Below are 144,179 nucleotides of genomic sequence, written 5' to 3'. Positions count from 1 at the left end.
AGAAATGGCTGTATTTCTTATATTTAAGGAAACTTAAGAAGGCAAAATTCCCATGCCAGATTCTTGTCAACCTTTACAGAGGGGCAATAGAAAGCATCCTGACTGGAAACATTTCAAACTGGTATGAGGATGTGCACGGCCCAGGACAGGAGGACTCTTTAGCGAGTGATTAAAACCGCCCAGAACATCATTAGTACCTATCTACTGAGCATCAGTGAAAACTGTGAGGTGAGGTGCCTGAGCAGAGCCCAAATGGTACTAAAAGACAATACCCACCCCCAGCCACAGCCTGTTCACCCTGCTGCCATCTGGCAAGTGGTACAGAAGTATCAGCTGGCATGCCACCAGACCACAGCAGCTTCTTTCCTCACGCTCTGAGACTCCAGAGTCTCCACCTCATCCTTCGCACTCCACCATAACTAACAGACATGGAACTTTCTGTTATGCTGATTTTATACTATACCTACATAGTGTTGGCCAAAGCCATTAAGAGGAATGCCATGGAATTCATGGCTTTGGGTGATCAGCCACTTTCAGTTTCTAACCCTAACCCTAACACCAGAAATATGACCAAAGCACTGGATGAGGGCAACTTGGCGAATCTGCCCCGCATGGAACACAAACTACAGTTGGCCTTAAATGAGGGTCTGCTGTCCCAATGAAACATCATTGAGGAGGTGGCAACTGGAAGGAAGATTGTCGGGCATTGTAAACACTCGCCACTTGCGACTTCACACCATCCAAAAAAAAGCATTGACCTGCTGGAGGATCACTAAAGAAGTTCATTGCATTATGCCCATGTATGTGTTGACAACAACGTAAAGGTGCCTTGTTATATTCTTCTGTATTCTATGTTGCACCTGTTTTCATTTGGAAAAGTACAAATACTTCATTTTTAGTTTGAAGTTTGTAAATGTATTTATGTATGTATTGTGATGCATTTTTTTTTAAAGGTAATTGAAAACATTAGGTCTGTTGTTATAAAGACCTGTATAGATCAGTATTCATTTAAAGCACAGTATTTAGCTCCAGGCACTAACCTCATTGTGTTGACTCTGATTCTAATGAAGCAACAACTGGCTAATTACACTACATTACTGCACTTTCATTCCATCTGATCACTGCAAGATTTCATCTAATGAACACATATTAAACTCCTCCATATACAGTGACATGCCCATCAACTTTAAAGACTCAAAGGTATAAACCCCCCAGTCTGTAACCACGGGAAACCATTACAGCCACAATAAATTACAGAAGGATCACTGTAAATCACCTACATGCTTTCAGTTCTTGACAGCAATAAGGCTTTGTTTTTGTTGGACCAAACATACGGCATAGTACGGACCAGGTCAAGGAGTCACCAAATCAAAGAAGGTTCTTTCTTTTGGGACCATGACAATATTCAGCAAATGTCGTGGCACTCAAGCTATTGCAATACGCAATATGTTGTGCGTAAATGGAAATCAAGCCGCGAAATCAACAGGGTGTACAAAGTTGACAACTGGACCGGAGGTTGGTGTGATAGTAAACCCCATGGAGTGGAAAAGGGTTCACCCTCTGTGACCTATCTCGCTCATCAGGTGGTCCACATAAACATAGAACATACAAACGGCTCCTTCAGTTCTGCATACACCAACGCTGAGCATCCTCGGCTTTCAGAAATTGAAACTCCCTCCACCTCCCCACCTGCTTTTTTAAAAAAACATTTTTTAACGTTTCCTTTTTTTTATGTGCGTTCATGTTAACATTAAATGTTGAGCGTCTCAGGCTCCGCCAAGAGGGTTCGTGAGCTCAAGGACAGTCCGTGTCACGCTTGGTCAGATTTGTTTAGGTTTAATTGGAAGTGGCTTTCCAAAGTTGGGAGTGTCGTATAGTTTTCTGTTAGTACAAAAGCGCAAGTTACACTGGACATCCCTAACAAATATCGACGTGGTCATCCTGAAGCTCTCCTCCTGCTGCTTGTGGGATCAAAAAAGTAGGACCACTGTGAAAAGAGACTAGATGAGTATCTAAAAGTAGCATCTCCACACACTGACATTAAACCTGTGTCTCCTTTTCCTCACAGTCGTCCTGTACAATCCCAGCTCAACCCACCGAAACAAGGTACCCTACAGCTTTACCTCCTGCAGCGCCAATAGCGGGGACTTCAGCAGCAGAAGCTGCTTCGACTCTCCCCGATCTCCTCTGGGACATCCCCTTCACTTTGGCTCCTCATGTCCTGGCCATGCAGGCGGGGTTTCCCCTGATTCCTGACGTGCTGCTGTCCCGGGACATCAACTACAACCTGGCTAGTTTCCAGTACGACTTCACTTTGGAGAACTCTGTGCTTCATAATGCCTAGTCTGTTTTGAATTTCAGTATCAGGTCATCAGGAGTTCACACCGTGGGGGAACTCAGTTGATTGTTGGTTATGCGAGAGGTTGCAGCCCTACAACATATTGAACAAGTAAATGCGATTTTGTAGCATTATGGACAAGTAAATGCGATTTTGTAGCATTATGGACAAGTAAAAGCTCATTAAAATGACATAACACATGGGATAACTTGTAAAATTGTGTCGCATTGAATTTCTGTCCTACCTTCAATGTCGAGGCATTGAACTCAAATTATTATATTGGAAAGGACACAAGGAAGCATGGAAATTTCACTGGCTGTACAACTGCTAACGGTTAAAAGTTCAAGTTTTATAGGTTTTATAGGAACAGAATGGACATGTGGTGTACTTGTTCTTGTTGTGTTGCTCTCCACGTGAGCACAGTTAAGGTACCTGCTGTTTACTCTCGCCACAGATGTGGGCCCGGGTTATGATGCCCTGCACACTGCAGATAGAGGGGAAGTACACAGTGTGTTCTAATGACGTTGTATAACTGAACAGGAGAATTACGGTTTATTACAACTTGGGCTCCTGTCAGTTATGATGACATTGCACTCATCAAGAAACTGGCAGAGATCTGGGATCATTGCTACAAAGAAAAAGTCAGAAGGGTAAAGCCAAAAATCAGTTGGTATTAAACTCTCGCAACTACCGTAAGAACGGTGGGTCAAAGTTGAACCTAGAAGTTGGTCAATAAACTGTGGTCAGTGGTGATGTTTTCCAATGGTCTTTGTTTTCTCTTCCAAATACGTTTGACTAACTTGGTAACCTTACTAGGATTCTGCTAACCGCTAACCCCCACCCCCCAAATGATAGAATCATTGGAAAGTACTAATTCATGTCGGGTTTCTGAGTCATCTATTTATGTACAAACTGCAACATGAGATTGATAGAGGAACTATTTTTACTGACTTCAGCTCTTATGTAATAATTCAGTAGGATGCGATTTATATATTTGACATCATATGTAGCTAAAAACCCTTCCTGCCACAATGAATGTTTTGACTATTTCACAACTGTTATTGGAATAACAGTTGTGAAATAGTCCAAACATTCTACCAATTGCCCCCATGTTTGAATTTTGCTCCCTGAATGTGGCCTTCCTTTTTATCCAGCATATTTTTCTGCCAGCATTAGTTGTTAATTATGTAGTATAAGTATTATTTATTGTCTTTGCTGTCTTGTGTTTCTGGCTGTGCAGTCAAATATAGATGCCATAGACGACAGCATGTACTGTACTCAATGTATACATTGAGAGATTAAGCTGTATGACCACTTTTATTTTTTAACATTTAAACGGGTGTTTGGGATTCACCTTTCACAAACTGCTTTGGCTAGAAGTCAGCAAAGGGGTTGCTCCATGGTTTGTCCTTTTATTTACCTTAATGTACTGTATCAGCAAAGCAGTCATTCCGTCATTACAATAACAGAGTCATGTCATACTCGCCACTCTGCTGCTCTTGAGTTTCTTTTCTCTAACAGGACTCAGTTTTTCCGTTCACTTGCAATGTCCAGTCCCTTCTACTTTTTGTTTGTTGTTGAGTTGTTGTCAGTAAAACTCAACATTTCCTCTTCAGATATTTCATGTTTGAAGTCACCCAGTCTTCCCTTTCCTGGTAGGCTTTCTATCTGAAAAATCTGCGGGAAGTTTGGAGTTCTGTCGACGGTTGTTTAACGCAAGTGGAGGCGAATGCAAAGAATGGACTCAAACTCAGAGCAGCGGAGTGACAAGTATGACTTGATTCTGTTGTTATGCAGACGGAATTGGTGCAGGTGTACATTTTGCTGAATTTACGAGGGCTGGTATAGCTGGTTATTATTTGAGTTTCAGCCGTTATTCGAATGGGGGTTTTTTATTTGAGAATTTCTGGTGCTCACAGAAAACAAGTTACAATTTCTTGCGCTGTATTGCTGATAGACAGATTTTTTGCTGAGACGGGGAAACACGTTTGCATACATTTAGCCAGGAATTTCCCAAATACTGTGTTTGTATCTTTTGATTGTTTGCACACAATTAAATTTGGTCTCCTGTGCCTGTAATATACCTTTCAATTTGTATTTTTACAAGCAAATCATCCTTCCTCTTCAACCACTTTATTCTCTGAGTCATGTATCTGTTGATGCTGGTAATGTGTTCACTTGATTGTGACTGTAGATGTCATCTTACTTTTCAAATAAATTTGAAGAGCTTTGTTTAACTTGTGACTGTCACTATGCATGAGGAAAATGTTTTGTCATTGATTATGATCATTTTGTTACCTTAATCGGATTGATTAGTAGAAATAACATAGCCAAAGTGGTGTGAAATATACATTTACCAGGTCATACTTTACGGTAAAACCATATTTTTTGCCCTGATTGGCTCTCGTTTTGGGTTCACATGACTCAAGTCTGACTCGTCATGATCCTGATGACTTAAGGTTTCTTTACCCTTGTGGTCAACTAGAAACAGATGGCAAGATGCAAAACATTTCTTGATGGAGGACTAGACTTGGGACTTAATTGTCTTGATCTGGGACTTGCCAGCCTTGACTTGAGACATGTTAGCCTTGATGGTCTTAATGTGAGACTTGTTCTTGACCTGATACTTGACTTGGGACTTGTTGGGCTTGACTTGGGACAAGACTTGGGACTTACTTGTCTTGATCTGGGACTTGCCAGCCTTGACTTATTAGCCTTGGTGGTCTTAATGTGAGACTTGTTCTTGACCTGGGACTTAGTTATCTTGACCTGATACTTGACTTGGGACTTGTTGGGCTTGACTTGGGACTAGACCTGGGACTTACCTGTCTTGATCTGGGACTTGCCAGCCTTGACTTGAGACATGTTAGCCTTGATGGTCCTAATGTGAGACTTGTTCTTGACCTGGGACTTAGCTGTCTTGACCCGATGCTTGACTTGGGACTTGTTGGGCTTGACTTGTGACGAGACTTGGGACTTACTTGTCTTGATCTGGGACTTAACAGCCTTGACTTATTAGCCTTGGTGGTCTTAATGTGAGACTTGACCTGGGACTTAGCTGTCTTGACCTGATGCTTGACTTGGGACTTGTTGGGCTTGACTTGTGACGAGACTTTGTTTTCTTTATTCAGACTGAGGAATAAGGAACAGACAATCATTTCCGGTAATGCTATAGGGTCATATTCGTATGTACAACTGTCAATTTTAACACACCACTGTCTCACACAGTTTGACTTTGGTTCTTGGGAATGTTAAGTGAAAATTGATAACCTAAAGTTTTGAGTAAAAAAAATAAAAAAAATAATGAAGGTCATAGAAAGGTTTCTTTATGCTTTTTTTTTTTTACCCAAGTTATTATGTTACATCATGTTTAAACGTACATCGAGGGTATACACATAGCACAAATACACATGCAGTGGTCGCCAACCAATAGCAGACCTGAAATCACTTCTGGTTAACCTGCCGGCCATTTTAATTGGTTAAAGCTTCCATACATCCAATGAACAACCCATTCACATACCCAGGAAGTAGTCCGGCACCAATCAGAAAGTAGTCGTAGTGATTTGGTCCCACCCATGGTCCAACCTCTGCTTTAAGAAGTTGGCGCAACTGACTGCTGTCTTGGAAATTGTGGTTCAGGAGTTGCGAGAAAGACAACAATGACCAATTTGACTAAGTAACGCGGTAATAACGAGTGTTTTTTTCTTTGGCAGAAGGTTAACAGTACAGGTGTGCTATGTGTGTATTGTACTCAGATACGGAAAAATACTCGTTAACTTTGCAGTTCTCGCTCACTTCGCAGAAATGTAAAGTGAAGACTGTGTGGGAGTGGACGTCGTGAATTAACTTCAGAAACTTTGCTAGAAGTTTTGTCGCAATGGATAGCGTATAGGTCGTGTGCTGGAAAACAAAACCCGTAAAGTTATGTTGTGAGCTATTTAACGGGACATTGCACTTTTTACTACTCTTATATTTCGGCCTACATTATCAACTTTATCAACTGAACGTGGCTGACCATGTCAGCATCAACAGCCGCAGCCAGCTCATCCCAGCAGCGAGTTAAACCGAGCGGCTCCCCGACAGCCGCCTGCTCTTCCTGTAGCAACAACAACACCACGGTCCGGTTGCAGCCTATCCGCGCCACGGTGCCGTACCAGCTTTTGCGTGGAAGCCAGCACAGCCCAACCCGCTCCGGTTCCTCCTCCCTCTCAGTAGCCGGGAGCAACACAGGACCGACGACGTCCCGTTGCTCCAGTCCCGCCAACCCGGGTGGAAGCGGCTCGGACGGCAGGCTGGTACCCAGGCAGAGACTTTCACCGCCGGACAGCAGGAGCTCACCAGAGCGCTTTCCCTACTCGCCTGTTTCCAAAGGTAATTTCGTCCTTTAAAGTAAACGAAGTTATCTTTAATGCACCCATCATCGCTCAGATAGCTTGGTGCTAATAAATGCTAAGTGTCGTTCTTCCTAGAATGGAGCGACCGTCACGCCAAACTGCCTTATAAAATCTGACAATTGAATGGTTTCGGCGATAAATGAACACGGGGCGACCATTTAAAATCGACAACCAATACTTCCCCCAAATAACTACACGCTACTCTTGAGTTCGGCGTACGTATAGTCCACAGTCCAACATGAAACTTATATAAAATCTCATCTTTAATCATTTTCTCCACCATTCGCCATCAGGCGCCACGTTGTGTTTTGGTGAGAGAAGCTAGTGGAAATAATAGGCGAAGCATCTTAAAAATATTACATTTTAATTCAGATGGGCGCCGTTTTGTAAATTAGATGTACGCCGAATTGTAAAGCGGGCTGTCATTATTAAGACATATGCTGTGCGGTCTTTTTAATGCCTATATAACTTGCCCAATAAGCCAGGCCACCTAAAATTGTGTCGTTTCCCATAGCGAGGTTCAACACAGCGGGTCGTTCTCTGTAACTACGATTGAACTAACGTTACCCTTTTTAGGGGCGAGATGCTAGGCTAGTTGGCTAGCTTTCTAATTGGGTCATAATGCGTTGGATATCCGATGCTTGCTCGCTAAAAGCACATAGCGTGATACACATAATCGCCATATTTCCACAATAGGTCCCGCGACCTACATGTTCTAACCACTATCAAAAATATCAGTAGTGTTTTTAGCACACCCCAGTTTAGGCTGATTTTGGTGTGTTATTGCAGTGCGTTACAATGGCGATTTAATCGGGAGTGATGTGACATAAGCTAGTGCAGTTGGCGTGATCCTTGCTATGATGAGGTAAATATGTCAGGACATGGATGCCTGTGCGTGGGGATGATGCAGCTACTCTGTCGAAGATAAACAGGGCTCACTGGTCCACCTGGTACGGACGATTCGCCAGATTTTCAGAATCTGCTTATTATTATAAAGGTTATTATTAATTCGTTACAGTGAGAGGTTGTTAACCATCAATGAAACGAAAAAAAAAAAAAAAAATGATGTCGTCAGCTGGTAGGTCTGTGGCTCCTATGGCAACATTGGGGCCTAGCAGTCTGCGAGACATAAACAGAGCCCTCTGGGCAAGCAGGCCAGCGTCTGCAACTACATGCATGCACATAAAAACACTATTTGGCAAACACGAAGAAACGAGGATATGCATGTGTCTACAAAGATAACTGCAATGTCCTCACGCATACACTTAAATAGCTACTGCGTTATTGCACACCAGCCAGCACACGGCATGTGTCATGGCTACTACATGGTTACTACACATTTGATGGCCCTACTGTTGTTAGATCAGCTCTTACGGGCTATTGTATGCACTTTCTACTCCCACATATCATTGCTGGTAGCAGTGACGTGGCCAGGGCATTTTGTGGCACCGAGCGTGGTGTTTTGGACCCCGGCCAACAACCAATAAACACACACACACACACACACACACCGAGAGAGATAGCTAACTTTCATTTTGATGACCTTTGCTAAACAATGACAGTGGCTGTGTGAACCAGATGGAGGGCAGCTTGTGCCATCACAGTCCAACATATTACACAGATAGGTAGATGCACTGACATTACTTCGTTTTATCGCCATCTTCTTGTGGACATTTTGGTCTATTTAGACATTGTCGTGGTCATTAGGAACACGTTTTAGTTAATGCAAAATTTAAAGCTGCAATAATCTCTATTTTCTATGTTTACAATGGATCAAATGACTCTGCAAAGTTCCCCTCAGCTCTACGGCGCCTTTTGGCATCTTTTACTAGCCGTGACAGCGTGCAGCGGGTACTGTTTTCACCTTGTGAGTGTGTGTGTGTGTCATCATGGCAAAATGTGGTCCCAGAGACACCCACTCTAGCGGGAACTACCACACAAGAGGTTTTGAGTACTTTTGTCGCAACCGTGCAAGGTGCAGTTAGTTACATTTGTTTTAAGTCATGTTTACGCAAAATACTATGTTAGTATGTGAGTGTGGTCCGACCAATACTCATGTAATAATGCAGTAATGAATGAATACTGAATACTCATGGGTCAGAATGACGTCGCTGCCGCTGTGATCCCATCTGTCTAGTCATGGTATCTAGTTTAGCTCATTGTTTTAGAGCCCCACAAATGGCCCTATCAGAAGCCTTGTTTTCAGCAAAAAAAAAACCCTGCATAATACTGGCACAGCACTAAACAGCAGGCAGACAGAGTGATTCACTAACTGGTGAATGTCGTGGAGCATTTAGCAGCTAAAGGGCCAGATAATCTTCTCAAGAGTTGGCGGAGACCAAAGCAGAGCTAAAAAGCAGCAAGAATACTGGACTTACTTTCATTAGCTGGACACAAACACGGCTGCATACAAACACTAATGTAGCTCTGTGTCTGCTGGATGTGTATGAAGGCAGCTGTTTGCAAACGTGTCTTTTAGACAAATAAAGGAATTAAACTATACTCATGTTTTTGGCCACAAAATGTAAGTGTAGTATAAAAGGATTTCCAATGAATATGTAGATTAAAAACAGGATGTAAGGCACTAAAGGGAAACTGTGCGTGCAAGTTTTCATTGCAGCCAAAGACCGTAGCAGGGGATTGTGATTTCACTAATTAGCACTCCTTCAGCTAAAGAGGAGTTAAGCAGTGAAAGTAGCTGCTGTAGTGTTGGTTGGAGTTATCGACTCAGGGACGTAAACAAACACGAATACATTATTTGGATATGTGCAGGTAATCATTCCTTTATAACATATAAGTTCCTACCAACGGACCCAGCCTCACAATCGGCATCTTTTAGATGCTTTCCTCAGTATCAAAAGCCACCCAGTGAATGCTGCCCGCACATCCATGGTGACAGTGCCAACGGGAACGGATTCGGCATGGCTTTTTCGCAGGGCAGGTTTGCCGAGATGTAAACAAATATCGGCTTGAAACAAAACGCAGAGGTGTAAACAGTGTTAAGTTCAATATTCAGACACATTTGAATAAGATCGACAGTTTGCAAATCAGGTTTGGTTTGGCTTGGTGTACATGCAAAAAAGAAAAAGCATATTTGCGGGGCTTTCTCTGTCTTCTCTGGTGGTAAACCTGAGTGTGTTTTGGAAACTCCTGATGGACAATTTTCACTACTTTTCTCACATTTTATAGACTAAACGATCCATAGGTAATCGATTAATTAATGATGAAAGAAAAATCCTTCGTTGCAGCCCTGCAGCTAAACTGTTAACTGGGGTTTTCATAACCAGGTTTTTAGAGGGCTTAGGTGCTGTGCAGCTGTGCAGGGGTGGGCGTTCCATTGCCATTTCACATCATTTTGGACCGTTATTATAACTTTGTCATTGTGCTGGTTTATACAGGGCAGGCACAGCGGACTAACGTGCACACTGAAGGCACATTGTAGCTGGGCTCAAGCACTTCAGACCACCAGATGCTTAAAGTACGGTGGCACTGTGGCAATGACATTACTTTGGTCCAAATCTGCAGCGGGAGGCTGCCTGAGCGCTGTGGGGAGGAGGGCTCGCCTTTCCGAGCCTGGGTTTGTCTCGCTCCGGACGGACCCGGCTTCAGTTGAGCGATGTCTGCGCACAGTTTGACACCAATGTGACAAAGCCGGAAACGGTTGCTACTATGGTTGCTACAGCTGATAAGACAACAACTGGTGCACTGCCAAAACGTCTCGGGTAACTATACGTATACCAGAATTAACTTGCATCACCACACGGTTGTGTTATCAAAGAGTGTTCTTTTCCTTAAATGTGATGACATTTTCAATGATAAAGTAACTTACGTTAAGGACGTTTCTTTAAGGGAGTCCTATCCAAATAATAGTAAGTAATAGTAACAGTTGCACATAGTAAGGCCCGCCTCCAGGAAGAAGGAAACAATCTGTGTGGAACACCTACTATCTTCTCTCCTCTCATTAAAAACAAATATTAGTAATTCAGCCTACTCACAGGGCTAGTTGGCAAACTGCTGTAGCTGGCAAGCTAACGTCTTATTACACTAGCCAGTAAGGAAGATGTTAGAGCTAGTCAGTCACCACAGCTCTCCTAGCTAGCAAGCTTGCTAACTGTCAGTTACTATTATACTAAACAGTGGCAACTTGCTTGTCAGAGTTTACTAAAATTGAACTGGACACGAAACATTTAGATTTTTAGTCGCAAAGTTTCGCCGTTTTAAATGCTGGTACGGCCGGATTTCATCTAGGCTAATGCTAATGTGTTCCACTGTCATGAGACTGTGATACAGACCCTATAGAATGTCCACAGTCACCAACATCGCCTTTTAGGAGGTGGCTTAAAAAAAGAAGAAAGACTAACTTTTTTTTTTGTGCTTCAACTCAGCCCACCTTACTAGGGGTGCTAATTCCGATTTTTTTTTCTCTGACCAATAGCCGACCCTCGTTAACCGATCATTAACCCATTAACAGGCAAGATTAACAAAACAGAAACTCCGGTTAGTCCGGTTCTCAGCCTGCTGACTGTGAGACCGGTGACAGAGAATACTCAGATGGTACAGATGGTACTTTTCCTCTAGTGAAGAGGATCCATTGACGGACAGGTGTCCCCCTCTGCCTGTGGGTCATTAGCTTGATGAGGGGGTGCTGTAGTCGTCTCCCAGGAGCAACATCGTGGCTATTCACTGTTTAACTGTATTAATCGGTCAAAATTCTCATTTCTTATTGTTAATTATTAATATCCGTACACCTTCCTGTAAACCTGTCACTGCCATTTATTGAGTAGGGGTGGAAAACAAGAGAAAGACAGTTTAATATTCTATGTCAAGACAAATTCTGTATGCAGAAATGAGATGCAAAACCTGTGAAATGGTCCTTTTTAAGTAGAACCTTCTGAATAATGTATGAGCCCCGGGTGGGAGTGTCTCTCTCTGCGGTTTGAGATGGTCGTCTGACTCAAAGTCACGCTTGGATGACCTTGTTATCCCACAAAGGTTTTTTTCGGCACCAACCAAATGTAAGAATGAACTCGCAGCGTCTAGACAGGAGCTCTGAGCAACTCGAACTAACACAACAACACATCACACACTGTGGTTGCGGAAATCACACAGGGCCTGTGGCTCCACTGATTCACTGGAAATACAGTAGCAATACTGTTCATAACACCAGCAGTGTCTGCATAGATTAATACGCTCTGTCTTAATGTTTGGGCTTGTATCTCTGGAAACAAATATTGCGCAGGAAGTCCAAACGTATCAATATTAGATTTGCCTCCACAAACCAGCAATGGTGGAAGAAGTACTCAGATCTCTCACTTAAGGAAAAGTAGCAATACCGCAGTATTAAAAGTTTCAAGTTCAATTTTATTTTATTTATATAACGCCAAATCATAACAGATCTATAGATCTAGATCTTGGATCTATCTAAGGGTAATTTTAATATTTTAAATATTAAAAAGGCAAGTAAAATCTTAAATGAAATTAGCATCAAAATATACTTAAAGTACCAAAGGCACTAATAATAAGAATAATATATGCAATATAACTGGATTATAATTAGTGATCACTTTAATGTTGCAGCTGGTAAATATGGGGCTAATTTTAATTAATACTTTATTTACTGCTGGGCACCTTAACCTATAATAATGCATCATAATTTACTCGTTGATTTATATTTTGTATTGATAATCTAAATCTGCAAAGTAACTAAAGCTATCAAATGAACGAAGTACGAATATTTGCCTCCAAAATGTAGTGAAGTAGAATTATAAAGTAGCATAAAGTGGAAATACTGAAGTAAAGTGCAGGTGCCTCAAAATTGTACTTGAGTAAATGTTCTTTGTTATATTCCAGCGCTGACAACCAGTGTTTTTGTTTTTTTTGTTTTTTGCTCATTTAAAACTGATATTTTCAATGCACAAATTGAAGGCAAGACTTAGCAGGATTACATTTCACTGTGTTGATTGAGAATTTCAAGCCAAAGCTTGTCACGTTACAAGAAGTTTTCCCCCTGGCACAAAGCCAGCAGTAGCAGTCACTACACAATTGTCCTCCGATAGTTGTCAATATTCAATTCAATTCAGTTCAATTTTATTTATATAGCGCCAAATCACAACAAAGTCATCTCATGACACTTAACAAAATAGAGCAGGTCTAGACCGACTCTTTATAATGTTATTACAGAGACCCAACAGTTCCCACCATGAGACAGCACTTTGGCGACAGTGGCAAGGAAAAACTTCCTTTCAAGAGGCAGAAACCTCGAGCAGAACCAGACTCTAGGTGGGCGGCCATCTGCTTTGACCGGTTGGGTTTGAGAGAGAGAGAGAGAGAGAGAGAGAGAGAGAGAGAGAGAGAGAGAGAGAGAAGAGAGAGAGAGGGAGAGACAGACAGACAGACAGAAAGAGACAGAGAGAGAGAGATAGACGTAGAGACACAGATAGACAGACAGACAGGCAGACAGGCAGAGATGTATGGCAGCACTAGCAGTAGAAATAGCAGCTATAGTTATAATAATACTGGTAATATGACTGATAATAGTAGTTACAGCTGTAATACTAGCTGAGATTAATAATAGCAGCTTTAATAGTAACAGAACTACGACTAAACATAATAACTGTAGTGATGAGAGTCAGGCAGGCCCATGGCGGCAGCACCCAGGCGTACCAGGACCACGATCCACAGCAACCTGCGAGACGAGAAGGCACAAAGAAACTCCGGGGAAGAATTAAAGTTAGTAACATGCATTGGACTGTGATGAATGTGCAAAGATGAAGAGGGAGAGGAGGAAAGCTCAGTGCATCATGGGAAGTCTCCCCAGCAGTGTAGGCCTATAGCAGCATAACTAGGGGGCTGGTCCAGGCAGGACCTGAGCCAGCCCCTAACTATAAGCGTTATCAAAAAGCAAAGTTTTAAGCCTACTCTTAAAAGTAGAGAGTGTGTCTGCCTCCCGGACCCAAACTGGGAGCCGATTCCACAGGAGAGGAGCTTGATAGCTGAAGGCTCTGGCTCCTGTTCTGTTTTTGGAGACTCTAGGAACCACAAGCTAACCCTGCACTCTGGGAGCGGAGTGCTCTAGTGGGGTAATAGGGTACTATGAGCTCTTTAAGATATGATGGTGCCTGACCAGTAAGAGCTTTGTAAGTCAGGAGAAGGATTTTAAACTCTATTCTAGATTTTACAGGGAGCCAGTGCAGCGAAGCTAATACAGGAGAAATATGATCTCTTTTCCTGGTTCCTGTCAGTACACGTGCTGCAGCATTCTGGATCAGCTGGAGAGTCCTCAGGGACTTATTGGGACAGCCTGATAATAAGGAATTGCAATAATCCAGCCGAGACGTAACAAATGCATGGACTAATTTTTCTGCATCTGTTTGAGACAGGATCTTCCTGATTTTTGCAATGTTACGGAGGTGAAAGAAGGCAGTCCTTGAAGTTTGTTTTACGTGGGAGTTAAAGGACATGTCCTGATCAAAGACAACTCCGAGATTCCTCATGGTGGCGCTGGAGGCCAGGGCAATGCCATCTAGGGTAACAATATCCTTAGATACTGTGTTTCTGAGGTGTTCAGGGCCGAGAACAATAACTTCTGTCTTGTCTGAGTTCAACATCAGATAATGACAGGTCATCCAGGACTTTATGTCCTTAAGGCATGCTTGGAGCTTGGCTAACTGATGAGGCTTTTCTGGCTTGATCGATAAATATAGCTGGGTATCATCCGCATAGCAATGAAAATGTATGGAGTGTTTTCTAATGATATCCCCTAAAGGAAGCATATATAAGGTGAATAGTATTGGTCCAAGCACAGAACCTTGTGGAACTCCATGACTGACTTTGGCGTACATGGAGGATTCATCATTAACATGTACAAACTGAGATCGATCTGATAAATACGACTTAAACCAGCTTAGTGCGGTTCCTTGATGCCAATTAAATGTTCCTGTCTCTGTAATAGGATATGATGGTCAATGGTGTCGAATGCGGCACTAAGATCTAACAAAACAAGTACAGAGACAAGTCCCTTGTCTGATGCAGTTAGAAGGTCATTTGTAACTTTCACCAGTGCCGTCTCTGTGCTATGATGAGCTCTGAAACCTGACTGAAAGTCCTCAAGCAACTTATTGTCATGTAGAAAATCACACAGCTGGTTGGCGACTGCTTTCTCAAGGATCTTGGAGAGAAAGGGGAGGTTAGATATAGGTCTATAGTTGGCTAAAACCTCTGGATGAAGAGTGGGCTTTTTAAGAAGAGGTTTAATTACAGCAACTTTAAAGGACTGTGGTACGTAGCCTGTTAATAAAGACAGATTGATCATGTCTAGTAAAGAAGTGCTGACTAAAGGTAAAACCTCTTTGAGCAGCCAGGTTGGGATGGGGTCTAAGAGACAAGTTGATGGCTTAGATGTAGAGATGGTTTTAGTAATTTGGTGAAGGTCAATGGGAGAAAAGCAATCTAAATATACATCAGGTTTTACAGCTGTTTCTGAGATTCCTGTGTTTGAAGGTAAGGTACCACCTGAAGACAGAAGGTGATCAATTCTGTCTCTAATAGTTAGAATTGTATCATTAAAGAAGCTCATGAAGTCATTACTGCTGAGGGTTATAGGAATACATGGCTCAATAGAGCTGTGACTCTCTGTCAGCCTGGCTACAGTGCTGAAGAGAAACCTGGGGTTGTTCTTGTTCTCTTCTATTAATGATGAGTAATAGGCTGCTCTGGCTTTACAGAGGGCCTTCCTATAAGTTCTAAGACTATCTTGCCAAATTAAACGTGATTCCTCCAGTTTGGTGGAGCGCCATTTCCTTTCAAGTTCCTGCACTGTTTGCTTTAATTTGCGGGTTTGGGTGTTATACCATGGAGCTGACTTTCTTTGTTTTATTATCTTCTTTTTAAGAGGGGCAATAGAGTCAAGTGTCAATCGCATTGAGCCTGCAGCACTGTCAACAAGATTGTCCATTTGAGAGGGACGAAGGTTAGCATAGGAATCCTCAGTTGTATTGAGATGTGGCATTGAATTTAATGCCGATGGAATCACTTCCTTAAATTTAGCTACAGCACTATCAGATAGATATCTGGTGTAAGCTTTTTTGTCTAATGGCGTGTAGTCCAGTAATAGGAATTCAAAAGTTATTAAATAATGGTCCGATAACAAAGGATTCTATGGAAAGACAGTTAGATGTTCAATTTCAAGTCCATATGTCAGAACCAGGTCGAGGATGTGATTAAAACAGTGAGTGGGTTTCTGTACCCTCTGACAGAAGCCGATCGAATCCAATAAAGAGGTAAATGCAGTACCAAGGCTATCCTTATCAACGTCCACATGAATATTAAAATCACCTACAATAATGACTTTGTCTGTTTTAAGGACTAAACCTGATAAAAACCCTGAGAATTCAGATAAGAATTCAGAGTATGGACCTGGAGCGCGATAGACTATAACGAATAAGACTGGCTTCAGTGTTTTCCGGGTTGGGAGTGAGAGACTCAAAACGAGGCTTTCAAATGAGTTATAATCCAGTTTAGGTCTAGAGTTCATCAACAGGCTTGAGTCAAAGATGGCTGCAACTCCACCTCCTCGGCCGGTGCCTCGAGGGATGTGAGTATTAGTGTGACTGGGCGGAGTGGATTCATTCAGGCTGACATACTCTTCATGACACAGCCAGGTTTCTGTCAGACACAGTAGATCAATATGATTCTCTGATATTAGCTTGTTTACTAATACAGCTTTAGATGACAGAGATCTGATATTTAACAGTCCGCACTTAATTTTCCTATTGTTTTGGCCTATAGCAGTAGTGGTCTTAATTTTTTATTATTATTAATTAAAGTTTTTATTAATGACTCCTCTCCTGTTTAACTTTGGTTGAATTAATTTAAGTGGTCGGGGGGCAGACACAGTCATTATGGGGTTTTGGGTGGGTAACTGCTGTAATGGAAGCGCAGAGAAGCGTGTAGGACTGCGACTCTGCCTCCTGGTCTGGACTCTGGGTTGTCACGGTTTTGGTTCACTAATAAAGTCGGTCAGATTTCCAGATATGAGAGCCGCTCCATCCAAAGTGGGATGAATGCCGTCTCTCCTCATCAGACCAGGTCTCCTCCAGAAAGTCGACAGCCAGTGGTTGAATGATGACATGCGGCTAAACATATCATCACTGGTCAAATTGGGTAGGGGCCCAGAGAAAACTACGGAGTCCGACATAGTTTTTGCAAACGTACACACCGACGCCACGTAAATTTTAGTGACCTCCGATTGGCGTAACCGGGAGTCAATACCGCCGACGTGAATAACAATCTTACTGTATTTACGCTTATCCTTAGCCAGCAGTTTTAAATTTGATTCATTGTCGCCCGCTCTGGCCCCAGGAATGCATTTCACTATGGTCGCTGGTGTCGCTAACCTCACGTTTCTGACTATGGAGCTGCCAATTACCAGAATCTGCTTCTCAGCGGGTGTGTCGCTGAGTGGGGAGAACCTGTTAGAAACATGAAGTGGTTGGTGGTGAACCGTGGGCTTCAGCTTAGGGCTATGCTTCCTTCGGACAGTCACCCAGCCTCCCTGGCTTCCCGGCTGCTCGGGAGCTGCCTGGGGACGGCTAGCAGGAGCTACACTGAGTTGGTCCGCACCGGCTACTGGGGGCTGGCTGACTACAGCCGTCTCCATGGTGTGGAACCGCGCCTCCAACTCGCTGAGCCTCGCCTCCAGCACGCTAAATAAACTACATTTATTACATTTACCATTATCGCTAAAGGAGGCGGGGGAATAACTAAACATCTGACACACCGAGCAGGACAGAGCAGGAGAGCGAGAAGGAGAGAGAGAAGCCATCGCTAGCTGCTAAGCTAATGTAACAGACAGAATAGTGTGTAAACAACTGTGAGATTAGCGAAAAAGTCGCTAAAAGAAGGAGAGAACTATCAGTGTTAAACAAAACTAATGTACGTTTAAGTGGTTAGCGGCTGGTTAGCCGCTGTAATGAAATATATACCAAACAAATATAACTTGTTTGAGCTTAGAGCAGCCAAACACACACGCTACCAATGACACAGAAGCCGGAAGTGAAGCAATACGCTTCCCGCAGTACGTCAGTACGTCAGCACGGAACAGCAGTTCTGTTCCATCATCAGCTATCAGTTTGCTTTTACAACTGTTTGGTCATTTCCTGTCTCAGTTGCACCGCAGTGCAATTCTGCTGCTCATTTTGACCTCATGTTCCAAATGCAATGTCATTTCGCTCCTTTCATTTGGCTACATGTTTTTAGCCACGCTAGCGGCCTGCTAAACATCTGCATGATTATCATTGTGCTCATGTTAGCATGTTAAAATTAAAGCAGAAGGGGAGATTATTGAATTATAATTTTGGCTGAAATAACTAAATTTGGCCATTGCATGTCACTAAGAATATTTAATTGTGAAGGGCTCCTTTAAAGAAAATGTGTGTCTGTGAGCACCCGCCCCTTTGTATTTAGTTTTTTTTTTAAAACTGGACCAGGTCTGAATCAAACAACCAATCAGAGTAATCAGGGGGTTCTGTGTTTTGATTCCTCTCTCCCAACCGTTCTCATTCACACTCCAATCCAGAAGGTGGAACCTTCTGTAGAAGCCCTTGTTTGTACAAAGTCGATGTGATTGGCCAGTTACGTGCTAGCTAACCCTGATTGGTTGTTTGATTCAGACCAGTTTTTCATAAAACGAAACACATTTGCATCATAAATCCAAACAGCATTTTAAAGTCCAGATGAAATATCTCACGCCAGGCCAGTACTCCAAGGCTGGAGCGTCTGTTTCTTCAGTGGTGTGGTGATAGCCGCGTACTGTAGCTCTCTTGGGGTCACGTAAGCACACGTAAAAATGGAGAAACTGACAGGAAGTAGGCTTGTTTCAGTTTGAGCTGTTTGTCTGAGACAGCAGGGTCACAACTGTTCATGAAATCTTCAAAACAATTAGATGTGCAATAGTCATTCGATGTCCATATTCGGTATGTAATGTAGACCTCATACCACCAACAAAATGCTGACATGTAGCCAGTAGTAGCGTTTGTATTATTGTTTACTGTTTGTGCCAAAGTCTAACAGTAAAGTTGTGGCCAGTTTAACTAAGCAGGTCTTGGAATACAGTGGCTGAGTGACCCCAATGTCCATATAGTTCACACAGTGCAGCCTTTCTGATAGTGTTTGACCTGCATGTGGGTTTCAAAGCTGGTATTATTCAGATTTTTCAAATTAAAGGATAGTTGTACTGCAATTTGGGTCTTATTTTCATACAATGAAAAAAATATCAACAATGTGTCAATTGCTGAGACCTGGGAACGCGGTGACATTGCTAAAAAAATAAAAGAACTGCAATGGCCGGCAAGAAACTCAAATGGTCGGATGCTTAGACAGGTTGTAAACAAATTCCCAGGCTTTTTATAAACCTTAACTTTTGGATTTAAGATGAATAAAGCGAACATTGTAACTACGGTAAGTACACCACTTCAGACAATGAGCACAACTGCTTGTCCTCATTCTAGGGTTTTAAAAATGCATGCGAGTCGTTGAAACTGTTGTTTCCAGTGATACCAAATCATCTGCACCTAAAATTAGTAAAGGGCTTAATTTGGGTCACAGTATAAATAATATTATCTCTGTCACGTCACATTAGGGCTGCCTGAGCATGCCATTATTCAAATGAATTCGGTATTTATTATCTTGTACACAGGTCTCTGTTGAAAAGGAGACCCTGATCTCAGTGAGGCTAGCTGTCTAAATAAAGGATGAACTAGCTAACCAGTGTCTTAGTAACTGTGTATTTACCCTTATGCCACGTTATGTGCCCGTCACCACAAATGTGTGTCCCTGCAGCCTGTGTAATCAGGGATGATGAACACCGGAATTACGTTTCCTGAGGACTACAAATACAAAATAAAATAAATACAAAGTTGCTGAAGGGGCTGCAGAGTTTTTTCCTTTGGTGACTAATGTTGACAGAAGGTAATAAATTGCAATATATCGCAATATATGTTATCGCAATACAGAGCATATCGCAAAATGTTCAAAATCGCAATATCATCTTATTGTGACTTGAGTATCGTGATAATGTCGTATTGTGGGGCCTCTGGCAATTCTGTTAAAACTGTCTCAAATCATAACTCTAACCTTTCTGAACGTGACAAATGAATTGCGTGCTCTGTGTAACATATCCGTATATATAGGTAAATCTGGAAAAGAATATTATTTCTAGCCTCAGATACCGGTTCTAATTGATTAAAACAACATCATGTCTATGGAGGCCTGGATGCTCTGTGCTCGATAGTTTAGGTAGATAGTAGATAGAAGTACTGGTCTATAAAAGTCATTCTAATGAGGAGCCAAACAGAAGGAAGACTGTGAGGAAGAGGGATATTCTTCCTGTGATGCAACTCTTTGGCACCTTGTTGAGCTACTTAACATATTTGGAAGATCACTGGACTGTACCTGTCATCCTGGGGATTTATATAGCAAGTGACCCAGCCCTCTACCTTGTTTAAAAGGATTCTCTACTGTTGGACCAGAAGCCAAGACACCAGATTACAACAGAAACACACGGCATCACGTGCGAGCACGCATAGGATTTGGTCGATGCTTATAGATCGTTATTCTTTTGCCCTCAGAGCGGGGCAATGTGGCAACATAGTAAAACATTTCCCATGTTTCTGAGGAAGATGCTGCTTGTGACCGGAACTACTTATTGTTTTGATGGAAGGGTTGGGCAATTGTTGGAGCTCTAGAAATCTGTGTATTTTTAACACCCGGGTGTCAGAACTCACATTCGCACACTAATTTTCACTTGCATACGGAGCTAACATTAGCTTAATCGGCTAGCTAGTTATAGCTGATCGAATCTACCTGCGACATTTGTCATTTAAGACGACAAAATCCGACAGTCACCAGTAACGAGAAGTTGGCTGTTGTTTACCTCTGTCCGAAATTCAGAAACTACTAAAAACGTTCCTGAGTAGCCCAACTTATTCTGAAAACAACAATATAGGTCATGCCTAGCTAAGACACATGCCAAGAGTCTGTAAATTGAGGGGGGTGAAAACCAAGCAAAAATACCAGAGGACTCAAAGAGTACTGGAATGGCCTTTGCAATAAAAACAATTGCAGTAATGAACAGTTTTTCATATTCATTTAATGACGCATAAAGAAGTACTCTTTCTTGTACTATGTTCAAAAGAAGAGTTCAGTAATAAACTAGTCAAACAAAGGTTAATGACGTAACGTTAGCTAGCTGTTGTGTTAGCTAGCTGTTGTGTTAGCTCGCTAATTTAACTGCGTTACATCATTTTGCACTGACTGTTCGTTCGGCGTCGAGGCTAACATTACTAGCTAGCCCGTCCAACTACCCTCATAAGTTACAATAAGATGTGTAACATTAAAATTAACACATTAAATACAACAAGGTATTCTTCTTTTTTTTTTTTTTAACACTAATTCACGGTTCGGCCTGTACCTCGGTTTTGGGGTAACGGTTTGTTATGTTTTCCGTACAGCAGGGAAAACCAAAACAAATGCCATGTCATTTATTTTGAAAAATATAAATTTTTTTCATTCAACAGTGGCTGATTGGCCATAACTCTGGTAACACTGTAACAGTTAATGCACTCAAATACTGACACATTGTCAGGAATGTCAGTAATTTTATCTACCTGGGCGGGCCGCCCAAGTAGAGCCTGTGTGTGGGAAACACAACAGAACAGTACAGTGTAGAGTGCACTTGAATTACAAGGCTAACACACTGTCTTATTGGATGATTCAGGAATGCAGTTTTGATGATGCACTCTTTACACCCTCCATTGTGTTGGCACGGATATGGGCCCATGAAGATGGACCTAAGCTTTGTATGGCTGGAAGGCAAGCAGGGCGTAAATATTACTGCCTCTGGTGTAGAAACATACTGAGTTACACACACACACACACACACACACACACACACACACACACACACACACAATACTGTACAGACGGATGACAACACAAGCCTTGCAGCAGTTCCTGAGGTCGTGTGTGAAGTTGGTATGTCGGTGAGATATTTTCATCAGGTCTATCACACCACCACCACAGCTTGAGTGTTGAAGACAGCGGAGAAGGACTTTAGCTTGCAGAGAGTTCGAACACACTCACCAGCTAGTGCTTTGTCTGCGGGTTGATCAGAGTTTTGTTTTTGGTTTGTTTTTTGTTTGTTTTTTTGGCAGAAAACGACTGCTCGCAATGCCAAAACCCAAACTATGAGCTAAAAGCAGCAAAGAGCAGCGAGTGTGGATTTAGGTGTTAATTCTATGTCACTACTAGAGTTCCTGTTACACTGAGCTAATCTCTTTCTTGTCTTTTTATCTGTGCAGTTGAAAGGGCAAAATCCCAGCAGGTGCGGAGCTCGGGGGCCATTTGGCGGACTTCCTCCCTGGGCACCATCACTGGGCCCTACCTCACTGGGCAGTGGCCTCGTGACCCCCATGTGCACTACCCATCTTGTATGAAAGATAAATCCACACAGGTGAGCACAGCCCCCCACCCCCTTTTCCCCTCCACGTGTCCTGCTGTACAGAGATGAAGTCATGTGGCATTTTGGTGACAGTTCAGAATTTGGCCTTTTTATTGTTGTATACTAATGTATTGGTTTGCAAATTACATGGGCTCGACATTGGTACAATAATTGACTAAGGGCCGCCGCTCTGCCAAGGTAACAGTACCAAAGCCACTCACAACTGAATGGAAATGGATGAAACAGGAATGGAAATGAATGAATGCTTTTGCTTTTCCTTATTTTCTGTCATATATATAATGTCACAATGTTGGCTTTTCATATTAAAACGCAGCCAAAGATTCAATTAATGAGGTAAGCGAATGTAAAAGTAATCCCTGCGAGCCAAAAGCTCAGGCTTCAGACTGCTGTGAACACTCGGTTTAAAGGTTCGTCCTCTGCTCCGGGCACAGCACGGCAGTTACACCCGAGCGAAGACTTTATTCCAGCCAAAAGTCTGTAAAGTTGCGGTGCTCTAACGACTACTAGTCGACCAGGAAAATCATAAATCATAAATGTCGCATGCATCTGACAAACTGAACTGTTTGCATTACAGCCTACATTGTCCCACTTAACTGGATGCAAACGTGTGCGGACTTCTGTACTGTTACAGGTATTTTGAACAATGCAACTTGCTCCCCCCGGAAAAAAAAGTCTGCTGCGGTTTTCTAAAGACCAGTTTTGTTTTGAGTGAGTACTGCATGAGTCACCACTGTCAGTCTTGATAGGACACATATCTACCAGCACCGGACTTGTAAAGGATTTACAAAGTAAAGACATCAGTTCATCATACCGTGCGCTGGCTAGACTGGATCGCCTCAGCGTGAGCACACTGTGTGCACTTCAGGGCCGTAGTTCAGCGTACACTCTGACTGTAAAATATCGGTGTCATTTCTTTTCTTGCGCAGTAGTAGTTCATGTTCTGTGTCATCCTTGACCTTCATTTGTGCCCACACCTTCCTGCCCTGTGATCCTCTCATGCTGTTCAATGTCAGATGCCCCCCCCCCCCCACACACACACACACACACTGGTCTATACATCCTGCTTCTTCCAGGTTGTGTGACATTTACCACCTACGCATGCTGTGGAGCTTCAAAAGCCAGGTGACCCCTTTGCCCTTAGCTTATCAGTTTTATCATTGACTCTTGAAGTGACACAAAGGCGTGGTTGTGAGGTGCCGCTTCATTGACAGAACACACGCTGGGCACCTGCAGCCCACTGCAGTGTACTCACACAGTGTACATGCAAACAGGAAGAACGCCTCAAAAGCGTGTACATTCTGCCAGTTCAACAAATACATGTCATTAGTTCAGATTTAAGTAAACTGTAGAAGCTAGGAAGACCTCTCCATTTGTAGTAGTCCTGCCTACAAAGCTCTGGTCGATTGTCTCGCCAACCAGGGGAAGTAGCTGTCAGTGAACACATGCGGACCAGACCAGCAGACCTATTTCAATCACTGAGCAAAGGAGTCAGAGGTCTGGAACCAGGCAAAACTGTTCGTACATTTAAGCCTATCGCTGGCAAATTCATACCACTGAGCCATTTATAAACGCACCGACTGATTTAAATTAGGCGGGTGGGGTTGCTCCTCCTTTCACTAGCCACTCGTGTGTTAAATCATTACTTTGAAGGCCCCGTACTATACTCATTTCCAGCTTTATATTTTTATTCTGGGACTCCACGAGAGCAGCTTTGCATGATTCACAGTTAAAAAAAGTCCTTATGTATCTCCTCCTGGTCCTTTCTGCAGCCCCTCAGTTCCCCCCCCCCCTCTGTCTGAAACAAGCTGTTTGAGACAAACTGAACAACCTCCAAATACTTGAAGAGTAGTCCTGAGCAGAGCGCTTCAATAACTCAGACTGAGCAGGGGGTGCTGTGATTGGAGCAGATGACCTGCTGGGGGCGTGGCTATATAGTTGTGACATCACAACCTTACGGAAGTCCCGACGGCTCATTTAAAGGCACAGTGTCTGAATACGGGCTGTTTTATTTCTCCGTGGACTGAGCGTTTTGATACTTTCACAGTATTTATACAGCACCCAGAGCTGCTTTATAATCAAACAAGACATGGAGAGCTCACTTTCTGCAACATGGGACCTTTAATGTTTCAGTTAATCTGTTTCTGTGAATATTTCGCATTTTCGTGTCGTTTATTCGCCACGTCCCCGGCGTGAATCTCTGTACGTAAATGGTAATGGTAAATGATCTCACTTATATAGCGCCTTTCAACCTTCACGGTTCCCAAAGCGCTTTACAGCTAAGTCTCATTCACCCATTCACTCACACATTCACACACCAATGGCGACCGAGCTGCCATGCAAGGTGCTGGTCTCCATCGGGAGCAACTTAGGGTTCAGTGTCTTGCTCAAGGACACTTCGACATGACGGGGGCAGCCGGGGATCGAACCCCCAACCCGCTCTAACCAGCTTTACCTCCCGTGCGACAGTGCTAACCACTGCGCCACCATGCCGCCCTACGTCTGCCCTGTCAGGTCTGGTTGGCTTCATCTCTCTTCATCCTCCCCAAGCCAGAGAAGGAGAAGAAGACGACGACAGAATAAGGGCGGGGGAAGCGGGGGGGGGGGCGATCTCTAGGGACTGACTTTGCAGCTGAAAACAAACAAATGGCCCTTTTGAGTTGGACACATTAAGATGTGCAAGACAGCAGTTCACTTTCCTCCGGGTGTTGGGACGGGGAGGTTGTGTTGAATACATGTCACTCTGCCTCTCAGTTTGCCACATAGATCATCCATTGCTGGAATGGTTCAAAGGTTTTGATAATCTCTTTTGACAGACTTTAGTGAGTACAACGTGATCATAACGGATAGGAACGATGGCCAAAACCACAAAAACAAGATCCAAATTGTAATTAATGAAATGATCCTCGAGGAGTCACGGTAAGAGCATTGTCTAACAAGTTGTGTGACGTGTTGTTGTTTTGGTTTTTTTCCCCAGACTCCCGGATGTTGGAGTGAGGAAACCGGAGAGAAGAGGAGCACCCACCAGCGCTCTGCGTCCTGGGGCAGCGTCGACCAGCTCAAAGAGGCAAGACACTAACGTGAAACATACTGACCCAAACACATTTAGGCCAAAACCTGTTGTTTGATGCACAGGACTGTAGATCTGCACAACATGGAGCTTAGATTGTGAGATTGTGCATTTTTGGCTCTTTGTATCAGCCTATTTGAACTACAGTTACCCAGAAACCCCTTGTGTTTTTATGCCTCCGTGTGGGCGATATGTTTTTTTCGGGTTGTCTGTCCGCCCGTTCTCTCAGGAAGGCCTTGATGGAATTTCTTCAAATTTGGCACAAACGTCCACTTGGACTCGAGGATGAAACTGATTAGAATAAGAAGAGGTCAAAGGTCAAAACATGTTTTTGGCCATAACTCTTGAATTGATTGCGGTAATTATGACAACATCTCACACAGATGTTTAATGGGATACAATGATGAAGTGATTTTTTTTGACCCAAAAAGGCCAAAGGTCAACTTGACTGCGACATCATTATGTCCTGGAAACACTTTTTGGCCATCATTCAACACAACTCAGGAACGGAAGGGCAGATTGTGACCACACGTGACAATGAATAGGTGACACTTTTGATTCAAAAAGGTCAAAGGTCATTGTGACCTCGAAATAGGTTTTTAGACACAATTTAGTTGCAGGTTTCACACACATGTTGACGAGCACAGTACGGGCTTTCCTCCATCTCCATTCTGCCTTCCACTTCCTGCCTCATTCTGAATTTCGAGCGTCACCGGAATCACGTGACTACAAACAACGCGTTGGAGCGCGGCTAGCTCATCGTGAGCCTGTGAGTGAGTTTCACCTACAGCTCACAGAGAGGCTTCGCATCCAAGAAAACAAAAGCTCCACATTTTGTGAAGCCATGCTCTCTAAGAATCCATCTTCACACTGTAATCAAGTACATGTGTACCTGTTTAGCCAATACATCTATGATAATCCTTCAGTAATCAGTTCAACAATGTATATTCACTGGAATCATACATATGTATCATCAGTATAGTGAGCCAAGAAAGACACATTACATCTTGTATTCAATTTTTTCCTAGTCTTCACTACAGATATTATTCGAGTCTGGACAGACATGGATGTAAATTGCAACTTGAAGGTTTGGCAGAGGCGTACGACAGCGGGGCGGTAATTCTAGTTCTTGGTCGAAAGATGTTTGTGAGTGACGTATCCTTTTATAGTTTGCGTTGTTCAGTGGTTTCATGCTTTTATACCGTTTCAGAGTTGTCTGACGCGACAACCCTTACAACTTCAGTGACGTCTTGTGACGCTCTCTGTTTATTGTCACCGGTTGTCCCCCGACAATGACTCGGCATTTTCTGGTCCGACATACAGAAACACAGGGGACTGTCGATTGGCTGATTGGTCTGCAGCAGTTTGTGCTTCTGTTTCTGATTTGACTTTGGTTAGGACCTCTCTCCCTGCTTTTTAACTGTTAATAGTTTCAAGCCTTTGTGGGGGGGGGGTCCGAGCTCATGCCCCATGTCGACACACCTTGTGAGGACCACACAGTCTGAGGTTCCATACCATACTGGTTGGGAGACGAACCATGCTGAAAAAATAGTTAAAGAGTAGAGAAAAATACTGAAAGAAACCCATTTTGGTGCACACACACACACACACACACACACACACACCCCTTCTCCAGCCTGGATTTTCAAAATAAAAGCCGGTTCTTACCTCTTTTCTGTACTTGTAGCTATGTTCAAATATCAAAATATTCAGCTATTCGTGCTTGTATTCAGCTTTTTTCTGCCTTGCTTTTTAAAATTATTATTCCAGGTTTTTCCAGCAATGTAGCGCAATCCATTTCATATTTCTTCCACTTCGGCTGTGCTTCGCAATTTATGTCGGCTTTCGGATTTTCTGCAGGGATTGAGTTCTCCATATAGCCCCACCTTGTCAGTCCGGTAGCTCAAACTGTTGGCTGCTCTTTCTGTCCGCGCATACCGCCGAGAAACTAGAGGCGCGACGATGAGAAAGCAAAAAAATACTGCTCGGGGTGACAGGGACAGGTGCATGCAAGACGACAACAAAGTCTGTTATTGTAGCTTGGCCCGCTCGCCAACATAGCTGGCAGTTCGGAGCAAAAGCCCCACTCTTTAATCGGACATATCTGGACGCACAGACATGACGCATGTATTTTTTAGATTCGGCATGACTTTCCAGGGTTATTGTCTCTGAATAAACGTCCAAAAATCCGCATAGAAATCATAGAGAACAGACACTCCTTAATATAACTCTTTGTCATACTAAAAAGGTCAGTCTTTTTACTTTACAAGTTTTACCTTTTGCTCCTTTTACTCCTTTAAAGTCTCCTTACACTGTTGGACTATCAATACGGCTCTGGGTGTGGAAGTCTTTGAATAGAGTAGGTCGAGATACTTGTTTGTTATCCATGTTCTCATCTCTCGGTGGCATTGTTGAAAAAACGCCATCAGACCTACAAGTTTACTATGTGGCAGAAGGTAGAAACAGTAGTGAATGAAGTGCAGTTGTTGTATTATGAACATTTTCTTCATCACCTCCCGTGTGGCATCGCAGGTTTGGTACACGTATCTTTGTGGCGCTGACGGTGAGCAGCAGCGACAGACACATCCTCCGAAGCTGGCACTGTCTTATCGGCAGCAGCAGGGAGGCAGCAGATAATGCTATCTTCACTCTTAACTACCCTCTTCACCATCTTCGCAATGGCCATAACCCCCGCTGCAATTTGTGCAGCAGAGGGAACAATGAGGTTCCGGGGCCGGACGACAGCTCGGGCCCTCGCTAATGTGTGCATGGGCACGTTACAGGGCTGCAAAGGAGGAGGAGGAGGAGCGGCGCCGACACGGGACTCCACAGATGTCAATAGACGAGCCACAAGGAGGAAGAGGAAAGGGGACAGACCTGAGCAGTGCAGCTGCTTTAGGTCGACACCCAAAGAAATGTTGGCAGGGATATCAGTGTGTACAATCAGACTCATCATCTTGTCTTATCCGGCCTGGATCTGACCGACAGCATGTCAGAGTAGGTGTGTCATCATTTCTGGTCAAAGCAAACCTCGTCGCAGTCAAAGAAAACTCTTGTTTTTGTTGGGTCTTCTGTCGTCGTTGTGTTAAAACTATTGTTAAGTTGAACAACTACTGGTGCTCATGGGTATGCTGATGTAGTTCTAATTCAATTTAATTTAATTTATATAGCGCCAAGTCATAACAGAACGTCCGGGCACTTTTCATACAGGGCAGGCCTAGACCGTCCTCTTTATAATATCACAATGCCACCCGATGACTCCTTTTTAAGTTTCAGAAATAATCTGTTGACTTCCTGTCCAAGCTTTAACCAGGAAGTGGATGCACATGTCATGGAAAGTAAAGTTTTTTCCGTAATCAACCAAGATGGCTGCTGCTGATGTGGGACGTTCTGAACGAACGGTGGCTTCTAAAGTGTCAGCTTCTAAATCATGTCATGCCAAACGTCTGGAACTGGAAGCCATGTGAATTGGATGTCAAAGCTAGCTACCTAGCCTAGCAGCCTACGGCTACGTCACACGTTTCATCGCTCTGATTGGTCGTAGCGTCCAGAGGCATTTTCTGGTGTGTGCCCGTTGATGATGACGCCGCATTGGAAATCGAACATGAACCCAGAGGTTCCCGACTAGTTTACATGTGCAAATTGGAGCTTTCAGTAGGTTCTCATGCAGTGTTCCCAGCCCTGGGGGGCCAGGTCCCCCACAAGGCATCTTGAGATGAATCTCAAGGTTAGTGAGGTGATTAGGAGAGTGACGACCATGAAAGCCATGCTCAGTTTAGTCTGTTGTCATTTTTCAAGAAAACAAAAAACTGTTGCCGCTCATCAAGCAAATAAGCCACATAAGTTATGACAATATGAAAAGGTCTTGGAGATCCCAAGCCTTACAGAATCAGAAATACTTTATTGATCCCCGGGGGGAAATTGTAGTAAGTTTGTAGTATTGGTTCTCTTTAGCTCGGGGGATAATAGAGTAATCAGACCAGGACCAGTCATTATATTCGGGGAGCAGCAGGTACTATAGGTTACTATACAGTTATGTATTGACTTATATTATAACGTCCTGGTCCGCCTGCCTGCTAAATGTTTTATGTTTCTCTTCTGTCTCCGGTGTCTTCTCCCCTTCTCCCAATCTGATACCAGCAGATCGCGAAGCTCCGGCAGCAGCTCCACCGCAGTAAACAAGGAGGACGACACAGTAAAGACAAGGACCGACTGTCCCCCCTCCAGTACAACACCATCACCCACACCGCCCCCACCAGCACTACCAACCACACCTCCACAACCAGCCACGTTCAGGTGTGCATCAGCGGTTAACGCATCTCCGTACAGCTGAAAGCGATCGCTAAACGGTCAATTAAGAATGATATGTGAACGCACGAACAGGAAGTGAAACTAAACTCCAAACTAGGGCTGTACCCAACTCAGAATTTTGTCAGTCGAATCGGATTTGGCTGTTCAACACGAATATTCGACCAGATTCGGCCATGTTTTTGAACAGGGTTCGGCGGGATGTCCAGGGTGACGGTGACGTTCAGCAATATAGTAAACAAGCCAAGTTAGCCATGCTTTTTCTTAATTGAACGCCCTGTGTGTGTGTGTGTGTGTGTGTTTGTGTTCTGCAGCAGTTTTCCATGTCGAAGTCGGCCCAGATGCCGCTGTCCAACATCACAGTGCCAAAGCCCTCCATCTCTAGGGTGCCCAGCAGCATGGAGGGCATCAACCATGAGCTGGAGAAGGTCTTCATCAAAGACAACGGAGAGAAGGAGGAGCTCAAGGTGGGGGGGGGGGGGGTTCTCTTTCATTTCAATTCACACAGAGATCTTTCAACCTCACCTTGTCTCGGCTCTGATCAGCATCTTGCTGTCTTGTCTCCTGTCGGACTCTGCAGTCCCTGGAGGTCCCTGACGGGCGGCGGGCACCCTTCCCTCCCCAGCAGCGCAGCAGCAGCACCCGCAGCATCGACACCCAGACTCCCTCAGCCCCCGGCCGGTCCAGCAGCTGCTCCAGCCTGTCGCCCTGCCCCTCGCCTGCCTGCCCACCCGAATCACACGACGGCAGTCCTTACTCCACAGAGGACCTACTGTACGACCGGGATAAAGGTATCATCAAACTATCTTTGAAGCATTGACTTAAAAGGGCAAGTAAATGGTGTGTTCATGTTGTCAGACCAGTCCAGTCACAACCACATATTTGTGGTGGATCCTCTGTGGTGGAAACTCTTCCATTCCAACTTCCATTTTGTATCCCACAGCAGTGACTTCCAATGCCTTAGTTTGTTATTTGTACTTTTATAGCCTATATTCTGTAAGTAGGTGACTGTCCTCACAACCAGCTGTCCTCCTGAAGAGCTGAGAGGACAGCAGGTAGACAATCTATCTTTAGCCTTACATTAGTCTCGCATAGCCAGACCTGTCTTCCACACTTTGAAGACAGGTCTGGCTCTACCCATCGTCGTTCTGCGATAGGGGGGGAAGGGGGGAACGCTCTGGCTTTGTTTTTCTTTACACCAATCACAATCGTCTTGGGCGGCGATGCAACGGCGCTGCCCTAGCAAAATAGTGTCTGGTGGGGGGGACTTGTTTTGTTTTGAAAAGCGGAAGGGGAGGGGAATGGCGACTGAAATAGTCCCAGCAGCCTACATCCAGTGAGCCAGACTATCCTAAAATCAACAATTTAATAGACGAAAATTGTTTTGAATTAGGCACCAGTATACAGGAAGGAAACTGCATTGGTTTTATTTTACTATGCGCCCCCCCCTCGTTTAGTCTATAAAATGTGAAGAAATTGTGAAAAGTGCTCGTCACAATTTCCCAGAGCCCAAAGTGACGCCCTCAAATAGTCCAAAACCCCAAAGACTCTTCATTTACTGTCATAAACGACAAAGAAAAAGCAGCAAATCCACAACATTTAAGACGCTGGAACCAGCAAACGTTTGACAGAAACGATTTAGCGATTATCAAAACAGTTGCCAACTCATTTTCTTTCGATCGAATAATCGGTTAATCGAGTGCTCGCTGCAGCTCGAATCGAAAGTGCCCCGGAAACGCTGCCGGTGATTATTGTCCGTAAGCCTGTATCTACACTGTATGTGTGTTCGCAGACAGTGGAAGCAGCTCACCACTGCCCAAGTTTGCCTCCTCGCCCAAACCCAACAACAGCTACATGTTCAAGCGAGAGCCGCCAGAGGGCTGCGAGAAGATTAAAGCTTTTGAGGAGACGAGGTATGGGCTGTTTTGATACTTGTGTTGAACTGAAACGCCTCTGTGCTGCCTCGGGAACGCGCGACCCTCACTGACGCTGCATATGTTTCTCTGCAGCTCCAGGCAGTCCACATCGACGTCAGTCCCCCTCTTCTCCTGCCCCGACAAAAACAAGGTCAACTTCATCCCGACGGGCTCGGCGTTCTGCCCCGTCAAACTGCCCGGCTCCCTGCACCTCACCCCGGCCTCGGAGCCCGAGGAGGACGAGGACAGCGCGGAGGCGGGCTCCGCATCGGAGCCCCAGGGGGCCACGTTGCTCTACGGCGCCCCCACTCAGGTCTCCACGAGCACCAGCACAGACGACCCCCCGGAGGAGCCCGGCTCGCCCTCAGAGACTGCAGACCCCCAGACAGACAGCCCGACCATCAGCTAGACCTGAGCAGAGCTGGCCTCTGGCTCCGGGATCCACGCTAGCGACCGCCGACCATCAACACTGACTGTCCCACCAACACCTCCCCTCGGCTCTGCCAGGGGAGCCAACGTCTCTCTGTGCTGACCCCCTCCACCCGCCCCCCCCCCCCTCCCCAAAACCCAACCCCCTATCTCTGCATGACGTAGCAACAATGTCCCGAATAACCACCACCACCACCACCACCACCACAAAGACTCGCCACCTTAATGTTCTGTCCTACATAATGTCTGAGCTGCTGCTGGCAGGGAAGGACCTGATGGTTAAAGGTTATCACATGCAGGCATCGGAGGGAAGAATGGAGCACTATGGATGGGGGGGGGAGGGGCATGCATTTTAAACTGGTAGTATATTTCTGATTAAATTATGTGTTGTGTTCCGTTTCAACATTCACAGTATGAATAAGCTCTCTAAACATATATATATATACACACATATATCTCTATGAAAAGAACGAAAAATGCTTGTTTTAAAAAAAACAACAAAAAAAAAACAAACAAAAAAAAAACTGTGTATTGCTGTATTGCTATGTACCGGACAGGAAAAAACAGCTGTACTATTCAGGATTATGTTTACACTATCCAGGTCACATTGTTAAACCCTCTCTAAAAAAAAAAGAAAAAAAGAAGAAGAAAATGCGATGAGAGAATAATTTGGCAAAAGAGAAAAAGGACAAAAATGGCCTCAAATTGGTCGCACAGTGTCTGCATCTGGCCGTGCTTCAGGTATTTCACAATCAGAGTCTATACTCAGGTAATTTGGAATGTATGTCCATACAGATATCTGCAGCTTGACAAAGCCGAACAGATTCACTCTCATTGATTTCCTGTTTTTTTTTTTTTTTTTTTTTTTTTTTTCTTCCCCCCCCCCCTTTCTTTCTCATTCCCAGACGAATCATTCCCTTTCTGTTCCAGAGTCCAGTCTGACGCTGGACTGGTTATAGCTAGCTGCAGAGAGGGTTAAAGGGTTGAAGTAGGGGGCATCCTCCCTCACGGTTGCCTGCTCTGCCCACACACACACACACACACTGTGAGTGACGGCATCAGTGGCTGCATGTGTGTGTGTGTGTGTATTGATGGAAGCATGCTGGACAGAGACTTGGATGACGTACAGCGGGTTGGCTGGTTATTTAAGCCTGAAGACAATGCGTGATGGGCTCTCCTGAGCCCGCTGACGGTGGGTGGACCAGAAGTGGGACGAGTCTGCAGTACCGTCGCACGAGGATACAATCAAACTGAAGCATTCGGTTCTTTTTACAGGTGCAGATTTTTGAGGTGCAGTTGTACAAGCATTTCTCTGAGCTAGAAAAGGACTTCGTTTGATCGGTTAAACCTCAGTTTTCTTATCCAAAGAACTGTAACTCGACCCGATAAAAAGATCACAATATATTGGCCGATATTCCTTTTTTAACACAAACACGTAACAAACAATTTTGAATCCCCTGAAGTTGGATTATTAAAGAAGGTGTACAGATACGACGTTTCCCATTTGGAAAATCGCTAGTGGTCTATGAGCCGAAACGTATTACGGTACAATATCTGTGATAAGGTATCAGTCAATACAATTGGACTGGCAGGTGTAATAGAACTGGTACTGAAAACCCCCCCCCAGTTTGAATGAATGAGAGCTAACAAGGAAGCGAGTGAGCATATGTAAGTTTTGCGGAACAGCGGCCATTTTACGGGACAACTGTAAACGCGTTAGCATGATGTAACAGTAGCACAAAAGTCCCAAAATCAGCAAACTGACCCGGTAATGTCAGTTACACAGCAATATCTATCTGAAGTTTGCCAACGTTAGCTAATAGCAGCCACCACAAGCTGCCAGTCGTACCAGACCAAGTGGCAGTAAAATCTCTTCCAAGTGTGCCGATTTGAGCAAGAGTCGTACAGAACAGTAGCACAAGCCAAGCGTTAGCCGCCACAAGCTACTAGCTCGTAGGGCCGTCACGCTCGAGTTAAGCAAATGCGTTAACCGGTTACTCTGATGCGGTGTCATGGCAACGCTAACGTAAGGCAGTTGCATTTCCACCCACGGTACCAATTCCAAAATGCACATTACTTCTCAGAGGGTTTGGCGTCGCCGTTACGCGTTCAGCCACGACTTGCTAGTTCCCTCCATCTTGCGTTACCCAGTTTACCGAGGACAACAGGCAGCAGGCGACACATCATAGCTTTTTTTTTTTTTTAGAACGCACAAGTCGCTAGCTAAATTTTGGGGTTCAGACGGCGCATTAGAGATTGAATTTCGTTTGAATTTTGAAGAAAAAGAGTTCGCCCTATCATGTATCGTATATGTATGTATAGATTCCAACGTGCTAGCGAGGGGAACAGTGGGGCGGGTATCGTTTGTGTTTCAGTACTGATAACAAAACAATGCTTCCTTCAGCACCTTACTCTGAATATATATATATTTTTTTACAAAACCCTTTTCTTCATTTGACAAAACAAGCTGAGGTTCTCAAATGGTAGAAGTTGTCTAATCACAAGACAGCAGAAGAAGAATTTAGCCCAAACAAAATGTAGCCTAACCCTAATCTTGATTGGCAAAATTATGATTTAAAGCTGCACTATACAATATTTTTTATATCATAAAATGGATCAAATGGTTATGTGTAGTGTGAAAGGGGACGCTTGTAGTGACGAACCTGCAGAGAATTTCACCCAACTCTCCCCCCGGTTCTAATCACCTCGATGGAGTGTTTTAGCCTCTTTTAGCTCATTGTTTTGGTCTTAAAACTCCCTCTGTATGCTACCCACCCCACCCCCCCCACCAAACAGTATACAGACAAAGTCAGACCTCCACCACCTCCTGAGACAGAAAATCTGGCTTTTTAGCTGTTAAATGTTCCACTTTCTTTGGCAGCTAGTTTCTTACATTGTGGTTGCGTCCATGTGTTTTGAGCTTGTTCTGCTGCCCTCAAGTGGCCAAAAGTCAGAATCAGAAACCGTCCGATGACAGGAATGAGGAAAAGAACATTACAAATCTGATAAAGCATTTAACGCCAGCTTTCCGCACTTGACATTTGCATAATTAGTACTTTTTTCGGTCCGTTTGCGCAAGCTAAAAATGAAGTCCAGCCATACAAGATGAGTGCTTGTACAACTTTTCACCCCAACCTGCACATCCAAACTTAAAAGACTGTTCCGATAACCCGGAGAATCGCTATTCCACTCAAACGCATTCCATGAGATTTTAGCATCCGAGACATAAATAGGCTCATGATGATTCATTCCTAAAATATCTCTCAGCCTTTTTTGATTTGATCGCCGGAAGAGACTAGCTACAGTACTAAGGGGCGTTTGGTTTGCACATACAGTAGCGCGTTCGTCCGTTTCATGCACAGATAAAAGGATCACACTGGCCTGCCTCCCTCTCACTGTCTGTCTGTTTATTACCGAGTGTTGTAGGCGCCCTGATGCTACCACCAAGCAACGAAACCTTCCGATACATCTCATGCATTCTGTGGAGAACACCATCCTCTCGGCTGTTAAATGAGCATCGCCCTGCCCAAGTATAAATGATCCTCAACTTTTCATTTGCAAGCGTGAAATGTAAACCCCCCCCCCCCCCCCCATTTATTTTGATATCTGGTGTGCTTGTGGAATCCCTGCATTGACGCTCCATTCATATTTTGTATATATGTGGCTTTTAAAGAGGCTCAATGCAATGTTGTGGTTTCTTAAGACATTTCAGCACCTTACTAAGAGCTATGGCTTTCCCAATGTCCCACATATACTCGACATTGGTAAACTAGATGTGTGCAATAATAAGGGGGGAGAAGAAAAAAAAAAAAAAAAAGGTGTTGTCCGTTCTTTGACACAGGCGTCTCATATTGCATTCCCTTGGTTTTGAGCATGGGGGGCTGGATCAGCAAGTAGTTTGTTGCTAAAGCCATCAATTGATACAAAACCAGCACTGAGAGTGACCAGAGCACATCACTGGCAGGTCAGAGTCTTCATCAACTCACGACATGATACTCCTTGTGTAACCTGCAGTGTCAAAGTTCATGCACAATGGCAATAAAAAAAAAACTATTGGTTGTTTTGTCCACTTCTTAAGTGTGGGTGAAGGGAGAGTCTGGGAGCATTGCTACTGATGCCACAAAACCACCTACAAGGCCTCTGCACGTGTCGACAGCTGCTGTAGCTTACACAGACGGAACGTGTTTTATATTTTGTCACGTTTTCCATCTCTGTTAAAGGGCCGGTTTGCTCAAATTACAAAAAAAAAAGAAAAAGAAAACTACAAAAAACAACAACAATATCTAATCCCAGGCACTCAGTAGACGGTTAAAAAGGAAAACAAGCCTTTCACGAAAATATATCATTAGCTATATGCTAATGTCAGTATGCTAGCATGTTCAAAATGATAATGTAAACATGCTGGCGTGAAGCAGATGTAACATTTATACCACGTTTGCCATCTTAGTTTAGTGTGTTAGCATGCTAATATTTGCTAATTAGCACTGAACACAAAGTACAGCCAAGGCTGATGGGAATGTGATTAATATCTGTAGTTGGGATGTAGTGGGGGGGGGGGGGGGGGGATCAAATCCCAGGCACTCAGGAGACGGTTAAAAAGGAAAGCAAGCCTTTCATAAACATGGACTGCACATGAGGATGAGTACATTATAACAAACAACAAATCTACAGCCTTGCTAGCAGCGCTGTGAGGCTGTGCTTTGAGCTAGACGCTAATGTCAGCCCGCTAGCATGTTCAAAATGACAACGCTAACATGCTGACGTTAAGCAGATAGAACATTTACACCGTGTTTGCCATCTTAGCTTAGTGTTAGCATGCTAAGGTTGATCGGAATGTCATTAATTCTGGTCATATAGTCGGACAAATTTTAATTTTGACCCCATGACCTCAGGCACAGTGACGGTAGTTGAGCTTGGAGAGTAGGCTAGCTGACTGACAGACTGCAATCTCTAGCATGCTGCTCGCGTGGCTAAAAATACGCTAACACTTATCATCGACGAAACCAATAAGCAGTCAAATTTCACACAGCGGTGAAAGATTAAAGCTAATTGCAAGCAGGCAATAGGTGGTTACACATGCATAAAAAAAAAAAAAAAAAGAAGTACGACGTATGGAGCAGCCCGTAGTGTGTTCCAGGAAGTGATTTCGCCACTATGTCTTTCGGTGCCCACCGCCATATCCAAACCTTGGGAGTCACTGGGCGCGCTGGGCCGCAAGATAGCGCCTGGCCACTGGATAGGCCGGCTTTGAAAGAGGGACGTGGCGATACTTCTGTTAAAACCACCAACTGGGGCATTCAAGTCCACTTCATTCCACAGTTTTAAGCATAAAGGCCTAAAGGTTTGGATTTCAGAGGGGGTGATGGACTCAAATGCCTCAAGTAACTCCCTCTCAAATCACAAATCTTTCTTAGAGGGTCCTTTTTTTCCCTCTACATTTCTGTTACGCATTAACCTACGGACATAGAACTCGTGAATTAGTCCTGTTGAAGCTGTAACCATAGCCAGAGATCGTCGGAATAGTAAGCACCATGTGTGGTTTATTATTTTGTATATTTCAACATAGATAGATCTTGTGTTTTTAGTTAAATGAAGATAGAAGAACCACAGGGAAGCCCCTCTGGAATGTGTGATCGGTACATCAGGTTATCCTGGAAGGCCTGGTGACTTTTTAAACAGTGTACAAACAGCAACACAGTTGACAGGGAGCCGAGGATTAGGGCTGATCCGAAATCAGAATCCTCGTTGTGTCTGGTTGAGTGGAGTGTGCCCTCTACTGGACACAGTCTGGAACTGATGCATTGCTAGATTCCATTCTGATTCACCACAGAACTTTATTTCAAATTCTAGTGGAGCTCGCAAACCTAAAATGCCAAATAGGAGTTGCGGGATAATGTATGAAATGTTTAATACGTCTTGGGTTTGAACATTTCACTCAGTGTAAACATCACATAGCCTCAATGAAGAACTAAAAGAGGCCACATACAGAAGGTATACTGTAGATCGTTTTAACAACCTTAAAGCTAAGGGAGGAAACATCTCCATGTTAAGGGGTTAAAATGCATTTAACTCAATAAAAGGATGGATCGGCTAACTTTGGACATACTGTGTGAAAAAAACGCCAAAGCCGTAATTATTGCTCCATCTGGCTAGTCCAAGAATAATACACGAGAGGCTGTCAACTGGGCGTCTCTAACACAAGCAATGATTATTAGTTCGTGCTGACCAATGATCCACGTTTATCCCAAGTCTGATCATCAGGGTTAGGAACCTGAGAAAGTGTTGACCATTGAGGCCTCAGAGACCACTTGTTGGGATTCCTCGGGACTGTCCTTGCAAGGCCACCCTTTTTTGACTTAAGGCGAGGACGCGCATTACGACGGGTTGAGCCACTTCTGAATATGATTCGGGCCGCCGGCGACTGACGGGACCACGTTGGGCTGTTCCGGTCTGGGTCGGTTGGTCGCGGCGCTTACGGACCAGCGGTAACGGCGTGTTGTCTGGTGTATTTGTTCAGTCGCGAGGGTTTACGCTCCTTCCTGCCTCATCAAAGACCAAGCTAATTTTTGTTCGTGGTTCGGTCCAGACTACGCAGGCTTTAGCTTTTTTTTTTTTTTTTTCAGATAATGTTGTACGACCTAGTTCATTTGAAGCATGCCGAGGCCTTTAGATGTTGCTATGTATAACAGGAATGCATACTAGGGACCTCTAGTTCCTGGTGGCCTGGGCTCCTTACTTACCTTAGTTACCGGGAAATGTACATACGACTGAGTTACATACAGTGAACCGTCAAAAGATCAACACGAGAATAGTGACAGAATAGTGTAACATGTTCAAACACAGGATTACTGTGAGGTCGCCGCATCGCCGAACTCTGAGCAACCAGTTTTTTGATTGCTTGTCAATGTTGGTGGATGAGAGCTAAACATAGAAAAAAAAAATTGATGTCTACTACATTAATCATAGCTTAGTTGAAGCAGTTCAATGATGAACCCCCCCCCCCCCCCTTTTAATCATTTACTTACATAAGCAACAGGGGTCAAAAGTAGTTCTTTCAGACTCCATTTTTAAGCCTTGGAGCGCTCCGAAAAAAAAGAAAATGGAGATTTGAACGTCGACAATTCAGTGACAACTGAAGTCTGCTGAGGAAGATTGTGTGACATGATCGAAAGCTCCAGAAAAGCTACTAAATGGGCGTCGTGGTGACATTTTTCCTGTGATGTGAATTGAAAGCATAAAATACTGGCTGTATAAAAATGTCCGTTGTTGGAGGTACCTCTATTTTTACCAGCTCTTTTTTTTTTTTTTTTTTTTTTTTTATGTAGTTTGGTTCTGAAATAAGTCTTATTTTAGGCAGCTAAAGAAAAAAAATGTTGCCGTCTGACACACATAATGCATCGTCTGGCGTGTAGGAGTGCAATCATCCAGCAGGTGGCAGTAGACGACCACAGTGCAGCTGCAGCTGCAGCCGGCGCAGCGTTCCCTCTGCTGAAACTAAAATGTCCTCACAATAGTTCTTTTTGAGAAATGTGTAAATGGATGAAATAACTGTTTGTCTCCTACTGAGACCCGTGTGCACCCCCTACCTGTCTAGTCCAGAGTGTCGCACTAAATACATGTTACATGCTACGGTTTATACTAACACACAATGCTATATGATTCACTTTCATACAATTGGAACAGGGAAATAGAAACATTTACGAGCTCGGCAGGATGAATGTGACTCTAAAATGCAGATTCTCTAACAGGAAGACCTGCTGTTGGCCCCTGTTTTCCCTGCTAATCGGCTTTGTCACAAACTCGATTCTCTGCGCTAATCTCAACCTCCCAGCACATCCGAACTGGGCACGTAGAACAAAAGGTAAGAGTCTTTTAAAATCAAATTACAGCGCAAAAAGCCTCTTGTAATCCTCTGTTTTCTGGCCGTCTTAGCAATGCCGCCGCTTTCTCCGCTCAGACGCGGCTTCGTGCTAAATGCTAATCCCCGCTCTATCAAAGAGAGGAAATTATAATGGAGCGCGTCCGATCTGCGCACGTGCGACTGTGCGAGCGCCCTGCACAGGTTGGTTTGCCCTTCACTCTGGACTCGAGCCGCGGCCAATCAAGCCTTTAAATTAGCAGGTAGTTAGTGAGAGTTGTCCCCAATCAGAGCCCTCTCATCCAGCCAATCAGTCCTGCTGACATCGAGGCAAAGCCGGGAGGTTAAACACACACACACACACACACACACACACACAGAGAGGCCCCACCGACTGGATCAGAACAGGAAGATTGCTGTCGTCGTGGCTACCCCTTCTGGTTTCATTTGCGCGTTAATGAAAGCGCAGATTTTTAAAAAAAAAGGCGGAGACGTGCAAACTTCCTCGGAGGCGGGAAATAGTTTCAGAGGCGATGATGTCAGACAGACGGGGGCCTCGCCAAACCGGGCCGTCCCGTCCCGTCAGAGGGACATGTCCAATATGATTCATCTGTGAGACTGCGAGCAAGCTGTCCCCCCCCCCACTTTAAAAAAAAAAAAAGGTTGTGACAATAACTATACAAACCACACCAACGCAATGTATTGATTTTCCTCCGAAAACACAAATGACGTTATGTTTTATATGTCGTACTTTTATTAAATCATTCAATTTAAATGACGATTTTGTTCATATAAATCATCATAAATCAGTACATTTTAGTATTATTATTATTAGTAGTAGTAGTATTTTCTTTTATGCCACTTTCCACTTCTACTCCACCACAATTCAGAGGGAAATACTGGACTTTTTAGTCCATTACAATTATTTTGACAGCTTTACTTTACAAATGAAGATTTTTTGAACATATATCAGCCATTTTTCTGCATTTAATTAATTAATTAATTAATTAATTAATTTTTTACTTTTAATACTTTACATTTTCCTGATTATACTTACATACTTTTACTCAAGTCAAAATGTACTTTTACTTGTGACAGATCTTCTATTTCCCCCAAAAATAAACTGACCTGCATGCTTGTTTCCGAGCCAGAAATAAAGCTCTGATGGAGAAATAGTGAGTCTTATTTATTTAGACGTAAAAATTAAAATAAAAATAAAAAAAAAGATTAAAAAAAAATATTGTAACTGAATGTTTTTAAACCCTCAAATTCCCAGAAATGATATAAAGCACATGGCCTCAGTTCTGATGACGCACCATTTGAGGTGTATTCACATGCGTGATTCAGTGATGAGGAGTATGTTCGGTATGTCTCAAACTGCTGTGGCTTCAACAATAATATGAGGATCAACGCTGGAAAAAAAAAGGAGGGGGGGGGCGAGGTATCTGTGAAAGCCCGCCCACGGTTATATGCACTATGTGTCAGAGGATCTGTGCAGGGCAAGAACCTCCACATTTAAACGCGTAATACATGGACATTTGGGGGTGGACTGACACCTGCAGGTCAGGACCCTCGAAGGGGTCCCAAGGTAAATCTGAGAAATGTCATAAAAGAAAACAACAATCAATCAATCTCAAACTTTGGCTTTTGAAAGAACTACAGCCCCCTCGTTCATTTGAATGATGCCGGTCCGTTGACCGCGACTTGCGTTGACCGATCAAATACGTGCAAGCACATATTCCTAGTAGAATTCTTTGTTTTTCCTAACCTCCGAAGTCATGTGGATCTGTTCCTGAAACTGGAGTTCCTGGATTGTAATCGTCTCACCGATACCTGAAGCAACAGGTACTCTTGTAAAACTAAGGGTTAGGGTTAGGGTAAGTTAAGAAGTTAGGACGTTCCGGACCTTTGCTTGAGGACCGTTTTCTCGAACTGGACCTCTTGGTATTTTAGTTGCATACCCCCTTGCTTTACAAGGGTCTCGGCGGGCAGGAGCCAGGATCCCAGGTCCGCCGGGCCAACCGCAGGGCTGACACGTAGGCCAAACCGTTCACGCTGACAGTCCTACACCTTCGGGCAATTTAGAGTCATCAATCAACCTAACCTGCATGTCTTTGGATTGCGGGAGGAAGTACTCGGAGAGAACCCCCATCATCTCCCCTGCTGCACCTGGGCATCTCATGTACAGTCAACTCTTGCTGGATTCTCCAGTATTTGACTGCACAACCCCACGCCACCTGGATAAAAAAAACCTTCTTCTGCGCGGGTAAACCAGCTCCGAGAGCAGTTCGGCCCAACGGGGAATGTTTGTCCTGTTGCCAAAATCGTCCAACTGCCCGTTAAAAACAAAAGCATATAGGCTGGAGCGTGGGTTCCAAGCACGGCACCACACGGAAGCCAAGCCAGAGAGACATGGTCGCGCTGTAAACTTCCATCCCCTTCCTATTTAAATGAGTTCATTCCCCCGTGTGGCCGCGGCTCTGTGAACTGAGTCTAATGTGTCAAATCTGTCAGATACTCGGCACAATGCTGAAGGAGGCTTTTGTGAAGGTGGAGGAGCTGGCGGCCAGCTCGTCATCTCTGGAGACGGTGGCCCGGCAGAGTGGACGGACTGTCAGATTCAGCTCTTTTGTGTGTCCGTCTTGTCTCGCGGGTCCATTGTGGAGGCTGGACAGGCTCATCCCACCTCGAGAATCCAGCCGTCCTCCCTGCCTTGTATGCATGTCAGCCTTCCTCTTTCTCCCTGGGAGGGGATTTCATTGTGCCCCCCCCCCCCCCCCTCTCTTCCCATTTAAAATCAGACGCCTTGAATGCTACACTGATCAAGGGAAAATAATCAACTGCCCTTTTGTTTCAGCAGCCATTTCAACAGGAGAAAATAAACTTATGGTAATGAAGCCTTATCGTGTGCGGTTCAGACGGTGGGTGTGATGTGATTTGCCTTCCAGTGGCGTGGAGCTGTCCAGCCGAGGCTCACCGCTGCGAGCTGAGGCCTGCGGCCAGCTGACGGAGCTCCAGCACATTCTAATGCTCAAGTGCTGCTGCTGCTGCTGCTGCTGCTGCTGCGTCTTGCACTGTTTTCAAGCCCTCACACACAGCCCCCACCTACAAGGACCCGCAGACTAATAATACATGTCGTGCGGACGCGGAGAGGAACAAACAACACCACAGCCGTCGGGCTTCAGGGTCCGAGCGTCAAAACTCGTCTTTCATCCACTTCTTTACCGCCAAAACAGATGTGGTGGGCTCGTGCTGCCGTACTCGCGGTGGTGAACCTGCAGGTCCCATAGCACAGGACCTTAGAAATACTGAGGCCACGGGTCCCCACAACACCCCCTACCACCCACACCATAGATAGACGGATAGATGAGGGGTGGGCCTTATGTCCAGGGCATGGGTTTGGTTTCAGAAACAAACTATATATTTATCAAACTAAGATGAAATGAATTCAGATATTAATGCTTATTATGTTAATCCTGTTGTCCTATAGCATACTCTGATAAGAAATGTTGCTGCTTCACCGTCTTGACTTTGTCTTCAACAGAAATTATAAGTTTAAAAAAAAAAAAAAAAAGGAAATATTTCCAAATTTTAGACGATACACATTTATTTTTGTACATAGACTATTCAAAGTCAGATCTGACCTATATACACATTTATACACGTTTTTCACATTTGCGTGGATTTATAGTGGAAACGTTTTGGGCAATGGTCTTCTTCACTTCCCCGGGCGCGTGGGTGGAGACAAGAGCAATCAATCTCGGCATCTCGGATCAAGGCCATCGAGAAGATCACACTTCTACATCTTAGTTTAACCCTTCAGAACACCGTCGACATTGTAATATGAACAACTGCTTGAGCGTTTGAACGGCTTTAAACTGTTACTCATGGATTTTTTGAAGCTATAAAACCGATCAGCCATCAGTCACATGACGCATCATGTGACAGCTGGGCAACGCACATGCAGGGTTCCTCTCTGGCACCGCAGCCAGCAGCATATGAAGACAGATTCCCTTCTACCGGCTGGGGGTGTGTGTGTATAAGGGCCAGTGTAGGTTGCAGCCCCCGAAGTCGCTCTTCGGAGGGTGGGGTGGTGGGGTGGGGGGGTGTTTGAGCGAGAGAGAGAGAGAGAGAGAGTGGGGGTGACGACCCAGAGGGAAAGGGCCCCATTTAAATGAAGCGCCTTCACAATGCGAGATTACACTCGGGGGGTGTGTGTAGAACACGCTCCGCTCACACGGAGCCAAAGCAGCCCCGGGAAGATAAAGATGAGAAAACGCAGGGAAATTACAGCGCACCTTGGTGCTATCAACCCCCCCCCCCCCCCCCGCCTCCGCCCCCCCATGGCAGAGCTGGAGGTGAGAGATAGAACTGTACTAAAAAAAACGCCGGGCAAAGAAGAACGACCTTTCAGAATATTATACACAGGCAACAAGCCGAGCAGCGGTATCTGTCCTGGGCACCGCCGCAACGCCTAAATGGCTGGTTCTCCTCAGTGTCAGCGGTCTATCTGATGTCAGAGAGGCACGGATGTCCTTATATGGCATCTCTGCTCCGATCACAGACCAGATGTTTATGTTGTCGACGTTGCTTAGTAACGTTAGCTTTACAGTTTGTCTTTGGAAATTCTTCTAAAGACTTCCAGAACTTGGCCGGCCAATCAGAAGAAAGTGCACTTTTGGGGCGGGGGGGGGGAGGGGGGGGCCTTAAACAGCTTGTTTCAGACAGAGGGGGAACTGAGGGGCTGCATGAAGGGTCAGAAGATAAATCAGGACTTTTTGTGAATCGTGCTAAGCTGCTCTCGTGGAATCACAAAATGAAAATATAGAGCTGGACATGAGCGTAAACGGTCCCCTTTAACTGAAGCGGAGGAGATCCCAACATGTCCAGAAATCCTAAACCTTCAACGGGAACCTTGTGGTGTTCGGAATGTGTGGTTTCCACAGGACTGGCATCTAAAACGGTATTGTGGAGGCTGTGAACCACGTCCGGGAGCTAACAGGTACATTACTAACCTCAAGGAGGACGAATTCCAGAAGGACTCCCTCCTGTCCAGCCTCATGGATGTGCCCACCAACTCCGAGCCGCCGGTCTTCCAGGTGGCGGTCCGCGGCGGGAGGAGAGGTCCGGCCGTAGCCCTCGGCCTTTGTGGGGGGGGTGGGTGGTTTAGCGGACACTCACCAGAACTTTGGTTTTGTTTGCTGCGCGCCACAGAGCGGTCGCCTCCGTCACTGATTGACGTCCCCAGGGGGCCAAGTAACTTGAACTCTGGTTCCGGGTTCAAATTAGAATATCCCACAAACAAACGAACAAACAATTAGTCCCAGTGAAAAGTCCACCCCCGCCAATATTGGGTGCATCAGTTCCAGAGGCGTAAACTCTCAGACAAGAAGAAACCTCCGACCCAGTTGTCAAGTTTGGACTTTTGAAATGTCGGACCCCTCTCTGGCGAGTCGCTTTATCTGCCACGATTTTATTAATTCTTCCAATCTTTTGGTTCTCAGACTTTCAACCTGATTCAATTCCTGAATGAGTCCACTCATGTAAAAGGGCCAGACTCTCGACCTCGTACTCTCACTTGGCGTGCTCCCATAAATAAATCTTCAAATAAAGGATATGTGGGTGTCTGACCACAAGGCGCTTTGGCCAAAATCTCAAAACTCTCCCGCGGCTCGATGGCACAACTCGGGCCTCGCTAAGAGGATGTAGAAAAGCGGAGCGCAAATGGGGGGGGTTCAATAAATTACACATTTTACATGATATCCGGAGAAATAGAACGCTCACTTATCAGGGGTTAGTCATGGATGCGAGAGCTGCTTTTCTTTTCCCCCTCAGACCTTCCACCTAAAGACGGTCACAACTCTCTAAGGTTCTGTTCCGCGCTGTAGATTCTGTCATTAGCCCGCAAAGCTTCCATAGAGAAGTGTGGGGGATTTTTTTTTGTTGTCTTATTTTACTCAGAAGGTTGATAATATCAGATGCCGGATCTCACCTGCTGAGACGGACTGCTCAGTTTCTATTTCCTTGTTGTTTTTCAAATGAGGTCCTCCACCTGCAGCTCTGATGTTGTTCCAACAAGATTTCTCAGAGACATCTTTGATACAGCATTCTGGCTATTGTCAACAGTTCCTCGTAGTTTCGTAAACATGCAGTCGTCCGACCTCTTCTTAAAAAAAAAAAAAACCCAGCCTTGATGCATCTGATCTTACTAATTTTGGACCCATTTCTAAACTCCCTTTTTTTTAATCAAAAGTTTTAGAAAACATTGTTTTTATCCAGTTATCATTGTATCTGAACCATAATGATATTTTTGGAAAACTTTAGAGCATCGTCGTCCACAGCAGACATCGCCTGTGGGGTACCACAGGGCTCAATCCTTGGCCCCATCCTTTTCTCCCTCTACGTGCTGGTGATATCATTTGTAAGCGCGGCGTCTCTTTTTCACAGCTATGCAGACGACACACAGTTATATCTACCTTTAAGACATAATGATCACGACTGCCTGGACTCACTCAGAAAATGCCTCAAGGACAATAAATGTTGGAATGTCCCAAAACGTTCTTCAGCTAAATGAAAAGCAAAGCTGAAATTGTCATATTTGGGAAGCCCGATGCCAGAAATCTCATTCTACATACCTGTGAGGAGCAGGTAAAGAGAGTCATGCAGTCCTGCTTTTTTTTCAACACAGAAATATATCAGAAATCAAGTTTTGTTTTTTGTTTTTTTTAATCCCATGCTGATTTAGAGAAGGTAAATGCTCTTATTTCATCTCACCTGGACTACTGCAACTCCCTCTATGCCTGCCTCAGTCAAAAATCACTTGTCTCCAGCTTGTCCAAAAAAAGCACACCTGCACTGGCTACCAGTAAGTTTTAAGAATTGATTTTAAGATTTTACTGGTCACTTTGAAAGGCACAGAAAAGGTCTAGCCCCGAGGGGGGGGGGGGGGGATTAGACAAGTTACAGGTGCTCCCATTCAAGAGTAGAAAAAGTAGCATGGAGTTAGAAATGAGTAGTATATAAAAAAATATAAGATATAAAAAAATAAAAACAATACTTGAAAAAAAAAAAGATATACGACAACAATGTACATGTATATATATATATATATATATATATTGCACTGGTGAATTATTGAACACATTATTGTAATTTTATTGCAATCAGCTGTTTATTGTAAAAAGGCAACTTGATGCAGGATTATTATAGGATACAGGCACCAACACAATTGCTGCTTCAGACAGGTGAAGCGATGGGCTGCTACGGATTAAAAGAACAAAGCTGAGCTCAGGGTTCCGGAGCTGACCGGTAAAAGACGCAACACTTCGGTCGGACAGACAAAGCATGTAGCAGCAAAAGAGCCAAATATTTTTCTCGAGCGATGGAGCGGAGATCAAACAAGAGATAAAAGGAGCTAAAAAAAAAACTGATCTTGAAGCAACATATGCGAGAATGCTTTGCGACTTGGCGCCCCCTACAGAGTGGGCCGTTTTTCTCACCGCGTTGACCGTCCGCCGTGGTTGTCTATTTTCCGCTGTCCAACAGCACCGTTGGCCACTGACACCTGGTTGCAAATAGCACCTGCCTGTCACTTCTTCATCTCAAACATTTGCTTTCATCAGCGCCGTTCTCATAAGAGAATACACATAAGAATGCAGTCAACATTGTCACAAAACAGAGCAAGAGAATACAACAGACCCTCCCTCCCGGCCTTCTGCTCAGTGGGTGGAATACGACAATAAAGGCTGCGATGGAAGTAATAAAAACAAAAAGGTGAAAAGTATCAATGGACAGGCGTCGGTTATGGGTCATTTCTCAGGTAACACACAAGGGGCAGCCAGATCCTATTGAATTGTGACTCTCTTGTGAAATTGTGAAATCTCATTTTTTTTCAAGATGAAGGGTATTTGTGGATTCATTGAGCCATATTTTAAAAGATGGAACTTCCTTCTTCTTCTTCCTCCAGAATGTCAAAATGATCAGACCATCGGAGAGAAGTTGCTGCTGTCTCACTTGTATTGTACTGAATGAATGAACCCCCTTTAGCCTCAAAATACCGGGAGGTACATGACCATGTGCTGCGGGCGACCTGCGGGAGCCGTGGTCCTAGTCCTCAATGACGTCCTCAGGAGCACCTCGACTCGGACGTATCGGTGCAGACCTAGTCCTGTTACCCTCCCATACCCTCGCTTCGGAGTTTTCACCTGGTCATTTCAGGAGATGCCTCAGTTTAGTGAAAACCCACGATAACTGAAACGTGTCCAAAACGGACGCGAGCATTTTATCGCTGCCAGATCACGGTGGTATCAAAACAGTTGCGCTAAACGTACTCTGCGGGTAGCATTGACACCGCCATCACCGGACCTTTCGCAAGGGCCGTGCCGTGGCTGGGCGAGCGAAGGGCAGCATGGCTTCGCGGCCGCTTCCTGGATTAGAGACCAAACAGCGGCGGCGCTGTTGGAACTGTCAGCGGGGCCCACTAATTCAGAGACGAATCGGAGCAATTGTGTACTTTATGGCGGCTGAAATGAGCTCTGCGGGTTCGGGGGTGGTGGGGGGGGGGGGGGGGGGGGGAGCGCGGAGAGGAACAAACGGCTCATAAACAAGCCTTCGGTGACAGATCAGCCAATTCATGGGAATATAGGAACGCCATTACTTCCACTTGTAAAACCACCGGTAACCTTTAAATATGTGCAGAGCCGGAGATAAGGGGCTCTGCCTCGGGAAGATTATTATAGATTCCTCAGCTTTCTTTTCTTTTTTTTTCTTTCTTTCTTTATTTCTTTCTACGAGCTGCTTCATCTGCAGTGGTGGAAAAGTTCTGCACTTCAGAGGGCATTTCCTAGTATCTGTCATTTGTAACACTGAGAGGGTTAGGGCCAACCATGTAAGAATTCGGGGGGGGTGGGCTTTCAAATATTCAATCAGTTCCATATAAATCACACGTTTCCGAGATGCTTTTTAACCTTATCAAAAGATGAAATGGCTTTTTATCTTTTAGAGTTGACACTGCGTTTAACAGTGGGTCAGGGGGGAGAGAGGGGTTATGGTGGAAAGTAGATTTCGAGAGGGCACTTCACGCAAAATCAATTAAGGCTGCTAAGGCACTCTGCTCTGCATGATCAGACTACCCCAGTTCTATTTCTGTGACTTCTGCATCCTGGTTTTTGTTGCCAGTTGTCCGACGAGTCTGGGGTACCGCTTCAGGATGATTTTAGCGGCCTTCCCTTTACTGCCACAATCATTTCAAGTCCACCTAAATAATGCTACGGTATACATATCTTCTCTGTAAATTACATGTCCCATGTTCTCCTCTGGGAAGACATAAGTACCCAAAGGGAGAACCTCCACATCCGAGGATGAAACTTTTCAGAGAGGGCGGCATGCAGAACCCTGGTTGCCATGCCAATAATCTCTTCAAAGCGGCGGGCTGATGAGCCGCTTCCTGCCGTTTGCTGCCCACAGGATAATTCATTGTACCCGGAGGAGAACACATCCACGTCCTTCCGAATCTTCCTCCCCATGTAACGCTGAAGGGAAGAGGGGCAGATGTGAGGCCGGACTGCTGTAGGCCCCAGAGCAGGGGAAGGCGGCGGTCAGGGCCCTGAACGCTCCCCTTTCTCTTCACTGGCTTCCGCCATTTTCAAAAACTGAACGGGCAGGTTGTTACAAAACAATCCATGCCTGCGACTGTGGGTTCTCCCTGGACAGCACTGCAATGGGCTTTGAGATCGGCAGCAACCCGGAAGCGGCCTTCACTTCCTTGTTTGATACCAGCCTCGTGGGAATGAGCTCAGTGCGCTAATGCAGCTAGCAGACAACCGGCAAGCTGGTGTGTCTCCACGTACCCTTGTTTGCGTTGGCGTTTCCCCCAAATTTAACATATTTTCTCCTGGTGTGTCCATGTTTTTATACGTCACTTCATTAGCCCTTCTCTAATTAGTTCTCTAATTAACTGTACTTACTTAATGAACGCTGGAGTCTAGAGGGTTAGGGTTGTGTCATATGATGGATATGATGAACTCAGCCCCACTCTAGCGTACGTTAACTACAGCACTGCATCAGTTTTATGCTGGTTGTGTAAGGGAAGCCCAAATATCTTTAATTTGGGCTTAAATATGTGCAGTAAGTATTAGCAAAACAACTCTGTGTCACCGTTTGGCTTCAAAAACCACGTCGGTCCAACCCGAACGCGAACACACCACTCTCATCAGACATTAAGCAGATTGGTGAACTACCTGGCGAGTAATGTTGGACTAGAGGGGATGAAAACAGCCATAAGTCAAAAACAGACCCATAAACAAGCGTTGACTCATAAACTGGCCGATGTGGACCCCCCGTCTCCTCGGGAGCCAATCAGGAGGTCTATTTTTAGAGGCTCTGAGCGCAGCGCGGAGCGGGCAGCAGATGGTATTTTAGAGGGAGTGGGGTGCAATTTACAGTAAACAGATTTTTTATCCTTGGCAGGTCATGGAGAGAGCTACAACAGTACGGCGGTTTAATAAGACTGCTCAAACAAACTCTGGCAGGACAAGACTTAAGTGAGAGTGAGTAACCTCAGCGTGACTCTGAAACAGGCCCTGAAGCCCCGACTTGTTTACTCTGGCAAATTGTGTATATTTGGATGCACAAGGTGGATGGAAAAGCTGCGCAGCCTCTTATGTTTTCAAAGAGCAAAGACACAAGGAATGCAACGTTCAAACAGACACTGTTGAAGGACAAATAATAGACTAACAGAGAGGGAATAAAACAAACAAATCCATGTCCACATGCTTACGGGAGTTAAAAAAAAGAAAGAAAAGCCTTTACTTGGAGAGAAATGAGGCGTTAAATGTACCTATAAACACTTTATCATCCTAAACCTTCCTCTTACAGGTACCACAAGGACTTGTGTTGTAGTGTTGGCATAGAAACATTAATCAGTGTGAAACCACTGAGCTCAGTTAATTCACATACATAAATTCACATTTATGATATAAAGAATAAAAAATAAACAAAAGGCACAAAAGGGCTTTTAGATAATATAATGTACCCTCTGAAAGCTACCATAAAGTGCCATGGTGCTATGCCGGCACTGAATACACTGTAGTTAACGGCCAAGGTATGAACAATTATTTCCAAATGGAGGCAACAGCCTGAGACTGTGAAGTATGTTTCATAAAACTGTGAAAACAAATCCTATATAAAACACAATGGTGATAGTTTACACTGACTGTGCCAGGATAGTACAGCTTTATCATTGTAGCATCAGACGCTGGCAGCAAGTATGAAGTCAAGTCTCAGATGATTCATGACAACTCTCAAGTCAAGTCTCAAGTCCCTACGGACACGTAATTCAGGACTTTTAGTCTCTACGGACGTCTTTATATACACGTCCCAGTCAAGTTTAAAGTGATTCAAGATGAGTCTCAAGTTGACTCTCAAGTAATTCAAGAATGGTCTAAAGTAAGTCAAGACCGGTAAAAAGTAATTCAAGACCAGTCTGAAGTAAGTCAAGACCAGTAAAAAGTCATTCAAGACCAGTCTCAAGTTGACTCTCAAATAATTCAAGACCAGCCTAAAGCAATTCAAGACCAGTCTAAAGTAAGCCAAGACCAGTCTAAAGTAAGTCAAGACCAGTTTAAAGTAATTCAAGGCCAGTCTAAAGTAATTCAAGACCAGTAAAAAGTCATTCAAGACCAGTCTCAAGTTGACTCTCAAATAATTCAAGACCAGTCTAAAGTAATTCAAGACCAGTAAAAAGTCATTCAAGACCAGTCTCAAGTCAACTCTCAGATAATTCAAGTCTAATGTTAAGTACTACGTCTTTCCAGACAAGTTTCAGATCAAGTTTCAAGTCTGTGTGATTGTCTCTCTCACCTCTTTCTTGGAAAGCAAATAAGCATTAGAGGTGAAACACTTCATTAGTCACTCGATTGGACTAATCAATGAAATGACTAATCAACACATCAACAGAAAATTAATTGGTAACAAACTTGGCGATCGATTAACATCTTTGGGTTTGAGTCTGTTGGTTGACAAAACAAGACATTTGAAGACTTTATCAAAAATGTAATAAGAGACGAACTCTTTTACCTGGATGGGTTTTTCTTTTTTCTTTTTTCTTTTTTACTATCCATTAAAAATGATACTGATTTATGCTTGAAATGTTCCTTTTGATTCACCGCAGAGGGCTTGGGTTAGTCTCCAGTACAGCAGGGTCAGTGCCTTCTTCTTTATGGCCGGGTGAAGCAGCTTTCACTGCGGGCTTTAACAGCCGCTGCTGCTGTCGCTCCACCTCCCATCCCATCACATCAGCGGTGGGCCACACCGTCGGGGGCCGGATGTGTATGTTTCGTTAATGAACATCAACACCACCAAGCGTTGGGACAACATAGAGGGGGGGGGGGGGGGGGGGGGGGGGGAAGGAGACGGAAGCGATGAACGTGTCCTTGGAGGACTTGGAGAGGAATGGCAGGGGGTGGTGGTCTGCAGCAGCGCTCAGCAGCAGCGTCCTCCGAGGTGGATGTTTTATTGCACGGAGGGAAACTGTGCGGCTGACCCCCAACCACGAAGCCTCTGCCCTACCACACACACACACACACACACACACTCAACCACACATTCATCAGTCAGACACACTGTGTGTGTGTGTGTGTGTATGAGTTTACTGCTGATACGTGCTCTTCAGACGGTGCATTTACAGGCAGGATTAAACATGTTTCATTGAAAATAAGAACGGGGCCGAACACATCAGACTAACCACAGTGCCACCCCCCCCCACACCCCCCACACCGAAATAGAAGAAACCTCCACTTGCAGCAACAGATAACGCGAGCGGCATATAATTCCCCATCATCTTATCCGGTCCTTTATAGGATCTTTTACTGGTTGAGGTATTTTGGAGGTACTGTATATGGGCTGATCATTTTCAAAGGGGAGACAATTCTCGGTTAAGGCTCACTGGCGGGCCGATGTCTGTGTGAATTACACCTGCCATAAAGCTGTAATAGGAAGGGCAATCAGCAGCTTGTATCTGTGCAGTCTTGCAGGGTATTTACCTTTTTATGTGGGTGTAAATTTGACATGTGCCAAGGACAAGCCTCTTTCCAGGTGTCTTCTCCTCTTCGTGTTGGCTCATTGGGCCACATGTACTGCAAACACACAGGCACACCCCAGGCAAAACATTAAAAAAAAAATCGGGGCTAGTCGGGGGTCATTCATGATGGTCTAAAATGCTGTTTCAGAGGCAAAAAATCAAAATACAGCATCGTATCTGATGCAGAATCTGCCTCCAAACGTGGACACAAGCATATTTTATTGCACAATCAAATCCACACACAGGTTAAAGGGGGGGGGGGGGTTATTTTTTACATATGCAATGGTTACATAACTTTCTTTGAGCCATGAAAGTGAAGGGGAAATCGACAAACTAAATGAATCATAAGTATAAAGCTGTCTGCCTAAGAGCTCTGATTGCCGCTTGTTGGAGCTGTCATAACAGCTGCAGGTACAGGAGCAGACTGAATTATGGGTTGTTGTGTCTGATGAGAGAAAGAACAGAGGTGGGTGAACGTTTTTTTTACGGGTCCTGTCAAGTGGTAGACATATATATATATATATATATATATATATATATATATATATAAAAAGGACATTTTATTCTCTTGAAACTTGAGAATCAATTTGCGAAATATTTGCATGTAATGTCGGTGCTACCGGCTCTATGTCCACGTGTTGGGCTCTGCCTCGCAGAGATGACCTGCCATCTTTAATGGGGCGTGCACAATTCTCGCAACGCCTACCCGCGCAAGGCGCTGCGTGCCAGTAACAGCATGCGAAACCTTTGCGAACTGGCTCTAATTCTGCCAAACGGTCTGGAAGTGATTCGAACTCATTTTATTCCAATGGAACAGCCGCAATCGGACGGGTAAGTCGAAAACACTGACACGCGCGTTTGCACTGCTGACGATGGCAAAACACCTCGCTGATTTTTGAGGGAACAGAGGGCCTATCGAGTGCAGGCCAGCCTAGAGAACAAGCTGCTCCGCAAAAGAGGCATGGTCCGCAGAGAGTTAGGAGACAGGAGTCGATGGTACAAATACGTCTCTTGAATAAACTGCATGACAGTTCGCGACCAAGCTAGCTTGGAGAGCTGTTGCCACTGACCAGTCGTTGCATGCTCTCTGCTGGCCAACGTGTTAGTAGTTCGCTTGCTAGTTTGAACTCGCCCCTGCAAGTGTGCGCTGTTTCACCTTCCAACTTCCAGCGAGCCACAAGAAGGTGGCGATCAAGAAGGGTTTCAGGCGCGTGGAACCTTTCCGTCGCCCCGTTTCACCTACCGCCGGAGAGCCGAAACTGTTGTGTAAGACGTTATTTAAAAGTGCATTAATTAAGATTTTTTTTTTGCTGTCCTGGTGCACAAGGACCAGCCTTCTCTGTGGGTTGGTATTGATCACTAATCAATGCCAATGCCCTGCTGATTACTTGCAGACAATTGTGGCATATGGTCTCTTTTAACACGGCCATTTTCTTATCAATAGTTAAACCGCTCTGTAGTGATTCTCAGCTGATCTGATCATAATGTGCGTACGGCGGCAGGGAAGGCTGCTGTCAGATGCCTTGAATAACTATCTGGAAAGACAGCACACATGAGAGTATAGACTGGGTTCTGTGGCGTTACACTCAGAGAAACACTGACGTACAAGCACCCTTGTGCAGACGGACAGCAGGTGGAGCAGTGAAGCAGCAGAGTTTGTCATTAAAGTGAAGCTGAAAAAGGTCATCCAAACATCTTCCCCACACGGAGGAAGCGTTATCTCAGGAATTATCCTCAGCAATTAAATCGGAGAAACACAGAATAAGAACATACTCAAAGCTCCTGGTAAATGTCACAGTGGAGGCCAATCTTTTTTTCATTTTTTTTTTTTTTGAAGTTTGGTGCTGATGTAATGTGCTCCCCTGGCACAGAGTTAGCTTGGGGCGGGAGGGGGGGGCACACACATCTGATGAGATGTAGCAGCGTGATCAAGCTGCAACGTTCTCAGGATTGGCAAGGTATCGACTTGCAGTTTTGGATAGTGACGTCAGTTGGTCCGTTTGTCCATCACTTGTCTAGAGCGAGGTATCTCAACAACTCAACTGAACTGGGAAGGGTGTCATGAGCATACTCATACCCAGAGGAGTTGCTTGGACCAGGGGGGAGGGGTTGCGAGAGGTATGACAGCCCAGGAGCCGTCTCTGGCTGGAGGGGGCCTGATGGTTCGCCCTTGTGCTGGCTGCAGACTCGGCAGGTGGCGGTTAACCTCCTCAGTGTCCTTACACCACCAAAAGCCTTGCCGCGGTAGGACAAGGGTTCGTCTCACCCCAGGACGGCAAGATAGACGCGAGGAGTCTATGCCCCCATTGGAGAACCTGCGGGGGGAACAAACAAGCGATTAGCAGGAAAAGCAGGATAATCGGTATGGGCTGTTTTTTTTTTTTTTTTTTTTACCTCGTCCTCAATCTCCCAGGTAACGACACTGATGACACACCTAGAGGGGAGCCCACGTGGCTGTCTAGACCACAAACGGCTGCTCCGCCCCTTCCAACCAGTGCCTCCACCCCCCTAGTACTAGTTTCACTGCCAGTAACTTGCGGTTTCCTACGTGGTAGGAAAAGAAGGCTCCTGGGTGAGTCTTCTGGATCTCAGCTGGGAAAGGATGACCCCCAACCCCAGAATCCGAGGCGTCCACCTCCACAAACAAACTCGCGGGAAGGATCTGGAAAGATGAGAATAGGGGCAGAGATGAAACAAATCTTTAACTCACCCAACGCCTTCTCTGCAGCCGGAGAGACCAGCGAAACGGGAGCTTCTGGGTAGAAATTGGCGAAGCCCAGGAGGAGTTGAGCTCCCTGTGGGTGGAAGGGACGGGCCAGTCCATGACCGCCCTAGCTTTGGCAGGGTCCATCTGGATACTCGCAACATTGACAACTGCAGGAGCTGGTTCTCCGGGAGCCTCTGGAGAACACGACGAACACATGTTGTGCACATGCTCCCGTTCAAACTTGGGAGAAAATCAGTGTATCGCCCGGATCCAAGCGGTGGATCCAAGGTATTGTTGAAAACCTCCTTGAAGTCCAGGTATTCAGAGGTCAGGAAATTCTGAGGGTACAGAGGCACCAGGAGCTCGTGATAGAGCCGACAATGACTACTCCACTTCAACATAGTTCCAGGAGGCCAGACTATGAGGGGATTCTGTGGAGATCAGGTAAAACAGATGAAATGCTGCAGAGCTAGACGAACACACCAGACGATCTGGCAGGGAGTGAGTGAAACTGGAGGAAAAATGAATCACAAAACCATGAGCTGGGAGGGGTCGTGTCAGATACAGTCCGTGACAACCCAGAAAATGTACAATAAATGCAAGTGACGCTGCCCAATGTTACACACAAGCCACAAGTCACAATTTCAATGTGTTACAAGATTCGAGTGCAAGACTCAGCTTGCATACAGAGCGCGTAAAAGTGCTCCGATTGGAGGAGACAGACGTGTTCGCACTGCACTGGCAGCATCGTCGCTTAGCTCGGCGACGGTGAGACGAAGACGCCACAAAAGCCAAAGCAGTGCTCCCTCCGTTGCCAAGGTGCTGGCTCTTGAACACCACTCGTGCTCTGCTCGCATTATTCTCTTCATCAGGAGCTGTTTAGCATGCCGCGGGTGTAAATGGGAGATTGGCGGGGCACTGGGTGGCAGAGCGGGCCACTCTGTCATTAATGTGCCCATCGCTGTTATCACACGCCTAATGACACCCGCTCTCAGATGGCATGCTGGGAGCTCGACCGCAGGGGGGGCCCCGGGCTCAAAACGTCTGCAGGCGCCGACGCCTCCCGTCATCAATCCTACATGTCTCTCCACCAAAAATCGGAAAGCCTCCAGATAATGTCTTTCATGGTTCAGCAGTCTTACAGGGCTTCCCTCCTGCCATGGCCTTGAAATGGGCAAATTAATAGTCCCTTTGAAACAAATTGGAATTACACCCCTCGATGCCTTAATGTCAGAATGCAAGTGCATTCGACGTGACGCGGGTCTGACTGCTGATGGAATATGAAGATCTGAGAAGCACACTGGAGGGGAGGACAGTGTGTGTGTGGGGGGGGGGGGTAAAGATATGCAGGAACCACCCCCCCCCCCCCCCCCCCCCCCCCAACATATTTTTCCGCCTCCCTGCTCAGCGTGGGCCTGTACAGTACTGTGTGGTCCGTGTGACTGGAAGGCTGGAAGGGTTTAATCCTCAGAATTAAGAGTGCGAGACTGAATAATCTCATCAGACATCCTCCAGCACAGAGCTGTTAGCATAGCAACAAACGCCAGCATAGCATTAGCATTTATTTTTTTATTACTTTACCTTCGACGGACATCTCCGGCACTCCACTGTGCCACTTTCTGGGAATTCTTTGAGAAGGCGCTCATTTTAAGCCGAGGTTAAAGAAGTGGCTTAATTTACCCAGAATGCACCGCTACTGAGAACTCCCGTAATTTAGTATACAACATTGACCATACTGCTCTTTTAAAATGTCTCTGCGGACTGGAGACATAAATTATAGTACAGTAGAGTGATCAAGGCTAATTCTTACTGGGGTGGGGGGGGGGTGAAAAAAGACATATGAGCTCTGGACAGGATCAAAATCACCAACAAGCATGAACGTCCTACCTTGCTCGCAGAATATGGTGTTATCTTCCGGCTTTATGTGAAATACAAAAAGAAACTTGCTGTTGTGTCACTGCAGTCAGTCAGACGCCAAATATCAGTGATGAGAGAACTTTTTTTTTTTTTTTAATTTGTTTTTTAAAGATTTATTGGCACTTTAAGGGATAAATCCAGATTTACCGTGAGGGTCTGACAGCGCTTTGGCCTGACAGTAGTCTCTAGTCCAATCTGATGATGCCACAGCGCTCTGATAACAGCCACATAAACGAAATGGAATCATCACTTCAAATCCAAACTTCATATTACTACTAAATTTGGGGTCGAGTCGCATTACATGTGGTAGTTAGACAATAAGACCATGACCCCCCTCGCTGCCTCGGCAGCTTCCATCAATTTCCAGTTGCTAAACTTTGCGGACAAGTGAGTGATGATTCCCGCGGAGCTTGGAGGCCCGGCCCGGACCACCGGACTACTAGCAGGTCACAGAACCATCAGGCTGAGGAAAAAGAAGAAGAAGAAAAAAAAAAAAGAACCCAAAACTAATTCCACTGGACAAAGTATGAGAACACAGCCTGTGAGTAGACACGTTTTCCTAAACATGGAAGAATTTCTTTTTATTACAAATCCGACGACAAAATAATAGATAATGTAATGTAGCGCTTGAAGATACCGTGATGCTCAAAGATAAAAACACAAAAGCAAAAACTCCATACTCCACGTAAGTGTAAATAAGTACGTGAGAAAATAAGTGGATACTTAAAATGGGGGAAGTAAGAAGATATGCGTGAAATATAAAAATAAAAATCCTCCAGTCAAATGTCAAGTGAAATGCTGACCGTCAGACCGGTTGGGCGTGCTCGGCAGGGAGAGGGGAAGTGTTCCGCGGGCCCCTAACCCCCCCCACCCCACCCCCCACCCTCTGCTAGCTTCATCTTGTAAACAGGACACTGAGGGTTATGTCATTGTACATCGTGTGTAATCATCGTTAGTGTATGAAAATAGATTGCATGGAAAGTGTCATAAATACATCGGGGTGGCTGGGCGTTAACAGTCAGACACGTAGCTCTGCTGTAGAAGAAGCACAATGGTGGGTGTGTGTGTGTGTGTGTGCGCCCCCCCCCCCCCCGTGGCTGGATGATTTGATGTGCTTGGTGTCTGTCCAGCCCCGTTCATAAAAAGTACAAACTCTACCCTTGAATCTAAAGATATCGCCATTTAAATTGTGTTTTTGTTTGTTTTTTTTCTCCTAAAATACACCTCTGCTCGCTGAACTATCTATGGAGTGGCAACTACCTGCTGGCTGTCTAGAAACTTTGGAAGGCTAGTAGAAAGTTACGTGTGCTATAGTCTGAACAGAAATGCTTAAGACTGGAGGCGAAAAAAGCCACGGAGCAGTGTGGTGCGCTTGCGTCCTCTTGCTCGGGGGTTCAGTTCGGAATCTCCTGCTCCGCTGCCTCCTCCTTAACGGCGCCATCTTCCTCCTCCAGCCGCTCCTCCTCCTCGTCGTCCTCCTGCAAGGACACGACACGACACGTCACATCACAGCATCACACGACGGACAGGCACTTCACGGATTTGTTTCCGCGAAATGCTGTGTGCAAGCATGCGGGGCTGCGGTCCGACCCAGGGTGGTATGATCCCAAGACCAGGTGGTCTCCAGTGTTATCTATTGATTCAGTGTTACTTTAAATTATTAAGCAGGGGTGTAGCGGTATGCGCATTCGCCCCGAATAGTCTCATTTATGTTGACTACTCGCACAACCGAAACGGAAATTACAGAGCCCGAGCTTTGCCCGGTAAGTTCCGGCAGTGCACACGCTAGTTGTTGTCCATCAGCTGTAAGCGTGCTAGTCGGCTTAGCCCGGTCAGCCAGGTTAGGTTAGCTTACAAGTAGCGTCGCTGCCTCCGAATTAGCGGAGCGAGAGGGAACCAGACTTGGAAGGAGGGTCCTTCTCCCCCCGCGGTGTCCAGATTCGGACCAAAGCACGAATGTAGCTGATGCTACAGGAGCTTTTATCGCTGCAGATGTGCGACCGTACGTGTGTTCAATGAGCGAGTTAGTCAGTCCCGTATAAAACAAGCACAAGCTCACTCAAACTGTTGTATTGCCCTCCTTAAACTGCGTCTTTCTGATGTCAAAAGCAGTGTTTTTTACCAGTATTCTGCTCTACGGTGTGTCACACAAAGAACAGAACGTTGACTTTTTGTATGTGACACCACGGGGAGCAGGAGTCACGGTGGGCCAACCATGGAGCCGGCAGATTTAGTAAAGCAGACAAAGTGAAAGTGACAGTGGTGAGAGCTGCAGCGGTGATTAAACAACTCTGACAGATACAATTATCCCCCCCCTCCAGAGGTTAATGAACACATCTACACACACCAGAATGTGCGATCGCCCGGGTTAGGAGATCTGCAGCCCACAACACCTCGCGAATTCACCCCCCCCCCCCCCCTTCTCTGTCAATCAAGGCACGGGCCCAGCTCCCGTGTGGATTCCCTGTGAACTCACATCCACGTTCAGATATTGTTTCTTAAAATATTGTAAACTTTTCCCCGATGCTGGCGCAATCTGGCCCGTGCCTACAAAAAAAAATAAAAAATAAACGTTGGCACTTCAAAAGCACTTCCAGAAAAATAAAAAACAACAAACCCCAAAACGAAAAAAAACCGCGCTGTGTGCGTTTGGTGCCCCTCAAGGCCGATCCACGGGGGAAGCAGTCTTTAATACCGCAGCGTGTCCCGACTGTGCGCTCGCTAATTAAAAAAACGCGTCTCCGAAAAGGATGAGCTCCAGAATACATCTTTCAACAGCAGATTGTGATGGTGGGGGGGGGGGTGTTCACTGGCAGACTTATTTAACATCAGACCTTCTCGAAACAGAAGACTTTCTCATATTCAAAAACTGCAATTTCCCAAACACCTGGCGTTACGGTCCTTCAGGCTGTATAAATATCTGTCTTCTGCCAATTCAGAATATTAGCGCCGTTTCCCGTGAAGCTGTTAAGCGGGGGTTTAACAAGACCAAGGGGGCCCTGCCTTACACCCGGCGCAAAGGGTCAAAGCAGGATATAGTCTGAGCCTCCCTGACTCGTCCCTGCAACAGTCTATTTATCCGCATTACGAAGGTTTGTAGCAACTGTCACGTTGTGTAATGCGACCACCGGGGCGTTTCGAATGCACTGCACACGCACTGAGCTCAGCAGAAAGTGTTGCCAAAGTGCACGCGTACCCTCTCACAATCAAACACCCGCTGTGTCAAAACTTCACCCAGCCAATCTGAGAGAGCCGCAGGGGCCGCCATCTTTCACGTGACTTACTGGTGTATGTGTGTGTGTGTGTGTGTGGTGGGGGGGGGGGGTACGCTCCGTGGACGAAGAGATTGTGTTTCAACAAAATAATAACAACGCTGGATTTACGGGATTTATGGAATTATTAAAGTGAGGAAATATGTAATTTATTTTATTATTATTATTATTATTATTATTTTTTGGATTCTTTAAACGTTTAGCTGAGGCGAAGGCCCGAGGTCACGTGAGGACCCTGAGGCAAAAAAAACAAAAAAAAAACAACAACAACACATATTTATCCTTCAAATATGCCATATTTTTTGTACTTTTTTGGAGGTTTTACAAGGTAAAATGATGGTGTTTCACTCTGGCCAGCATGGGAGGCTACAGCCGCCCCCCTCCCCCGCCCCCCCGCCCCCCTTTTCTCTTTTCTGGCACTAATGAGCTGTGATCAAACTGTGGGTGACACCCTTTAGATAGACAGTCTTGCCAATATCTCACAAATACAGGTTGGAGCCGATCACGTAAAACTGCCGTTTTGATAATGCAGATTGAAACTGAACGTGTCAGATAACCGGGATGAAGACGGGCTGAACTTTTCCTCCGCGTGATAAATCACAATCGGAGGACGTGCGGCGGTGGGGGCTATTTTGCGGCAGTTGTTAAGGCATGTGTAGAAACGGTAAATTAAGGTTAGGGTTAATGCAGAGGACGGGCCCATATGTCATCGCTTTGCTAACAGGAACCTTGTCGTGTGCGTCCGGGGAGCTCTTGATATGCGGCCTCCCCCCGGAGAAAAATGTGCTACTTTTTCCTGAACTCCGGATACTTTCTGGTGCCGGTCCATGGGGCTGATATAAATCTAGCCGCGGGGTGACACCTCATGAACTCCGCCATCGTATACATTCGCGCCATCCACCAAATCTCCCTGACAAGCCTGCCAATTTTCCAATTACCTGTGGCGCCATCCGTTATCGGAGGGCCAGTCAGGTCTTAAATGGGAAACAAGAGGGGAGGGGGGGGGGGGGGTAGGGGTTGGGGGTAGGGAGGGCCAGTGCATGCTAACTATCTCATAAAGCCGGAGAGATGATGTGCCTCCTCCTCCACTGAGTTAGTGTGTGTGTCCCTGGGGGGAGAAGGGGGCTGACACCAGTCCCTCCTGGACCTTCGCGGGGACTTTCTCATGTGCTCTTTTATCCTCCCCACTCCAAACCCCTCAGCCGCCCGTCACTCCCGTCTCTTGCCGGAGGGGGAGCAGACGGGTGTGGGCTCCACGGTGTCACTGTTAGCTGGTATTATCCTGCTGTCTCGCCCGCCCTGGCCCGCAGAGCCTCCTCCCTCCTCCTCCTCCTCCTCTCCTCCTCCTCCAGTCCCGGGCGGGAGGGCAGCAGCGGCCCAATCTTCATCTATTATCATGTTTTCTTTGAATTTCAGTGGAACGGCGCGCTGGAAGTGATGCTACAGCTGAAGATTAGGGCCCCCGCTCCTCATTTATCAGCCCCTTAGAGTCAGGCTTTATGGAGGGAGTCCACAGAAATTGCCCGCGCGGCGTGCAATTTAAAGTGTCAGAGAGAAGGAGCAGGCGAGCTGTAATCATATTTGAAATGCACATATCACCTGGGGAGTCTCTGACGAGTTGTTTGGGGGGGGGGGGGGGGGGGGGTGTAATTCCTGTTAGAGAGCACATGTGGAGCAGTCAGTCATTCTAATTCTGTAAACCAGCTCCTTCACGTGTCGTAACATTTATTGCCGAAATATCTACGCCGCAATTAAAGAAGATGATCTAAACCTTCGGGGGCGTTGTTTTGCGTGTATTCATTGACTTCTTTTTTTTTTTTGTGGGGGGGGGGGGACATCAGAACAAGCTGTCAACACAACACATTGTGACATTATCTCGCTTTAACAAACAAAAGATGGACAAAGAAAGGACGATAAAATATTAAAATGTGTGTGGGGGACGGGGGGGGGTAATGCTGTCTCTCTTTCTGGTACCAGTTAGACATAGAGACAAAGAGGACTGGCCAGTACCCGGGTACAGCGAGTTGCAGTAATCCAGCCTTGGCAACGCTGAGGGGAAACTATGGGTGACCCCCCCCCAAAAAAAAAAAACCCAAACACAGATTCCTCCTTTTCACACCCTTACCGGAACTGCCCAAAAATGTACTGTGTTTTGCCAACAAGGTCTCCAGTGACACTTTCAGATTTGCTCTTCAGATACTCCGACATGGACAGATGACATTTTCGGCTCATACGTTATGTATAATTGTCTAATTCAGACATATTTTGTTAGCATTTATGTACTTATGTTCTTCATGCAATTGAATCTACTTATTAAAGTATTATCTGTTGCAATACCAATACTGCCAGTTGATATTTTTCAACAGAGATACATACTCTCCTGCTATCTATTCATATCTGTATATCTCCGCTAATCAAGAGCGGGGGGGGGGGGGGGGGGGGGGATGGTGAGATGGTGAACAATTAGCTGTCGCCATTTCTTTTTTATCATCTTCCGTGTGATTTGGAGTCATCGTCAAAGCGCGTGCAATCAGCCAAACTGCATCACGGCCATCACATCAGCGGTGGTGGACGGCATGTCCAAGCTCCTGTTTTTAGTCCAGTACCGCCACAGCTGTAATTATTACTCCAAACCTAATATTATCTGTCTGCGTGTGTGTGTGTGTGTGTGTGTGTGTGTGTGTGTGTGTGTGTGTGTGTCATTCTCGCTGTATTCAAATGTGCAGCACGTTCTGAAGCACGGCTACAGCCAGCGATCCAGAGAAGGTCTGCCTCCTCCTGTTCTCTCACTGTGGACCACAGAGGTTGAGAGGTACAGAGCTGCGTTTTGCATCAGACCCCCTCCCGCTCGAGACGTTTGTCCCCCCCCCCCCCCCCTCTCCCCTCTCCCCTCTCTTCAGATGAGCCCCACAGGAGCTGATGGGCTCTGGCTTTGTGGGATATCTCCATCGGTTCCCCTCTGGGGAGACGAGGGAGACAGGAGGAGGGGAGGGGGGTTTGTTTCCATAGGCTGGTGGGCCCTCTGGCACTAACATATATGATAATGAAATGCCACACATTTTTTTTTTTTTTTTTTTTTTGTTCATTTGAGTCTAGGTCGGCGATTTAAAGGGCAGGAGCAGGAGTGTCGTCTCTGTAATACCATGCAGAGAGTGCAGACTGAGCCCTAGGTGGCACACACACACACACACACACACACACACACACACACACACACACACACACAAAGAGAGAGAGATCTGCCAACTGCACCCCCCCCCCATGCGATCAACTTCTGGAACTCGGGGTTACATTTCCTGTCAAGAAATCATAATGTACTTAAAGAAGCTTCGCCTTCCTTTATCGTTGGCCGTTAATTAGCGCGACTGATTTTATTATCAGGTTTTCTGCGTTCGTCGTTTACGAGCGTGTGTGTGTGTGTGTGTGTGTGTGTGCTGTGTGTGTGTGTGTGTGTGTGTGTGTTTATGCATAGGCTTCGCGGGCGTCCTCACACCTTTGATGGACTCTCCACCCTTGCGGTCGATGATAAATGTAGCGCAGCTGTGCACATGTTGGCGCGACGCTGCCAAAATTAGGGGGGAACACAACCATCAAGCTCCCATGTAAGATTCATGCGAACAGTCATGACGCACCATTTTAACCTTTCAAGTTTAAAAACAAACAAACTATAAAGCAATTTAATTGCATGAAATTAAATTAAGCATTTTTAAGGATTAAAATGGGCTTCAATGATGACTGGAAGTAACCCTCAAGCAGTCACATCTGAGCTGACAGTGATCGGGGGGCGTAAAAAGGTCCGTCTTGGCCTTAGTTTGACAAAAAAAAAAAAACTTGACTCAAGGTCCCACTTACTAGTGACTTTTCAGGGCTGTCAACCACATCGCTGTGATGAAGATGACTCCATGTCAAAACAATACAGTTTTTATTTATTTTAAATTTTTTTGGGCAGCCACCTAAAGTCATTATTATTAAATGTTTTTGTCATCTTATTTTATTTTAGTTTTTTTTGTGCTTTTTACTTATTTGATTGAACTTTATTTTTATTTAATTATAGCATTATAGCATTTCAATCTTTTATATATATATATATATATATATATATATATATATATATATATATATATAAGAACATTTTTGTAATTTACATATTCATATCATAATTTGCATATTTATTGAGACGAAAAGACAATTTTGGCACTCTCCTACAGTTTTATGCTACTTTATGTCAAATTGTATGTAGTTTCCCTTCTCCTGATGGGTGCTATGACTTTTCTTGTTAATTATTACTAACTGTAATACTGTTAAAGTATCACTGATTTGATCATTTTCCAAATTTGTTTTGTTTAACACTCAATTTCCATACCCATCAATTGTATTCATGTCGCTTTCTTTTTGTATGTATGTCCACATCTTCACGCATTTATAGTCATGCACACGGTACGAACGAATTCATATTTCAAAAGGATGGGTACTGCGCGCTGATCGACTGCTCATCAGCTCATTACGGTGACGCGTACGTGTGTGCGTGACTTCCGTCCAACGACGCACTGAAGCGGAACACAGGAGCCTTTTAAAGCCACTAATCCCTCCCATTGCATCTATAACTTAGCCAATACGTTGAGGTCAATTAGTTTTCATACGACTGTAAATTGCTCTAAAAAAAAAAAATCATGCCAACTTGCACGGGTGCTCCTCAGGAAATGCTTCTCGAGTTCATTTCACTAACGTCATATATTTATTTATTTATTTCATATTGGCCGTTTTGGTGTTCCGTACATACGTCTGCTGACTAGTTCCATCAGCTATAGAGGCACAGCAGCGGACTGTGACGCCTGCACATCAATATAGGGCCAACATGGTTTTATGTGCCGCTGTGTTTACATTGTATTTTTCCCCTTGCTTTGATTTGATTTCTACCCGGCCCTTGACAAGATCTTTGGTTGAGCATTTTCCTCTAAAAAAAACCCATTAAGACTAAAGACAATACCATATTTGGTAGTTAGAAGCACATTCTGGAGTGTGTGTGTGTGTGTGTGTGTGTGTAGCTCCATGTGTTTAAGTGCCTCTATGTGTGCACTGGCATCTTGTTGCCATTCCAGAGATGACACCATCGCAGAGGGTCATAAACAGCGGCTTCATTAGTCTGTTCAGGCAGTGCGTTACGCGCTACATTTAACCACCTCTGCCCCCCCCCCCCCCCCCCCCCCCCCCAGCGCTTCTCCTGCTCCTCCGCTCCTCAGCACCCACAAAACCAGTCACCAGGACAGCACAATTAAATTTCATGACTGCGCATATTTGCAATTCCCATTTCATTTATTAGAAAGGGCATTCTTTAATGTCCAATTTTTTTTTTTTTCTTCCTCCAAGAAACTTAGAGGCACCGACTGATACCGAGGTGAAGTTACCAGGCGACGCCTAATTTAATCAGAGGTAAAATTCACAAGCAGGTTTTATTTTCTTTTTCTTTTTATGCCTCCTGGAAGAGGATGTACAGTCGGGGGGGGGGGGGGGGATGTTAGAATAAAGCAGAGAATCACACGTTAGTCTGAATGCTCAAGGCACTGTGGGAAACATGGTTGCGCATGTGCTTTATTTCTGAAAAGGTCTGGGAACATGCCAAACCCCCCCCCCCCCCCCCACCCCCCCCCAAAAAAAAAAAAATCAAATGAAGTGAGTTCTACCCAGAATATTTGATGCAGGTTTCCCCAAAACTTTCATTATACAAATCTAGGAACGCAAATGACACAAGGGCTCACGCTTGCTGAACATCACTGTGGGCAAAACGCAAAAAAACACGCCGCCACCATTTTGCCACACCTAGTATTGCATTATAAATCAATACAGCTGATTTGGACGCTTTCGGCAGAAGTAAAATGACAAATATCAGATTATATCAGCTGAAGATCATTAAGATCATTTGCGAGGGCAAAGAAATAGGATTCACTGAAATGAATGCATTTAATAACAGCATCTTTCTAGCCTCGTGTCTGCCGGTTTTATTCCATCGCTCATTGGTCCGGGGGGGGGCGGGCTTCATCAACACACGAGACTGATGTTTGATTGGACTTGAGGAGGTTTGACAGCAAGTACACTGTGTTTTCTATGAATGTAAATCCAAACAAGCCAATGTGTGATTATGCACAATATTAACACGAGTTAAGGCCAAAAATACATCCAAAGTACCCCTATTAGTCAATTGCGGCGGCTTCACGAAAAAGAAATGTTAAACTAAAGTTTATTATGTATATTTATTGGGTAGAAACTGGTCTATCCAGAATGCCATTAGAATGTAGCGTGCTTTCTGCCCACGCAGCAGGAGCCGGAGACTTGTGGGAATTTTATCTTAACGAGGGCTGGTAGTGCTGCCGCCCTGTGTCTGCTGCGCTGTTTATGGCCATAAACTACTGAGGGGGTCGGGGGAAAGTGGCCTCGTGTACGCTCTCGGCTAAGAGGGTTATTAGAATGAGAAAGGTTTCAGAGAAACGGACCGCTGGGGCCGCCGAGGACCCCGGCGGCAATCACACACTCCTGTTTACTCCACAAATTGGCCCCTGAGAGGGGCATGGACGTCTGCAGCGCCTAGTTAAAGTGATTGAGGTGACTCCTAGCCATTGATTTTCTCTTCGTCTTTGGAGTCCCGCATGGTCACCCTTGACCGTGTCCCGTGCTCCCTGCAGGCTAGTTTAGCTAGTTGCCCCCCCCCCCCCCTGTTTAGCCACCACCGCTTGCCTTTAAATCACATTAAACTGCGGTTAAACTTTGGCCACGTCGAAAAAAGACAACCATCATTGATGAGGTTATCATGCTTTAAGCACCTCATACACTTGAGTAAAAGCCTCGACTGTCGGGCCTATTGATCGCCCGGTCCTTGCGGCATTAGGATTAAACTTGAATACAGATAAGAGCACGCAGAGAGCAAACAAATTCAAATCAAATACAGGGATTTATCTTCATTCCATAAATGCACCAATGATGCTGATTAAACCATTCAGACTGCGACGAAAAATGCCTCATTTAGAAAAGAAAAACAGGCTAAAGGTTCGATTTTTCCACTAAGATAGACACCCACTGGATGAGGAGTTGGTTAAAAAAAAATTAAATAAATAAAAATACATTCCCTCTGCCTCACTTTAAACACCAGAACATCTGATGAGTAATGATGCCTATTTTTCTTTCAATTTACCCGATATAGTAAAGCCAGCCAAGTGTGACACTTCATTAAGTTAATTAGGCTAACTTAATTACAGTCTTTCACAGGTCAAGCGACGAAGCTTCTGATTGATGGCGCAGCTTGTAGCGGTAATCTCATCAAGGCGAACATTAGCGGCGACAAAACCATCAAAATGTACAAACACTTGAGGTGCGCTCGCCTCACAAACACCCGGCAGTGAAAAAAGGGCCCGCGCTATCCTTAAACACACGAACTGTCATACACGCTTAAACAGAGCTGAGCGCTCTCGAGGTCACGAAAGAACTTCAAATACAAACTGTTTGCTGAGTAGGAGTAGACCCATGGCTGCGGAGGAAGTGAGGAAAATGAAACTTTTTTACGCACAGTAATTCTAACAGTTGCAATCCTTTTGATGACGACAAGTCTGAGTGCAGCTAAAGTAGTGCATCCCACACAAGTTCACAGCTAAACACTGCCTGAGCAACTTTAAGAGCTTTTGGCATTTCAAACCTTTTATCCAAATCTTCTGGTCTGATTCACCGTGGAACCCAGCATGCCAGGCAGCGCTGCAAGGGTGTAAATAAAGCCTTAAACAAGCGCCCCTTGGCACGGCAACAAGCTTGAATTAAAGGCCATCCGTATATTACGGCAAGACTGTCACTTTATTACTGAAATCAATTCACTGAGGGCCTAGGGGGACAGCGGGAGGGATGTGGCCTTGGTCAGAGTGAGGTTTATCTAAGCCGAGCAGGCCGGGAGAAACACGGCGTCTATAATGAACTCAAGCCTGTCTAATAAAGCCTTTTATTGCCCCTTTGCACAACCGAAACATGTCTGCAACGGCACCAACGCTCAGCTCCGGCATTTTCCTGCAACGCCGTAAACCAGCAGCTCCTCTGTAATCACTACTGCTCTACAAACCTCTCAACAATGCCAGCGGAGTCACAGGGACAAATACTAATCGAAAACATATTTGGTTATTAATCAGGACCTCACAGACAGGATCCCAGACAATAAGAGGAAAGACGGCAACGTGGTAACAAAAGCACTTGCGTCCTAGGGTTTGTTTTCTTTGGAACATTAGCAGTAGGAACATTAACTTTTTGTTGTGCGTTTGTATTTGGACTTTTGCTAACCTCCAATCCCTTCCAAGGTCGGTCAAAAACTTGATATGCTGCGGATGTCTTGTCAATGTTTCTGGGATAAATCTCTGACTCACCGCCCCAAGCATATGATTAGTCCAGTGATTCAAATAGACCTGGTGTTGCGCTCATTGATAGCTGTTTCCCCTGGTTGGAGAAACAACCAATCAGAGCTAGCGCCTTCAAAAACCCTCAATTCCCACAAAAATGGCGACAAGCTCGGATGAGACGGGTGCAGCTGTACAGGTTGTTTTAAGTGGAATGACAGAAATAAAAAATAATCGCCCCAGGAAGAGCTAAGCTAACCCAGCTTGGACCTGAGGCTATTCCACTACGGTTGCAGGAAAATAAAAGGGAATGGAATAAGACTCAGCAATGGCAAATCAGAGACCGTTTTGCCCACATCTTCACAGGGACCTGGCTTCATCACAACGTCCCGGATCAAGCTATGACACGGTAACCGTCATACCCGCTTGGTGTCAGAATGTCAGCATTGCCGTCGTGAGCGTGCCGGCATGCGGACTTTAGCTGTGCCTACACGCAGCCTCACGGAGCCGCGAGCGCGACTGTAGTCTACTGGTGCTTTGATCCGCGATCCGTGTTTAATTTGTAGGGTTAATAACCAAAAAACAAACACAACGCATGTCTGGCTTTTTGCCCATTTCTCAATTGATTTGATACGTATTGATTTTGTGATCTTTTTCCCCATTTTGGCCACATCTAGTGAGCTATCTCCATTCATCTCCATTCATCGCAGCTTGCCTCTCTTCGCGACGGCAGGCGCCACCTTTGAGTGCGACCATCTGGAAGAGGTATGAGCACTTTTGTCTTCAGACATGGACGAACGACACTTACGTAATGTGTGAAACTCTACCAGCACAAACGGAAAAGTGTGCTGCTCATGTCACGCTCATTCCCAGCAAACCAAAGCTGTGGCCGGCATCACGTACCGCAAGATACTCTGTGCTGCTTCCTGCGTGCCTCTTCCTTCAGATTTCGCATATCGTCCTCTCAGATAAGAGCAGCGGCTGCAGGGAGCTTTGACAATCACTCCCTGTGCCGGCCTTTGTAGCAGACTGCCAGGCAGAGGAGTTGACCACAAGCTATCTCTGCGAGCATCTGAATCTCAGACGCAACGATCAGGTAATATTCTGCACTTAATGCTGGCATTTAAGAACCATTCTCCCCCCAAAGGCAAAAAAAAAGGTGCATGGCTTGGCATTTAAAAGCAGATAATAAAACTTTCCTTAAATACAGCTCTCATCTCAGAGTGCTTTTTAGATGCCCTTAGTGGAGTCAATTATCTCCCCACACTTGCTATTACTGAGACACTTTGAGCACCTTGTGCCTTAAAAGGTCTGTACACCATGCTTTCTCAAAAATGTCACATTCTTAACTGCCTCTCCAAATGTAGACCCTGCTACATTAGAAATGGTGTACACGTGTTGGCTTCTTTCATCCGTAAAGAGGCATGTTTGAGCAACAAACTTCAACATGTCTCTTCAGGCTTACAGTTACTGAACACGGCTGATCTTTGCTTGCTGAAGGAAGGGAGAGAAAAACACACACTTCTCCAATTTGTCACGTCAACGCGGCAAACGTTATTCTCCCGTCACCGGTGAAATGTCGCCCTGCTCTGGGGCAGAGAGAGACCAGCGCCAGACGCTCTCCCGCTTGATGTTAACAGTGTTTGGGCAGCAGCGTCACGGGGACAAGATACTCCACAGGGAATGAGATATGAAAGTCTAAGAGATGGCAGAATGAGCTGAGGAGGTAGAAAGCCACAGAGACTGGCTTAATATTCAGTATTCGTCTTCACTGTCAAAGGTCTGCAGAACAAAAGTATGATATGTGAATAAAGTCCAAACTGTGTAGAACAGGTGACATGGAGATTTGAATTCTACAGGGAATATCGTACTTGATTCATACATATAAAAATGACAGCATTGGTTGATTGTTCAAATGCTTAAAACAACCTAAGTTTAACCCTGACAAGCAACGTCTTGTGGTCGTGAGAATAAAGCCTGTCCTGCATTAGAAGCAAAGGTGGAAGTAGTGTGAGGTAAAGGCATTCCAGTAGTTCGGTCAACCGCTTATCTTACCCAGAAAACCACTGTTCGCTTCCCGTCTCCTGTCAAGGAATGACAAAAACAGCGTTTTTTGATGATTCCGTGTGAGGTCTTGTTGGAGCTAGATCCAGATGTTGCCTAGTTAAGGTACATTAGCATTACATAAGTCTAGGGAGTCTCTATTCAAAGTATCCGATGATACAGGGTATCAATCTAAAGCTACTGTTCTCTTCTTCCTCTAATTTAAAAATCTGTTCATGGAACTCTGCTGGGATCATTTTCACGTATGTTAACATGAAGCTAGGGATTGCGGTGGTACTGAAGTGGTTAGGTCAGTGAGTCACTGTACTTCAGCTGAGCGAAATTTCCCGACAATAGTTGATGGCCTCACAGTTGTAACATGGGTGATAAATTAATATTTCAAGTCATCATCATCATCATCATCAAGTACTGCAAACAGTCTGTGAAAGTGATGCAGTCAGGTAGCGTAAAAATGTACAAAACAGGTTGATAGCAAACCACTAGGATAATGACTTCCCCAATTACAAGCAGCTTCTATTGGCTGGCCGCGCAAAACGTCAGATCAAAGTCGAACAAACTGCTGGAGCTGGTTAAAGCTCGCGCCAAAAAAGGAAACACATTCTTGAATTCGTCTATTTTATGGGAGACTGGTGCTGGTGTGACCACAACTTAAGGAAGGTGACACTGGTTGGTCTGTTCTGATCTGGTCACCCAATACTTCCAGCCAATCCATCCATCGGGGTAAATACATTTCCCCTTGACCGGCACTTTAGCTCAAGTGAAATGTGGATGACCATCGCATAGAGTTGACTTGAGTTTGTACGTCTTGTATTTCTTATTTTTATATTTTGTACAAACTTTTAGTTCTAAATTATGCTACTTTCTACTCTTGAATGGGAGCACCGGTACTGTACAATTTCCCCCCGGGGATCAATAAAGTATTTCTGATTCTGATTCTGATTGATCATAGGGGTGATCGTCGAGGTGAACTCTGGGGGCGTAGAGTGCAAGGTTCGGAATAACTTGATCTGTTGGAAAAAGCGAAATGCTGATGCAAGGAACACTAGTAAAACCGGAATCAGATGATGGTGTGAAGCGACTGTGAATACAATTTATTGTATAGACTAAGATGCCTAAAAATTCAGGGCTTGTTTTTGCTCAACAGAACTGGACACAATGGACCGGACGAACCCCTGAATCCCTTTCCGGATATGAAGGAAAACAGATGTTTGTGTGAAACCTAGAGGTAAATTATGCCAAAATAGCAGTTGAATACGCTACTTAATATATCACCAAATGTTTATGTTTTGTGTGTATGTACACTACGGAATGTAAAAGCACACTAATGGTGCATTTTAAAACATGAATCGATTCTTATAGATTTTTATATGAGGAGCACATAACATTAATAGAGAGCTTTAACCTTTTGGTTTTCTTGATAATTGGATGTCTCGTTCCTGCGATTCAGCATTTTAACTAGCTTTTTTTTTTTTTTTTTTTATCATTCACTTCCTGTGCGCCAGCATCAATCAGCCCCCATTTTCCACATAGATGGAGCCCAGAAGGGCAGACTACCAGTTTCAAGAGAAATGGAAACGGGGATACATTTATCAATTAGGTTGAGAGGCGGCCAAATGTTACCCTTGATTAAAATATAATGTAATAAAAACAAGCTGAGCGAAGAGAAAACTATGAAATTGTTGTGAGGGGATGACATCATTTTTGTGCTTTCCTTGTGAAAATGAAATCCTGCTTTGAAGGATGTGCTGCATTTGACTTCTCGATAATACCATTTTCACGGAATTACAATAAGTGGAAATGACACATGCGGTGACAAGGCACTCGCAGAGTGTCAGCTTTGGGATTGTGTGAGCGGAAAGGCATGAAATCATCAGCAGGAACACGTGTCATATCAAGATGCGCGCTGTTGTGTGCGCACGCGAGTCCTCGTGCATGTGCTGGTGAAGCGTGCGAAGCGGGCAAAAAACATTGCTCCAAGGCACCACAAGTGTTCCACAGGGGGGAACCTTTAACAAGTGCGGCGCTGTGTTACACCACGTTTGTCACACACTGTTTTCAAAGCTGTTCAAACATAAATCTTGGCTTCACAGTTTGAGTTGAAATTGAAACGTGTCGTTCCTTTAAATTATCCCTCAAATGCGCTCAACTGGCGCTGTTGGGCTAATGTGCTGTTAGCGATTGAATCCGTCTGTCCCTTTACAATGTGCGACATTTGGAGAACCCGCCGGGCTGTTACGTTTGTGGGAGCGAGTTAGCCTAGCTTGCTAATGTTAGCGCTGATTCCCACTTGGCATTCCTTTTCGTGGGTGCATGTCAGCAGCTGCTGAGCGGTTGTCAGACTCCCTAGCTGTTAGTCCTGCATTACAAAAGGCGTCTAACTAGCTCTTGTCTTTCACCAGTCGAGGCTTGGAGACGTCAGAGGACCATGCTGCCAAAACTTGAGTAACCTGTCCTGCAATTTGTAATGCCTTTTGTCAGGTTACATAGTTCAGACTGTATTTACGGGCTGACCAAATGTCCCGGTTGTAACCGGTGGCAAAATGGATGCGAAGCCACCACTGGCAGTTATGCTGAAAGTCGGTTCCACTAATATATGAGGAGATATATGTGGTTTGTCTTAGCTATATAGCTAATTTAGGCTATTTATATGGTTTGGAATAACACTATTAGTGCTGCTCCACACAGATATTGCACCAATGATGAGCACCAACACTGTCAGTTGAACCCCCCCCCCCCCCCCCTAATCTCTGTTGCTGTCTGTGCCATGTACACACATACAGTACTCACCTTGGAGGAGGATGTGTCACACTCCTGGCAGATCCAGCCATATCCTGTCTGCTTGGGAGATTTCTTCAGCGGGGGGTCCAGACACCCGAAGTGATAGCAGAGCCGGCACTCGTCACACCTGATGCACAGGACAGGAAGGGGCGCGCGTTACTCCTTGCATAAATAAAGCCGCTGTCTCCCCACAATGACGAGGCCAGCTCGGGAGCTGTGATGGATGACTGCAAGGCAGCTAGTCGTCAGTCATGGGACTATGTTAATGCATTCTAAAGTCCCTCTAATCACTTTACTCCCTTGACCTTACGCAGCCGCTGACTGTCCAATGGTTCATACCAGCGGCCAGATAAATACAGGCCTCGTTAGTGTCAGATAAATGCCCGCCGGGTCTCCTTAAGTTGGACCGACTGTGTCCGTCAGGTGAGGTAAGAAGGGTCGGACAACACAGAGGACGCTCATTGAAAAACTTTTAAAAGAAAACGTGGCCAGAGAAGATGACATGAGAGTCAATTTACTGAATTTTAAAAGCAAAGTCCAGATGCCGGTAATCTTTTTAGTACAAACAACTGCTGTTGCTCACATAATAAAGCATACTACTGTCTAAAATACTGTGTAAAATGCTTTTCATCAAAGACCTATGATCCAAAACAAGCATGTATTAAAGCTTAAGTCAGATCCTCCGGTCTCGCGTCGGTGTGTTGGGTGGTGCTGGAATCAGGGCAACGTTAGCCTAGCTTAGCATAAAGACTGGAAACAGCTAGCCTGGCTCTATCCAAAGTTCAAAAACACACCTACCTAACTCCTCTGAAGCTAACCGATTAACAGGCCGCGTCTCGTTCTCTTTAACTCACACAGAAGAAGAAACGCGAAAAAGCAACAATTTGTCGTTTTAGCAGAAGTTGGAACTATTTCTTGACAAACAATGGTTTGTGCATCGTTTGGTTTCGGTGTCTGTACGGGCGCAATGGCATCCAAACTTGCCAGATTCGCTGCGACGACCAAGCTTGACCCAGGGAAGCTGAACACAGTCACGGCACCCGACTTGGTTTTCGCCAAGAAATAGTTACCAGGCGGCGAGCGGCAACTTCTGCCTGAAACCTGAACGTCGGTATCAACAGTCACCATCTATTAAGAGATTAATAGTAAGTAATAAGTTTGTTGTTCAAGTTGTATTACAGTTAGACTGGGTTTGTAAAAACCTTGAGTGAGGCTTCAGATAAATAAAAAAAAAAAAGAATCAGCTAAAAGTGTTTTTGCTCATCTGATAGACAGAAACATGTTAACACCAATGTATGGGCCTATCAGGGAACCGATATAATGCCGTAAAAAGATTCCACACTCCCCCCCCTATAATGGTAATCCCGTTGGCATGGGGCTTTAGATTGAAATTTCATTCATACGAGTCCTGCGGCGTTCTTATTGGCACACTGCTAATTTGTAGTTTCTTTAACTCTAGCCCGAAGATTACCAAGGTCATAAAAAGTCTCTCTGAGCCCCCGCAGACACACTTGTCATTATTGTCTTTTTGTGCCCCCCCCCCCCCCCCCCCCGTCTTCAAACCCCATCGCGCTGCCCTTCTTGCCTCGGTAATGGAGACGAATAGAGAGGGTTCAGGTTGACCTCCCCGGGCTGTTAAGCTGTTATCAGATTTTCATTGGAGAATGTTAATCTCCTTCATTGATTAGGACATAATTGGCTCTAATTGTGGAGTGTGTGTGTGTGTGTTTACCAGGCAGGGTGAGATTGTTGAAGGGCAGTCAGCCTCATAAATGATTAAAAGAAAAGTCTGCTCTATACACCAATTCTTTTAATGTATTTTATTGCGTAGCGATGCAGTATTGACTTCCCTCAGCTGTTTCCTGCTGTTGGGTGTTTTAACTGGCCCTGCTGAGATTTATGTATATGGAGTTAATAATAATAATAATAATACATAACTTGCTTGAAAATTAATATAGTCCTGGTGGCCTATATAAACATCTACATAAGACTGCAGTATGTAAACGTGCAATTATTTTCAGGCCCGTTTAATCTGTTGATTATTTTTGTCTATTAATCGATCACAGTCATTTAATCTACAACATTTTTTATCAGATATTCTGGGTCATCTCACACGACCTGTCCCAAACCTGAATTAGTGTGAACAAATTTACAGCTTTGCTTCTTAGTATGCTGTATTGAGCGGGGGGAGGGGGGGGGGGGCAGCGGAAGAGACATTTCTTTCCGTGCAAATTGGGTGAAACAAACCTTTAAGTAAGATATAATGCACAACACTTGCGTCTTGACATACAAGATGTAATGGGCAAAGTGGAGGCAAAGAACACCGTGAGTGTATGAGTGCAATCACGGGCACTGTGAGCAGCACTTCCCCCACCATCTTACGAATGAGGACACTTATCGGGGGTTAAGTTTGTTCGCAGCTGAGGGCATTAACGGGTTTGTGAAGCATTAGTGTAGTGGCTACGGTTACCCGCTGTTTAACAACACGGACCCAAGGCTCGAAATGCAGTCAATTTCAGCGGTTACATTGAACATACCTTGCACGTGATATATACAGATTTTTCCGGATCAGGGTGTTTCGAAGATCCACAGATACCGTGGATGTTGGACACATGATCCTTTTTTTCCTAACAGACACATCACTATCACTCCTGTAGAATTGAGGCGTTCATTCCTCGCCGGGATCACGGCTCCTCCACACTGACTCTGTTTCATTTAGTTGGGATTGTTCTGTCTTGTCATGGTTTGGTTTCAGGATCATGAAATCACGTTACACACTCTGTCCAAGAAGCTGTCTGTGCATGATTTATGGCAGCCAGCGTTTGGATATCAATTACTAGTCCTCAACAATGGAGCCAGCTCTGTGTTGATTGAGCGCTGGAAGGAATTAGGCAGTTTGATGGTATCAGATGGGACGGCTCTACAGACAAACGCAATATGGTGGATGGCAACTGCGCCTCGGGCTTGAAAAGAGGCTGGCGTTCCACAGGGCGGGCCGAGAACACCTCCAGTTTGAGCATGGAGTCAAGAGCTTGTTGGGGAGCCTAAGAAGGAGGCTGTCAAGCTGAAGAAGGAGACCTTTTTGGCCCGGGGGTCTTCCTGAGGCAGCAGACATGTACAGGAAAGGCCGGAAGGGCCGCGGCTTCGGTCAGTCGCCAAAGCACAAACCTGGGTGGAGAAGGACGTTCGGTTGGAAGTTCTGGCAAACCGACAACTCAGGAAGGGAAAGCGGGGTTTGGCTAAGGCTTGACCTCTGCTTCCAGACACTTCACACAATCTAGAGGGCAAATTATAACCCTCAGATAGGAGTACTCTGAGATTTCTTGGGGCATTTGGCCATCTTCCCCTGTACATTTCTGAACCGGGACCAGCAGACAACTGAACAACTACATTCTTTTGAGTTTACCAAGCTAACGTAAACAAAACATATTTATTTGAGCCCACATTGGAATCACAGGGACAAAGGAAAATGACGGTGAAAGCAATTTCCAACAAACACCATCATCATAACATCAAAAGTCTGTATCAAAAACGTACAATTCCAGTTTATTACAACTTCTTATTTTCATCGGGGGTTTTTTTCTTGCATTATCTCTCTCAGTTGTGGCAACTGTTACTCAATGAAGTAACTGCTGAGGTTTGGGAACACAGCAACGTCGCTAGAATTAAGTCCAAGGGAACAAGAAATATATGAGCATCCAGACAATCAGAAAGGTTGGAAACAGGCCAACAGCTTATCCGGACTTCTTTTTGGACGTGAAACGGAATGTGGGCAACCCTGCATTGTTGGTAATTATGCCCACATTATACAAGAAAAACCACTGTGTCTGCAAACTGGGATGGACCTGCGGTTTTTGTGTTCGTCTTCCTTGTCCCGCCAGACAACGTCACTGCGATCCCCGACGCCGGCAGTTCACTTAGAAACTCGTTGTCACCACGAATGATGGCCGAAACACAAAAAATAAGACCCGAGTTGTATTGAACCAGAATGTATCCTTTCAGCAACAAACAGAATACAGAGGGATGCAGATGACTATCCAAATTCTAATAAGCGTAAAAGGTATGGAGGCCCTCTAGCACTCGACTAGGAAAAGCTGTGAAATAGGTCTAATAATATACCTGTAGTGTTTACACATTAAGCGCGGTAGATTTACTCAAATCAGAGTAGAAATTTAATTGGCATAGATAATTGGCATCTTATGAGCTGTAGGGGCATAAGCTAACAGCTGCTGCACATTAGCACAAATATGCAGAGGCAGGTGGATCCCTCTCACACACACAGCAAAGAATCTTGGATGGGCTGAGCAGGCATATCTGCCGAGGAAACGGTGGGAATTTAAAGTGCCCTCTGGCCACCTAGTGAATAGAAGACAAATGGCCAAAGTGTGCGCGCTCCACTAATGAGCACCCTCCCTTTTGTTGCACACAAACCCGCCAATTGATTTCCCATGAATCTCCGACTAAGGCGAAAAAAAAAGGAAGGAGCAAACTCTTCAGTTTCGCTGCTGGAGACTCTTGAAGACCTTCCAAACTCGCGGGAGGGCTCTTGTTATTTAGCAAAGACTGTGACGACTGCGCACATGCTTCTCTAATTACTTTACCTTAATGAACCCTTTGTAATGTTTGTTGTGTATCGTGGGGGAAGATCTTTGAATTAAAGCAGTGCTCACTGATCCAGACGGAGCGTTTCCCGTGTTTGTGATGATGTGGTTTTTAAATCTTCATTTATCCATGGAAGGTTGGGCTAAACTCCATCCTCCTTCTCAGCAACACTGAGCTTTCAATTCTGACATTTCCACGCATTCACACTGAGAGCTGACCATCACAATCCCCGGTCATGTCAGGGCCTGGCAACACTTACACATCTAAAGCTGTTTTATTTGTGACTCACTTCCCAAAATGCTCGACTGGACCTTTAAGGATTCAGAGTGTCATCTCTTCATTCCACCGCTCCACGCAGGTATTCAAGACTGCAATCGACCAACCATCTGTTTGGAATCTTTGGTCTGTCAGCTGTTCTGTTGTGTCCAAAATGGAATTTTATCTCACAAAAAAAAATTACCTGACAACAACATTTCCATTGGAAATACACATTTTGATTTGACTGAGGATTTACGTGGGTTCAGGAAAGAGGTTACGGCCACACTATAAATCAGTACCTACCAAGTGACCACTACGGCCTGACACTGAAGGTTATGCCCAAGTGCCTGATAACGCAGTACCACAAATAGCCACTAGATGGTGACTCCAAAGAAATGTATTGAAAAGGAACAAGAAATCTCATACAAATAACTGACAATGTGTGGGGTTTCTGGTTCCTCAGTTCATTTAGTATTTGGTCCAATACACCTGTAAGTAATACTCAATGTTGTGCAAGAATATTAAAAGTATTTTAACTACACAACTACTGTACAAAAAGTCCAAATTAAAGCAAACTAATTAATTCCACGAGGCTAGTGAGTCTGTGAGGCTGCACTTAGCCGCAGTGCTGATACTGATGCTTAGCATGTAACGGTTACAACGGTTGCCATGTTAGTTTAGGGCATTAGCATGCTAACGTTTGCTAATTCGCACCAAACACAATAAACAAAATGCCGTTTTGCAGGTATTTGGTCATTAGTAATGGACAAATTATGCGTTTTGACTGATAGTGGCGCTAGGTGAAATGACAGAGGATCATCGCAGTTATTAGCTTCTCCTCCGTCGCCTCAGAAGATTGTGATTGTTTTAAAGAAATACAAACAAGCCAGAGCGAGACTAGCTCAAGCCAAGACAACCAGAAGAAACTTGTGGGTGACATCACAGACACCTCGTCCATGTTTTCCCGCAGTCTGTGGTTTTAGCCAGCCTTAGGCTACCCAGGTAGTGAAGAAACGGATGCTTCTGACTGGTGTTTGATCCATAACTGTAAAATTTTAAACAGCGCTGGGCCTTTGGAGGACGGTGATTTTGGACCTTCACGGGCCAATCTACGTAATGTAGCCAGTGTTGTTCCCAGTCTCTTCACTGTCTGAGCCCCCTGCTACCTCCCGCCTATCTGCTCCCAACACTGCCCTTACACACTCAGCCACAGCAAGGTCCTTGATGTTATCAAAGCAATTTGGCCCTGCTTTAATCATTGGGAAAATTGAGCAGCCCCCCTCCCCGTCCCTTGTACTTTGGAAGCAGACAAAATCCAATCACTCATAAGAGAGGTTATTGATTGATGTAATCTTATTGGAGGTGAGGTGGTGGAGGGGACATGATTGATTGCTTTTGTCTGCTACACGTGTTGCTTTCGGTTGGCGATTCGTGTCCACTTTCATCTGGTATTTAATCTCTGTGTAAAGTTCTCAGATCCCGTCCTCCCCTCCGCCGTCACCCCGGGACCCGTCCGTCCTCGCCAAAGCGGGGGCAGATGGCCCACAAATCTAAGCTGGCTTCGTTTGATCTCATCCACCTGTCACATTTCTGTCCAGGTCTCACAAAGAGGAAGTGTCATCACTCGAGGAACCGCAAAGAGCTTCCATTCGTCCACATAGCCTGCAGACATATTCAGTGACGCATCACCCACCACAACTAAATTAAAGTCGCACTGATGAGGACATAGATGACACAGGCTCTCTAGACATGTAGTGGGATAATTCAAGCCAAGTGAATCATGTCAGAGCAGAGGAAAGCAACAAATCTTATTTCCTGATGTCCTTGATTACGTTTATTTGTGGATTTCAAATAGAGTAGTTAGAACTCCAAGCAAAATGATTTCTGCTTTGGTTTTTTGTGACGTAATAACCTTATGTATTAAAAGCTGTCTGTATTTAGTTCATATCTAGACCAAGATATGATGCCGCGTAACATGTACTGCTCATACCAGACCAAGTAAAAGGTATGAGGTATCAGTATGCTTGTTGGATGGTCAACAGTGTAATCCCTTCCTTCCACTTCTTACCGATGACAGAATTGGATGGACTGAATCCAACAACTCTGCTGTGACTTTCTCGGAAACTGAAATACCGAGTCAATCCACCCACTTCCAGGAGTGATAGGCCTGGTACGAGAAAGAAGACAGGGTTTGAGCTTCGATCTCAAACTTTCTTTTTTCATTCAAACTGTTTCCGTCACTTTTCACGTGTACAACTGAGCGCGACACCATCAATGTCTGATCACGACTGGCCAAAAGTACATGCCTTCATTCCCCTTTGAGGGATTATCACGTCTTGCCCCTCTCCATGACGGCGGCCATTACAAGCACTTTTGCCTCCAGACATGTTCGGACAACGCGTCACAACGACGCAAGTTCGTTTCAAGCGCACCCCAGCCTTAACGCTGACCCACCTTTGTCACTGTGGCCACACGTAACTAATTATGTGATAATGGTAAAGGCTAAAACAAGTCAGAAAACCGATTCTGTAGTGCCTGTTATACAACAATATGGACATAGTGTTTGTTAACATTAGCTACCATAAAGCTACCGGTCCTACCAGAATAAGTTGCAACAAAACCCGGAGTGTACTGAATCTAGCAAGGGTGCGTTTTGTTCTTTTCAAAGTGACATATTCTTTCTGTGTTAACAGTTACATGTGAGACCGTTGTTTACTTGTTGAAGGCATACTCACGGTGCCTGTTCTAATTAAGCGTCTATGTAGCCGAGCCCCTGGAGGAGCAGATATTTCGAAAGGCATCGGCTCTTTTCCTTATCAAACGAAACCAGATTCCGAAAACAATGACAAAAATCAAAAAAGAAACGAAGCATTGAGCTAAATAACCTTAATGATGAGACACACAACATGTAGGGTTATTGATGCTTGTTGCTTCCCAACTGCTTTGTGCTCCCAGTCATGGGGTCCATGTATTGACAGTGGATTTGTGGCCTCAAAATCTTCTTTTCTCTCCAGCAGCCCTGGCGTCTGAGCCTAAGTGGCTGAAAAAGGCAGTGAATTTATCACAAGTGGGCAATGCAATTACCTTGGGAGTGGCCACGTGACAGAAATCAATATGACACAAAGCACTCAGCCATTGACTCTCATCCATGACAAAGTGCGCCGGTGTCTTTCCATAGAAAGGAGTGGATTATTGGACTTTGAGAGCCTCCTACTTTTTTTGATTTACCGCTGGGTCACTGCAACATTATAACAGAGCCATTGTTTTACAAGAAGGGGGAGTAATGAATGGACTGCTGAAGTCGCACCTATGGAGAAAGCCAAGTCAAAGCAGGCTGCCTTTATCAGCTCATCTGGGCACAACAGCTGGGATGGAACGGAAAGGGAAGGGAAGGGAAGGGAAGGGGAGTGATCTCTACAGCTCTCACCTGGTGCTTTGTGTGCGTCTGAAGTTTCTCATATTTTCCAGCAGGGGGCCCCAGTGAACTGGGCACAACCCTGGAGAAGGGTTGATTTCAAGCAGCAGGTCTGTGCCCTCACCTCCGCGGGACAAACTGGAGCCTCGTAGCGTCTGACCCGGCCAGAAACTCCCGTCTACTCTACCGGCGCCTCGCTACGGAAATTCCACTCGAGACACAAACAGCTCGTAGCAGACTGCAACTCCATTAAAACAAGCCTATGACGAGGCAATAAATTAAGATGTAAGGCACCCATAGGGCTTTGTGGTTCATGCTCAGTGTGTAATGATTAAATGGGTAAGGAGGCAACACAGTGCAGTTAAAAGACAATAAGACAGAAAGCAGTTAAGGAGGATGGGTGCACCTCAGGAAGCATTCGAGCGCACCCACACTGTGGCGGGAATCAGTGGGATAAAGAGATGGGGGAAGAAGTTGAGGAGTAATAGATTTTAGCTGCTTGGCCACACTTCCCACACAGCCCCAGTCCCAGCTCTGTGTTTTCTGTTTTAATAGGGGGGGGAAAGGGTGAAGTCAGCAAAAACAAAATGCCGCCATTAAATCATCTCCCCGGATCCTGTGTCAGAGCAGTAATGGGAAACGCACTCATCATCGGAAAGGTTACTGCTTTCCAGAACCTCCCTGCTAGCTTTTCTCTCTCTTTATCCCTCGTCCCCCCCCTCCCCGCCCCGCGCCTCCTGGCCCCGGTCTCATCCTCTAAACCAGAAACCAGCTGTAGGCGAGCTGATCTCTGGTTTGCCGGCTGCTGTTCGGTCCCCAAGGACCCCCGAGGGTCGAGGATGAGGGATGGGGGCAGCTACAGTTCGCCACGGTGAGTTGGTTCCATCTCACGGAGACGGAACGGAGATGCCACCATGTTGAGAATGAGACGGTCTCTCTTTCTGTCTTGTCCCGCAAGAGACACAAAGAGCAAGAAATATTTGCTAATAATAGACGTACTGGCACATACTGTCGGGAGATAAGTAATCAAAAGCTGCTGTACAGAAGTGCCAAAGATGTGTTGAAGTAAGAAACAGTGTCTCCATTACATGCTTTGTCCACCAGAGAACACTGAACACCGTTTATTTTTACACAGTAAAATGTCCCCCTCAGGACCAAATCTAAATGATCCTTATCAAAAACTAATTTCGTTTAGACACAGATATTTCATTAACTAAGACAGACTGCCATTAGCATAAGCTAAGCTCCTGAGGTGACGTACCCTTTCGTGTTCTCTTCAACGGTCCCTGTTTTTGACTTTTAGACAACTGAGCAATGCTTTACCGGTTGCCAGCTTTAGGGTCCCATGCTCTAAATGATTTTTAAGAGGTCTTGGGTCTTTTTTCAGATGTGATAACTTGGAATTTCCTGTACGCTTAGGGATGAAAATGTAAAAGTAAAAGGTTCGAATATTTGCAATCACCGGCTAAGTTTTAAAGCTGCAGTAGGAGAATCTGACTGTACTGTATGTGGGCTGAGAAGCAACATTTCGTCTGAGCCAGCCCCCCCCCCCGCCCCACACGGAACAAGAAGGCCACTTCCCAGGTGATAAATCACAAATGACAGAGGGCATTACACGCACAAACGGACCGCCGCTGCCGCACCTTTAGAACAATTCATTAGCTGGCTGACACTCATTTATCACTGCGGCAATAAGGTGAAAAAGTCAAGAGTTTATTAAAGCTCCGCTTAATTTTCAAGAGCTATAGGCCAGAGGCTGAGACACTTCACATACACAACAAGCAGCAACATTCACATTCTTACTTCATACAGTATCACAGTAATACAGTACACCATTAATCAGGAATATTCCCTTCAAAAGCATGTCTGTAAACAAATGTTTGGCAATTAAACTAAAATATGGTAGTCGCTTAAGACTACGTCACAACTTCAGAGTTCAACTCTGTTCACAACACAAGCTTTTGATATATAATCAAGTATGTAGGCACAAAAAAAAAAGAAGAAAAGACATGTATGTTTGGCCTCTTCATAAATACTGTACACATTGTCACACTTACATAGCTACCTGGCATTCAAATTCTACGAGACCACATCACTTGTTTTTCGGTTTTAAATTACTGTACAGATCTGAGTAAATAGACATAGCCATGCATTGTGGGACTGACGCGCACGTCTTTGAGACTGACTAAGGGGTGAGTGATGGGGAAAAGAGATCTCGTCTCTAAAGACAATCCCAGTGTGGCGTTGTTTCCGGGCACACAAAAAAAAAAAAAAAAAAGCAAAGCAGTAAACTGCATGGGTTTGACTGCTCCCAAAAGCATGCATATAAGGGCCCCCGGATAGGCAACACAGTGACATATGAGGGCAGGATGTGACACTTGTCAGGAGCCCTGACAGAGCAGCAAGCAGCTGTTGTTTTGACAGGACTGACTATGGGCCACTAGGGACGTGGGAGACAAAGCTGGAAGTCTTTCTGAGGACGTGTCAGTTTAACTGTCACTTCTAGATATGGAGACGGAGGAAGACTTCTAAATGCCTAAAGACACTAAAGACATTTAGACTAATAATTAACTGCTATTACTGCTAACTACGCTAGTTTGTTTCTACTACGGATGCCTTGTGGTAGCATTACTTTACTGCCACACTTGATTCACCAGAAACAGTTGGCTTTTCTATACACAACACTGACGTTCCTTAATACTTCTGGTCCTCCATTTACTTAGAAAACAAAACATACCACAACACTCAAGTCTGGGGAAAGCCCAGGTTTCGATGCATCTGCAGTCCACACTGAAACGCTCAGGGTGATTGGGTGGCCGGCGACTTCGATCAATAACACTGACTGGTACTGATGAGAAAGTCGCACGGGGGAGGCCAAAAGTGCAGAGCACCAGGCCTAGTACCGACGAAGAAAAGCAAATAAAGTTTTTTCGATTTTAAAAGACTTCACGTGCATGTTGGATGCGGGCGAGCACCTTAGAGGCATAGAGAGGGATTATTCGTGATTGCGTCCTAAATCAGATGACGCAAAAAAAAAAAAAAAAAATCAACTACTGTGTGGCACTGTGTCTTTTCTGTGCTCCCACACTGCGAGCAACACCACCAACAAGCACAAGAGTCTTCCACTCATGACAAACCTACTCTACTCAACAGTCAAGATTTGAACACAATCGCAGAGATCCCATGGAACGGGCACTCGAGCTTGTCCAGAAAACGGCGCAACTCCAGTGGTCTCCGTGTTTCATTAGCGGGTAAAAACGTTCTGCCTGCCCTGTCAAACCAAACTGTCCTGCGTCCTGTTTCTAAAGGAAATACATCACATCGAGACACCAGGACTCAATGTCTTATGAATGTCAATAAATTCGGAACAGTTAGAATCCCTCAGTTCATTCTCTGCTTATTTTTGTTTAATGCTGCCTAAGTAGCGCAAAAGAGGTGTTTGTTCTTTGCCAAAATGGTTAAACACATGAATTGTACAAACACATAACTTTTTTTTCGAATTTCAATTGTCCGCATTAAAACTGTGTAGATGCACAATTGGTCACAAAAGAGAATCCACCAAGTTACTCGTAGTGTGTAAAAGCAGTCCAACATTAACCAAAAAAAAAAAGAAATATTGGCTCCAACAGCACTTCAGCCTTTTTCTTTGATTCCATGTTTTTAGATACAGACAGTTCCGCTCAATTTTCGTCGGTCCAGTTTGGATCAGAGGCGGTTGTGGGGCGCCGTGACTCTCGTCTCGTTCTTCCGGCCTGACCCGAGCGCCATTCTTCAAACGCCTCAATTTGCCTCTCTCTGTCTCTAAGCCAACGGTCATCTGTCCCCGAGTTTTTATGGGAGGTGAGGTGGCTGCCCCGGCTCTCACAACCTGTGCAATGCAAAGATAGAAAGAGTCAGGGCAGCACACCTCACACCCCCCGACCAGCAACCCTTTACAACTTAAAACAACTGCCTCAAGAGCATGACAAATGAAACACAAACAGTGTTTGCGCTTTTTTTTTTTTTTCTTCTTCTTTTTTTTTTCGTCTATTTCCATGATACTGGACATGGTATCATTTTCAAAACGCAGTGCAAGATTTTACTGCAGAGACGTGAGTGAGAGAGTATTCATTTTCTTTGACGCTTCCAGTCTACACATGCTGCTCTGTATAGTGGCGTGAAAGAAATACATTAAAAAGTCCACAATAATAAGCCTGCACGGACAAATAAAGGCGAGTTGCTAACAGAGAAAGGGTAAAAACATTGGGGGGACCTACCTTACACTTAAAATTCAGCATATTGTACATTTTGACAGCACTGGTTTCATCATGTCATACTCACCACTCCGCTGCTCTGAGTCTGAAATACATTCACAAAATAATTTCCGAGTGATTCTACTTTGCCGCTTTTTCTATCACTGTCAACGCTTCCTGCGCGCGTATTACATTAAGACATGGAGGGATTTAAGGCGGCAATGACTATTTTCACTGATTAATTGCAATGGCTTATAATGCGTCAGAAAAGAGTGAAAATGTTCCCGAGAGCCCAAAGTAACATCTTGACATTTTTGCTTGAAAAATGACTTTGACTCCTTGTTTAAGCTCTAGAGGGAGTACCTTCTTTACATTGCAGGAATGTGAACCGTGTAAGGAGAAGCAGAAGCGATAGAAATCAACTGGCGAGTGACCATAGCATTACTTTTAAAAGGTAAAAACTAGCAGCAGAGTGACGAGTGTGGCATGCGTCTGTTGGAATCAGTGCTGCAGAACGTACATCACTCTGAATTTGTCAGGACGGAAAGACGGAGCAAGTGCGGAGTTTGTGTAAACAAATTAAAGCAGGAGCAGATCGGAAATGAGAAAGGGGTCCTATTAAAATAACAAAAACAAAAGAAATTGGAAGAAATGCCCGTTTCCTGCCACTATTTGAGCTATGTGGTTGAGCAATCGGTAGAATGTGAAAAGATGGTTAGGGTTTTATTGCCACACAACATTCAAGTCAAAAAGCCGCTTCAAATTACAACGACCCAATGAGAGAAGATCATGAATGGAATTCGGGTCTGAGGAGAGCGGAGAGCGTTTCTCTTTGTGCACGAGATTCATCACATGACAAGGTGCCTGCTGTGATCTTTTTCATTTTCTCACAGAATTCCAATGTCAAAGAAGAATCCTGGTTATTAGACGCCTGGCACCTGAAATCCCAAGAAAGGAGCCGAATAAATTGTGCTATTCATTACGCCTTAATGAACTGTGCAAATGTATGTGGCAGGTCAATACAGGGGGCCTATGGAGAAGATACCCCCGGCCCCCCTCATTCTGCAGAGCCTGTGCGGCCAGAGCCTAATGAAGACTGAACTTTAATCATCAGGAGGATATGGCTTCCTCACGAGACACCCCCCCTCCCCACACACACACACACACACACACACACACACACACACACACACACACACACAGAGCATGTCTAATAACCCCAGCCCCCTTCTCCCTCTCTGAGCCACACACACACACACACACACACACACACACACACACACACACACACAAACACAAACACACACACACACACACTCCCTCACCTCACGAGGTTTTCGTTGTCGCCCGGTCCTTTGCAGGTTGTACACTCGGTCCTCATGTCGTCGGCTTTGGGTTTTTTCTGCATTGCAGACTGGCGCTGTCTGCGTTCCCGTGGCAGTGGTTCCTATGGAAACACCGGCGATTAGAATCGAGAGCAGCATGGGCACTTGTTGGTGGTCGGGATGTAAAAAGGAAATGTTAAAAACTGAGGAGCGATGGGGAGTACACCAGAGCAATATTTCCTAAACACTATTCATGAAAGTGACTGTTTTCTGCACTTAGAGCAGCTATGTACAATTTTTAGCATTTTTATTTTTTGTTTTTGTTTATGGAAGGAAAAAAAAAAAAAAAAAGAGAATCCCTATATGTGCAGCCTTCATCTTAACTTAACCGGCTCAGATCTGGGGGTGTCAAAGTAAGCGGCTTTAAAGGAATAGTTCAACGTGTTGGTTTTTCTTTTGAGACTGAGCTGAAAAGGATATGATATGAATCTCACGTCTGTGTGTTTCAGTACAGAGCTGGGGCGTGGACGTTGGTTAGCCTAGCTTAGCATGAAGACTGGAAGTGGGGGGGGGGGGGGGGGGGGGGGGGCTTGCCTGGCTCTGTCCAAACCTAAAGTCTTTGCACAGGCAGCACAAGTGATGGTACCAAATGGTTACTGCCGGTCAGGAAATTAGCTCCAGCTCGTATCTTCAACTAAAACCACAAGTCGTCACTCGAAGTGTACTCTAAGCTAGGCTAAACCCCTCCTGGCTCCAACGCCGTAGTTTCACGCAAATGCCATTTCTTTCCGCTGCAGCCGATCAGCGGTGAAATGAGAATTGAATCTATCGCCATAAATTAAGTGTTAAAAAAAACAAACCTTTGTATGATATAGCTTCACAATGACTGCAAACTTGGGTCATTTAGCTGCTGGTTGGAAGACGTTAAAGAAACATAACAGCAAACACCCATCAGAAGTTTCCCGAATTCAAAGCGATGTCTACCCCGATTAGTTACACCGTGTGATTAATACAGGAGTCAAAATTGACGAACGGATCAAAGGAAATAAGTGATGATTGCCCTTCTGCCGACTGACTGAAATATTCTGTTAAAGCTCGTGCCCATTTTTTTTCTTTCAGAAGTTTATTTTCGCGCCAGCACGGACAAGCCTCCTTCCGTCTATCTAAATTCTGTACTGAAATCTGCGACGTGAGAAGGGTTAGCAGCTCTGTAGGGCAGGTTGAGGCAGGTTTCTTTTTTTTTTTTTTATTTTGCAGTACACTTTAATGATCCCTCTGATCTTATCTATGAAATAACCCTGCAGTAATAAAAACATATTCACTAAGATGTCAGGGGGAGATGGAATTAATCAACTGACATCTGATTTTTGATAAAACAAAAAAAGGGACAATACTGGTAAATATGAGCAACATGGTTGGTTGATCTACGGCAAATGAACCTCAAATAAAATTCTCAAGTAAGTAAAGGGGGTCAAAAAAAAAGAAAAAAAAGAGCGGAATTAAGTGACAAACCTCGATTTTATCTTCTCGGTCGTCACAGATGGGGACCCTCTTCCTCTTCTGCCCCCTGGTTCTCTGCACAACACAAGCATTTCACCTTTAAGCAGCGGGTCAAAAAACACAATGCACGTTCAACTTTCTCCTGAAGGGGTCAAACGCCTCCTTGAGATCGGAGCAAGGGCGTCGCTTCCTGCCTTTACGGGGTTCATTTTTACTCGCTACAGTCTCAGTACGCCAAGACAAAAATCCAGATAACATCAACTCAGAGTCTCAATTATTACAGTCAGTGCATCCACTGTAATAATTCAGTAATATACGTGTATAATGTGTGTATATAAACAAATATATACAGTGCTTAACAAATGTATTAGACCACCACCCCAGTGTAAGGTGTTTGCCCCCGCTGCCCTAAATGAACAGTATTGCTGATGTTTCTGTAATGGTTAATCCACCAGTATGTGCAAGCCAAGCTCTTTAATCAAAATGATCTCTTTAATGCTAAAATAGAATTATTGTTGTTGTCCATGAATTCTCAAATTTACTGTTTTACAAAAAAGCAGAATAAAATAGTAAAGCACATTATTATTTTTTTGATTGAGATGCCAGATTACAGTTATTTACTTGCATTCCTGAACAGAAACATTTGTTTTGTGGTTGCAAAGAATGCAAGCTGTTATCAGGGCCAAAGGAGGTCGTACAGAATATTAAGATGTTTTGGTTAATATATGTGAATAAGGACTATTTAGTTGTTCCAGTTTGTTATTTGCCTAATAAATAACAACACAATTTTTAGTTTGAAACAAGTTTTTGACAGATTTCTAAAATATTTGTGTTTTCTCATTTTTACGACAGGTGGTCTAATAAATCTGTTAAGCACTGTGTATATATATATATATATATATATATATATATACATATCTTAAGCACCCCTGAGCACTACTGGCTAACCACTTCCACTAAATATGAAGCCAGGACACCAACCACATTCTTTCTATGGAAGCTAAACGATGCTGGATGGATGTCTAGCGACACTACCATCCACTGCACAGGTCTGGAGGAGGGTGCTTTCTCCTCGAGGAAGATTGAGCCGAGGATGAAAGGAAAATCAAACATCTCCTCGTTGTTGCTAGCGAGAGAGCGGGCAGGGCTGCTGGGGAGGGTTTAAAAGAGGAAGAAAAATCGACAACATATTTGAACAGATTGTGAAAACAATTCCATCTGTCGCCTTTGGCTCGCTCCCGCTCGCCAGATGGAGCACTTATCATTAAGAATGCTAACTGCGAGAACGCTGCCAATTGGCTCCTACAGGCCCTCACTAGTTCTCCGGTGACTGCATCACCAAACAAAAAGGCCTGACATTATTTAGTCATTTCTGCATTAAAGTGCTGTCTGCTTAAGTAATCTATAAGGCCAGGGGGAGCAGAGCGCAGTTCAGTAGCTGGTTCAGCTGAAAAAATGAATAAATAAATAAATAAACGCTCAGCCACACAGCTCAGCTAATCTCAGGCTCTGCTCAGGTGAGGAAATTAAAACTGCAGGCAGTTTATAAGTCCCAGGCAAAATCAATCTTTTAATTAAGTACATCAGTGCATCTTTAACAAGCATGAATCACTTCACGCAGGATTAGAGAAAATTAACAGAGCATAGGAAGTAGTAGTAACTAGATATATTAACCTAATTGTCATAATTTCCAACTGATTAATGACATACGTTCATATGGGAGGTTTTAATGCTAGCGCTGCGCTGATAGCGGGCAGCTACCACCTAATGCCCCATTAGGAGGAGCATTCTCATCGCCACCCTCAGTTAGCCTCTCGAGCCCTGAATTTGAAAATGCTTCTATTGTTACAGAGTATATAAATGAGTCACTTCATACCTTTTTGCTTTTGTTTTAATCGATATATAACTAGAGTGGAAGTAATAAGAATCTTTTGACAGAATTAAAAAAAATCCTTAAATGGCAAGGTAGTCACCGTTAGTCTCGTTTTCTGACGGGGGTTCAGTTATGCCACGTGCATCCCCAATGGGAAGATCCCGTCTGCACCCGAGGTCAATGTCGAACACAACCTTCAGGTGTGCATGCATGTCCACAGATTGGCCTACCAAAGGAAACTGCAGCCCCCGACAAGACCCTCAAATGTGGCTTTATGAACATCAGGTAACTGTCTGCCAGAGCCTTACTGATCAATGATTTGATTCTAGAACCTAGTCTGGATATGATTGTTTTACGTGAAACATGGCTGAAACCAAATGTTTTCCTGCCATTGAATGAAGCTTCCCCACCAGACAATACCAATGCCCGTGTTGCACGGGATACTTAACAAGACGGAGGCGTTGTCAACTTTCAATTTAACCTCCAATCTTGACGTTAAATTGAACTCCTTTGATTATATTAAAACCATCTCCATCCACCATGAATTGTTTTGTCCAGGGCAACAGACTCGAGCATTCCATTCTCGTACTCTCTAGACCAACCTGACGCTTATTCCCCATTTCTAGAAGAATTCGGTAGACTCAGAGTCTCTCAGCCCTTGTTACTCATTCTGATGAGATTTTAATTACTGGTGATTTCAATATTCACCTGGAAAAGGTCTCAGATCCTCTAAATAAAGCCTTTCCGGCACTTACTCATACTGTTGGTTTCACTCACTTGTACATGAACCTACTCACTCCAGTGGTGACACCCTTGACTTCTATCGCCTGGGACGACTGTCTCTCCTGTCATATCCGTGATGTCTGACCACTTTCTAGTTAAACTGAAGCAACACTAGGCTGTCCTTGTAACGTTGGCGCTGGTGCATTCTCCATTCGCCACATCGGTCCGTCAAACCTTAGCCGAATTGGGCGAGCAATTGCCTGTGGTACTTGGCTCCTTTCACGGCAGCGACAGGCCCTGTTGAATATGGCACCGGTGAATTGAACTCAGCCCTTTCTAGTCTCCTGGATTCAGCTGCACAAGACGGTCGAAGAGGTCTGCATCCGGGTTTACCGGAGAAACACGTGCTCTTGAGCAGGCCTGTAGGAGAATGGTACGTAAATGCCAAATCAGCCTATTTCTCTCGCTTAGCATAATCTTAGATTTCTCTTCGACACTGTAGCCAAACTTACTGGAAAAAAACGCAGACTTTTAGCTGCTTGTCCCACAAGTACAGCTTTGTGCCCCCCTCTCTCTCGCTCTGTACTTTCTCCTCCTTGTCCTCTCTCTTTTCACTCAGGCTTTTCCCTGCTGGACTACTGGCCGTCCTGGGATCTCTCCGCCCCCCCGGCTGTCTATGCCTCTCTCCAAAAGTTTTGGGGTCTTGTCTCTCTATCTCCCTTGTATGTGGGAATGGCGTGCTTGAGTTTTTGGGTCTTGGGTGTGCTAGTGTAGTCTTCCAGGTTTCCAGTGGCGGAGAGGAGGTCCTGTGGCTCAGGTCCCATCTGATTGGACACACCTGAAGTTGCTCGACATCCTCCCGGATCCCTCCTCTGTTGCTTTGTTTCGTCCCATTAAAGGTTTGTTTTGGGGGGAGTTTTGCTGTATAAATGACACTGGGCTATATAAATAAAATTGACTTGACTTGACCGTGTATTATTCAAGCCCCAGAAACACCATTACATCATCGTTAAGAACTTCTTTTGCTGTTTAAACTTTCAGAAGGATCTACTTGCGCTTTAACTTACTGTTTCACTGAAGAATTAAATCGCAGGGAGCGTCGGGCGGGGAGAAATAAAAACCGGCTGACAGTGTGAAACGGTCAGTGTTAAAACTGATCTATGGCAGAGTTAGTTGGTTGCATTTCTTTTACATGCCACACACCGAAGAACAAACGTGTGTTAATGAGTTGCCCCGAGTTGTCTCGAGGTGGTCTCTATATTTAGCAGGGTTAGCTGTGTAAAAACAGACAGAGAGCGCTATGGAGCGTTAATTTTTACGGCTGCGGCATTACGTACGCGCTAAATACAATTCAGCTCACAGGTTGACTTTAAAGGTTTCCCTCCAGTAGGCACTACCCACTACAGGCCATGAATAACAGCCACAAGGCTCTCAGCTTCATCAAGGTGGCACTGGGCCATGTTAGCCCTTTTGGGCCAAATGTAAATGTGTGCATGTGAGCGCACACACGCTCCTTTCCTGTTATATATGAACTCCCCAGCACACACACACACACACACTGGAGCCTCGGAGGCCAGCAGGAGGTCGATTAGCCAGTCCTGATAAATTAAAACATGGCTTTAGAGAAGTGCCAGCGCTTGGGTGCCCTAGTAAAAGCATTAAAAATGCAAAGCAGGGCCCTTTTAGCGTCTGCCATTGCACGCCTTGCATTTGAAGATAAATGCTGCACTGAAGTGCCTCGCCCGAGTGGCTGTGGCTGTGTGGAAAAAAAAAAAGAAAAGAAAAAAAAAAATTCAGAAAGCTGCTTAATCCCTGAGAGCTCCAGCAGGGTCCTCGACACATGTCTGGGCCCAGGGTTTCCAAACCTGAACAGAAAAACACATTAACCCAGACTGCCACTGTGCTCCAACACTCCGCTATTTCCCCTCCAAGACAGATAGAGTGCAGAGAGCGGAGAAGTGACTGAGACACTCCTTTTCTTTGTTCGCCTCTCTATTTTGTAAAAGAGACTGTAGTCGGGAGCGGCTTCAGTGGAACTGACTCTGCTGTGAGCATTCGCCGTCGCAAGGGGAAAGTTCCCTCTAGTCCCAGGTGAGTGGCACCGGGTCACATATTGATAGTGGGGGGAAAAACAAAGGGAAGTGAAAGACAACCCCAGCCCCTCCCGCTTCAACCGCCCCTCACCACCAACCAAGCTGTCAGATATCAATCTGGAGTGTTTCTTGAGGGAGCGGGAAGGGGGGGGGGGGGGGGGGGGGCTGCTCTGTATCGCAGGATCTGAGCATGGTCGGTACAGATAAGAAGGACCCAGCGAGGGATGGAGAGAGGGTTCTGTTCCCTCTCACAGACGACACAAAATGTTACGCTGCAAGCTGGCGCAAGTCCGCGTACTGTCGCGCTCCAGCCTAGGCGGCTTTCAAAACTCTCTAACTGCGTGAATATCTTGGAAGACATTCTGGGTGATTTGGTCACCCATCACTTACATTAAAAGTCCGCTATGAAGGGACCTCTCGATGGCCAGTGTGTACTGGAGGAATGAAAGCCTCGGAAAGACTTGGAAAAAGACGTGAACCTGTCCCTTAACTTAACGTTCGGACCTATATTTAACTGCATTTGGGCTAATTCCTCCTCCTTTCTTAATCTCTCTAGAGATTTTATCTCAAGTGCATAAAAATCATTTGATTAGTTTTTCATAAAACCACTCTTAACTTAGAGACTCCGCATCGCTTTGTGCAGCACATGCAGACACGTGCGCTTGAATTCTGTGGAGGCCCGATGCTTCGTTAGCTCCAGGCTGAGGTTCTTGCCTTTTGAGTTGAAGCGGGGTTTTTTTTTTCTTTCAGCTTCCTCATATTTCTATGAGCCTATCTTTTAAAGGTCCCATATTACGCTCATTTTCAGCTCTATATTTTTATTCTGGGACTCCACCAGAGCAGCTTCCCATGATTCACAGTTAAAAAAAAAAAGTCCTTATGTATCTTCTCCTGGCCCTTTCTGCAGCCCCTCAGTTCCCCCCCCTCTGTCTGAAACAAGCCGTTTTGAGACAAACTGAACAACCTCCAAACGCTTGAAGAGTACTTCCTGAGCAGAGTGCTCCAATAACTTGGTGGGTGGCTGAGGGCGGTGACTGTACAGTTGTGACATCACAACCTTACGGAAGTCCTGACGGCTCGCTTACAGGCACAGTTTCTGAATACGGTTTGATTATAAATACGCTTTATCAACAAGACATGGAAATCTCATTTTCTACAATATGGGATATGGGATTAAATACCTTTAAAAACTACTAGACTGCCCTGCAGAGACAACGCAAACCAAGTTGCAAGTCTTTTGTGAGGGCTTTTGGAGTGTGTGACAGCACAAGACAAACCGATTTTAAAACATTCGTCGAGAAAGCCCATTTGTTTAAATGATTTCCCACCAGGATCTTCCCTTCCTGCTCTTGTCTTTAATTAAACTAAGTAATACAACAAAGGATTGCAAATTTTTACGTTCACACTGAAACATTTTTTGCCCACGAGGAACAAATCCATATCTGTTTCTGAGTTTTTCCACCGCCTTCTGTATTGTCTACCACCTTCTGCAACTTTCTGATAGCCTTAAGGAGAGCATGAGACTAATGAGAACTCAAGTTAATTATTTGTAATCAATACTAATCAATCAGTTAGCCAACACCGACATCAGTTACACACTAATTAGAGCGGAGGACGAGCTGAGCGCGCAAACTTTGCTGTATTTTTAGTTCCGTTTCTGTTCTCAGAACGGAATATATATTTCTACTGATCGTATTTTACATTTCCGGTGTGTCAATACACACCGTGCCTCTCACTTGATGTTTCTTGGGCTCTGGCGACATCTCCTGCGGGATGAATTTGATAGGTCCCTTGATCTGCCTCCTGGACCGCTTGGTGCCGTCGGGTAGCGTCTCCATGGCGATATCTGCCTCATCGCTGCTGGCCTGGTCACACTCGGAGCATTGCCTGAGGAGAAGGAAGAGAGCGCCTCTCAATGAACTGTATTGATTTTATTATCACAGGCTGTCCCAAATCGTTAGTCTTAACCGTTCAATAAATAAATAAACAAGCGACACAAATATGGCAAGTGAAAAAAAAATCCATATAATGATGTGTTTGATTTCTTTCTGATAAAGAACTGTTCTAATTCTAATGTTGCTAAATGTCAGCCAATACTTAATGCTGTTCTTTGATACCGTTAAAGGGCATAAAGTAATCTATGACTTCTATTGGTGAGTAGCAGCAATTGCAAAAAACGTGACAGGTTAGCTGTTTGCCCGTTCCCAGTCTTTATGCTAAGCTACGCTAACCACATCCTGACTCCAGCACTGTACTTAACAGATCTTCTCGTCTCACTTTAGAACTGATGTATTTAACCCCTGTAAATTCCTAATCAACACATATTGGAATACAAAAAACTTCAAAATCATGAGCGAATATGAAAGACAATCCCTTTTCATACTCGCATAATAAAGGAGTTTTATGATGTTAACATCAACTAGGATTGTCAAGGGTATTGATTATTCTTGAAGTATCAGATCTCTGGATATCCACTTCATACCAAGATGGCCCAACATATCCGAACTCTTATCCATCTCTCACTGTAACCCAAACAGGACCATGTGATTAGTGGAGATTTTGGGCTATTTTGGGCGCCCCTGGTTCCAAAAGTAAAAGCCCCGTACATTTTTCCCCACAGACAATGCTGGGGCACGTCTTCATCTTGGATGGAGTATGAAACTCACCCAGTCAAATCATAAGTACATAAGATGAAAACTTGAAAGTAGAAAATATCTGGTTCTTTGATTAAAAAAAAGTAAAAAGGTACAATGCCTATGGACATAAAAACATTGGGCCTCCCAAGGTGCATTTAGGCAAGAGTCATCCAATAGATAGGTGCTGCTAACGCCAGGCAGAAGCTAAGGATTACGGTGCCGGCCTTTTGTTCTAAACTGCACCTCTGACTAGCTTCTTCTCCATAGCAATGGCAGCCAAGGCTCATGGGTACTGCAGTATCTAGATCCGTCCACCATGGCAAACTTAAGAGAAACAACCTGCTCTCTCAGAAATGAAGCTGAACTAATTACATTTCATTCATTTGACAGAAACTCGTGTCGAAAGCCACCTACAACAATCAAGTTTATTGCCAAGTATGTTTTCACATACAAGGGATTTGCCTTGGTATGTTGTTGCACAACAATAAACAGATAAAAACTATTCAAAAGCGTACTTTAAGAGTCAAGAAACAAATGGCAAGAAGCGAAGGATACTGACCTTCACGTCTCACTTTCGGAAGTCAAAACAACTATTCTTAGAACTCGTGTGTTTCACCTCTGTAAATTCCCAATAAAGAGGTAATGGGATCCAAAATCGGACTCAATTCCTCCATCATTCCTCATCAATGAATATGTATCATGAACACATGTATAATCTACAGCGGGTGCACAAAGTAAAGGAAGGAACAACCCCTGTAATAACTACAATCTTTATTAAGTTAGTGATGTTCAGTATTTGTTGACACCAGAGAGATGTTGATAAGTACTCACTATACTATCAGTCTAGTTATGGCAATAAAAATCCGTCAGTTCACCAGTATTGATTGGACTGCCTTTCACTGTTTGTCAGTGTTAGACCTGGGGATGGGTACTGCCTTACAACCAGTAAAAACAAGCATCAAGCTTCTGCCTCCTCTGTTTGTTGAAGCAGTCTCTGTGGCCTTTTTACATGCGCACGACTCTGTAATTAGTTATGACTCTCACTTGTATGATTCAAACGTTTTTTTTTTTAATTTTCACCCAGTAAAGCAAAAAAAACAAAAAGCTTCATGCTTAAAATGAATTTTAAATGAATTACTCCAGTCACAGACAGATTGCGCTACACAAACACAAACGTGTCCTGTGTTGTAACGCCGTTTCGCGTCTCCTCGTTTCTTTACATTTTTATTTACTGGAGAAAGAGAAAAGGCTTCTCTCTTTTTCATCAAACAGCGGAGGAAGTGGTTCGCCAAGCAACGGAATATCTTAGAACTATCATGTGCGGGATAAAACAGATGCACTACATCTCCTCTCTAGATAAGGAACTGCAGTAGAGAAGCGACTGTGACATTTCCACCATCTCAGCATCCATCATCTGATAATCCTGCTGCCACCGACTGGCCTCAAATGTCAGGACTAATATGAATAAACAAACTCTCGATTCTAATGTGTTACCGCTCCTAAGAGTGAATGAATATGAAAGGCAGTCCCTTTTCATACTCGCACGATAAAGGTGTTTTATGATGTTAGCATCACCTAGGATTGTCAAAGGTATTGATTTTTCTCAAGTATCAAATCTCTATTTATGGAATAATGGATAACCATTTCATACCAAGACGGCCCACCATATCCTAAACCTTATCCAAACGCAAACTGGACCGTGCGATTGGTGGAGCTTGTTGGCTACTTCGGGCGCCCCTGGTTCCAAAAGTAAAAGCCCCGTACATTTTCCCCACAGACAATGTTGTGGACAGCTGGGGCACGTCTACATCTCGGATGGAGCATGAAACTCTCCCAGTTAAATCATTAGATCATAAGATGAAAAACTGAAAGTAGAAAATATTCCTGAAAAAGACAGATTCATCCCCAACAGAGATGAGCCCAATGAGGGTGGTGTCGTCCGCAAACCTCAGGAGCTTGACAGACTGATGACTGGAGGTGCAGCTGATGGTGTATAGGGAGAAGAGTAGATAACCGGTGCTGATGGCCCCACCTGTAGGTGGAGTTAGGCTTGTCCTGCAGCAGAGGCTGGGATGATTGTATTAAAGGCAGAGCTAAAGTCCACATACAGGATCCTGGCATGGCCTCCTGAGGAGTCCAGGTGCTGGAGGATGAAGCGGAGGGCCACGTTGAGTGCAGCGTCTACAGACCTGTTGGCTCTGTAGGCGAACTGCGGGGGGGGGGGGTCCAGCTGAAGTTCGTCCAGTTTATCGCACAGTGAACGCGTGTCGGAAATATTAGAAATATCCCCGTTAACGAGGTCCGCAGCACTGCAGGTAAGTGCACTCAAACCATGCAGCAGCAAGAGCTAGACATCCTCCAAAATTGTGAGTTAACCCCTTTTAAATATAATTACTAAAAGCATGTTCAGTGCTTAGACATATACTTATTTGCACACGGCCACAGCAGAAACCCAATCAATCTCTTCCCTGTACTATGCATTTGCTGTGTTAAGCAAAGGATAAAATCCCTGTTCGTGCTAACGCAACACTTGCCGCATGTGTGTCTTGATAGATGTGTTTGAAAGTGAAGACAGCCAAGGGAAATGATGACAAGGACCGCTGGGCTTCTTGTAGCAAACACTCCGCTGGTGATCCACGAGTTAAGTAGATAGACCCAAACTGTGAAAAGCTCCCCCCCCCCACACATCTAAGTACATCTGTGAAACTGCATTTGACGCTCAGTAAAGTTGGTCCATTTGGAGTACATAATTATTATGTTAGGCCTATCAGAGCGTACTCATGCTATGTAAGGCGTTCAGTTGGAATGACCGTATGTAGAAACGCTGGAAGCACCACTCAGATACAGTTGGACTCCCTAGCTCCGACTATAACTGATATAACTGTATACACAGAGACAGGAACAGCCTATGTCTATGTAGGCATGCGATTCATGACAGGCGCATAGACCTCTATGTTTTCGTATGATATGGCCAAAGTGTGAACTTACAATGCCTTCAGGTAATACATCCATCTGATTCCATTGTATTGTACTTAATGTTCGTACGGCTGTTTTACTGTATGTTAAGGCAAATACCTGTACAAGTTGACATACACAGATTTACATGTATATTCATGGTCCGCCACTGCCTTTGAGCTTATTGTGATGTCATTTCTTTGGAGTGTCTTCAAATGCTTCATGTCCCTACAACCGGTACAACCTGAGCTAAAAGCTAATGTGAGTCAATAAACCGTAATAATTGATAAAAGTATTGAAACTGTGTCATGAATAAAGAGAATACGAAAATGTTTTTTCATCAAATTTTGCAAAATAATATCTCTCATGTTCTCTGTACTGTCGTTACTTGTTGAATCATGTTATGAAGCACGGCAGCCATGTACTCTGCCAGTCCCAGATTTGATATGATCATTCTGGAGGAAGTCCAAACAACACACTTTGTTGTACTTGTAAGTTCTCAGCTACTGACATTGATTTACTCCACATGGTTTTCAAGGTTCTTCTTCTCCATTTATGGCTCCCTCCTCCTCCCCCCACCCTCCTTGCGTCTCTTACCAGTAGCTGTTCTTGGTCTTCTTGGGCATGCGCGTTAGTGGAGGCTCCAGGCAGCCCAGGTGGTAGTAGAGCTTGCAGGTGTCACACAGCACCAGCAGATGCTGGTCCTGGTTCTTCTTGCAGATGCCACAACTGCAGGAAAAAACATGTGAAATTATGTGTGAGGGAACAGGCTGGTTAGTGGTGTTTTTAAGTCATGATTTTAGAAAAGGAAAAAAAAAAAAAAAAATGCTGGAACAGAGTGGTGAGATACAGATATATCCAATGTTAACTCACACACTCAACCCAAACAGTCTAAAAGCAATGATGGACGTACGCAGTAAGGGACACTGTTTCTGCCCCTGGCATTTGATGATATTTGAAACAACTGCACCCTGGTTTCATTATCTCCACTTTATCCCTTAACCGCCATCTTTCCTCCTCCCCGTTCTTTCCCTCGCATCTCTCAGGACACTGCGTGTTCACCTGTAAAGGATTGCTGGAAGGCTGGATGACTTCCCTGGGGTTCCTCCCTCCTTCTTGCTGGGCTTCCTCTCTTTTGGGGCTTTCAGAACAGCTGGGGTGTTTAGTTTCTGCCAAAAAAAAAACAACAACACACAAATGTTTTCATGTTACCTTTATGAACAGCAACATTTCTTCCCAGAAACAGTGTCGCTGTTTCTCAGTGTCCCTGTTTCTCTGGGTAACCCACAGAACACGCTGTGGGCCAGTTTTCGCAGGGATAGTTTCCTTTGTAGGAAGCAGTTCTAAACAAAAACTTGGTGGATCTTTCAGAATAAAGATGGAAAACGTTGACAAGAAGCAACACAAATAATCTTAATGTCTACTATGGAGTGCTGCAGGAATGAGTCCTAGAACCCGGAAATGAGTCAGCATTTTTACACTTCGGGTTCCCTCGTCTGGAAGTCAGTGGGTTTTTTGGATGGGTTTTCGGTTAGATGCCTGATATAAGGTCTGTGGTTAACACGAGCTTAAGAGATTTACACGTTTTGTACACATAAAATACGTCAGTAGATACCCACCCCACTCGTGAATTTTGAAGCTTTTTCATGTCTTAAAAAAGGCTGTTGCTAACAAGTGGCTAAATGAGACTACAGAGGTTGTCGCGGACATCAAATGTCTTCATGCCGAAACACGGAAAGTCATCTACTCACTAGTCCGCCTTCACAGCCTCGTTGTGTTTATACTCCATATCTATCTGTCTATATATCTATATCTATCTATATTCTCTTCTAAGTTCAGCTTAGCGGTGGTGACGTTAAAGTAATGCGACCGTGGCGTAGTTCGTTTATAAACGTTAGCTTTTTACTTCTGGCGATTCCATTTACACTTCAAAAACCATAAAAGTGGTGTTCATCAGTGAAGATTATCTCGCTGAACAAAACGTGTATCATAAACTTTTCTTTGAGCTCATTTTCTGCAATGATCCAAAATCCAATGGAAAAATCTTTGTTGAGGGAACCAGGGCGATGCTAACGTCCATCATTTTTGTGCTCACACGTGCCAGGAGTAACAAGTTTAGAGATTATGTATTTCAAAGTTTTATGGCTATTTTTTCTGTCTTGGCAAGCTAACTCACCTAACCTCTAGATATACTTGGTATGTCAACTCTGTTCACTGTTTTCGGGGAGGGGGAACAGGTAGAAAGCAGGAAATACACTGAAGAATAAGTCATTTAACAGAAAAGACTGACCATATTGACATTAGGGACGTTCAGGGCATATTTTAGGTCTTCAGGTCTTATTCTAATGGATCGGTGTCAGCAAAATGAAGCAGTTTCAAATCTGATTCTTTTTTTTTTTTTTTTTACTGAACTTCTGCCAGTAACTTGATGGCAGTCGAAAATAAACCTCGGCTCTTGTTTATTTCTCATTTGTATTGTATAGTTTTGAATCAGGACCTTCAGCGTTTGGAACAAGCAGCTCCTGAACAAACAAAGTGGGCCGAATTTTGAAGGCTACAGCTGTTGTTTAAAGGCAGAACGAGTGGCATGTGTCGGTTGTGGCTTGCAAACGCGACATCCAAAGTTGGCCCCTCCTCCCCTGGCTCGTCGCTTCCTCTTGGATGTGTGTTTACGATCTGGAGTCCTGCTAGATACAGACACTGCTGCACACTTCTAGGTGATGATTATGATTGGGATGTGTCAGATAGACATTTAACACTTCTGATTGGACTTGGCAGACACTCATTAAAGGAGTCGGATCAGGGTCAAAACTTCCACGGGACATCGGCAACTTAAATCCTCATGTACAAAGTGCAATGCAAAGAAACCAGGACGCCGTTTCTGGACATTTTTCATACTTTCGTCATCTTCTAATGCTGGGAGCACCTCGACATGATGTAATGAGGTGGAGGCAGAAATTTGGGCAAGTAAAACCAAAACTATCCGCATGGCTAAAAAAACATGTTCTTTCGTAATATGAGTTAGCTGACCTCTTAAACCTGGCGTCACAGATATAATGAAGCCTGATGTTTGCTTTCAAAATGAGAAACTCATTTAGGTGGATAGTTTAGAAAAATCATTTCAGGGACAACTGCCATCTTTTCCCCACTTTGACAATGCAAAGTACAAGGCAGATCAGTGACAGCCCAGCAAGTGGCTTGTTCGTCCCATGGGGTTCGGGGAGAGTTCATGTTGTTGCTACAAGAGCAAACTGTCATCTACTGTGCAGCCTGGTGGAATATTCTGTCTCTGAGCAAATTCCTCCACAGTTTCGTCCCCAGAGAGAAAAAGGTGGAATTGTAGGCTGACGTTGCTGAGGTCAGACGCAGGGCTACACTTTATCAAACATCTGCTTAGTGTTGGCTGAGAGTTTAGCCCGTCCAAATAAAGTGTTAACCAAAGCAGAGCTGTAAAAGTTCCCCTCGCGGGCAGACTTGTGAGGAGAGACGGAGGGAACCTGTTGTATGTGGCAGGTGAAAAGCAGCAGCAGACAGCCAGTTTATTCTCCCCTGCATCTCAGGTGCATTGCTGCCACGCGGGTTAATTAGAAAAACTTATCTCGTAGGGGCCGAGTCTGTCACTAAACAGACAAGGCCCCCCCAACCCCCCCCCCCCCCCGAGGAAGCTCTAATCTGGGCGCGCTCGCTCTTGCCTGCGGCGCTGAGGGAGCGTCCCGCGAGGGAGGCCTGATAGATGGAGGGACGGGGTGACCAAAGCACAAGGGGCTGCTGGGGCTATCTCCTCAACCTGGACGGCAAGTCTGCCTGCATCCGACCGCGCGAGGAAGCGTCCCTACCGCCGATACAGTGGTGCTGTTTTCAACGTTAACACGCTTTATCAGACAGATGAAGTTTAAATGGGGCACGTTATAAATAGTGAGTGGAAACAGTCAGGCACACGGACGGGCTTTAAGCTGTCTGGCTTCCTGCCAACCCGCTGTCCTCAGGGAAAACCCATAGAAACATTACAGTGCCGCAGCAAACTGGCCACTTTCTTGTTGCTAAGAGCATTTTCCCATCATATTCAATACAGTAAAATAATGAATATCAAGCTGTGTGCTCAAAATGTCAGCTCTGCAAAAAGGCGAGTAGGCTCCTTCATAACCATGTCTGCAAGTGCTTCAGCTGTAAGACTAATCCACCAACGCTGGCATCTTAGGACCCTAAAGCACCTTCTATCTGAAGATCTAATATCAGATTCTGAGGATGCTAAAATCTCTTCATTACTTCCCGAGGACACATGTGGCTGGCAGCAAGAACGGCAGTGTGTGTGTGTGTGTGTACGCAACCAATCAGGCCTCAAGTCTGTTACCCCCCCCCCCTCCATTATCTCACACTATCTCGCTCTCAAGGGGTGTTTTGATTCCGACTTGTCCTGGTCCTGGCCCCCACCAGTCAGCGCAGCTGTTTTTAAACTCAATTTCTCAAAATCATAAATGCTTATGTTTAGTAAGCCACTTTTGCTCAGCCCCCAAACTTTGCCTGAGAGAAGTTATGCAACCAACTGAAGGAAGCCCATCCGCGGCGCTGCCGTTTCATTGCGACGCGCACATTTGCGACCTGTTCAACGAACGTCGGCCTCTTCTATGCAACAAGATGCGACGCCTGAGAGCTCAAAAAGGGCCCCAGGTTAACAACCAAACAGGCAACAAGCTTAAGCTGCGTTAAGGGATGAAACGGCTAGTCAAATAATCAACTAGTCGACCCGCAAAAAATTTGATGTCAAGTATTTGACCGACGACTTGCTGTTTTCAGCTTGAATTCTTCTCATTTTAAACTGAATATCTTTGGGTTTTGGTCAGACCAAAGAAGCAATTTGTAAACATGTAAAATATTGGCAAAACATTCAATGCTGAAGTCAAATGTAGTGCATTATCCTTTCTGTCGGCTGAGAAAGGTTAGAGTAGATTATTTTCATGTAACACCATTTTGCTGATTCGCTGATACGCGATCCATTGGCATAATGCTGTATTGCTGAAATTGATACCTATTCCTTTCAGTTTTATTCAAGACATTAGACTTGTGACTTTTGTGTAATTCCTGGTCATATTGTATCATAACCACATTTCATTCTGCACATAGTGTTATATTATTATAGTTTCGAGATAGAGTACTTGTACGTGATGCTGTGGTCCGTTCAGTTTCTTTCTACGGTGTATATGAACGTATTCAATTTTTTGGTGTTAAGTGTATAACAGAGAACAGTGCCAAGACTAATAGACACTTCAACACTCGTTACTCAGGCGCAACATGATTTATTGAGAATAGTTTTAGTGCAGATATTGACTTCCAAGGTCGTGGCAGTTCAACGCCGGAGCAAGGACTGGCAGTGTGCATCGCAGGAGGGCGTCTCAAAGCGTCTTCAGTTCTGAATCGGGTTCAGATGCTTGGGATGCAGGTCTAGTTGGGCATCTTTATTTCGTTGATCGACGGAAACACGGACCACGCTGTAACACTTATCCCTGTTATAATATCTGCATGCTTTGTTTGAGCCTCGCAGCATTTTATAGAGGCGAGTGGAAAAAATCTGGAGTCGGAGTGTTTTCTTGTGAAGTTTTGCCAAGAGTGCTAAACTTCCAGGGGCGTCGGGAACAAAAAGCACCGACTGTGTACTGGAAGAGGGATGAGAGTCCCAGTTGGGCACATCAATAATTTCTGCAAATGCACAGGCAGGATGACAAATAGGAGATGAAAATGTGGCAGATAGATGACACAAAAGCATGCGGTGCTGTGACTGATGTCGCTACTTAAAACCGCGCGTGTTCATAATTAGGTGATTTATGGTGGTCATTGCAGATTCACTGCCAGTCTCCTTCTAGTCCCTGTCCATTCCGCTGCCTCGCCACCGCATTAACATCATTTGACCATCTATCTTCACGGCTCATACACTCAACGGCCATACTTTTAATAAGGCTTTTTATGGATTGAGCTGGCACTTATACATAAAACCCTAGAAGGAGTGACTACACTGTCCCAAGGCACCGCGACGGATACAATATCAACTCTTTTGAAAGGTCAGAGTTAGCAGCTCCCTCTTACCTTTGAGTTCATAGCACAGATGATTGTTATGAGTGACTAGAAAATACTAGAAAAAAAGACTATCACGGACAACGAAAGACATAAACACCTGTACAATATCCTTGCATTTTACCATGGTTATGGAAATTATTCGGATATTCTGAGAGGTGTGCATAGTATATACATACAAACATATAGTCAGGCCACATGGTTCTGATCTATTACCATCTACTCCTTAAGCAGGAAAGTTCTAAACCTTAGAAACAGTAGTTTTACAAAAAAAAAATACTTAAAGCTACAGTAGGCAATATTATTGAATTCTGGTTTTGGTTGAAATAATGAATTTTGACCATCGCATGTCACTAACAATATCTAATTGAAGGGCTCCTTTAAGCAAATGTGTGTCTGGGAGCACCCGCCCCCCTTTTATATTTAGTCTTTTAAAAAAACTGGGCCAGGTCTGAATCAAACAACCAATCAGGGTTAGCTAGCACGTAACTGGCCAATCGCATCGAACTCAGTTCCACCTTCTGGATTGGAATGTGAATCGAAACGGTTGGAAGAGACAAATCACACAGAACCCCGGATGATTCTGATTGGTTGTTTGATTCAGACCGGGTCCAGTTTTTAAAAAAATAAATAAATACAAAGGGTCGGGTAAGGACCCCTTCACTTAAATATTGTTAATTCAATAATATTCAATAATAGTGCCTACTGTAGCTTTAAGCTAACCCTAACCCTAACCCTTGCCCTTTTCTGGAGCTTTCAACACTATCTCGTGGCCTTCATCAGTGGGTCGAGTTTACTCGGCCGTCATGGAGAGGAAGATGAGTCGGTCATGTGACGACAACTGAGCCGCCTCCACAACAACTTAGCAAGGCCGCAAGGAAGTCGGGCGAGATGCTGTTGAAAGCTCTGCAAAAAGCTAGTAAGCAGACCTTGAGGTAAGTATGTTCAAACTATGTTCTTATCCTTATTTTTATAGATTATTTTACCAACATTTCTAACAATCATTGCATCCAAAACTAGCTATCATCCACGTTACGTATTATCTTTAACCGTAGATGTTCTCACCTCAGTGAGGTGTCATTTTTTTTTGTGCTGTAGATGGTGGTGGTTGTAAACTGAAATGCATTACAGACGAAAGCTGCCCTGTTATTTTGCCTCTTTTCTGTATGTAAATTACCAGCTCCGCTACCCGTTGGGAGAGTACAGTTGAGTGGTGTCATTACATTGCAGGAGGTGAGCTGGAATTGTTGGAAACTGTTGACTGTGAGCAGAGAGGTGGGCGCATTGTTACCAGTACTGGATGTATTTAAAACACTTTTGGTTCTCTAAATATCAGAAACATTCAAGATGGGCATGACATCAGCAGTAACGAAGGGAGGACTTTTTTTTTTAATACGCAGCTTTAAACTAGTTTTCACTTCAGCCAGACGCTTTTCTCTCATCTCGAAAAAGGGACTTCTTTGAAACTGAGGGGGGGGGGGGGGGGGGTACATTGTCAACTTAGAAAGAGAAATTTCAGCATCAGGGCACCATATTCATAAAGCTTCCTAGTACAAAGAGTTGCTCCTAGTGACGAAATTCTAAGAAAATTCTTGGAATTATGACGTTTTCCACTTAAATTTAAGACTAGATCCTGGTAAAGATAAAAGTTATTCACATCGTAGCCCTTAAGAGCACTCCTGAGGTGAAAAGCTGTTCAGGAACGGGGGGGGACTTTTGAGAGGCTTAAGAGAAGAGGAAAAGAAGTGAGAGATTTGTGATTTGAGAGCCCTGATCTGAAAGCTAACACAGTATCTTAAATGCCTGGGTTCATTGGCTCTGTTCGTCCTCAGTTTAATTGGCATGCGGTGGCATTTCTGTGGACGCGATGTGACACCCTGACCTGAGCACATTTCATAAACGTGATCACTTACTTCACGAATGTCCGTTTTATTGATTTTACACAGAACACTCCACATTCGCGTGCCAAAAACTGTAAACGGATTTAGTTTTAAGAAAGGAATGGGGACATTCTATATAAATGACTTTGTGTATAAATCCAATTTTTAGTCCGTCCCAACTGCAAAAAATAAATAAATAAATAAATATATATATATATATATATATATCTATATAAAGATTTCAGTATATTTCTGTAGATTGCAGTTCACATTCATTAAATAACCCATCAGCCACAGCGGCACATCTTGGCAATTGGTTGCCATAGGAACAAGACGTGGGAGAGAGTTTTTACTTCCCCACAGTCAGGGTCTGACTTCATGGCAAATGGCAGGTCAATCAGTTACTACAAAATGAAAGTTGTTTTTTTTTTTTTATAAACAGACTTATTACAGCCTGCAGTATCGTCCCACTGTCTGCCATTTGGGTTGCTACTCGCAATCTGGATAACTCTCCATCACAAATCATTGCTACGCTAAAAAAAGGGAAATCCATAAACAGGAGTGTTCTGCCTGACAAGTAATCTGTGTGCGGAGAGTGGAGTGGACAGGAGGGGACAGGATGGTGTGTGAAGAGGCGGTGATGGTGGTGGTACCTGGCCCAGGATGCCCCCCAGCAGAGCCCACATGGCCTGGCCTTCACTTCGCAGCTCCCCGTTCACGTTCAGGAGCTCCTCCAGAGACTCACATAGCTGCAGGAAGGGGAGAGGAGACAGCATGAGGCGAGGGGACCACAGTCTCTGGCCATGTTAGCACACACACTCACACTCAAGTATTTTACAGCAGCCACAGAAATTCCCACTCAAACTCATTTCGCACTGCAAGGAGTGTAGGATTGAGTCCCACAGTTTTATTTTCTGTGTTGGAGCTGGAGTGAGGAAGTGGTCAGCCTAGCTTAGCATAAAGCTCATAGTTCAAAAAATACACGATTTGTGGTTTTAGGGGGATTAAGGGAAAAATTGATTACGATGGAGGGATTAAGATGCTGCACGCGTGGATTAACTCTTGATCGTCAATAAATAGCTCCAACACAAAAATTGCATTATTACATTTCTGTTGGTGTATGGCGCTTTAGAGGTGATGGCAGGGCATTGGACAGGAGTCAGGCAAGCTATTTATCCCCTGCTTCCAGTCTTTATGCTAAGCTAAGCTAACCACGTCCGGACTCCAGGTCTGTACTGAACACACACAGACATGAAAGTGGTTTCAATCTTCCACCTTACTCTTGGAAAGAAAGCAAACAATTTTCCAAGGGCAATGGCGAAACAGTGTTTGTTCAAAGCAGCCAATCACGAGCCCACTTGATAAAAAGCTACTCCCTAGCTTTGGTTTAATTGGCTCACGGTCACATGGGGGTAGAACAGTAGTGGGAAGGGTCACAGTTATAGTAAAAAACAACAACAACAACAACAAAAATATGACACAGTTGCACCACTAATGTTGCAGGTCAACCTTTGAACCAATCTTGCAGCCAGTGTACCTGTTTAATGTTAACACTCCTTGTGATCTGGGAGAGTTGAGCCTTGTGGCACCAGTAAACCTTGTACTGGGCTCTTCTCCTATATATATATATATATATATATATATATATATATGTATATATATATATATATCAGTCAAAGCCAGACATGTAGATGACATTCCTCCACTGGCATTCTCTCCAAAGGCCACAAAGCCATGTAAGAGCAACTCGAGCGGCGCAATTAGCAACGCACACCCCATTAATAACGGTTAAGGCGCACGGCGAGAAGACTAAACGCAACATTAACTCTCGTGACTTCTACTCTGCTGTTGCATTCCCTTCCTCGTGTTAACAGATGGAGGAGCAGCCCCTTCGCGGAGGTCACGTTGTTTGGGGAGAGACGAGAGAGAGGCTCGCACATGATTCCGTTTTTTTTTTTTTTGTTTAATCACGTAGCGTTGTAAGGCCATATATAATGTGGTGACATGGTACGTAGTATATGCTAAGCTGAACATTTAAAAACTGAACAAACTGAGGTAGGATGGCCACATAGTTAACAGAAAAATGGGCAATATCAACAAATGCCACTGAAAATTCATGACCTGATTTTGTTTTGTTTGAAACATACATTCTCTCACTAAATTCTTTGCCTTAAAGCCACAAGTAGGCAATATTATTGAATTATAATTTTGGTTGAAATAACTCCTTTTGACCATTGCAAGTCACTAACAATATCTAACTGAAGGGCTCCTTTAAAAAAAAATGTGTGTCTGGGAGTACCCGCCCCCTTTGTATTTAGTCTTTTAAAAAAAACTGGACCAGGTCTGAATCAAACAACCAATCAGGGTTAGCTAGCACGTAACTGGTCAATCACTTCGACTCTGTACAAACAAGTAGGTCCAGTTTTTAAAAGAAAAAACGAAATGCAAAGGGGCGGGTGCTCACAGACACACATTTTTTTAATAATTAGATATTGTTAGTGGCATGCAATGGTCAAACGGCTGATGCTGACGCTGTTAACGCTGCAGAAAGGTAGCTTAGCTAGCTAGGGCATGGCGCAAAGACCGACAAAACTAAACGTAGGAACACTACAAGAGACCCTGCAGTGGTTCAGGGTGAGCGGTCCTGATGGATTGCGGTTAACTTGGGCACAGACAATGATGGTCATCATCAGGTCAACATTCCCTTCAATAATACTTTGGTTACCTGCTAAAACGAATGACGTTCCCGTCAGCCTCAAAAACTAGGACGGTGAACGCGGTCAAAACATCATACGTGCTAAAACATCAGCATGTCAGCATTCTCATTGTTAACATGTAGCTCAAAGCACCTCTGTGCCTAAATTTTCAAATAAATAACTGAAAATAATAAGCCTGACACATAATCTACCAATAAGACAAAAGACATAGTTTCTTCAGCTTGATTATTGAATGACATTGGTGGCTGTAGCCTACTTCCACAAATCACAAATGGCACGGCTAAACCAGGTGTTTTCCCGCTGTTTGTCTAATCATTTGTGTTTGGATAACAGTGTAACACTATACTGTCAGCGCAAATGTGTTAGAGCACCCCACTTGTACATGTCGTGAAATCACCTTGTTGTACTCCACGTGCAGCTTTTCCTGCTCGCTCTCCAGCTTGTCTTTCAAGTTCTTCTGCTCAGAGATGTTGTCCTGGATCTGGATCATTCGCATGTTCCGCTCTGAATATCAATGGGAGAACAAATCAATAGCACGATCACAATCTGTATACAGGAAAAAGTGATGGCAGATAGGCCCTCTGCTGCAGGCCAATGGGAGTGTGCGCTCAAGGTTACTGGCACGGCGTCGTCTCGCACATCCGGCATCACCATCATGTGTTTGGGGAGAAAATGCCACGCAACGGTTAAAGATTCACAGAATGGAGGTGAATGCTAAAACCCTTTTAGCTCCGCAATCACGATGCCAGACTTCATTCCATGCAAAAATAAGAGACCAGAAGCTTCTTTACTGGAATATTTCACTGGTGCCTTTTATTGCACGTCTATAAATACAAGTGCACGGAGCAGAGGACGACCGTGAGAGTAGCCATTAGCGAACACACAGATAAGCGTCACGTCTTAAGCTCGGCGCTCTTCCTCAGGCAGCTCGGAAGGAAGAACGGAGGAGGAATGGCGAGGGGAAGCAGTGCTGCTGGTGTCACTGCTGCTGCTTTTGGAATATAGGCTGACCACATGAAAGGAACATTTCGTGTGTGTGTGTTTGCGCACTAAATCTGCATGAGAATAGCATTTGAACCAACGCATTTGCTTCATTCTTAAAGAAAAGTTCTGCCTTTCTTTTGAAAGATAGAGGGGGGGGGGGTAGATAGTGTTAAGGTAATGCAGGGTTTCCCCCAGGATATTGGTTAGCGAAGGTGGTAAGCGCTTGTTTTCTTTTTCCCCCTGAAGTTTAATAAGCCTAGTATTATATTTCATGAGAATGAAATAATTTTCCTCTGATGTTAGCAGACGCGCTCTTTATTGAAGGCGAGGCAGGGTGCCTCCTCTGTAAAACTCCCCACATATACCTGAAAGTACAGATTAATAATTGATGTAAAAAAAAAAAAATTTTTTAAGACTACTACAACACAACTCCCCCTGTGTATATGCACATAACAGAGTGTCAATAGGCCAATCAGAACAGAGTATAAATGAGAAATAAATAAAATTTTAAAAAGTTCTAATTTGATGCGGCAGAACCAGAGATATTGCCTTTTTTATTCCACGCGTTCTTCTTCCAACATTTGCATAGTTCACTCATCTTTTCGCCAGTCCGTGCACATTCTTTTCCGCGCCAATTTTCTTTTGTTTGTTTGTTTTTTTCCACCAGTGACCCCTGGGGGGGAGGCTCCGTAAGCTTGGGCTCTGAATGCATTCTTGTTTATTTATGGACATCTAAAGCGCCAGTGTCACTCACTGCTTGCATTTCCCCCGTGGAGGTGGTCTCTACCGTTGCAAAAGGCTAACTGGTGAAGAAGGAGTGGCAGGGAAATGGTTAAAGGTTCTCAGCTGATTCTACAAAGATCAGATCAGGAGTATGTGGAGGTGTCTGTTTTCGTTTCCTCACCCAGGTAGTAGTTGACGAAGTCGGCCGTGAGGGCGGGCTGCTTGTGTTTCCTGCGCCCGTCCATGCTGGCGTTGGCGTCGGACGTGTCCACCGGGAAAATGTCGGTGCTGATGCCCATCAGCTCCGCCTTCCTCATAAGCTTCCGGATGGCCGAGGCGCTGGAGGTGAGGGGCCGCGGCAGCTTCTCCCGGGGCACCCACGCCTGGGGCCGGGTGTTCCGGGACAGCTCTGCTTTCGCCCTGTACTGCTGCAGGCGGGTGGTGATCCGGGCCTGCAGGTGGGACACGCGCGCGCGGTCCTACATTTTAATGTTAGTAAACCAGTTGCCAGTGACTTTCACATCATTTGTGTGCCCCAAATGGAATGAAATCAAGAATAAAACTGGAAGAACAGGGGAACAGCAGGCTGATACACACACATGGGCTCCGGGACATCACCCCCATATACGTGACTCCAAACCCATGGGCATTAATGTGCTGCTATAAACAGCCTCCACTCTTCTGATTTTCAGGCTTTCCACCAGATGTGGGAGCCCTGGCTGCAGGGATCTGCTCCCATCCAGCCACGAGAGCATCACTGAGGTCCAACACTGATGTTGGCGGATAAGGCCTGGCTCTGTGTGTGTGTTTGTGTGTATTATATTGCTGTCCTGAAGTGATGTTGCCCATCCAGCACCCAGAGCCATGTTGAGCAGCATCAGGTCCATAAACAACAGTGGCAAATTTTCTGAATCAGTTGTTAAATGGTGCTGGTTTCCACCCTCATGTGTTTACAGGCCTAAAAATTGGTTAACATGTATTTTCAGGCGACCTCGGCTTAACTTTATATATAGTTTTATAATTAGGTTTTTATTTCCTTTTTCCGGGAACATTAGCTTCATTAGCTACTGCCACTAACATTATTGCAAATACGGCATCCTGCTGCTTCATATCAATGGCTCATAAATAACTGATTTTATTTGGTTATGCTATTTGTTATTCATGTATTTATGTCATTGAACATTGTACTGGGAATTTTTTTTTTTAATAATAAATAACATAACATGAAAATATGTCATTATTTATGACTGCAACAACTGCATTTTAAACTCACCGTAACCTCATTCATGGCCTTAACCTAATCCCAAATTCTAGCCCCAGACCTAATCTCCACCACTCCACTGAAGACGTACAAGGAATATTCTCCTCGTCGTCTTGGGCAGAGGTGCAAACGCACATGCACCCGTCTGACAGTCGTCCCGGCGTCCTCACCTGAGCCTCGGGGGTGAGCTGCTTCTCTCTCTCCTGCAGAGAGACCTTGCAGTAAGACTGCAGGGCCAGGTAATTCTTCCTTTTCCACTTCCTGTCAAAGCGGTCGGCGTGCTGTTTGCAGTAAGCAAAAAATGGATCAGCAATATCCTGAGGAAACAAAAAAAAAACAACACACGCGCGTGTTAGCGGTTAATAATATCATTACATTACATATCATATCTTTTTACAGCCCCCCCCGCCCCCCCTCTTCCTCACTCTGTCACAGGAAGGCAAATGCAATACAGTTCTTTTTTTTTTTTTCTTCCCCAGGCTTGCTGGCCTTCTGGAATCATTTAAGGGCGAACTTGTTGCGGTGGATGCCATCAGCATTATGACCTGTTGATAGACGGCTTTTTGTGCGACTGACTGGATTTAGTGGTTTGCAGTGGGTAGGCACTTTTCAGGATGCTTACACTGTGCAGGAGTAGAGCAGTAGTGGAGAATGGACAGTGATTATTAATACTCCAGTTCTTGTGGGGAAAAAAAAAAAACTTTATCACAAGTCATTCTGTAAAATAATGAAGCTGAGGGCCACATTTTGTACGTAGTAATAACGTATTAATTGTACTGATTCGTATCATATAATTACAATTTCTGCACTTTGGATTATGTGGCTGGTCCATGACATATTAAAGGGGAATATATTTACATTTTTTTCAGGGATAGTTTGGATTTCATATGAAGGTATGTGCGGTGACATAAACATTAAACATTAATTAACTATATCCAGCGAGTCAGATAACAACAAATAGCAGTAAAAAGGGAGAAATAATGTATTAAAGTATTTAAGTATTTAAAGGCCCCATATTGTGGTACGCTGTTTTCACTTTAAATGTGTCCGTTAGCTCAGAATCGGCTCTGACCTGTTTGCCGCTAATATCCTACCAATCCACACCACAACCGATGAGGTCAAAATGTGCTAACTGTCACAGTCTTTGAATGTAGCTTCAACGTGGCACCCAACAACGGTATATTTTTCAGTATTTAAGTAATAATGTGCCATTGTGGTTTAAAAACAGCTTTTTTTTTTCCCCCCTTACCTCCTCTGCTGCAGCCTCAGACAGGAGGCCCTCCCTCTGTGCACAGGTGACATGGAAATAGGAGCGACACATCCCCGCGTCACAGCTGATGCACACGCCGGTCCTGGCGAAGCGGGCGTCCTCACAGAAGCTGCACTCCTAAATGCAACAGAATACAACGGCGAGACTTCAAGTTGTGGCTGCCGACGCTGGTTTCTGCATAGCGCAGAGTTCTTTTTCCAATGGTAGGCATTAAAAAATCTCACCAAGCTATCTGTACTTTAAACAGTCAGAGTCGGGGACGAGCAAGGACTAACAGCTCGAACACCCCCAGACATTGCCGTTAGTTATTGGTTGCTCGGAAGCGCAGTTGCCGGCAACAAAGGCTCGAAGTCCGGCGAAGACGGAATCGCTCAAAGGTAGGCCACCCCTTTTTATCAAAGGGGGCAACCTCTTTGTCTTTATGGAAATGATTAGTTAGTTATTTAGCTAACTACACAGTCAGAGAGATAGAACATATATATCACAAGGATGAGATATCTTAAGGACCGCTAAACGTTATAATAATAACTTTATTATTAATTATCTAAAAACATTAACTTCGCTGTCAAAATCCCCCCCTCCCCCCCACTGTGGGCGTATTGGGTAGGAACGCCAGTAGTCAATATCGGATCAAATTCGCGGTTTATTAATGAACGTAACGTTGGGCCTGTGCCTAGATTGGTGTGGGTTTTTACTAGGCTACGTTCTCTTGTTATGATTTGATGAGCTAGGGGAAACACTGCGCCACAGATCTCTATATTTGTATCTACTTGATATATTTCAATGCTTTCACTTCAACCGACATTTCAGCTGCTTTCACAACGTAGAATGAAATTGATTTTTCAACTGATATTTACGACTATTACTACTTCTACTTTTAGCCGTTAAACTTACTGGCTTCTCAGCTTCTTAAAATGACAGTTGAACTCTTTTCACTGACACTTGAACTGACACTTCAACTACTTTGAGTGTTTGGACGTCGACGGCCTATTCAACGGCTCACAGCTCTTACACATCGAAGAGCCCAACGCCATTCAAAGCTTACATTTCAACAGGGACTTCTTTCAAAAGTTTCAAAGGCGTCCGGTGCAAGTTTTTTTGTTTTGTTTTTTCAACAGAGGTGAGACCACCTAAATTTTGTTTCTATAAGATTCCTTTTTATAACTCTCCGTGGGCTCCAGTTTCCTTCCACAGTCCAAAAACATGCAGGTTAGGTTAATTGGTGACTCTAAATTGCCCGCAGGCGTGAATTTGAGCGTGAATGGTTGTCCATCTCTACGTGTCAGCCATCACGGTGATTGACTGGTGACCTGTCCGGGGTGTACCCCGCCTCTTGCCCCGTGTCTGCTGGGATATAGGGTCTAGCTAATGGATGGATGGATTGTTTGAAGTCATTACCTGCGAGGATAATACTGACTTTCAGCTCAGTGAACTGAAGGAAGAAAACCTGGAGTAAGTTGGCTGGAATGACTGTGAGAGGAACTTCGTGTGCTTCGACTGTTTAGGACACTTGAAGTGCAATCACAGTTACCTCCAGCGCTTGCACTTCAACTGACATTTCAAGGGCTTTCATCGCTTCTTAAAATGACAGTTCAACTGTTTTCATTGCGTGCACCGGAGCTGACAATTCAACGGCTTGCAGCTCCAACCACTGACATTTCAACTGCTTTCATCTTTTACTTTACACCTGACAGTTCGACTTCATCTCATTCTTCAAATGAGAGTTCAACTGCGTTTGGTGATTACATTTCAACTCCTTTAAATCCTTACACTTCATACCCTTTCAGTGCTTTTAACTGCTTAAGCTTTTTTTTATGAATTAACATTTTAAAACATTCTTTCGAAAGGTTTCAAACGTTTTCAAGTGGAAGTGAGCATCCTACAGCATTTAGCATTTTTCTAGATGTACTGGACAATGACTAAGCGGGAATGATGATGAAACATAACCAATATATTTGGATATTGCATTCAGGATACACTCATCAAAAAGAGCATCTAAAAAGTGGCTCCCGCAGGATGTTAAACATGTCAGTAAAACCTAAATCAACATGAACAGACAACCTGCATCATTATATATATATATATATATATATATATATATATATATATATATATATATATATATATGTATACATATATATATACATATATATAAAAAAGAGAAAGTACTTGCCTTGGCCCCGTATTTTGAATAATTCATCTCTGTGAGTGTCACTGGTCGTAGTTTATCTATGTCGCCAAATGCTACTCCGGGAACGTAAAGTGCACAAACCACATGCACCCATCTGAAAACAAGGAGGAAGAAAATCAAATTGGCTGGTAAAAACTGGTTTGTTGAAGAGAAACCGAACAGACAAATCAGCGTGAAAATCTTGACCTGTAAACGTTTCAAGATGAGCAGCACTGTTAAAACGGTGACATTTAAAATTGATTGATTTCTAGTCGGTGATGTCAAGGAACGCCATCAAATAGATTCAAATCCATGGCTGTGGTTGTTTTGGGGTGTTTTTTTTGTTTCTGTTTTTTTGCATTTAGTGTAGTGAATTACTGCAGACAATAAGAAACTTAATTTCATGAAATTGGCTGCAGTGCAGTTGCTCAGACACTTCAAAAAGGGAATGGATTCATAGATTTATGTAGCCCCAGACTCGAGCTACAGTTTGGTGTGACACAATTTCAAATGCGGACTTTAGGGAAGAGAATCCGAAGTCCAATATAAAGATATCCATCTCTAGCAAGCAACAGCTTCACAGTTTAATTTGCTGTGTTTTTCATGCTCTAGTGAAGTAGTAAATTCGGCTGCAGCCTGGCTGAGGAGCACTATCAGCGATAACGTGGCTGAAGTCTCCACGCTTCACATAACGCACTCTTTTCTCTCACTCCTTTTCTTCCTCTATCTCTTCTCTTCCCCTCCATCCCCTTCTCACACTCCTCTGCCAGTTCTCTCTCTCTCTCTACTCCTTAATGCAACTTTCTCTTCTCTCCACTACTGAATATATGTACAATTTAGATACAGTTACATATATCGCCTTCGGCATTTCAACCAGCTACGGTCATTAGGCGCCATTTGTTTCTGAAGACGTTCCAACCCGCTGCCCCCTGAGCCCCCCCCCCCATAAATGGCAACTGACCACCGGGGTCAATGTGCTGTGTAGCCCACCTCCCGGCGTCCGTCTCTTTGAAGATGCCATCCTGGTTGGGGCACAGCTCACAGCTGGGAGCCACTCCGTTCTTACAGGCGTCACAGAACCACGGCTCCGTCGAGTTCTCTGAGGCCGAGCTCATGATCGAGTCGCTCTCGCCGTCCACGCCGTAACATCCTGGACACACACACACGACTTATTATTTACAGTTCTGTTCTGTAAAGTTAAGTTACATGTGCTAGTGTTTAATCCTATTCAAAAGAATATTATCATCATTCCATTTGCAGCATTTAAAGGCAATCTGCAGTAATTAAAAGGGCTAAGCCAACGATTTAGTATTGCACTTTGGTGACGTTGCAGGATTAGCAAGAGATTGGATTAAAAAACAGAACGGTCGGGTTTAAAGCAGCACAGGCCGAGGTTTCCTGACTTTTAAGCCCCCGGAATGGATCCAGCTCCAAAAACACTGGATTCTGCATTTCCCAGAATGCAACTTGACGGCATCTTTGATTCATTCATCACCCTACCAGCCTGGTAATCGCCCGTGTCTTTCAAACACCTCAATCTCAGTTTGTAACGCAGGTTTCGCTTTCTGTCATAAATGTAGGCCTACAGTGTCATGCTCAAATGGAGATAACTCTGATGACATCACGGTGATGTCATCAGGGTTATTTTCTCAGACTTTCTCAGCTCCTTCAGAGCCACAGAAGACAAGCTGAGTAATATTGTTTGTGATGTGTTAACCCTTTTCAGCAGAGAGTGTAATTTACAGGTTGGTCACGTAGTAGTCCCCAAAAGTGAAGTCAAAACGTCTCAGTCGCCCCCTGGTGGCTGGCTGCAGTATAGGTCATAATGTGACATGGGCCAAACTAAAAAAATTAAAGTACATGACAAATAAAATGTTCCCATAGATGGTTTCTGTCATTTCAGGTAGTTATTATCAAGCTGAAACAGGGGTTAAACGTCATGATTGGGTCGGGCGGGCATATGGACACCACTGCGCAGACTCTGGCTCCAAATGACGTATCCGGGACATTTTGGCTTCCTCTTGGTACAGTGGGAGGAAGTGGAGACGCGTCGTCCATCTTTATATATGGCCCGTGGTTATGACGCATAACCCCAAACAAATATAGACTGAAAAGTATTTTAAGTGCCAAAGTATTTAAAAATGCCATATGCAAAGTGCAAAGCATTGTTTGTCCTTAAATCACTAGATTAAATTAAAAAAAAATGAATGCAACTGTGCTTGGATGATATATTTAGCTGCCAACAAATCTCCAGAAAAGGCCCTCGTAAGCTTGTTTTAAAATGTTTGCAGCTATATTTATTATAAGGAATACAGGATGCTCAGTTGTGGAGTGTTATCATGATATATGCCTAGTCTTTTTTGGAAGTACCAAGCACAGCACCAGGACCACAACAGGACCCTTGGCTTGTCATAGGGTATTTAGCCATTTTATATCAGTTACGACATCACCAAGTTAATTTCTGAGATCTAAGGAAGTGGCTAAACTGTGATACCGTTCACCTTCGTGCAACTTGCATGTAGCAGCTACAATATTCACTATAGTCAGAGACTACCAACTGCAGTTTTTCCTCTTTCAAGAAGCACTCTGCCGTCTTGAGTGATGTCATTCTTCGTCGGTTGACATAATCAATCAATCATCGAAACAGAACGGGAAGAGGCGACTGCGTGGACTTTGCCACGTGTTTGTTTTGCCCATTCACCGCCAACAGAAGCAACAACACGGAGCAACAAGAAGGTAAATATAGTCCATTGGGCGATCCTTGATTTGTGGCTAGACTTCTGCCTAGACCTTTTAAAACCAACAGTACAAAAGGAATGGTGTTGTTATTTGATGCTCTGAGAGCTTTTCTTGGCCAGCTACTATAACATTTAGGGACAAAACTGAAACCAATCAACATCCGGAAATATACTAGCATTCAACTGACTCAAATCAGTGGGCACTTCATTGTCGACTGTATTGTATAGTAATTGTAACAATGGGGTTTTAACACTCTGGGAACCAAGTAGAAGACAAAAAGTAAAGAAAAAATAGACCTGGTCTGGTCCACAGCTGTCAATCTCCTGTGACACGGCAGCACCTCAAATTCAAGCAAGAAGAAGCCAAGCGAAAGAATTTTAATGTTGTCCTCTTCATTTTCTGAGGTTGCCTAAACAATTACTTGGCTGATGTGGTTTCTATGGCAGCTATTACACCAGGCAGACGTGCTCTTCACTACCAATGAGGGCAGCAATCAGTACCCTGCCTCCGTTGGGGAGATAACACTCTAACTCCTAATTCAGTCAACCAGCCTTCGGGCTTTTTGAGCAATGGGAAAGACTCACAAATCAAAAGCTCAATGTTCTGCATGCCTGTCACCGTGCGCCACGCTGGGGAGTCGCGCAGCCCATCAAAAGCAAACACTGGGGCAGACGGAGTTGTTTATTCAGCTCTACACTTTGTTTGGTGGGTGCATGTCCTTTTCTGATTGAGAGACCATTTGCTGTGTGTCATGGTGAATCACTAATTTTGAACTCTGCTCTTCCGAGGCTGGTGGGATGTATTTCCAGTTGTTAAAAAGGCCGCTGGTTTCTTCTTAAGACCAACTCCAGGGCAGGATTCACCAATCAAGCTGCTAATTATTCCACCGGGGCAATTAAGCCGCAGCTGGACTTCGTTCTGACCTTCAAAACGGAAGAGCTACTTCGAATCCGACTACCCAAGATGTGAACATATCTACTGCCTATTTCTACCTCCATTTTCCCCCCACAGTATGTTGCAAGGGCAGGGGGGGGTAAGTGCTGCTGGCTCCAATGTAGCTCCACTCAACGTTTACTTTCTTAAAGAAAGGTATTACTGGAATATCTCTGTCAACAGTGGGGCGCTTCATCTTCACTGATTGAGCTTTGAACCGTGGAACCGGGGAAGGGGGGGGGGGTTGTGAACGACCACCATTCTGGTTTAACCGACTTATGGCTGAACCGTGGCACAAATCTTCGGTGTTCCTTTTGAACTGAGATACAAAGCTCAGACCATTAAGCCATGGGTTGCTGGCTAATATGAGCTAAGCTGACAAAAAGTGATGACTACAGGACAACTTCATAATCCCTCCAGGAAAGATTATCCTTGTCAGAAATGACGAGCTTGGCAGGGGGGGGAAGGGGAAGGGGCCAAGGTAGAGTTGAGTGAACCAAGAGGAGCACTTTTAACTGTATTGAGAGTTAATAGAAATAACTGCATTCTTGCCTTCAACAAAAGGCGAGCCATCTAGGTGTGGGTGCATCCAGCAGTGAGAATATGAAGTCATATGTGTACGAAGGCACAGAATAAAAAGGTAAAGCAGGGTTGTTTTTCCACGGGATGAAGAGAAAAGTGATGAGCACCTCGCACAAACGAACCAGCCATCTGTTATTCTGACAGCGCACTGATGGCTCGCCTTTTCAACTTGACAGCACTCTCCTGCTAATCATCTATCTGTAGCTATCTACATACCCAACAGTACAAACGAGACGGGACAAATTAAAAGAAAGAAATTATATCACTAAATGAGCGGAGAAACGTGATTGAATTCAGACGCTTCGATTCGGGTCAGGGTGGTCGCTGAGCGGTTCGACGGGTATGAAAATGACGGGAATCACGTGGCCTTCATCGTCACCAGATCTCGACCCAACTGAGCGCCTACGGGGGGATTTTGGAGCAACGCGTTAAGACAACACTCTCCACCATGGTCCTAACTACATATTAACTATATATTTGTGAGAGGTCTTGAAGATGTTTAAGACTTGGGGCTGAGAGTCACAGACAAGGTAGGGAAGTCAGAAAGTATTGAGCGACGGGCTTTTTCCTAGAATTAAACCTGAACAAATAAGGTGACAGTATAAACGAATTGAGCACATAATTACATTTATGGTAGTGAGTGAGTGAAGTGAGTCTAAAATTCAACATCACTGGATCAGAGAGGGATGACGGCTTGATGGTGGTGTATCATTAACACCTACTGTTTCTGCAGTCACCCACAGTAATCGTTGATAAGAGAAAACTGTTGCCCTTTAATGTCAAAATAAGAGGCCTGGATGTACAGACTACTGAATAAAAGAAAAGCAGCAGAGCTTGACGTATGAATATGTGACAAACAGGGCCTTCTTTGGCATTTACAGCCACAGGCAAATAAAAGCAAAGGGAGGACTTGTGGTATGGTAATGATGTCTGCCGGTATGACTGGCAAGAGTCTGATAATCAAAAGGCAGGCTGGTAAGAACAGGACTCATCTCTTTGTGCTCTGTGTAGGTGCTTGCTTTGTGGACCTCCAGCTTTTGATCTCTCACTCGGGTCTTGCGTGGCTACCTCTCATGTCGGCCTCTCTCCTCGTCTGAGGGAGGGAGGGATGGATGGCGTCTGGGCCGTGGTCCGAACGCAGAGAACAAAGAGAAGTGGCGAGGCCGGCCGGCGAGGCTGACTGGTATGAGCTCCGGATACTGACAGCTCATCTCTCATCTATCTCGGCCTCAGAGTCCCTCCTTGTTTCACCTCGTCTTAACCTTGAACAAGGCATTTTGTGATCACGCATGACTTTGTGATAAAATGAGCGAACATGGGCACCTTCTCGGCAGGGGTGTGTCCTCTCCAGCATCAGGACTATCGCTTACCCAGCTCGCGAGTACTCAAATGAGCAAATACAGCTGTCGACTAGGGGTGCAACTAACGATTATTTTCATTATCTGCCGACTATTGTCGCAATTAATCGATGAAGTCTATAAAATGTCAAAAAAGTATGAAAAATGCACATCACAACTTCCCAGAGCCCAAAGTGACGCCTTCAAATTGCTTCTTTTGTTCTAAGCCAACAGTCCAAAACCCAAAGACTCACCATTTACTGTCATAAACGACAAAGAAAAAGCAGCAAATCCTCAACATTTAAGACGCTGGAACCAGCAAGCATTTGACAGCTTTGCTTGAAAAATGACTGAAACGATTACTTATCTAAATATTTGGCAACTCATTTTCTTTTGCTCAATTAATCGACTAATCGTCGCAGTCAACATACTGATTCTTTAGTATAGGACAAGATTATTTTACAATTTCTCACAGGTGATGCCTCCAAATTTCTTGTTTTGTCCAATCCAGCGTAAAAATACAAATGAGGAGCCATTGCAGTAAATGCAGTAATATCGTCCAGTGGCAGAAAAAATAAAAGGGGCCCAGAGTTGATCCCTGAGGCACTCGACACCTAACTGTGAACAAAGGGAGATGATTTTTCCATGAAAACACAGACTTATCTATTTTCCAGGTAGGATATCAGGGATTCCAACCCAGTGTCTCAGTCTGTCGTGAAATGTGAAAATCTCTTATTGTGTTAACCATTCAAAAAAAAAAACATCGACCTCGAGACGCGGGAACCCGAAAAATGCTAACTCATTTCCGGGTTTTAGGGCTCATTCCCGCAGCACTCTATTACCGCTGGCATCACTTGGTTGCCTGTAACTTGTAAGTGCTTTTGTGCTAACATGCTAACACGTTCTCCAGAGACTTTTGTTGTGACCGTTATTATTTAATGACCATATTTGTGTGACAAATAAAACACAGTAAAGCACTACTGAAATGATTGATAAATGAGCGTTGTATTACTAAATGGCCTGATGTTGTATCATACATGTGGCATATGTCAGCTAGTTGATACGTATTTCTTTCTTTTTAATAATACAGTCTGTTGCAGGACTCTTACTTTCAGTGACTAGTTAGTAGGTGCTTTGTCTCCCGTATCACCTGATTACTGCACATCATGAAACCTCACTCTCTACGACAATGTTTTTGTTTACAGTCGACTTAAGTTAGGTTGCACTCTAAGTTTAGTTGGTCCGACTGTTACGCCATAGCAGTTTTTGATGACTATACACCCAAACCCGCATTCAGCTGGCTGCAACCAGTCCTACCTCTAAGGACTACTTCTGGTATTTGTTGAACTGTTATCTGTCCAATAAATGGAGATTAGACATTAGTAGTTTTTTAAAAAATTGTGCAACATTTGTTCACATAGAGAAGTGACTTGGAGAAGCTATAGTCTCCCAATATGTCGACACACTGTTTTGTTACTGCCTACCCACGCGTTTTCCTATCATTCCACGGACTGCGATGCGTGCTCCTATACTTCTAAAATAAAATTAATTTCTGATAAAACATGGCCTTATCAACAATTGTGCTTACGGGAGGCAAAGGACATACTTTCAGTGCCAGGTCCAAACTAGCCTGCCTCAGCAGAGCAGTTCGTCATAATCAAATAGCTAGATCCCAAGGTAGCAAGACTCCAGCTCAGCTCTCCTCGCAAAAGGGCCTGAATTCATTAATGCTTGCAACACCATAGATCACAGTGCAGTGCTTAAAAATGACTGGATTAGCGCTGCACAAGGATGCAGCCGGGGGGGGGAGGGCAATGTGAGCAGGCATTTCACCCCCCCACCTTTGAGCGTGGCCATTCAGGACAGGTATAAAGGCTCTCTTATCTCTTAACCTGGATTAACAGAATCTGAACTATCTACATAGATAATATCTATAACTATAACTTCAGTAAAATAGAACACGGAGGAGGAGGCTGGCTAGAAGGAGCACATATTGGAAACGTTAATGTGCACGCAAATTGTTTTCGCACCAAAGCGGCGTTTGACATTTGAGACAGAGCCTGAAAGAGGGCCACTAACGCCAAAAGGTGTGAGGGCCGGGCAAACCCTGGACGCGATAGAGGAGACGAACCTGAGCTCCGGCAGGCAGCTCAGCCCCCGACGATAAGGAATCAACCGGATAGTGAATAAATCTCTTTAACTTTTTCTTGGGTGACTTTACCCGGAGCTATTGCCCCAGACAACGCGGCTCCCGGGTTCATGCGGGTGCACAAACCCCTCCACCGAATGAAGGACCTCTTCCTGCATGTTAATTCGCAGGACTATCGGAAAATGGAATACATTCTGTCCGAAATCTAACCATTGACCACTAGCATCCGGGTAGATGAGGTGCTGCGCCGTAAATCTCGGGGATAAGATCATCTATCGTGACAACAAACAAAAAAAAAATAGCTGAGCTGTTGAATTAACCCTCCAATAGCGTAATAGCTCTATCCACTTTGAGCACAAGTACACAGGAACTCCAAACTTAATGCTAGAATTAAGTTCCGTATTTCACTGTCCCAGAAAAAAAAAAAAGGGAGCAGCGTTCATGTCCTTGGAGAGGGGAAGATAGGGACTGGCCGCAAGTGCTGCCACTGCCTCCCCCCTCTCTCTCTCTCTCTCTCACTCTCTCTCTCTCTCAAGCCTCCGCTGCAAACCACTTAGTCTCCCTTCTGTGTCTTTGCGGGGAGATTAAACATGTCTCAGAGGAAGAAAATATCAACCCGACCGAACGAACAAGATAAATTTAAGACCTGCTCCTAATATCTCGTGTCTGCCTATGGAGAATTTGGTGATTAGGACGGTTCCCACCGTTCACTGCGGTGTGTGTGTGTGTGTGTGTGTGTGTGTGTGTGCCATAAAGAGAGTGTGTGAGTCAGACTGTCTGAGATAATCTATCTAAGTCCTTGCCTGCACCTCAAAAGGTGTTCGCTGCTTCCAGGCTAAAACCCTGATACCAGTTGGGCCAATCGCGGCGGCGTCAGGCCATGTCAGCGCAGTGAAAGTTTGTGAGTTTGCGTGATGTTATGGTGCGTGTGTTCGGGCGTATGTGTGAACATGGTAGCTAGCCGATTATGTCACCCAATGAATGTCTGTTTCAGTGCTCTGAACTGCCACTGTGCTACTAACGTGCTACATAAATAAATTACCTGACCATTAGGACTGAGCATTATGCAAAAACAAAAATCATATTATGATCCGAGTCACGGTTTTGGTGGGAATGGTCACTTTTTATTTTTATTTTCAAAAGTTAAGTCAGCTAGCTGTAACTCAGCCAAGCTGCATGGGACTGGCTCATCACTATTGTCACCCAGTGACAATAAAACAGGGAAATTCATTCTGATTTCATACGAGTGCAAATCAGAAGAGAGTTCTTTCTGTGTGGTAAACGTCTCTGGATTTCACTGCCTCCCAGTTGACAAGCGTCTGGCATGTGTCACTGCAGCAGAAATCTGCATATTGAGGCCTCACAACTTCGACTTCCTGTAAGACTTTACAGATTTTATAAACTGTTTCTTCTGCCTGACGGTATTCCACTTTGCCGTTTGGCCGCCTGTTTAACGTCTCAAAAGAGAGTCTTTTTGAGGTGTCACCGTCAATCCTTTCAACATCTGCATGCATTTTAACAGCCCAGGTAACCCTGCGGGGAGCACAGCTCTTTAAATAAGCAATGTCTTGGGTTGATGTGATTTATCTGTTCATTCCTTCTTAAATAAATCTAATCGCATTCGTACTCTCCATGTGTTATTTTCACAAAGTATTGTACTTCATTGTTAAGCCCCCTACCCAACAAGATTCAGAGAGCTACAGTAAACCAGCTGGCGGTTGTTCTTTTGAGTAACAGTAGACGAGTTAACTGGCCTCTCCCATTTTGTTTGCCTCTGAAATGTTAGCTTCTCAGAAGCTAAGAAGAGCAGTCTTGTCTTGAGGTTTGCAACCATGTTGTTTTTGGTTTAGACAAAGTGGTCTTAAAGGGTTCATCACTTAACACTTCAAATGTTTTACAGACCGTCAAGATGAACTCTATTGGAAAACACTACGGGAAAGGAGGGAAAAGCAGGAGAAGTGCAGTAAACTGTTACGTGAGTTATTGAGTCTGTAGTGTAACTACAAGAAAGACTACAGTATACAGTATTGTTTTTTTCTCATATTTCTAGGTGCGATCTGATTTGGGTACAGCCCTCCTGTCGCCTTTTGTCACGCCGATTTTATTTATATAGCCCGCAAATATGAGAGCTTTATGATCTGTACATCTCAGCGATACACCGTCCAGTTTCCCCCGGCGTATGAGCGCTCCAAAGCAAACAGTTGTACCTCTCCGCACTGTTGCAGGCCTCAAATGACGCAGTGCGGCCGGGTGTTGTTTGTTTTTGTTCGAACGAAATGAGTGACAAATAAAATGATGATCTCGGGTTCTCAGAGGGCGAGGTGAAGTCCTCCCATTGCTCGTTTGCTCCGGCCCATAGTCAAAAACCCCCCCAAAAAAACAAAAAAGCATTAAATCAGTGGATGTCTGGCATTTTGTGTTTGAAAAATATCTAAAAGAATCAAACAATCATTTTCTGACTGATTGTGTCAGCACTAACTCACAGGCTTGTCAAAAATTAAAAAGCAATAAAGCTTGCTGTTCGGCGGCACGCGCTGCACTGACATCTCGCTAAACTGTTGTGCTAGACGTTTTCGGCCCAGGTTGAAAGAAGCAGCTCGGCCTGCCTTTTAAATTAGCGCGGCGAGATTAATAAAAGGGGCGACTGAACGTTAGTGGTGTCACATTGATCCACCTCGCGCGGTCTGGGGGAAGCTCCGATCCGAAAGAGATGTCTCACGAAAAGTCATTGATCTTGTTTCCGAGCAGTCAGCCTCGCTCGGGCTGATAAAAGCCGAAACGGGAAATGCATTCCCTCCTCAGCCTCCGTGACACGGCTCCTGATGTGATAATACAACAACACGAGGGCCGGGAGGCCTGAGAAGGAAATCGATTCATCTTTACATGGTACCAGATGATGTTTACATTTACAAATGTCCTCCCCGCTGTCAAATAACGCTGTATCTGCGCAGGATGCACCGCACGAGCAGCTGCGGCATCTCACGTTCAAACACCTTCCTGGTTTTGTTTGTTGTATGTTTACATGTTTGCTAGTTTGCAGTCTAGTCTTCTGTGGGAAACCGCAGGAAGTGAGTCTTGCGACCTGCGCGCTCACGCAAGTGCATGTACAATTAGGGTGTGGGGACCGTATACTGCATGTAAAGACGGACGACGTGGCAGCCCCCCAAAAGTGAAGCCAAAACGTCGGCAGTGTAGGTTATTTTTTGTACAGCCATCTGTATATACAGCCTGTGGGTAGGACATATAATCGATACCGCGATATATCGTCACCTTTATTCACATGATGCATAATCGATGCGCAATGTATTCAAGTATTCAATTTACAATCGCTGTAGCGTTACCACGATGCAATCACCTTTTAACTTGCAGTGGTAATGAAGCCGCAGTAAATATATAAAGGACTAAATTACTTTTATCTGGTAGAGTTTGTGTTGGCAGTGACACACAACCTGGCACTGCGTACTGCCAACTTTGGGGGTACGGAAGTCCCTGAAGCATGTGCTTGAAGAGAAGCTGATTGGTTGAGGACAAAGTTCACTTTTTAGACTTGGGATCCCGACAGCTGCTCTGAAGAGCATCATTTTATGAAGTGGCCTGGCTGATATTTGAGGAATGAATCTTTTGCGGCTCTGCATACATCTACACACTCAGATGGATAGATATAGATATACAGACAGATAGATATAGAGTATAAACACAACGAGGCTGTGAAGGCGGACTAGTGAGTAGATGGCTTTCCGTGTTTCGGCATGAAGACGTTTATTGTCCCAGACAACCTCTGTAGTCTCATTTAGCCGCTTGTTAGCAACCGCCTTTTTAGGACACGTAAAAGCTTCAGAATTCAGGAGTGGGGGGTATCTGCTGACGTATCTTATGTCGTAGAACAAAACGTGGAAATCTCTTCAGCTTGTGTTGACCACAGACCTTATTTCAGGCGTCTAACCAAAAACCCACTGACTTCCAGACGAGGGAACCGGAAGTGTAAAAATGCTGACTCATTTCCGGGTTTTAGGGACTCATTCCTGCAGCGGACCTGCCGGACTAAACTCTGCAGCTTACCTTCGTGCACGGTCACCCCGCAGTTGTCACACTGGATGATCTCATCTGCGTCCTCGCTGTTGTCTCCCAGACAGACGCAGCAGATGAGGATGTGCTGAGTGCTCCAGGTCTGGGACCGGTCCAGCAAGGCATCCTGGGGAATCAAGGAAACAGAGCCACAATAAAGCCACTTACCCAGTGCCCCCCCACCCCCACCTCCTCCTTCCTCCCTTTGATCTGCCCACAGATCCGGTAACTGGCAGTTTGTAAATCCCACATACAATGCGCATGGACACTGTGCTAAGTAGATTACAACAAAGGCAGAAATTCTCCTGGAATCACTCAGATACCATCTAAACCTCTCATTGGATTATATGGTGACTTTGTGACTCATATTGTTGTTTGGTATTATGGAGTGCCATACAAAGTAGCCAGTGTGCAGGCCAAATACCTAATTCATCTGCAGTGGTTTACATAACTAGGACAGAGGCAGAAGACCGCCTTTGCTTCAATGCTCGGTAACAGTTCTCTCACTGAGCCTTTTGACTATATGCACAAAGTACAAGTTTGTCCAAATAAGACTGGCTTAAATCAGGCGCTGTCATCGGAGAATAAGTCAACAAGACTACGAATCCCACCGTGCTTTCTGTGCCAACTTTTTGGTACCTGACAACTATAATTTTCTGCTCTGGTTTTGTTTTCCAGGCTCTGAACGACCAAGTGTTCGATGAGAACACAGATGGCGATCTCCTGTCCGTGCATTATGTATGTAGCTGGAGCCGGGAGGTGATTAGCTTAGCATAAAGACCCGAAGGCAGGAGGAAACAGCTAGCCTGGCTCAGTCCAAAGTTCACAAATAGCCACACCTAACATCTCTAAAGCTCACTTATTAACACATTATATCTTGTTTGTTTAATCCGGACACTAACTGTTTGTGTTTTTTTTACCGGGGAGTTACAAGCTAAATGCTATTTCTTGGTGAAAAGCAAAACAGGCACGGTGACTGTTGATCAATATTATTGAAAGAAATAAAGTGTTTTTATTCTGACTCCTAGACACTTCTATTTTGAAATGTGAGCTCTCTATGCTTGAAAAGTTCAAAAATTCCTTTGGAACTACATGTGAAATTCTCCTTTAGCTTTGAAACCTCTGAGTGGGCGTGGCCCGAGTACGTTTGATTGACGGCTGAGCCGACAGGGGCACCGAGACACAATGCATGCTAACTCGGTAGCTGTGGCTTACAAACAAGGACAGACAATGTCTTATTATGCTGTGGTGTTGAATAAGGACCATACCGTTTAGTATGAACACTTCATTTCTTCAACTGAATTTGAACGCAACCCACGTAGCCTAATCTCACACTCCACTGTAGAATTAATGCGGTTTTAGTCATTCAGGGTGCCTCCACTCTTTTTGTGTCATGTCTTGAGTCTCCTTTCAGGTTGATATCATGAACCCAAACGCAGCCCATAGCCGTGTTTCCATTGAATTGTCAAGCTAATTTTAATAACTTTAGGAATGTTGCAAAAAAAAGAGATGCGAATTAGCCACGTTTCCATCAACTGGTTTGGAAACGAACACAACGGGCTCGTCGCAAAGCGTAGTTTCGTCAGAAGTCGGAGGTACATGCTATACTTTACGCAGGACTGTAAATCCACCGGTAAAAAGAGGAGAAGAAGTCGAGGTTGGGGACCGGAAACAACACAAGTCGCCTTGGCCATCTAACTATGATCGGGAGAAAAATGGAGAGAGGTTCTCAGGAATGTGTTTCTATTTGGCAGGTTTGAATCGCTAGTATTGGCCATGTTTCATGCTAGTGCAGATTTGGTTCGGCGGAAGCAGCTGGTCAGTCGTGTGAGTTAAAGGTTCGCTACATCAGAACTTATTCGGCAAAGTTGTTTCCATATCCCATCTGGAGCATCAACCCTTTAACGGCGAAGGCAAAAAAACGCCTCAAGTGAGTTACTTGAAAATGGTTGAAAATGATTTAATTACTATATGCAACAAATGTGTTTGCATAGACGGAGAGAGAGAGAGAGGCATTCTTACTGGTTATTGCAAACCAAAATATTGAAAATGCTAATTTCTCTCTATTGGGTTCTGGTTCTCAGTTACTTGAGGTCTGAGACTTGAGACTAGAGTGGCACTCACCTCATTGCCCTTTCCCTGGGACATGCTGTCATTAGTCAGCTCTTCATCGAAAGCACTGGCGCTCTTAGTCTTCTTCTTGGGCTTCTTCACCTCTTTGTCGCTATCACTGCTGCTGTTGTTGTCATCGCCACCTTCCTTGTCATCGTCGTCGTCATCGTCCTCGTCGTCATCGTCGTCCTCGTCATCATCGTCGTCGTCCTCGTCATCGTTATCGTCGTCACTGGCACTGCCACCGCCCTCTTCCTCAGTCCCTCCTTTCTGGGCAGCTGCTTTGCTCTTCTTCTTCCCTGCTGTGGGCCTCCAGTCGTTATCGTCCTCGCTGTCGTAGTCGTCCATCTCGTTCAGTTCCTCCATAGTGGTGAAGTCCAGCAGGGGCCGGTTCCTGCGGAAATTCCATTTCTTGGGCTCGGCCTGAGACTCTTCTGTGTTCACGCTGCCAGACCCTGACGTTGAGGTAGATTCAGCGCCGGCGGCTGCGGCAGGCTCCGCCTCTGAAGTCTTCTTGCTCTTGCGTCGGCTCTTGGGCTGGGCGACGGCGGGGGCGTCTTTGGTGGAGCTGTCCGATGAAGGCTGCTGTTTGGTCTTCTCTTCGTCTTCCGTTAAGTTGTCCTCGGCGGCCAGGTCTTTCGCCTCCTCTTCGTCTACGCCGTCGTCTGCAGAACCGGCGTTCTCCGAGTCACTTTCGGAGCCTGCAGCGCTCGCTTTAGACCCTTCCTCATCGCTGCCGTTGCCAGTGCCGTCTGATCCTATCAGAACATAAAAGAATGAACAATGAAGGGGCCCCCCTATATTGGTACCGGTAAAGACTGATGTCTGTACCATAATCTGGTTGGTGTAATATCTGTATGGGCGGCCAAATGGAGATCAATCCATTAACATATGCCCGGATAGGCCTTGATACTGATGCTTATAATCAGCTCGTGACGTCCCTGGAGGACAGTGGGGTTTGTGGGAAATGTAGTCTTAATTGTGAGAAACACTACAATAAATGGTGCCAGCCGGAAGAGGTCGAGAATGCTAATCATTTACAGCTTTGACTGGTGGGTTTGACACAATTGTAGCAAGGTGTCACAATTGACGTTACTCCACAGTAATGTAGAACTGAATTCGTCGATCAACAGCAAAATGATGTAAAACAATTTTGATGATTTTAGCCATTTTTTCCGAGCAAAAATTTAAAAATTGGAAAGGTTCTCGAGTTCCAGCTCCTCATTTGCGAGAGCTGCTACTGTTTCTCTCATGACATAGTTAATTGGATATCTTTAGAATTGCTGGACAAAGCAAGTCATTTGAGGATACCACTTTGGGCTTTGAAAATAGTGAAAAAATGACCATCCCTACTTCCCAGACATTTTGGAGGCCATGAAATTTATTAATTCTTTTAATTTCTTAGAATTTTGCTTTTTTTTGTCTCAATACCAGGAGGGGTCCTTACACAATAACGGAAGCTTCAGTAGGCCTGCAACAAATCCTACCTTTGCGAAAGTTTTCTTTTTACTGTTTAATCAGGGATGCAAAACTAATACAGGTTTAAGGCTGGACTCGACTTCTGAATGCTGCGCTTACCAGAGGCATCTCCCACTTCAAAGTCGCTGTCGTCTGAGCTGTCATAATCCAAGGCATCTAAGAGAGAGGCAGCGAGTGGCTTCACCTGCCGGCGCTTCAAACTGCGGTCCACTAAAAACAAAACAAAAGGAGAACACGAGAAAGTAAGAGGACGCTGATGATGTCCATGCAGCAGGATAACAAATTTGGATTTGAGGAGTGCAGTGACAAGCAGTAAAACAACCACCCATGCAAAACCAGCAATCAGAGAAACTGCGTTACTCTGTGCCATGCAAAACCTGTAATTAAAGTGTTGCCCGAAGATGATTACTCCCACTCACTGACATTATCAGGAGATCTAGCCTGAACGCTTCGGATTGATGGTAATATAAAACACAGAACACATCATCTATAAATAAACATAGTGCCTTATCAAATACTCAAGCAATGTCCAAATTTAGACTAAAAGTATTCGTTCGATATGAATCATTTCCAAAGTATGAGCCAACTTTTCTTGGATAAGTTTTTTTGGGAACTTTAAGCAGGATTATGAGAGTCGATGGCTTTGTGACACAGCACACAGATACATTTATCATGGAAGAAATGTTCTCTCTTAGCCGACACTGCTAGCCCAGGATTATTGTGGAGTGTCAGCTCAGTGTCCCATGTGTTTTGCAATTTTCAAGCAGCAAAGCTCGAAAAAGTGGACAGTGCTACTCTTGATCAAGTGGCATATAACCGACTCTGGATCTGTGGACCTGATGCAAAGGGGGCTAAAGAGACTCGTCATGTTTGGATGTATAGTTCAGCACCAGATGCCAATGATGGCACCCCCCCTGAAACACTAGAAATGTGCATCATACAGTGATCAGGTTGTATCCTGCTTGACTCATGTCCCCCGCAGTCACCGTTTCACTTTACGTTGTGACGCGGAGCGACTGGGGGATATGCGCGAACTTTAATGACTAGGGTTACAGCCAGGTAACTTCCATTTTGCCTCGTCTCAAGACTGAACAAGGGGGGGGGGTGCTGCCATGCGATCGCTGTGTTTACATGTGTCCATTCACAGCGGTAGCAATTCTTTCGGATGCTGAAATCGGGACAAATGTGGGAATGATGAACGCCCCTCGCGTGCACACTGCGTTAGCTATTAGCAAAGTGTTAGCAAACAAAGAGCAACCGCGGCTGCCAAAAGGCTGCGCGATGCTGTAGCAAAGTCTTGGCTCTTTCGGCCAACAGCTAACCACACAGACTCTTTTACTGGGACCTAACAGGTTTCGGTGTAACTACGTAGTAATTCCGCCAAACACACTCATATTTACTGCAGTTGTGTCGCCACCTCACGTCCCCGTCTGCCCAGCAAGGTAGCTAGCTAATTGTGGCTAGCGTTAACGCTAGCTGTGGTCTTCTACGCCAAATTACGGCGTTGTCGCGCAAATAATTAAACCCGCTTCACACAGACACGGGTATGAGGATACAATTACAGGGCGAGAATCCGCTTAGACCGACGGCAACAGACAAAGCAAAGTGTCGAAGTGCACAAATTAGCATTAGCATTGTTTAGCAACACCTGGCGCTAGTCACAAAGCATAGCCGGGCTAGCTTAGCGCAGCCTAGCTGCTAATTTAGCAGCCCGAGCCGGCAAATAATGCCGTCGAATCGGCGCAAATCCAACTTTACACAGTCGCGCCGAGTCACGGAGGAAAAGGACAACGCGGAAAGCGGCACTCACTCTGTAGTTCGCGTTTACTACAAGGAACAAGGCAGGTCTCCCCTTAGCAGCATGTTATGTGGACAATGGAAAACACAGCAGTGACGTAGAGACGACTGGATGTTGTTGCCATGGGGACAGGCTATGCTAAGAAGATACAGAATGGTCACGTTAGGGAGCAATGACTAAAAAACGAAAGAGGGGTAAATTATGCATTTTCATTTTGTGTGTCATTTTATTTTGTGTTATACTTTAAATACTGCATACACTTTTATTCATTTTTTTTTTTTTTTAGGAACAACTGAACCCAGAACAGTGTCACCAGCTCCTCCTGGGACCAGTTGCACCTCGTATCGCTGCTGCTCCCTATCACAAACAATGTAAAAGGGGTCACTAAAGAGCTTATACATTGTAAGAACATCTCACATGTACTTGACATTGACAAACTAAAGTGGGGGGGGGGGCAACATTAAGTGTCTCTGTAAGGCGTTACTCCACCCTGTATAGAAGCAAGTAAGGGTCATTATTGTTTTGAGCTTGAATGATGCTCACAGTGCAGTTGCTGAAGCCTTCAGTGGACTCCTGTGCAGCATAACCCTGGCTATAACCATGTACAATACAAAGTTATTTTTACAGTGCAGTTTATGAGAAAATGAAAAGGGGGAAAGTCAAGCTCAAATTACAATCAACACGTTCATATTTTCCTTATATTCGAGGTGTCATTAGAGGTTTGTACATGGTTATAGCCATGGTCATGTTTCATCAAACCCATATCATTATTATTCTTGCAAATTCACACATTCAGATATGTGCATGCAAAAGAAAAACCACTGAAATTTCTACATATATTCTCCCCCTTTTTTTTTTTTTTTTTTTTTTTTTTTGCAATTACTGTATTCAGGATTTCTTTTGGATTTATGAAGAAATGGCAGGAAGATCTGTTTTTTTACAAGGGTGCAGTTGCAAGTGAAAACGCACTTTGGCAGTTTTTTTCCCGAAATGAGCCTTGTTTCTATTGTCCTCCTTTGACTTTGTCCAGTTTAGCAAATAAGAGATGATTAAAATAAATGAGCCTAGATTGATCCTGATGGGGGAGTGGGGGTGGGTGGGTGTGTGTGTGTGTGTGTGTTGGGGGGGGGGGGGGGGGTGACTGATGGGGCAGGCAAGCGAAAGGGATGATTACAACCGTCCTTGCTTGATGAAAAATGGCCCTGTATTGTGCTGGAAAGAGGTCGTTTTTTTATTTGTATATATATATATATATATATATATCTGCTTGTATCAAAACACTTCAGGGATATCACAGTAGCCATCGTTGTCATCATCACTATCAGCATTTTCATCGCTTCCTCTCCTGCCCCTCCTTTGGTCAACGCGGAGCCTGTGAGCAGCCAGGTAGCGTTGGGGGTAATGTGACAAGTGGTGGGTCTGAAATTGCATCGGTCAACGTCATAACGTGGCCGAGTGTAGGAGAGTTACACTCACTGACTTGCAGCGTCTCTCCGAGCAGATCCCAGTTTATGCAATTCCTGAGCGGTACAAACGGCTACGGAGCAGTCAAGTAGAGGCTGCGCTCTCGCAACATTGAGACATTTAATTCCGCACAGTGTGTTTTTGACCTCCACGGGGGCCTCCCGAGGATAACATTTGTGAACAAGCGTCATGCTGAGCTGAGGTTGTTTTTCTTCTTCTTCTTCTTCTTCTTTGTTTTTCCCCTCCCGAAGAAATAAATACGGCTAAACAAAAGAATGAAGCAGGCTCCTTAACAACAGAAAGAGAGCACTTTCACTGGTCTGTTCTCTTCTTTTGTATCATTTTTGGTACAAAACAAAACACATATATACAACTTTTTATTTACATATATACACAGTGCTTAACAAATGTATTAGACCACCTGTCATAAAAATGAGCAAACACAAATATTTTAGAAATCTGTCAAAAACTTGTTTCAAACTAAAAATTGTGTTGTTATTTATTAGGCAAATAACAAACTGGAACAACTAAATAGTCCTTATTCACATATATTAACCAGAAATCTTAATATTCTGTACGACCTCCTTTGGCCCTGATGACAGCTTGCATTCTTTGCAACCACAAAACAAATGTTTCTGTTCAGGAAAGTAAATAACTGTAATTTGGCATCTCAATCAAAAAATAATAATGTGCTTTGCAATTTTTTTCTGCTTTTTTTATGAAACAGTAAATTTGAGAATTCATGGATAACAACAATAATTATATTTCAGCATTAAAGAGATCATTTGGATTAAAGAGCTCGGCTTGCACATACTGGTGGATTAACCATTACAGAGACATCAGCAATACTGTTCATTTAGGGCAGCGGGGGCAAACACCTGACACTGGGTGGTGGTCCAATACATTTGTTAAGCACTGTAATATATGTAAATACTGTGCCTGTAAATACTGTGCCTGAACGCATCTGTGTAGACACTGAGGGAGGACTGAAGCTGCTGCCGCTTACACAGCCTGTGACACAAGAGTCCATGTGGGCTGGGCACTCGAACGGGCACAACACAATAAACAACTGCGACAACATAAGCCCACATCATGATTTTGATCATTAATGTTCAATCTTTTTCCTGACCTCAAGCAAACTGTTGCCCAAACCTAACCAGGTTCAGTAGCCTTTACCCAACCAGGATGTGAACCCCAGTCTCCGATGTCTCCATAAGCCTTAACTGGACTTTTGCCAGTGAACATGATCCAGACGGCAATTATGCTTCCTTCAAAATGTATTTGACAAAGCAATTTAGTGGCGTACAAACGACGATCCTGTCCAGTGGAGGAGAGTTCGTGGCGATAAAGTATCAAAACCAAATAAAAAGGTTCAAATGAAACAGGCCTCGCCAGAATGGAGATAATGGAGTAGTTGAAAACGCGCCTTCGGGGGGGTGAATTACAAATATGTTCAATTTGAAAAAACCCTATCCTGAACGACCGCGCGCGGACTCAACTGTTTATTTAGTATATTGCGATTCAAAAGCCCAGAAAAAGGGCCCCGAGTCGTTTAAAAGGGGACAAACGAGGTGCACAAACAGTACTGTACACGTTGAAAATGACCCCTGCCACTGGGATGCGACGGCGGCGACTCGAGTGAAGTCTGATTTAAGAGGAGCGGCAGGGATAGGCAAGCGCGGGCCTCGGCGCCGGGAGAGCTCAGATCTTGAGAGAGTGTCCCACCGCAGATATCAGTCAGCTCGATGAGCCGGAGGACAGAAGCAATTACATCGATAGCAAGAATAACACAAGGTTTAGGAAATAAAAACATTACTATAAGGGGCGCAACCATGACAAGGACGGTTTAAAACCTCATTTGAGCAGGAGTAATTGCGTCGGGCGTTATTTATAATTTCCCGAGGTAAAATGTACCACAACTGTCCGTGTTGATCTACAGCCTCGCCGCTCCACCTCAAGATTTTGCATTTAAATTGGAATATTTGTCCGTTCACATGGCGTAAATCATATGACACCGCGTTCGGCATTTATCTTTTTACGAGACCGCCTTTACATTTCTTTCTACATCTGGAGAAAGTGAATTGTATTGCCACCCCCACCGGCGGTGCCTGATGACGTTCACCGGTAACCAATTACTTTCTGAGGCACGCGGGACAAACGTTTAATTTCCCGCCTCCGACTGAAGTCAATCTGATGATGCAATTTGATGAGCATAGAACAGAATGTTTTACTGTTTAATGCGGTGGCTGTCAAGCGGGGGGGGGGGGCCCAGGGGCTTATGGGTCAGTCAGGGGTTCCACCAACCCTTGTGGAAGCGGGTTCTAAGGGATAGAACAACTAGATTGCAGCTTCATTGACCCTAAAATGTACTTCAAGTCGAGATGAGACGGCATTTGGAATTTTATATGAATTTGATTTGAGCGTTGAAAAGTGGGCGTGTCATAACCAACGTACCACACTGTTGCTAGCTGGGCTAGCTAACTAATGTTTAGCTCTGTGCCGCTAAAAGTCGAAGATTGATTGATTGATGGGTGGATGACACGATATTATTGGTTGAAATTGGTCGGTTCAAGCTTATGTAAGAAAACGTGATTGGATTTTGATATTGATTTTCTTTTTTTTTGGGGGGGGGGGCATGTATTGTTAAAATAGGTGCACAATATGACTGGGGATGTGACGGAAAAGGGTTAAAAAAATATATATTTTTCATTTCATCTCAACTTTGAAGTTAGTCCAGACTCGGATGATCCAGGAATTAAAACGAGACTACGTCATTTTTACTGAATAGTGGCCACAATTTTAAGATTCACGGTTTAAGACTACATTGTCTCTCTTTTTCTTCCGTATTCTTCTCTTGAACATCTGGCAAGTGACAACAGATGACCGTTTTTGCTCTCGGGTGATCAATGGCCATTGTCCCTGCTAAATAAATATATACGCATATATAATACATTATGGCTATAGCGACTGAAACAGACCAAAAACAATCGAATAATGAATCGAAATCTCTAAAAACGGACATTAGGCTACTGTTGCAAACATATAAAAGGTATCAAAGTGGCTAATGTAGCTACAAGTGGCAACAGCGGAATGACAGGGGAATGTGATGATGCAGTTTGACAGTCGCACTTTTTCGTCACCTTCCTAAAATAATGGCAGAAGTCTTTTTTTTTTTTTTTTGCCTAAATCATCTCCTCGTGATGCTGGTGATAATGAGCCTGAGTGTCAAGAGTGTGACTTAGGCCGTTTTATTTTGCCTAAGTCAGAAGACGGTGTGACTTAGGCCATTTTACAAGCTTTTCAAGACGGCGGCTGCTTCAAGAAGAACGAAAATCTACCCAGCCACCGAAGTGATTTCCATGATACTGTAATATAGGCTAGGCTGTAAATACTGCATAGTTATTTAGTCTTTTTAGGCTCCAGAATCTGTGGCTGTTACAAGTGATCGGCTTTCTGTCAACTCTTTCCATCTACAGTTTTCGCCTCATTTTTTCCACATTACGTGATCTAATTAAGAAAGATTTGAATACCGTATTTTATAATCTAACAGCTAGAAATGATGTGTATGACTAAAAAATTACAAAGGATCCTCTTTACTTTTGTGTTTTTATTGAATGAAAATCTCACTTGAACACAATATCAGTAATCAGTTGAAGGATTAAAATTGCTTAAGTCACAAAAGGCATGTTCAAAAATGTTCAAAAATGTCATTTGTTCCTCTTATGTTACATATTGACACTGTTGACATTGTTATTAGTGTGTCAATAGTCATCTATTGTCATAACCTTTTTGAGTGAAATTATTAATAAACATCATATATTCAATATTTGGCTCAGTTTTTTGTGTTTTCTGAAAAACCTGAAAAAATGATTCTTTTAAGAGGGTGTCGACTTTCAAGACTACAGCGACAGGAGAAGACTGCGGGCGTGGCGCGTGGCATCTTTAATAACAACCCCGTGCTCTTTTAATTTCACAGCGATTGCGATTGATATCTGAGGTTTGGTGGCAGCGGCGGAGCAGTGTTGCAACCGAGGGGGCTTCATTACGTGCCAGGTAGTCACACCGTTTGCATCTTGTGTATAATTGTTTGTGACCAACATTGCCTCAAATAAATGAGCCCAGATTAAATGAGGCACGGAAAAAATGTCTCATTTAATCTCGCAGTCGTATATTCCAAGATGAATAAACCTTTGAGAGAGGATGGGTCCAGGTCGTCCAGGTGGTTCTACGTGGACACCAAGCAGGTCTAGAACGTACTGAATCACAACTATTTTTGCGTAAAGACAACAATTTCAAGGCTGACACGTGTATGTAATAGAATAAAACAATAGTTCGGGGGTTTCCAGAGGACTCTTGAGTTGGTTTCTGCACAGGACTAGGACTTTCTGTCAACATCGATATACTTTCCCGTCGCTGGACGACGTTTCACAGTATGCCTCTCAGAGGACACTAGAGACTTTAGTAAGAAAACCTGAAACAATAAAAGTGAGGGGACAGCTTTAAACTCATTCAAACATGTCATGTGAGTCAACACAACGTGCGGGAGTAACAGAAATGCCCCAGCTCTCATTTTTTTGAGAGTTTACGCTGTCATAACTTCTAAGTGATTCTAAGGTTCATTTACCAACTGGCCAGTTCACTGAAAGCTCGCAGTCCTTTGACCTTAAACCCTAAGGTCCCAGTCTTAAAGGTCCCATATTGTAGAGAGTGAGACGTCCATGTCTTGTTTGATTATAAAGCAGCTCTGGGTGCTGTATAAATACTGTGAAAGGATCAAAAGGCTCAGTCCACAGAGAAATGAAACACAGCCCCGTATTCAGAAACTTTTAAACGAGCTGTCAGGACTTCCGTAAGGTTGTGATGTCACAACTATACAGTCGCCCCACTCAGCCACGCCCCCCCCCCCTCCCGCAGCAGGTCATGTAGTCCGGGGACAGCACCACCCACCAAGTACAGGGACCCTCATACACCCGCTCAGTCCGTCTGAGTTATTGGAGGTTGTTCAGTTTGTCTAAAACAGCTTGTTTCAGACAGGGGGGGTGGGCTTTTCCTGGCCCTTTTCCTGCAGAAAGGGCCAGGAGAAGATACATAAGGACTTTTTGTGAACTGTGAATCACGCAAAGCTGCTCTAGTGGAGTCCCAGAATAAAAATATAGAGCTGGAAATGAGCATAACATGGGGGACTTTAAACTGGCACCCGTTGCAGAACAGGAAGCAGAGCCTTTTTGCGTCAGCTGTCCCCATTAAGATAGATGTTCACAAAACACAGCAACACACACACACACACACACACAAACACATAACCAGCATGAGCGTAAGCAAGGTTAATAGGTGTCATGGAAACTCAATGCATTAGCCGTGGCACCTCGACACCGCGCTACTCGGCCGTGAATAGACTCGTCTCAGTGCAGCAGGAGATCCAATCGTTTCCAGATAGGCTTTCAGCTCTGCCACTTTGTATGTTATGATGTTTCAGTCATGTTCAAAGGCTGCCTCTATTAAAGATACCACACCACCCCCCCCCAAAAAAAAAAATAAAATAAAAAAAATGCAGATGGCATGTGTCTGACAACTTCCAATTTCCTTTAAAAGGTGCACTATTTATAAAACTTCCAGGCGCGCTCTCCTCGGCGCTTTAGACACAGCCTCCATTTCTCTGATGGATCGGCTGTCACATTCCGACAGAGCGGCGCTTCTTTCACTTTATAGACGTCCCCGTGCTCCCGACTGTGCTCCTGCGAGCTGGAGTTGTTTTTTTCTTCTTCGCCCTTATCGCTTCTACCGCCGCTTCCGGGCCTCCTCGTGTGAACACAGCAGAGTGGCACGACCGAAGAATCGCGACGTTTTGCGAGGGTTTCGCTCGGGGCGGGCGGAGCTCACGTAAGCTCGTGTGAGGCAATGTTAATGATGCGCAACAATTGCATTGCCAGTGATCATCAAGGTTAGAAAATGCAACTTTTTGCCGATTTAGCGCGACCTCCTGTATGAGCCACTGCACACCTCTGTGCGGCCGACGAGTTCACAACAACAGCGAGAGAGGGAAAGGACCGGGTCTAGGCGTCTTTAAAGGGTCAGTTTGCGGGACGGGGATCTCGGTTTAGGGTTAAGATTAGGATGAGTTTAGGATTGAATCAGGGACAGGGGTGAAATTATTTAAGTGCTTCCATCTTGACAGCTGTTCCAATACTATAAAGAAAAACAAATACAGCACCTTGCATCTCATTGTCGAAAGCTTCAGCTGTCCTATCAGGAGGTATTTGTCAGTGTCACACCCATTAATGCCCCGACATGTGGAACTCTTCCACTGCAGGGATGTAAAAACACAACAGCAGCAGCCAGCGGGGGGGGGGGTTTCGCTCTCCACCGTCCACGGGGTTCCTGGAGCGAAATTTGACCACTGCTCAGGAGGTGATGATGACGAAATGCAAGTTCCACGCCCTTCTAGGAGAACACAAATATCACAAACGCAACAAAACGTCACCACCGTTTCACTACTTCCACCTCGCAGTTTATATCCGGCGCCAGACGCAGGAAGCGGTGCGCCATGCCGATGTAAGGAACAGGTGGGAAAAAAAAAAACCTGTTTTTGTCTATGCCCTCTAGAACGACACTTTGAAGCGCTCCCTGATCTGACACCTCCATCAGCAAGGGCCGTTACAAACGACTGTTGAAACACAAAAACGTTTCATGACGTCACATATTAAGGTTTAAGCTTTGGTTGGATTTAAGCGCAAAAGTCCGGTTGGTTAGGTCAGGGTCTAGGGAGACCCTCATCGTCATTGGTTACAATAGTTTTGCGTTGCCAGACCTGTCCCCGCACTTCGGAGAAAGGATCTGGCTCAACCCATTATCATTCTGGGATAGGGGGGGGGGGCGCTTTCTTTTAAACCAATCCCAATCGTCTTGGGCGGCCAGGCTAAGCCCAGGAATGAACGAAAACGGTAACACGCCGATAGCTGAAGTGGGGGAGAATACCGATTGAAATAGCCCCTACAGCCTACATCCTGTGAGTCAGACCATGGTTACAATAATAAGCACTTGGTTCGGGTTAGGGAACGATCACGCGGCCACGCTTGAACACTAAAGTTTCTCACTCTTTAGCGTCGCCCCACGTACGCCGTTGGTCTCGTTAGAATTACTAAGGCCACAGGGCGACTTTGCCACTTGATCGTAAACAGATTCAGTCACTTTGGGGAGTGCAATCTACGCGAAAAAAAACATTGGCAAAAGACATCAAAAAAAATTGTCACTTGAAGGAAATCCCTACCTGGAGATAGGGCTGGCGTGAACCAGGAACCAGTGCTCTTTTTTAATCGGAGTGTCCACCCTGATCAGCAACAGCAGACGCATGTTCGACTGAAGGACGTAACTTTCTAGAAATGTCCCAACTAGTGGTTCTTTCCGGCCGATCCGCTGTTTCAAAGTCACACAGACATAAACGTAAATAAAAATTTTTGTTTTTTTTTACCCAACGGACTTTAACGGAGAGGTTAGAGGCTGTGGTAGAAATGAAGCTAATGTCCTCTCAAGAATAGCTATAGAAATGAGTGTGTTTGTGTGTGTGTGTGTGTGTGTGTGTTTTTTTTTTTTTATGCATGTGAGCGTCTGACCTCGCGGACATTGTCTTCCTGGTAAATCTGGTCCCTCCAGCAGGCCTGAGTGTGAGCAGCAGCTTATCAGCTCCAACCAGAGTTGCCATCACTTCCGTCCACCTCCATCGCCTGAGAGGAAAATAAATTGCACCCATGCAGTTAATAAGAATAAATTTTTATATATATATATATATATATTGCGAAGGAGACTCACACAGACATTACAAATACCGCATAGAGACGTAGCTGGTAGGGGGAGTGTGTGTCTGTGTGTGTGTGTGTGTGTGTGTGTGTGGGCATGGTGAGACATCTCATGGTATCAGACGAGGGGGGGGGGGGCTCGACCTGCTCGTGATGAACAGCTGAGGTGGCTCGCGCGCTCCTCCGCCCCAAACAAAACATTTATTTCCTTTCGCATTACACACGCCAGTGTCATGGGTGCATATTGAATTCCCGACAACACCGCGATGATGTCTATGGAAGGTAATTACATATTGAATATTATTTCTTTTCTTTTTTTTTTTTTTTCACCACGCGGGCTCCTGGAGGGGGGAAAATCCATCTGTTGCGCCCAGAGATTGTGCGGAGAAATCATGTTTCCTCACGCCCTCAAACGCAGCCATTTACATCGACATCAAAACAGGTAGAGCGGCGGGATATCTGCGCCACGGTAAATTAACTTCTGGCAATGCTGCACGTGATACATTCCCTGTGAAATAAGGAGGGTGTTCTATTATACAGTGCCGGGAAGAAGAAGAAAAAAAAACAAAAAAAAAAGAGGGGGAACCGCTGAGTTCTTCCCACAAATATGATTTAATAGAAGACGTTGCGTTGGGTTACAGTAAATGTTTCCCTGAGAACTGCCTGGCAACTAAGTGCTGTTCTGTCATGGGGCTGCTCGGGGCCTTCGTGAAGACGGGCGGGAAATGAGCAGCGGAGGGGAATAAAGGCATAACACGAGCTGGATTTTTTTTTTTGGGGGGTGGGGGTGGGGGGGGGGGGACATTTTCTGTGAAACTCTGTGAAACAAAAAGGGCTTCAAATTGTAAGAGTGGAAAGTGAGGCCCTGTTTCCAAGAGTGAGGTTTTCAGATGGACACCAGTCTCGTGGCTGTGTGTTAAAGGTCCCATATTGCAGAAAGTGAGACCTCCATGTGCGCAGGTCTGGGCGCTGTATAAATACCGTGAGTATCCAGTATCCAGCAACGGCCAAGTCCACGTCCAAGTAGTGCACAGCCACCTAT

The 144,179-nt window shown here is 44.6% G+C and overlaps 4 protein-coding genes across 4 annotated transcripts in view; 2 read left to right on the top strand and 2 right to left on the bottom strand.

Moving 5' to 3' along the window:
- umad1 (UBAP1-MVB12-associated (UMA) domain containing 1) overlaps positions 1 to 3,087 on the top strand; it is a 14,728-nt gene extending 11,641 nt beyond the window's left edge. The window contains exon 4 of the mRNA XM_070921530.1: positions 2,069 to 3,087. Coding sequence (XP_070777631.1) covers positions 2,069 to 2,344 — 276 coding nt within the window. The 3' untranslated portion in view covers positions 2,345 to 3,087. The remainder of the gene's footprint in view (positions 1 to 2,068) is intronic.
- A 3,267-nt stretch (positions 3,088 to 6,354) lies between these two features.
- On the top strand, positions 6,355 to 32,265 carry glcci1a (glucocorticoid induced 1a). The gene is made up of 8 exons (XM_070922033.1): positions 6,355 to 6,709; positions 22,089 to 22,240; positions 25,224 to 25,313; positions 29,457 to 29,612; positions 29,939 to 30,091; positions 30,205 to 30,415; positions 31,417 to 31,537; positions 31,634 to 32,265. Exons 1-8 carry the CDS (start codon positions 6,355 to 6,357, stop codon positions 31,947 to 31,949), a joined length of 1,554 nt encoding a protein of 517 aa, XP_070778134.1. The 3' UTR covers positions 31,950 to 32,265.
- On the bottom strand, positions 16,721 to 17,539 carry LOC139299133 (uncharacterized; the record flags this gene model as incomplete). Its single annotated transcript, XM_070922036.1, has 1 exon — positions 16,721 to 17,539. A coding segment is annotated over one exon (819 nt), but the record flags the coding sequence as incomplete, so codon positions are not given.
- A 26,623-nt stretch (positions 32,266 to 58,888) lies between the features above and the next one.
- Positions 58,889 to 133,946, bottom strand: phf14 (PHD finger protein 14). The gene is made up of 18 exons (XM_070921979.1): positions 133,893 to 133,946; positions 132,182 to 132,292; positions 130,616 to 131,361; positions 128,486 to 128,618; positions 117,677 to 117,836; positions 116,690 to 116,801; positions 114,496 to 114,633; positions 113,417 to 113,563; positions 112,167 to 112,437; positions 110,676 to 110,782; positions 108,215 to 108,310; positions 100,678 to 100,784; positions 100,213 to 100,344; positions 95,749 to 95,911; positions 89,348 to 89,410; positions 87,836 to 87,957; positions 74,013 to 74,130; positions 58,889 to 59,007 (listed from the first exon to the last, which is right to left on the bottom strand). Coding segments are annotated over exons 1-18 (2,811 nt in total). The 5' UTR covers positions 133,894 to 133,946; the 3' UTR covers positions 58,889 to 58,923.
- Positions 133,947 to 144,179: the final 10,233 nt, after the last annotated feature.

This window comes from Enoplosus armatus, chromosome 16 (assembly GCF_043641665.1).
Source record: "Enoplosus armatus isolate fEnoArm2 chromosome 16, fEnoArm2.hap1, whole genome shotgun sequence".
NCBI classification, from domain to species: Eukaryota; Metazoa; Chordata; class Actinopteri; order Centrarchiformes; family Enoplosidae; genus Enoplosus; species Enoplosus armatus.
The sequence above is the reverse complement of the archived record's forward strand: the minus strand, read 5'-3'. Positions and strand labels throughout refer to the sequence as shown.

Excerpts from the sequence above, each read along its gene's own strand:
- glcci1a (XM_070922033.1), top strand. The coding sequence starts at position 6,355 with ATGTCAGCATCAACAGCCGCAGCCAGCTCATCCCAGCAGCGAGTTAAA. Across the intron at positions 22,241-25,223 it reads TGAAAGATAAATCCACACAG|ACTCCCGGATGTTGGAGTGA; the intron begins GTGAGCACAGCC and ends TTTTTTCCCCAG. Across the intron at positions 30,092-30,204 it reads GAGAGAAGGAGGAGCTCAAG|TCCCTGGAGGTCCCTGACGG; the intron begins GTGGGGGGGGGG and ends CGGACTCTGCAG.
- phf14 (XM_070921979.1), bottom strand. Across the intron at positions 128,619-130,615 it reads CCCAGGGAAAGGGCAATGAG|GATGCCTTGCTGGACCGGTC; the intron begins GTGAGTGCCACT and ends TTGATTCCCCAG. Across the intron at positions 114,634-116,689 it reads ATTCAAAATACGGGGCCAAG|GAGTGCAGCTTCTGTGAGGA; the intron begins GCAAGTACTTTC and ends TGTTGCATTTAG.